Source organism: Excalfactoria chinensis, chromosome 2 (genome assembly GCF_039878825.1).
Source record: "Excalfactoria chinensis isolate bCotChi1 chromosome 2, bCotChi1.hap2, whole genome shotgun sequence".
Lineage (NCBI taxonomy): Eukaryota > Metazoa > Chordata > Aves > Galliformes > Phasianidae > Excalfactoria > Excalfactoria chinensis.
This window is the reverse complement of record NC_092826.1, coordinates 76,007,388-76,151,566: the sequence shown is the minus strand read 5'-3', so window position 1 is coordinate 76,151,566 and position 144,179 is coordinate 76,007,388. Positions and strand designations below refer to the sequence as shown.

At 38.3% G+C, this 144,179-nt stretch overlaps 2 protein-coding genes across 3 annotated transcripts; one reads left to right on the top strand and one right to left on the bottom strand.

Moving 5' to 3' along the window:
- Positions 1-41,220: 41,220 nt before the first annotated feature.
- Positions 41,221-52,857, bottom strand: C2H5orf22 (chromosome 2 C5orf22 homolog). The gene is made up of 9 exons (XM_072328449.1): positions 52,728-52,857; positions 51,602-51,747; positions 50,324-50,473; positions 48,233-48,695; positions 46,524-46,586; positions 45,070-45,191; positions 44,171-44,237; positions 43,591-43,730; positions 41,221-42,246 (listed from the first exon to the last, which is right to left on the bottom strand). The coding sequence occupies exons 1-9, from the start codon at positions 52,824-52,826 to the stop codon at positions 42,114-42,116; spliced, it is 1,383 nt and encodes a 460-aa protein (XP_072184550.1). The 5' UTR covers positions 52,827-52,857; the 3' UTR covers positions 41,221-42,113.
- A 19-nt stretch (positions 52,858-52,876) lies between these two features.
- DROSHA (drosha ribonuclease III) lies at positions 52,877-118,750 on the top strand. Of its 2 annotated transcripts, none has more exons than XM_072328447.1 (32): positions 52,877-52,918; positions 54,796-55,653; positions 57,565-57,657; positions 58,420-58,651; positions 59,526-59,667; positions 61,297-61,451; positions 63,953-64,033; positions 65,994-66,080; positions 66,185-66,271; positions 69,050-69,121; positions 71,046-71,127; positions 72,398-72,472; positions 76,228-76,397; positions 81,306-81,430; positions 84,034-84,133; positions 87,188-87,295; positions 91,076-91,183; positions 91,910-92,048; positions 92,698-92,758; positions 94,754-94,813; positions 96,709-96,808; positions 99,453-99,555; positions 101,937-102,007; positions 103,064-103,108; positions 106,175-106,332; positions 107,164-107,269; positions 110,493-110,634; positions 111,632-111,714; positions 111,831-111,934; positions 113,905-113,997; positions 114,802-114,848; positions 118,290-118,750. In XM_072328447.1, the coding sequence occupies exons 2-32, from the start codon at positions 54,803-54,805 to the stop codon at positions 118,418-118,420; spliced, it is 4,011 nt and encodes a 1,336-aa protein (XP_072184548.1). In that variant the 5' UTR covers positions 52,877-52,918; positions 54,796-54,802; the 3' UTR covers positions 118,421-118,750. The 2 variants fall into 2 exon arrangements, with proteins under 2 accessions (XP_072184548.1, XP_072184549.1); XM_072328448.1 differs by lacking the exon at positions 52,877-52,918 and adding an exon at positions 54,052-54,202.
- The last annotated feature ends 25,429 nt before the right edge of the window (positions 118,751-144,179 follow it).

The window sequence follows — 144,179 nt, the reverse complement described above, 5'->3', positions numbered from 1 at the left end:
GGCTTTTCCAAAATGCAGGTTTTTGCCAACTGTAGTTATCTCTGGGTCTCAGTGTTAGGTAGCAGCAGAGTCAAAGGACTCGTTTGCCCTGAGTTTGGTAGCACTTACACACACAGACCCATGTGGGATAATGTCAAAGGGCCTAATTTTTTTTTTTTTTTTTTTCCCCTAGCTTGCCACTGAACAAGAACCAAATCCATCTTCTTCTCCTCACAAACACAGAGTAATTTAAGAGATGCCAGTGGGAGATACTAGTGAATTCTTCAATTTGGTTGCTATAGCAATCCACTGAACATTTACACTACTGAGCTGAAGGGAAGCACTGTGAGGTTGCTTATCCCCTTGCATATTGGCCAGCAGTCACAAAGCAATATCTCATTCGGTGGCATGCGAAGGAAGTAATTTCATTTACTACCTGAAGAGCAAAGGACATTTTAGAAAAAGCTGAAGAAGGCCGATGATGAGTTTGTGTTCCTCTACATGTATCAGGTGAGAAAAAACAATGGTGAATATTAACAAAAAAAAATATTTATACATTCTTAATTTACATATATTTTATGCCCAAGGATGACAGACAGTGAAAGTTAATAGCATGGAGACTTACATCTACATAAACAAAATTTCCCACAGAGTCAACTGACTTCTGTTGAAGCAGAAACAATCTGAAGGAGCCGTATCTTCTTCCCATGAGATCACCATGATGATGACTAGATATATAGAAGAGCATATCTGAGTATGTAGAATTGTCATCCAAGTGAGAAGACTTTCAAAGATTAATAGCTGATGTGCACTGATTGTCCCATCCATTTGACAGTTTACCTATCTCTGGTCTAATTCACAAACCCCTGCTAGATCACAAAGTCCTCCTTCTCAGACTGTAAAACCTTATCAGCTCACAGAAGGAGTACATTCCTCATTAAGCCCCTTCATTTGCACAGTTTTCATTGGCTTTGATTTATTTATTTTTTTCCCCAATAATTCCCATTGCCTCCCCTGCAAGCCATATCAGAGTAAAAAGAAGTTTCCCTTCCAAATTTATTCAGTTAGCACAAACTCATTAAAACCAGAAGTACCAAAATCAATTTTGACTTTATACAATATTTATAGTGTTAGATACAGTGTGTGGTTTGTCAGCAACATTCAGACATGTATTTCCATCCCTCTGTATGCAGACCAAAATCGTTCAAAAAGGAGATGTTTCAGTTCCTGTCCTGAGTACAGTTTCACTTGCAGAAAACACCTACTCAATTGTATGTCATTGCAATATACCCTCATCCTGTACTGTTTAGATGAGTTTAGATGAAATCCACTTGCTATTCTTATTCTGCCATGTATTCTTTGTTAGTAATCATAAATTACTATCCTCTTATACTGAAAAAGAACTAATAGACTTCATAGGATCTGGCTCAGACAAATTATGCTTTCTACAACAACTCAAAGACACCAGCTAATTTCAGGGGATACAATGCTACATTTTCTCACTAGATAGAGTAAAAATTTAAAATCACTCAGTCTTCAGTTGCACCAGGAAGTTGTCACCAAGGCTGCTTCATTTTCACAGAATCACAGAACTGTAGGGGCTGAAAGGGACCTCTGGAGACTGAGACTAGTCACACTGCAAAGCAGGGTCCCTATAGCAGGCCACACGGGTGGGCATCTAGGTGGGTCTTGAATATTTCCAGAAGAGAATCCACAACCACTCTGGGCAGCCTGGTCCAGTGCTCCATCACTTGTACTATGAAAAAGTTCCTTTGCATATTGGTGTGGAATTAGCTAAGCTCTAGTTTATGGCTGCTTCCCCTCAGCTTGTCCCCACATACTGCTGAAAAGAGGTTGGCCACATCTCTTTGACTCACACACTTAAGATGCTTATAAACATTAATCAGAACCTCTGCGTCTTCTTTTCTCTTGTTACTCTCTTACTCTTCGTGAGTAACTTTCACTGAAGTGTTCGTTTGTATTCTTGTCATAGTGTCTATACAGGAAGCTCCCTCTGGCTTTTGTTTGCTTGGACAGTATTTTGCATAAAATGGTCTTGTTTATAATGAAGGTTTCAGCAGTACGAAATGAAATTATACCTCAGTGAATCAAATTTTTGCACCTCTGAGTGTCTCCAGTATAAGATTTCTAATTCTCTATCTCCCAAGCATGAAATTTGGTAGGAAAAAAAAAAAAAAAAAATGTTTCCTTACATTCTCTAAACATGAACTAATATGCCAATGCTATGTACGTTATTAACTGCAGATTTTGGCTAGATGTAAATGAAGATTAAGAATGCTCTGCAACCCCCTCAAACAGCTCAACATGCTGACTTACCATGCACAAGTACCTCATTAATATTCAGGAGGCATCATGTGGGTGAGGAGACTATGACAACAGTAACAACAACAGAGAAGAACTGGGAACACTTCTACATTAGAACCTCCCTTGCTGATCCCAGAACTAAGTGGGAGCCAGACTTGTCAAGGACTGCTTATTCAAGTTATCATCTGGGACAGTTAGCTCTGTAAATACAGATTTGACAAAAGCCTGTGCCAAGAGGGTATACGTACATGGGGGAGCATATCCTAGAGAAAATTTTCTATGCTTGCTTGTTAAAAGAACTCTTGACATCTTAGGACAAAGTTGAAGAACAAAAAACACCATGCATGTACCACCAGCCCATGTCTAGTGCAGAAACAGTAAGAAGGAACCATTATACTTATATGCTAGCATTTAATGAGAGCTTGGGTTTTGTTTTGAATCTCTGACACCAAAGATAAAGGCCAAACATTTATTTATTAAAACAGAATGTAGTACTGTGCCATATTTCTACTCTTGGTAGAACTCCTGGTTTGAAGGGTCCCTCTTCAACATGAAATCTTAGCAGCTTTCAAGTTAAAAGTTAGGAATTTCTTTGTTAAAAAAAAAGAAAAGGGAAAAAAAAAAAAAAGTGGAAAAAATACAACAATTTGCCTATGCAATATCAGTTATTTAACACTGCATATCCATAAGTTTGCTTTTGAAATGTCACAGACCTGAGTGGGTTTCTGCCTGGTAAAAAATTAGGTATAATACTGAAGATAAACTCTAAAATGAATTATCACACAGCCGAAGATCACCTTTTCACATTCATTCCCCTGCTATTTTTATGTTATTAGTCTTTATGTTGCTCATTTCATCTCTGAGTAGGTAACAAATGTAAAAAGGAATAAAAAGTGTAGGAGATGTTTTTATGTATTCTGTTATCTAAGAATAACGCAACATGCCTCACTTCTTCCTTGCAGTCCTCAGCAAGGAAGAAAGAGTTTCCTTGTCAAAAGTGTCTTTCCTCATCCATTATTACCAGTGAGGATCGAATATCTCAATACCCATTAAAATACAAAAAACAAAAAGCCTACAACTTATGGAGATTTCTGACTCAGATGTGTGATCTTACATCAGAAATATTCCTTTACAGGTGTCAAACCTCTCTGTCTCTCCATTTGTTTCTTGTATCAACACCCTTGGAACCCTTATACTACAGAACCCCAACCACGGCACCAAATGCTATGCAGCTCTCTACCACTGACTCTTTCTACAGATTTATATTACTCCATTAAGATTTGATTTTACTACTATTTCCTGAAGCACTTCCCAGGAGAAAGCAGAAATAGAATACAACAAAATGGACAGCTACTTAAAATCATGCAGTTTGTGGACACATTAGAATGACATACTGCTAAGCATGTTCATTCTAATGATTTGTTTTCAGGTTAAAATAAAATAATAATAATAATAATAATAAAAAAAAAAGCTGAAACTCTCGTGATATTTTGTGAGTGTAAGAATGCATTTACTAATCTCTTTCATTTGCATGTGCATATTATGAACAGAAGTCTCTGAAGTTAAATAGTAACCTTAGGAAAATTCTTACTGAAGAACTAACAACATATCTTAGTGAATTCCTTGGTTTCCTCAGTTCTGTTTCATACCTCCCCTGTTCTTTTAACCATTGACTATAGAAGTCACTCTTCCTCCATCTAGCTGAAACTCCTGCCAAACCCATCTCCTGACCCCAAACTGACATCTGACCTATCATTCATTCAACATTTTTGCATCTCTTTTCTTGTAATCCACAGCCAGTCTCCTCTGTATCTATTAAACCTAGCATTTACCAAGTTATGCTCTTTGTAAATTAGGCAAATTAAACACTTGACTATGTTAGAATGAGGATAGTCAGAAAACTTGAGAGGACTACCATCACTCTCTGTTCTCACTGATGCGGCTGCCCTTAAATACTGCCTCCAGACCTGTACACCTAAGTTGGAAAGTTATGTGGAGAATCAAGAGTAGGTTCTGCAGGGTTACAGCAATGATCAGAGTCCACGGGCATGTGTGCTGACAGGAAGCCAGAGAGAGCTGGTCTTCTGAGAGGAGGCTAAGGAGCATATGCAGCTACTTAAAGATCACAGCAAATGTGAAGAGGCCAAACTCTTCTTGACAGATCTAAACAACCAAAAGTAGCCATCATAAATCATTGCTTGTAAGATTTAGAGTCAGAAAAACTTTTTTGGTAGTAAAGTAACAAATCAATGTTGTGCAAAAAGATATGCCTTTGTTGGAAGTTGTGAAGACCTGACTAAACATAACCATGGCTTACTCAGGATCAACAGTAATCCTGACTTCAAGCAGGATGCTGCTGTAGATGACCTCCAGCATATCCAGATATGACCTGGGATTTAATTAAGGTACGCTGACCTCAGCACCAGTCATCTAGATGGTTCATTCTCAGTTCCTAGAAACAGATAATGCTGTTCTCCACAAGAACCCTTGACACAGCTTTAACGAGACTCAGTGTCAGTGGAATGAAACAGCAGAACAGGGACAAGTTGGTTACAAAGAAACTCATGGAGTTACAAATCATCTTAACAACTGACAGCTATTTTCTCTTGTATTGTAGAAAGAGAGGCCAATTTATCTGTTTATTATTTTCTTAGTTCCGTTTTCTAGTTGCTTTTGCTTGTGACTTGTTCATTGTTGCCAATGGATTGCTTAGCTCAGTTCCTGTTAATGAACTATTAATGTGATCTGCTGGAAAACAAGCATTACATTTCAGTCCTTTCCATTAAGCTTGCTAGTTTGGAATTGGATTTCTGCCCTGATATAGTCAGTGGGAGTTCATTCACCACATACAAAAATAGGGGAATACAAAAAGCTAGATTAACACTGGAAGAGTAAATGGAGTTCAAGCATATTCAACATATCCTGCATTTTGTAATCGGTAGGTTAGTACTCGTAGTAAGTCATGGACTGCCTTTGCACTCTTCCAACAGAATGTGTTGGAGAGCAGTGTACAAGAGGAAATTGTTGCCCTTCAGTGCAGGTTGTTTTCAAGTCCCTTGACTAAGCACTAAGAGAATAGAATTATAGATTTAGAGATTACCAGGGGTAAAGATGAAATGTTTGAAAGATGGATGCTCAACACCTTCCAAAAAGAAGTGAATGCAAGTACATTTTCTGAATGACGCATGAGAAATGGAGTATATCAGCACCACTAAAAAATGCCTTTTCCAGTAACATTCTTACGAAATAGCATTTTAGGTGTCTCTTAACATTTTAGAGACAAAGGTCCAGTTTCAAATTTCCCTTGAACTGGTAGTGGGTCTAACTCATGAGAACTATAAGCCAAGCTCTTACTGTGCTTTCGAATAAAAGACTTCAACTGTACATCTTCCTTTATATAAATATATGAAACTGTTCATTTTCAGTTTAAACTTAAGTAGTAGGGCTCCTGAAATGTACACCTCTGGGATCAAAGCCAACTACTTTATGATAAAAGAGTAGACAGACAAATAAAAATGACAGAAACACCCTGTGCTTCTCTTTTACACATATATTGTCTACCCTTTCTGCAACTAAATGTTTTGCCAATTGTATTGCCATTTCATGGATGTTGTTTTTTCTTTGTTATTTGGCATTTGAAGTTTCTACTAATCTGGCCTAAATCTGAGCCTCTTCATGAGATCTATTATATTGAGTGAACTCAATTCTATAGGCAGCTGGTGAATTACTGCCACTTTATTCTGCAACTGGGGCAAATCATGAAATACTGGTCTATATTTACAGTCTCTAGGAGAATTTTATAAAAGAGGAAGGCTATAAGAGGCAAGGTTTACCATTGTAAAAGCTATCTCCAGCCATACTGTGAGTTAATTCCCTCTCTGCAGCTGAGTCTTCTATCTCGAACATGCTTCCATGGTAACATACCTACAGCTACTGCAATGCTGAAGTTAATCTCAGAAGTTAAGCTTCCCATTTGCTGATATTCTGCACCGAACCTTAGCTCTTGCCAACAAAGTCTCAATCAATAATTCTATTCAGCCCTCCACTCATCCTGGCCATGACAAGAGATTTTAGTCAATATGCTACTCTGCTTAACAAGATGAAAAAGAAAGTGAACGCAAAGATCATGGTTAATGTACAAGAATAAGAAGTAAATTAAAACAAAAACAAAAAACCCTGCAGAGTAAGGAGTGTAATTTTAACATTTAAAAAGCTATTAAACATTTAGGTACTACAGTGCCCAAGACAGATTAGCAATACACCCCCAAGATATTTAGCAAAAAGAAAAGTCAAATTTTCAAAGTCAGTTTGTGTCTTCAGTTTTCATAGAGCTGATTTCATGCTCTGTATGCAGTTTCCCCTTTAAGCATAATTATTCTATGGCTTTGCTTAGGATGAGGTATGAAGCCCTCAGTACAAGAAAAACAGAGAGCTGTTGGAAAGGGTCCAGTGGAGGGCCTCGAAGATGATCAGGGGGCTGGAGCACCTCCCCTACGAAGACAGGCTTAGGGAGCTGGGCTTGTTCAGCCTGGAGAAAAGAAGTCTGCAGGGTGACCTCATTGCAGTCTTTCAGTACCTGAAGGGAACCTATAATCAGGTGGGGAGTAAACTCTTTAAAAGGGCCACTAATAGCAGGGCAAGGGGAAATGGTTTTAAGTTGAAAGAGGGAAGATTTAGGTTGGATGTTAGGGGAAGTTCTTTACTAGGAGAGTGGTGAGGTCATGGAACAGGCTGCCCAGGGAGGTTGTGGATGCCCCATCCATGGAGGTGTTCAAGACCAGGCTGGATGGGGCCCTGGGAAGCCTGATCTAGAAAACATGGAAGTTTGGTGGCCCTGCCAGGCAGAGGGTTTGGAGGTTCATGATCCTTGAGGCCCCTTCCAACCCGGGTCATTCTGTGATGAATGCAACTGTGATGAAGCACAACAGGACAGCAAAACAACAAGATCCGAGGCCACAGAGAGCGAGGATCCACTCAGAAATAACAGCAGTGACCACAGAAAAAAGGGAAAGGAGTTACTTACCTTCAGACTCTGAAGTCTTCAGATATGCAGAGATCTCAAGATGAAAAGCCTTCACCTCCATTGCCAGTGTTTCACTGAGGTCTGGAAAGGGGTGTATCCTGGCTCCATCTGTTCCAGTCAGCCAGGTGCACTGTTTGCACCTGAACTCCCCTAAGTTGGTCCTGCCTTCCTACCAGGTGATCAGTCACTAGTTCAGGCTGTGACTTAACATTTCCACTACACTGCGAAAGAAGCCTGGCTATTGATATCAACTCTTTGAATATGACAATATGACTTCTTTCACATATGGGATAACTTCCTCTCTGGCTTTGTCTTTCTGGTGCTGTAGCTGACAATAACAGAGCACACAGTCACCCTAGCCAGGGTGGTTGTTGGCAAAATGAGAGAGCTCCAGAACTGTAGGGACTTCCCCTACCACTCCACGGTAATCTAGAACCACATGGTCAAATGCATCCTTAAGCCACTGCTCAGTCCCTTGTACTTTACTACTCCTTGTATCAGGTTCCTTCCTAACCTGTGAGGCCCTATTGCACCTTGGAGTTTCCATGTGGGAAATGCCAAAATCTCTCTGTCTGGCTATTTACATGATTCTACATACAACCATTAGAACCATAGCATTCCCTTACAGGTCCCTGTAGTCACAAAATAGATTCATTTCTCCTGTTCTGGATATGTGGACATACAGAACAGATTTTTCCAGTGTGACCTGTTTATTTGTCAACAACGACACTCCCTGGTTTTCTTGTCTTAATTCCAAAAGCCACAGCTTTCTTTTATGCAGTCTTACATACAACTGTGGGTAACAGACAAGCTCTCTGTTTTACATACACTTCGGGTTTTTTGGCTACAAATAGCCAAAATATGTCAGTCTGTCCAAGTACATAGCATACGTTGTAATCCTTGAAGATTCAATGGAACTGAAAGGTTCTTAGCCCCAGTACACTTTTTCATGCTTCATTTTTCATTTAGCAGAATTCAAACCTGATTTCATATGGGAGAAAAAAAGAATGAAATACTTTCTTGCATTATTAAAGAAAGTGAGTTTTAAGATATTGAGATCCCAGTAGTACATAATAGAAATAATATTTGGCAGTCATTGTGTTTCTTTTCTTATTTATTTTCTAGTTATCTTCTCTTTCATGTAGTGTCTTTGTAAAGAGCCACTGTACAAAAGAGACCAGTATTGAGAAAACCATGGATTTCTAAAGAACATGAACTTACAAGTAAGGAGTGTATGGTAAATTAGAATAAACCATTCTTTAATGCTAATACATTACAGAAATTTATATATATATATATATTACAAGGCAGCAGCAGCAGCACCAAAACTGAAGGTACAGCAGGTGGATCATATCTTGAAATTTTTTTATTAATCAATAAACTCTTAGCATCTTCAATGCTGTGCAAGGTCAAATGTTAAAGTGTCAGTATCTGTGGAAAGCTTCTGCCTACATCTTGTTCCTTACATGAGGATCATTCTTTTATATTGAATATTCCTTTACATATATATATATTTGTAGACACTTTTCCCACTTAACAGACCCCATAGGTGGAGCCTGCAATTGATTGCAGGTGGTTTCCAGCTAAGGAACTGTATTCCCAATAGTAGTATAAACACTTGTACTATGCCAGATATTTTGGATTTGGTCAAAAGCTTCCTAATTCTGGAGAATTTCATGTTGCACTGCTCAACACTGATCAATTTAGGCATATAGAGTATGAAGAAAACATGAGGAAAATAGCTAACATTCACAAAAACATTGGTCTTAAGGCTTGCCAGCACCTTACAGGAATTCTGCAGTTTGATGAGAGACTCTAGAGGGTCATTTGGAACTTTTTTTTTTAATACCCAAAAAGCTTCTTCCCTCTTGCCTTACCGTAAACAGATTCCAAAGTAAGATGTAAGTGAAGAATAAGGATGCAAGTTACAGATTTTTCACTACAATCCCCTTTTTCATGTTCTAGATGGGTACACAATGTACCTGCAGTTCTGTTGGAAATCAGATCAGGTCATTTTAAAAAATTAAGATGAATTGGACTTGAATGCACAGTTGTATTCCCATAACGCTTAAGTTGTAAGCACCTGATGGTATATAATTACTGTCGGAATGAGAGAGGAAACCACTTGTCTCCTCTGGTTGCAAAGACAGCTTTCCAAATGTGAACAGCTGCTAGTCTCACCCTGAAAAGTTTGGCTTTGTAGTGAGTAAACAGTTTTTATTAGCATCAGTTTGCCATTAACCTGCACGTAAAGTCCTAGCTAAGGGTCACATTTGCAAACAGATCAGGCACACACTTAAATGACCACTTCCATTTGCAGGCAATTTGAGCATAACTAAGTCAGCAAGCCAAATGAGCAACTGCTAGAAATTGTCCTTCATATTTTGTCTCCCCAAAGAGAGGTGCTAAATGAAACGCTGTGTATTCTAACAGATGAAAATAGAAACACTATATATTCTAACAGATGAAAATATGCTAATGCTTTATCTTGTCCACCTTCCCATTAGCAATGACTGAGACCAGCTGTGAATTAAGTTACTGCCATTCATGCTGCTGCTCCTGCCCTTAGTCCCCTACAAATACCGAAGGGACTTTAGGGGAGTTAAAAGCCCTGCTCTTATGGCTGAGAACTGTGAAGTCCTTTGAGAACCTTTGTTTGTAGCAAAATTGTTGATATATGCATCCCAGAGTCATCCTTCACCATTATATTTGCTATAGAGTATGCTTTGTAAACAGTTTAGATGGATGTGCAATCCTTTAGCATAATGCTGAGTACAAAGTACAATTTGATAGACGAAAATAAGAAATCAGACTGAAAGCCAAGTAAGGCTTGTACTATCCCAAAGGGTCAGTTTAGCTTTAGATGGTAAAAGAATAGCATAAAATAGAAACATTTATGCTTTATCTAGTTGGCACTTGTAAGTAAACATTGTTACTCAGATAAATACTGTTTACAACCATTAGAAAGAAGCATTCATTATATTTTTTTAAACTGATATAGTATCTTTTTACATCTTTCTAAGTTGCCACTAAAGGAAGATAGAGTGTTAGAGAGGGAGATTACAAAAGACTGCGGATAGGTCAATGGAAGCAACCATACCTTTAAAAAATCTTTTGTCTATAATCCAGTAAATATCTAGGGACATTTAACTGACATTTACAGAAAGATAAAGGACATGGAACACTGGTTTCCCAAAGTTCCAGTAAATGAGACCCATGCTGCTATCAGCAAGAAATATTAAATTAAATAAATAAATAAATAAATAATGGAGATATCTCAGCATCACTAAAAAAATAAAAAAATAAAAAATAAACATAAGAAATAAAAAAAGACGCATCATAGTATATTTTTCTGTGAAGAGTAGTAAGTATATAATATTAATAGAAGTGGTACAATCTATTGTTTTTCTCCACACAGACATACAAACCCATAGTGAAGGATGAAGGTAATTTTTTTTTTTTTTTAAAGAATTGATCTCTTATCTTCTCACTTCAGTTTATCATCTTTTGCCTTCTTGGATAATCTGAGATCATACATTAGAATTGCAAAGTTAAATAATTTCAACCATATTTAACATCTAAGCAGAAAAGCAAATTTTTTGTCTCTTTCTATATCTTGCTACTAATGGATTTTCATGACCTTGGGTAGAAGTAATTGAATTTCCCAGTACAATTTAGAATTATAATAACCATATCAAAAATAACTACCTAAAGGTGAACAAAAATGCATCATGCATACGCTTCATTTTTGCACATTTGATTAAGCCTTCCTGCTTGCCTATCCATTTATTTGGTCACTTAAAATAAAATACATATAAATATAAATAAAGTACAATAAATATATATTTGTTTACTGTAGTTAAAAGTTCTTAATAAATGAAAGCAAAATAAGATTTGTATTTCCATACTGGAATTCATCATAACATCACACATATATATATATGTATACATACACACACACATATATATATTTATATATAATTCCTCACTTTTTGCTTTCTTCTTTCCTCACTCCCAACCTTTACTCCAGCAGCAGCACTCCAGAATACATTTCAGGTCTGAGAGAAGACATAACAGTTTCCAGAATCGTTTGATATAATAAGTAATGGTGGGTGGGATAAGAGGAGAAGGAGGAAACTGAACTGGGTCTTGACCTGTGAAGTGACAGGGTAGAAACTTGGAGGCTGATTTGTAACATGACACAGAAGTTCTAGGGCTGTCTCTCAGGTAATGTCATTGTGGTAGTACAAGTATCCTTATTATGTCTACTGTTTTAAAAGCAAAACAAATGTATCAGCGAGTGAAAGTAAAAGTTCAGTGCAGTGAGTGCAGTGTTTTTGATCCCCTTGCCGAGATCTGTTTTGATCAATCAGACTGAAGAATTACAGACACCCATTACACTCTTTGTGAAGTCAAATTTCCATGTTCAGTTCTTCTCTAAGGAACAGCTCCAATAGATCTGTGTCTTTAAGTGTCTCTTCTGCTTCTCATAAGAAGAACGTACAGAAAAAAATAACAGTGATAGTTTTCTTTCCTGGGGAGTTAATAAAAAGCTGTTCTTAACTACTGCAAGGGTTTTTGAAATAGAAAAGCTCACATTAAAAACAAAAAATAAAATAAAACGACAATAACAAAAAAAACCCCAAAAAAACTACCTAGCATTCCTAGCTGTGTCAGATAGTTACAAACTATATTTAGTTACAAACTATATTTACTTACATGTACACATTTTAGTTCTACAGAAGAAAAACAGATGGTAGGCTGAGATTAAAGGATTGGATTGACAGGTTTCAGACTTCACTAAATGGTGAGGCTTATACTCTGTGTGGATAGATAGGCAAGCCAGTGTAAATATATAGAGATTATGGAAGTTATAAAAGAGCCCAAGCATTACAATTGTTGGCTCTGACTGTGATTTAAAGTTCTTAAGTACTATGATTTAGAGAATTTAAGTGATTTTGGCTCAAATTGGTTTCAGCTATAAACCCATGTTTCCTACAGAATATTTCTTCTAATCCCCATGTCTGTGCCTTTGGACAAGGCAGACAGCTAGAAACTGATAGTGACAAGGAGCCCTATAAACTTCTGATGTATTAAGGTGTGTGGGTTTATGATACAGAAGACCTGGAATAAGCTAAGAGGCACACATCCTGTGGAAGCACTCAGAGGAAGCATTTATGCAGAAGGTATTAACACAAGCACAGCTTATAACAAGAGCTCTGAAAGTTATTGTCTCCCATGTAATCCTGTGACTGTGTGCCTCTGTCCTTGGGAAATGATTCTTAATGAAAACCGTAAATCTTCAATATAGTTTAATCTTGTTCTCTCTGTATGCCATTGCCTATCTTCTTTCACCAACTCTTGCTTTCCAAGTTATTGCACATTCACTTAACTGAAGTGGTATTTAATATTCAACTAGAAGAATTGTTGCTTTTTCTGTTATCCTACCCTTCAGTCCTCAAAATATGTTTTCATTAGAATTAACACTAGCACTTTCTTTAACTGGTGTTAGGGATGCCATTTCAGTACTGCAATTGGCTGTGTGTTGTCTTCTTGTTATAGATTAGCTTTACCTGTTAATATAAACAGTCTCTGAGCTGAAGACATGGGGGTTCACAGTTACAGGATGTTAAATGTAATGTTTACTGATTTGTTGGGATCATTATGGAATTCATCTTGTCAGTGAAGTAACTATTAAAGACCTTTATGAAAACTAACCATCAACAGCTATGAAAGCAAATCTGTATGAAACACGATAACTTGGGTTTTAATCTACTAAAAAAATAAGGTTCCTGCAGCTGTTTGAAAAGAATATTTTCAAATATATCAGCACTCAGATTCATCTGAAATTGAACACATTGTGTTAATTTGTGGTTAAGAAATATTGTAGTCTACAGCTGTGATGAGTCTTAACAATGAAGATAAAATGTAGAAGCAATTTCTGTAGTAAATTGGCAGTTCTGTATTCAGATCCCTTGGGCTGCTACTTTCCTATTACAGAGGTATGACATTTAAGCACTATTTAAGAGCTTGTTACCTTTCACTGGTGTTCTCTGTACTGTCAAAAAAGGCCTGAAAAATTATTTAGATTAGCAGAATAGACATGCCAAGAAACTCCTCGCTAGTAGAATTAAAACAGTATGCTTCGCCATGAAGCACAATCAGTTGATTCTTAAGTGGCCATTACTTGTTAAGTAGACAGTCTGTTCATTAGTGGAACTGAGAAAGAGCGAGATGTTAACTGAGTATTTTACTGCTAGCTTTCAGAACTCAACAGGGAATACACAGAGGGAAAGTAAGCTTTCAGAACCTCCATTCCTCATCATTACAGATACATACTTAGAAATGCAAAGAAAGCAAAGGAATATCTTTGATGACTTGCCAAAAGCTGCCTTTTTACAGAAATTCATGCCTCAGGTAGTTTAATCACATCATGGTGCTTTTATTCAGGTATCAGTTTGAGAGAAGCCTAGTCACTAGGCTCTTATGCACCTATTTATCCTTGATTTAGTTTGTGATTGCTTCTCGTATTGGAAAAATCCCAGTCTCCTCAAAAGTGCAGAAGCATGAACATACGTAGAGCTCCTGTCCTCCAGCTGCAGTAGCTACATGTCTTTTTTTCCACAGCCCCTCACAAAATTGAACTTGTTATTGCCAGTGAAGAGTTTTCAGGTTGCATGAGAAGCAGCTATTTTATCTTTTCAGCCCCTCAGAGGTTTCCCCAACTGAAGTCCACTCTCTCTACTCCTACCTTACTCTGTCTTTGTACAATGGAATTTCTCTGACTCTTCTCCAGTGCCCCAGACTGACCTCTCCAACATTTGCTTACTTACTGTTTCACAGTGAAGGAAGAAGATGCAATAGTCAATGAAATTCAAAGCCATAAAGCAGCTGAGAATAGAATATGCTACTGAAGGGATCCTCTACTTTATCTCACATTTTCATACCTAAATTGTCATGAATGCAGGGATCGGCCTCCTCTGTACTCAGCCTGTGGACTTGAGGTAGCTGTGCCTCATTCTCCTTAGGAAGGCAGCGGGATGCATACAAGGACTCTGACAGTGAGCATGCAAGAGGAAATAGAACAGGGGATCCTCAGGAAACCCAAAGCTTCTTAACTTTCAAGTGTTGGACACCACAGTTTGCACAGTGTTCTCTCTGACTTTTAAGTGTTAGTGTTTTTTATAACTTTCTCATAGTACAGAGATGCAAACTATACCCTCACTTCAAAACACCACTGCAATCAGGTTTTTACCTTGAACCTTTAGAATTATGGTGTGGACATCTACAGTTAAAGATTAGCTACCAAATATGGGAACAGTGAGACCAATTCATTTTTACAATATCAAAAGCCAGTCTTTATTTTCAAAGGTGTTGGTGACAGAAAAGAAAAAATTGGCCAAAATATCTTCATTATCACCACATATGATTTTCAAGGGTAACATATATCAGCATGATCTCTTAGCCCTACTCTCCTTATTCTACCTTGGAGGTGAGCTTCAGCCCAGGCACAAGGATTGTTGAACCTAAGTGTTCAGCAAGGAGGTTACAGTGGATTTTACTGTGTTCTGTGAGGCTCTCAAAATTCATGAAGTTTCTGATGCTGTAATAAAAAAGAGCCAAATTTTCACATTCATTTTCATCATTTGACAGATTGCCACATATTCTGGAGTTTGAAACTGAAGGTAAGAACCTCTGTCTTTGCGAAGCTGAGATACGCAAGGAACTGACCTTCTGAAGTGAGCTTTTTTCCCTTGCTGATCAGTGCCTGCTGCGTGAGTGCGTTTAGAAAAAGCTGGAACAAACTTTTAATACTAAAGTTATCAGGTAACTGAGCTGTTAAGCTAATGCTCTAAACAAAGCTTTTGTTTTCAATCCAGGCGTACCTCCACTTACAGTGGAGAGGTTTTAAACTCTGTTATGACATTTCAACAATCAAAGTCATGTCTTCTGATTACATCCTCCTGTGAACATGCTGGGGGATTTGCAGAATATACACCACACACCACAAGTAGCACACTTGTCTTCATTAATATTTCAGTTTCTCAAAGACCATTAGGGGATTCTATTTTGCTACAAGTATCTCATAAGATTGAAAAAGAACCTCTACATACCTGAGCTCTCTGGCAAGCAGCATTTTAGAATTTACCAGTAGTGATTTCTGCAGTTTTGCATATGTTTTTGTTTGCATCTGCTCTGTGCTGCAGTTTTCTTTAGTTTAATGCCAAAGCTGTACTTGTCTGAATTTATTTACATTTTATTAATTATTTATGCTATCTTGGCAAGATGAGGTGTTCTTTTTTTTTTTTTTCCATTCAACAACATATTGCAAGCCTTCCCCCTGTCCTTGGAACAGAGAGTTTGAAATGTGAGAATTTGCTTAGTGCTGAACAGTCCCTTCCATTTTACATTAATGATTCTTTCCACTATCTATCCAGAAGTGGCTGTAAAGATACATTACAAGACAAAGCAACCAAGTTCAGAAAAATTTTTGTCTGAAATTGGATATACTCAATGCATTGTAATAACACAACCTCCTTTTCAGTGTAGACTATGATGAAATATATATTGCAACTTATGAACCCTAAACAGTTAAGCAGTGTCACAGCACTGACAAATCACTGTGAAAGAGAACATTTAAGGCAGCTGCTGGGGGCTTGTATTTTTTCTGCAGAAACAATAGGCTGCAGATTCATCAGCCTGATAAGCCTCAGGCTTTTATTCCTGAGTAGTTTCTTTTAGGAAGAAGTCATCTCATCCATTGCCCAAATATACTGACCTTCAGTTATTGCGTCTCTATTAAACAAACAAACAAATGATGACCTGCCTCAATCTCTTCACATTTAAGTATTCTAACACAGAGAGTTATTTCTGAATGAATCAATTGTCCTGTTGTAGATGAGAATCTCTTGTTTTAGGCTCGTGACTTTTGACCACAGTAAAGGCAACAGAACATTCTGTCAAGGAAAATGGATGGAAAATAAGGTTCAATTATGCATAAGTAGCCAGAACAACTTATTATTTTCTAAAAACAGACTCTTACACCTGTGCAATTGTGGAACAAAATGTTGTTACTCTGTTCCTTTTTAGGATTATTATTGCTAGTTGTTTTTTTTGTTTGTTTGTTTGTTTGTTTGTTTGTTTCTCTCTTTCTTTCTGGAGCTATACCTTGTGTAGTGTGTTCTGTTCGGGCCCCTCACTACAAGAAAGACACTGAGGTCCTGGACCATGTCCAGAGGATGACAATGAAGCTAAGAACTAAAGAACTGTCTGGAGCACAAATCTTATGGAGAGCAGCTGAGGGTGTTACAACTGTTTACTACTCTCTACAGCTCCCTGAACAGAGGATGCAGGTTTAGGTTGGGATTACTCTCTTCTCCTAGGTAACAGTGATAGGGTAAGAAGTAATGGCCTCAAGTTGCACCAAGGCAGGTTTAGGTTGGGTATTAGGAAAACATCATTCTCAGGAAGAATGGTGAGACACTGAAACATGCTGCCCAGGGAGGTGGTGGAGCCACCATTCCCAGCAGTGTTCAAAAAATGTATAGATAAGGCAGTGAGGGGCATGGTTTAGTAGTGGTGGTGACAGGTTGATGGATAGACTATGTGATGTTGGTGGTCTTTTTAAACATTAGTAATTCTCTGATTCTGTGTAGTTCTACTTCCATAAATCCAGTGTCAGTACCAAATGGCTGGGAGGAACTGTATGTGTCAAGGGAACACTTACTTAAACCAGTGAGGGGCAGCACCATTTCCCCTACACTCCCTTCTCACCCTTGGTCTCAGCACACCTTCTACCAGTGAACAACGGGACCCTTAACACTCAGTGAGATCTCTTTTCCACCTGAAGGCTTAGAGAGGCCCTTGGTTTAATCAACCTCAGGCAGACTCAGAGGCTGATGCTCCACTGCCTCCAAAGTACAGTGATAACAACACAGATAAATAAAGCTAAAATTGCCATTTAGAAATATGGGAATGCCTATCTCTCCAGACAGATGCTCTGTAACATATGACTCTTGTTTACTGAAATTAGAAGGCTGTTCTGCATTTAACTGCATGCTGAAGACTGTACTCCAGCCCAACAGAAAACAAATCCATGCTAAGGCATATTAACACTGTCACAGAAAAGAGTCTGTGCAGTGAAGAGATTGCATGAAACAACTCAGAAAATTGTCTTGGTTTCAGCTCAAGAGTTAATTTTTCCCTTATAGTGTCTTGTGTGATGCTATGTTTTGGCTTTAGGAAACAAAAAATGTTGATAAATATACTGACATATTTAGGTTGTTGCTGGGCAGCACTGGATAGAACCAGGACAGCTGACCTAAACCGGCTGCACAGGGACTGGCTGGGCATTGGTCAGCAGGTGGTGAATAACTGCACTGTGCATCACTTGTTTGGTATATTTGCATGCATATTTAATTATTGAATCTATCATTCATTTTTTCCTCTTCTATTTTCTGTCTTAGCAAATAGCTTTCATCTCTGCCCATTCTCTTACTTTTGTGGGTTTCCCCCCACCCCCTGATTCTCTCCCAAAGGGAGGAGAAAGTGAGCAAACAACTGTGTAGTGTTGAACTGCATACAGTGTTAAACCACAATAAGAGTTCACAACATTCCTAATACTGGATCCTTATGATCCATGGAGGGATACATAGCATTCTTGTGTTGTTGACAGAAGCAGAAAATAGATTATCCTTTTAATCAATATGTTCCTACAACTTGGGAGGATGAGATGCATTGGTAGCAGGATTTCAGTCTACAGCTACTGCTGAAATGCATCACCCACTGTCTCACTATGCTCACATCCACTGTTCAGTCTCCACAAACATTCAGTGAATGTTGGTAGGTACCATTTTCTCCTGCATGGAAGAATTCAATGACACACCTTTGCTTCATATGCACTTCCACATCAGATGCCATTTAGTCAGGCTGCCCCTCTGCTGCCACCTCTCATATGACAAAAACATGTAACGAGATACTGATGGGAAGGTTCAGCCTCTACTGCTGTACCACCAACACCTGCCTCTGTCAACATAATGGAAGAGGAGGCATTACTTTTAAAGCAGTCCTCATATTTCCAGTGCAACACCCATTATGCTTCAAAGATTACTGCCAGTTTGCTACACTGGAAAGAAGTATGCAGTATTACTTGTCTTTGAAGCCTGAAGTTTTTCTGGCAGTAGCCTAACCCCTGCTTTCTCCATCTGTATACAGAAGGCGACTCGTCATCCTTGGCTATAAATTTAAGAACCACCAACAATCACTGATCTAGCAGATCACAGTTGGACTTTGATTAAAACTTGTGAAGCAATCCTACATTTATTTGGCTTGGAGTTTTTCTCCAGAGACTAGTGCTGTCACTTCTTACTCTCACCATGACTAACACATTTCTTTCCCCTTAATAGCAAATGCAGGCATAAAACCAGTTGAACCACAATATGAATATTTAGATAAAGCCATGCATTTTTTATGTTCTTTGTGATCCAGAAAATCCCCTGATGATAGAGATATTCTTCCCTGTAATTTCTAGGTATAAAACAGAATTTAGAAGCCTTTTGAATTAGGATGAACAGAAGTTTTGATAATTTTGATCATCTCTCTAGCTATACAGAAATGTGAAATCCCTTTTAAGCATACATTCCTCTCCTAGGGAAGGAAACCTTTCTGATATGCTTGTACATCATTTTCTAATGTAAGGGAAGAACTGAAAATTAGTTGGTAACAATCAATTCCTCTCACCACTGCTTCACAGGTATTTTAGCTCCTCTTAGACATAAGCTCAAATGGAACACTTGCAAAGTTAAGGAGAAAAACAGCTTTACAGACGTCTGTTTTTTTCCAGAAGCCAGGACACATTTTAGGATTATATCCAAAATATAAGTTGTTTTCTTTTCCCCCTATTGCCTCCTCCTACATAATAAAACCACAACATCCCAAGCATGGGCTCTCCAGTGCAAAGTCCCCTATGCAAATGGCTTCTGTAGACACCACAGTTTGGAAAAGGTGTTTGTGCTGTCTCTGATATGAGGTCTGCCACTGCTTATAAACAACAGCTTGCTTTTAATGTCTGCTTCAAGTTTTTCTCAGGGCTGAAGCACAGCTTTGTTCAGTCTTTGAAGAATCTTGAGAAAAGGTGATTTATTTTTCCTCCTGATCCATATGTTACCATTAAAAATGCTTTATCTTGAACTTTAAATGAGAGCATAACAAATTAAACTAGAGGGGTCCCCAGGCATTTATAGTGGGAACAGCTGGAGAACTATGGCAAACATTTTGCTAATTTAAAATGCTCTAGCTCATTAAGTGTGAAGAAAAGTTCATTTCAGATCTTCAAATGCAACAGGCTACTAAACAGTCAATTAACTGATGAGTCCTGTCTTGTTCTCCAAGTTGAATGTTAGAACTCTATTAATTGAACACTGCATCTAAGTGAAAACAAACACTCCATTTCATACCCAGTAATTGTTTAAAAGAGCTTAATCATAGACCACATTTAAAGCAGTATGTACTGTGAAACACATGCTGTCTGCATTGCTGACTTAGAGATTAAAGTGCTATGCAGTAAACAAAACAATGATTATGCTGTGACAATAAGTGTTAGAATTACTACTCCATTTCTCTTCTCTTTTATATAAGCCATTTTATCTGCTTTTATCCATCACTCACTGTTTTTAATCCCACTACTCAGTACTGGAGCGAATACACATGGTCATTTATCCTGACTTTTTTGCTCCAAATGACATCTTAACTTGCACAGAATCTACATTTTAGAAAATATACTTGGGGAAGAGAACCACAGGCTGATCTGCAGCTCAATGCATGGAATGGTTTTTTCCTCTAATGAATCATATGTGACACTGTAACGAGAATTTTAAATGGAAGAGAAATTTGGAATATAGAATTTCCTACAAACTATTTACCATATACCATGGATGGAATTTCAGCTCCAATAAATCACTACAAAGCAGAGTATTTCTGAATTGAACAGGATAAAAACACAATATGTGAAGTGAAACAATCTACATCAGATCTATGCAACCTACACTACAATTTTGTTCATAAAAAACAGTGTTATACACTTAATCATTTCTTCTGACTTCAGAAAGAAGGATTACTAGCTTGAGTTAACAAGATGTAACTGAAGAGGGAAACTCCTGGGAAAAGTGTTCACCCTAGGGAAAGAGCACACACAGGAATACTCAGATTCCATATATAAGTGTTATGTTATCACTTGTGCTCTTAAACCATGCTAACATTTATTACAGTTTTCTTGTGGATATACATCAAGTGACATCTGTTTTAAAGAAAAACTCTTGAACAGGAAGTAATGGAGACAGCCCTGTTTACCAAAGATAGCTATTGCTGATTTTCATTGCTCTTAAAGCACAATGTAAAAGAATGGCATATCTAAGCAGAAACATGATTCTGTTGAACAACCTTCTGCAGGCAAAGGGACAAATAGCCCTTGTCAGAAGTTCTTGCTTTCCTCCTCCTTAGTTTTCATTTTTCCATACTAAATTACAGGGACTCAATTGTCATGAACTTGCAGTCTCAAGAAGCAAGAAGGCCCTGATCAGAAGTCTCTAGCAATACTTGCATGGATCCAGGCAAGAATCTGAGGTTTAACACTCAAACATAGTGCTTAGGAAATGTGTTTACTCTGTAGCTCCTGTATGTTTATGTTTAATTTCTTCTCTTCTGAAGCTAGCCACACTAACTTCCATCTACAAGGTAGCAAATTCTGGTTTCAAAATGCTTCAGTAATTCTTTGTCCTGCCCCAAGCGCCAGAAAGCATGCCACATTTTGAAGTACCATGCACAACCATTTGGAGTAAACAGAATCCATAAGGCTAACATGTCTAGGGAAAGGGCCATGCTAACACAAGCCATGCAGAAATAAAAACCTCACTGTTTGATCTAATGTCAAATAGCTTGAAAGTTTATTTATGCTACTAGCTTTTATAAGAAAACGATTAAAAAAAATGGCAATAGCCCATTTTAAAATTCTCTCTGCAGTACTGTCCCACTCCTGTAGGAATTTCTATACAGTAAAAGCGTATCTTCAAAGTGGCAACCTCTTTAGCATTTCTTTCTGAAAAATCTCAGTTCTGACACTTAATTGTCACAGCCTATTGCTAGATCATATGTCTGTTCAGAAAAGCAATATAGGTCTTTACTTCTGTTTGTCTTGTGGAAGCATAATCACATAGTATGAGGTTTATGGTTTACACTAGCATTTTCACAGTTTTTTCTGTTTTTGTTTCTTGTTTTTTTTTTGTTTGTTTTTTTTTTTTTAAGAAAATCAAATATAAGGGCTTTAAATTCCTTTTACGTGAAATTGAATAAGAATTGCAAGCATTAAAGGCATTTTCTTCTCGAAAAAGTGGTCTTACAGAAAAGACTAAGTGAGACAATAACTGCAGAATAGAGAAATGCCAGTTCTACTCAATCTGCCTCCATAAGAGAGATTCAGTACAAATGGATTTCAAAACAACAATGAAAAATAAATGAACATTAAAGAGCAATTGAGTTTCTACATCTAATCTGAAGATACAGAATTCTTCACATTCCAATTTGAATGCAATTTACTGCTATTATTCCAGCATAACTCAATTGTCTTAAGAACTAATATCACAATCTCCTTCAGCAGTGAATAAAGATAACAAGAGCTGTTTAACTTGGAATGCTAAATCTATATCTAAAGCCACTACCTGACAAGGAGAAATGTCTCAATAAGTAGGAAGCAAGAGAAGAGTTTCTTAGCAAAAGATGTTATACTCGCTTCTTTCCCAACTTGAGCTATTTCAACTGGAAAATGTCTGGACCAGTGCATACATGCATCCAAAACAAGAATGCCACTAATTTACCCAGTGAGAGATAGGTATGAAGGTCTCAAAACCCCTCTGTATTGTACGAGACTGAGTAGGATGGATTAGGATGAGACATTCAGATTTGCAGGCTGAATAATCAAATGTTTGGGCCCTCCACTTTTCTTTGGAGTTTCACTATTCAAAAGCAGCAAATATCTCTGTGTTCACAGATCACTGTGAGCAGCTTCACTCAGAGAAGAACATCAACCACTTCCGCATCACGTTCATATAACACCTGTGACATCTTGGAAGATACTTTCCTGAGCCTTTTAGTTCCTCCAGTGAAAGCTGAAACACTCACTTTTCCTCCCAGTAAGATACTTCTGGTCACAAAGTATGACACAGCAAAGTGACTATGAGCCACTTCTTTTGTCTGCCAATACAGAATCCACATCAAATGTTCAGGCAGCACCAGAGTTTGCTTATTTTAACAGAGGCTCAGGATCTTGTGCAGCAGATGCAGTGAAATTTTCATTTCTGTGCCTCACTGGGGTCCTCTGGTAAGGCTGAGTTGCAAGAAGAAGCAGCACACTTGCAGAAAAAAGAACCAGAATAAAGGTTACTTTGCAACAGAAGACAGATTTTCTTAATGGCTGGTGAGGAGGATGCACGTGCAAAGAAAAAGTGGCAGCAGCAGCAGCATGTGCTTCTACTTTGCGGTACATGAACAGTCAGTTTTATTTCCTCTTAAAGGTCCTTCATCTCTCTTAGCATGCTTTTTATCTCCTTTATATGAGAGGAGTATTAAAACTGAAGTATTCACACATTTGATGCACTGTTAAAATCTGAAGAGACAGCTTTAATTAGCTCTTCTGAGTTGAGGAAAGAAAAAGAAGCCTGAAGACGTCATACTTCTGTAGGTGAAAGTGAAGCAGCTGATGCTCTCAGAGAAGGTAAATGAACCACAGATTATTGAAGTATCTCCACATCTGTAAGTGGCAGAAGTACATGAAGCATTAAGCCACCCAGAAGAACCTTTCATATGTTTACAACCACAAAAATACATGACTACAAAAGACTTAAAGAAAAATCATTCTACTTGCAGATCTAGAACCTTCCAGAAGACAAAGGAAGGAGCTAACACAGAAACTGAAGAGACAATGTAGAAAATAAAAGGCCATATAATTTTTGTGATTATTTCTAAGTACTGTGTCTCAGGGTAGTTTAAGTCTTGTAGAAATAAAGCATACTTTCATATGAAGATAGAATATTGTGAGTTGGAAGGATCATCAAGTCCAGCTCCCAGTTCCACACAGCAAGACCAATATCCAACCGTATTTCTGAGAGTAGTGTTCAAATGCTCCTTGAACTCCAGCATTTGGGGTTGTGCCCACCACCCTCTGGTGAAGGGCATCCTCCTAACACGTAGCCTGAACATACCTTAGCAAGTATTTTATGTACATATTTCTGATTACTTAGTTTTTATAGGAACTAATATCCAGCCCTTTTAAAAACCTTGAAATCCCAGGGTTCACTTCATAAGTGAAAGTAGTGAGACAGCCTTCAGCAACTGTTTTATTTTTCAAGAAAACCCACAACTTCTAGATTATCAGAAGGGCTCACCAGTTGAATGCATCAAATATGTTACAGCCTTCTTTAACCCATATATAAAGGGACAGAAAGGATGGCAATGACAACAGAGCAAGGTCCCAAGATACAGCAAGTAAGGATATGCTCAAATGCAACAGCCATAGACAAAGAAATAAAGGAAAGAAAATTTGCTTACCACTGGAAAGCCACAAGTAGACAGAAGTCTCTAACAAGGAATACCATTACCTCCACTGCCAACCCTTCAACGAGGTCTGGGAAGGGGTGCATCCTGGCTCCATCCCTTCCAGTCCATCAGCTACACTGCAGGCACCTGAGCTTCCCTGAGTTGTCCCACAAGGTACTCAATCACTGATCCACACCATGACTTAGCACTTCCACTACACCATAGAAGAAGATAATTATATTATCTTCAGTTTCAGATACTTCTATCTTTTCTGTTGCCATTGTTCAAGGAACATTCTCTTGTCTTTCAGACTGTTTCTGCTTAGTCTCCATATATACAAAAGTAATCAGCCTCAAATTAGTTGTAAAATGCAATGTCCACAGTTCCTCTGAGCATCCTCCTAGACCACTGTTAGAAAAACCTACAAAACTATAGAAAGTAAATTCACAGATAAATTCTACGAAACACTAAGCAAGTTTTTATTCCAGGCACAGAGCTTTTGCAGGGCTTTCTTAAACAAGCTGTGGTGCAGAAAATGGCTGTTTCCATCACACCGAGTTGCTGATCTCAATTCAAACAGTGTTTTTCTACTGCAGATATTCTGGAGCTGGCTTTGGTCCCACCAAACCTCTGTTTTGCTGATCTGTGAGTTTCATTTCTGACTGCTACATTGCTTCTCATGGCTGTGTCCATATTCTGTGCACTAAACTCACAAGATGTAATCCCTGAAATAAACAGCTTAAGCCCAAACCCTTACAGACTTTGTGATGGTCAAAGAGACTGAGATCAATCAGAACAAGTACTTATCTGGGAAAATAGGATGATGGATGACAACAGTCATGCTTACTCTCATAATGTGTTGACATCTGGCTTCTTTCTTCACCACACATTACTGAGAACTTCTGCAGCTCTCCTCAAACCCATTTTTTTAATCTGTTCTCCACCTGCAGAATGGAGAGGGGCTTAAAATGTTAATTCTGCTCCTTTTGCTTCATAGTTCATACAGAGTACACGTAAGCAGGTTTATCACTGTGCCTTCCTTCCAGGACTGGAGATCATCTCCAGAATCCCTTGCTATCCTGAAATCCTTCTCAGCTCATGAAACAATTAAAGCTTCTGAGCAGTAACAAGGAACATTGTTCTGTGCTATCAAGTATCCATGTTATTTGACTGTGCAAATACATGTGCACTCTGCTTCAAGGAAAGGAAAGGGAAGGGAAGTTGTATTTTCCACAGATTTCCTCTCAGGTTTATTTTCTGCAACTAGAAGATTAATTTTCAGATTGTGGCAAATATTAACAGCACAATATCTTCTTTATATATATATACATATATATATATATATATATACACACACACACACACACTTTTTTTTTTTTTATATTAAAAAACCAACAAAAAAATACCATAGTTTTTCCCTTTTCCTAACTCTTAATATTAGAAAGTAATATACACATCTTGAGACTTTTATCAACAAATAGTTCATTTCCGATGTTATTCTATCCTTAGGAAACACATAATCTGATAACCAAAACTGTATCCTTGAAACATAGCCACAATACTGATCTTGTGGATCACAGGGAGAACACTCAACATGTTTAAGGTTACCCTGTTTATGACTACTTACTGGTTTTTGTGTTTGCATTTATCAGTCCAAATTACACATGGAATCCAGGAACAAGAATTTTGAGGTAACAAACACAGCAAATAATCTTATAACATATCCTTCTTTCCTTTCCTCTTGACTCAGTGCAAGGCTTCCTGGCATTGAGAAGTTTGGGTAAAGTTTACCTTGGTAAAGACTGTTGTATATCTAAAACAAATTGTAATAAAAGATAAGCCATTCTACACAGTATAATTACAGATGGTACATACAGCTATAGGTATGCATTTATGAATATAAAAGATCTTTATTGAATAGATCTACACTGTAGAATTGAGCTAAAGATAATTCGAAGACCAGAGACAAACAAGCTGTTTGTATATGTTTATTTCAAGTAAATTTCTAAAGTCACTGGGGCCCTCGGCAGCCTGATCTGGTGGGTGGCAGCCCTTCTCATGGCAGAGGGCTGGAGCTAGATGGGCTTTAAGGTCTCTTCCGACCTGAGCCATCTTATGATTCTATGACTTATACTATGCAGACTGTACCTGCCAATTGTTTTAAATTAACTTTTTTTAGGTGATTCTCAATATGCTGTGTTAGAAAATATGGTCAATACAATGATCAGTTCCTTTTTGTATCTAAAGAATTCTGGGTATTCGTCTAAAGAAACTGAAACACTAAGCATAAGATAGCAATGTCCATGTGACAAAAAAAAACCCTTTTTCTGTTCATGACCAATAGTACCACATTGATGTGAAAAGCCTCAAATTTAGGACTCAGCATGAAATTTCAGTTTGCAGAAACAAAAATCTTATCAGGAAAAACGTACACTTTGCAAAAGGGTGCAAACACAGCTGTTCTGTTTTATTCACACATACACACAAATGCAAACTATTGCACTGAGCAAATCAATCTGCAAAATCCAGATGCAGGTCGTTCTTTTTTATTAACAGGCAAAGGAGCTAAATGTAGTAAATAAATTATTTACCATTATTAGTCCACCTGCTAAAGCCCTTTTATTTACCTGTATTGATTACTCCTCTGGGACTACAGACATGACTAGCAGAGAAAGAAGAATATACATCAAGTAGAGCAGCCGTGATTTGCAGGCTACTGTTTTGCTGTTTTGTTTTCAAATACATTCTTCTTTGATGTAATGTGACACAGAACATGACAAGTACCTCTCCTTGAAGAAAAAAAAAAACAAACAACTAAGGAAGACATTAAGGACAATAAATCCCAACCCACGTATGTTAAGTTTTATACAACATTTCAACATCCTGACCGACAATATTTTTTCTTGTTATTTTCTTGTTATTTTCTTGTTATTTGCCACTATTTGCCAAGTTTACACCGTGTTTTTTGATCTGTTTTCTTTTTTTTTCCAATGAGTACTTCTCATTTTTCTAATGAAGTTATTTTTATTCATACGTTTCCCTAACCTTACTTAAAGTACTTAGCAGCCTCCACATTTAAGTAAATACATCTTAATAAAGCAGATTCTACCAACTCAATATGATTCTTTTTTTCTTTTTTTTACAAACTACAAACAAAATTTCTGATGTTTTCTTAATGCCAGTGAATCAAAGGGAAGCCTTTTTTTGTTTTTGTTTTTTTTAAATGACTCAATGAACATTTATCAATTATAAGTTATAAAATTAGGTATAAAATATGTGAGATACCAAAACACAAAAGGTTGAAATGGAAGTTGAACAGCATGATAGGGTAGGGAAGGTCATAAACACAAAAGAGGGTATAATGTAGATGTTTATATTTGGAACTTTCTCCTAAAGATACATTTAAGGGAGCAGCTGCTGCTACTTCTGTCTGAGGGCACTATTTAAAGGTTATTGACTGTGTCAAGTGTTTACCTGAGTTTCCCCAGGAACCTGAAGAATCACAAGAAACACCAAAAATAAACACATTAGTGGGAAGTCATCCCCCAAAAAGCATTCAGTGCTTTTAAAATGTCCATTCTTCATAGGGCCACTCCCAACCGTTTTGTTCACTGACAGTCCTTCTTTACATTTGTTTGATGCCATTATGGGGATATTTTGGAAAATGCCTAAGCAGCACAATTTATAATCATAGAATCATCAAGGTTCAAAAAGACCATTAAGATCTTGTCCGACCACGGGCCCATCTCCATTGTGCCCACTAACCATGTCACTCATTGTCACATCTCTGTGTTTCTTGAACCCCCCCCCAGGGACAGTGACTCCACCGTCTCCCTGGGCAGCCTTTTGCAATGACTTACTGCTAATTCTGGGAAGAAATTTTTCCTAATATCCAACCTGAACCTCCCCTTGTGCAACTTAAGGCCATTACCTCTCATCCGATTGCTGTTACTCAGCAGAAGAGGCTGATCCCACCTCACTACAACCTCCTCTCAGGCAGTTATAGAGAGCGATAAGATCAACTACAAGCCTCCTCTTCTCCAGACTGAACAATCCCAGTTCCCTCAGCCACACTACAGACCTCTCTCATTCCCTTCATTACCCTTCTTTGAACACACTCCAGGGCCTCAATGTCTTTCTTGTAGTCAGGAGCCCAAAACTAAACACAGTACGCAAGGTGTGGCATCACCAGAACTGAGTACAGAGGGATGATCACCTCACTGCTCCTGCAGGCAACACTATTTCTGATACAAGCCAGGATACTGGCAGTCTTGGACACCTGCATACACTGCTGGCTGTTGGCTAATACTCTCCCACATCTGGAGATCTACGTGCAGCTTGCCAGCCACTCTGTCTCAAGCCTATAGCAATGCATGGAGTTGTTGTGACCGAAGTGCAGAACCTGGCATTTGGTCTTTTGAAGCTCATACGTATAATTTGCAAGCCTTTCTTTAATGAGATTATTAATCTCTTTAGCATTACTTACTCTGTATCATGTACAGGCAGTGACTATTTAATAGGTAGGATAGAGTTAGCTAACATTCAGGGTTTAGAGATGTCTTGTGCCCCACATGTCCTACAGCTTGCAACTCTATCACACCTACATTTCTTGATGAAACACAGAACCCAGGACCAGGAAGGGTCAAAGAGTCTGAAAGTCCAAGACATTATCTCTGCTATCTCCTCTTGCCTGAGCAAAAGAAGCTGTGTAAATGATTAATAGAAAGGTAAATTAATAAGAACTATGTTTTTCAGAGGGCATGAGATGTGAATGGCAGATATCTAGAAGCAAGGAAAAGAAAATCAAGGGGAAGGAAATAGATTTAAATACGGATGAGCCAGTTTGAGGAGAAGGAGCAGAGATTTTGTCCCTGGTGCTGCTTGTCTCTGTGAAATCTGAGAAAGGAAGCACAAAGTGAGAACAGCTTCTATTCTTCTGCATAGTCTAATGATACATGAAGTGACTTGTTTGAAAAGAAGGTACAGCATCCATAACTTTAACTAAGAGAAGAATTTTAATCCACATTTTTTTTGTGTGTGTGTTAAACCTTTAAGAATGGAAATAACTTTATTAGAGACTAGAACACTGAAAAATTGCTTTGGACATTTTTGCTGTCAAGCACACTACAAAAATGATACCATATTACATGTATTTTTATATGTTAAAACCTATTTTCCCTGAAATTCATAAACAAGGAAACATAAAATCCTATCAGCAAAGTATTTCTGATTGACACAATACCATTGAGGCTGTTCTGGGAAATGGAAGTCACTAATACATCAACTTCTCAGTAGCCTTAATAAGCCAGCCATGAACCAGCCTCATACACACTTGAAATAAAATAGCTCTCAGAGACACAGAAACTGAATTCATCCAAGATCTGTTTTCATTTATCAGAATGACGAGCTGTTTAAAAATAAATACATAAAAGAGAAAATGAGTTGTCTTTCTTTCTCAGTGTTCATGATATGAGGAAATAGTGACATTCATCACGAGTGCTGATTTAGCCTTCTGTACAAACTGAAGAGGACTGACCATCTCCCAGGTTAAAGACTGGCTTAGAGCCAAGGCAGGAAGAGACTGAGATGGAGCAAGCTATCTGGAAAAAGGGGACTTTCCATATCAGGCAACTTGAAATGCAGAGAAAATAGCAGAAAATCATTAGACAGCCTTGTGTTGCTAGGAATTGGGCAGCTAGTGACCTATACTACCTTTAGGTTAAAAAATAAATAAAGTTAAATTAAAGAGAAGAAAACCCTGAGGAGGGTTTTGATGTATTGAAGTTAAGTGATTTAGCTTGAACACGAGTGTTCAAAGAGGAGCAAAATCAAGCAATAGGAAGGGGCAACCTTGTGCAAAGCATCTGAGAATGTTTTTTTCATACAGCTTGGAGTCTTACTAAATAAATATTTGTTTTCCAAAACATGGTTATAGAGATAGGAAGAATATCTGGAACAGATATTGAATAGGAAGCCAAACACAAAGGGCATAAATATTAGAATGGTAGAACAGTGAGATTCAGCAAATTATCTCAATGTCATATACGTAGGTTGGTCTGAAAGTAACGACTCCTATTTATTTTTATGAAAAAAGCAACAGATATAAACAGCACCATAGCATTATTTGAGAGAGCAAATTCTCAGCTACAAAACATTGCTTTTCAACATAGTCGCCACTATCAGCTATGTGTTTTCACCAGTGATGAACAAGAGTCTGCATGCCTCTCTCACAGCAATCCACACCAGCAGAGATGACCTACTGCCATCACTGCTGAAACACACTCACCACCTCACTGCGCTGATGTTCACTATTTGTTCTCCATCAATGAATATCAGTGGGTGCCATTTTTCTGTCATTGTGTCATACACACTTCAATGTCAGACACCATTCTGTCAGACTGCCTCTTTGCTGCCATCTGTCACACAGCAATAACGTGTAATGGAGTATGGGTGGGAAGGTTCAAATCTTACTACCACAGCACCAACATCCACCTCTGATGTTGTGGGCCAACAGAATAAAATAGGAAGCACTGCTTTCAGAGCAGCCCTTGTAATTTGGGTGATGTTGGCACAGAAATGCCTCTTTAAACAGCAGCAGTTCACACCATAGCTCAATGCCACTGCCAACCCTGCTGCTCTCTTTGGCACCACAAAGGAGTGAGGCAGCTTAATCTGGAGGGCATTCACAGATATTCCTCAGCAGAACTATGCAGAGAGAATTCTGTCGTAAGTGCCAGTCAGCTTTCAAGACAGACAATCAGAATGAGCATTTTGCTAGAAAAAAATAAAGCACTCATTTATACTGTGTATCATACAACATTGGATCTTTAACCAAATATACTGAACAGCAACGTTCTTCCTTGTGCACCTCTAGCTCTTGACTAAGGTTTCCTTGACTGTCACGGTAGAACAAGAAAAGCTCTTCCAGGGAAAATACGCAAGAGATGAGCCAGGAAGTTATAGGTTATCATGCCCTCTAATAGAGTTCTTCCCCTTATTGCAGGCTTTCTGTCTACATCTATGGCAGCTCCCTCCTTTCTATTCCTCATCTGAAGGCCGCTCTGTGAGTTTGTCTGAGGACTGTGCAGGATCACGGGGTCAAAGAGGCAATTGCGAAAAAACCTTCTCTTCTGCTGTTGCTGCTGAGGAAGATAGGCAAGAAAGCAAGAGAATCACTCTCCAGCAGGGTCAGATTCAGAGAGAGAGAAACATTCCTATTACACCAAGAATGAGGGGCTGAACTGAACGTTCAACTGGTACTGTTGTTTCTTTTGCATATGTATTTATTTTTTGACCATTTAATTGTAATTCACTTCTGGAAAGCACTATTTCAAACAAGGATATTTAACCCTTCCAGGGAAGGAGTGAGGTCACATCACTCCATTCGTCCCTGGCTAAAAGCTTATTGTATGTTGTCAGCAGTGCACATGAACATCCCAGTGGTTTTATAAGCCTACCACAGGGGACTGCACTGTCTGCTAGGAAGCTTTTTTATGAGATGAGTTAACCTTAGCAGAGTTATTAGCACATCACTTTACTGAAGGCCTTTGACAAAACATAGAAAACTAATATTTCATTTGCATGTGTGTTTCATTACATCACAGACTGAGGCCAGTCAGATGCAAACTTAGAGCTACAACCCAAACAGCAGATCTAACATATCTCCATCCCTCACTTGCCCTGAACAACGTTAAATCTTAATTCAGCATGCAGTATTGGGCAGTTAAGAAACATTTAATGAAACTGGCATTACAAGGGCTGCTCTGAAAGTAATGCTTCCTATTTTATTATATTGGCCCACAACATCAGAGGCAGATGTTGGTGGTATAGGAGTACAGGCTGAACTTTCCTACCAGTATTCCATTATGTGTTGTTGCTGTGTGACTGATGGCAGCAAAGAGGCAGGGTGGTGCCTGACATGGAAGTGTATATGCAGCAAAGGTGTGCCACTGAATTCCTATAAATGGAAAAAATGGCACACACTGATATTCATTGATACTCAGTGAATACTGCCAAAGACCAAACAGTGAACGTAAGAACAGTGAGGTGGTGAGTGGTGAAACACTGTGAAACTGTGGGCCACCTCCACTGGCACAGTTTGTTATGAGCGTAGCATGTGACTTCTGTTCATCACTGGTAAAAATACATAAATACATAGCTGATGGTGTTGACTATGTTGAAAAGCAATGTTTTGCAGCTGGGAATTTGCTCTAATCAAATAGTGTTCTTGTGCCTTTTGTATTTGTTGCAGTTTCCATGGAAATAAATAGGAGGCATTACTTTCAGAGCATCACATGTAGTTCTACAGGGTATTACTGTTCCATCCTTACAATATCGATTACAGTTTCAAGGCATTAAAATTTCCAGAGAATCTGAATGCATGGTCAGCAAAAACATAAGAGCAGAAGGGAGTAACAAATATCTGCTTCAGGGTTTGTTTCCTGATTACTTCCTCCCAAAGTAGAAAATAACCATTCAATTTTTCTCTTCTTACAAAAATTAATGTTCTTGCTACTGTGTAGGACTGGCATTTTTTTGGAATAAGCAGCACAGTCTGCAATTTCAGATTGCATTCATGAGCAAAACATGTGCCTGAAAGGAAAATTTCTTAAACAACTTGTCTAACGCATACACAGTTTAGGATATTGAACTGTAGTGAAATCCTGCTCCCATCGAGAGAAGCCATCACTGATTTCAGCAAAGAAAAAAACAGAAGTGACTGAAGAGTGTGAAACGATTACATAAGTAATAAGATGGAATTTTATTTAAGACTTTAAAGACTTAAGACTGGATGTTATTAGTAGTCATAACCAGTCTTTTGACTTTTGTCCCATATGTAACAGAAGGCCTTCTACTTTTGAAGGAAAAGCACCTATGCTAAGCATGGGTTAAAATTCTTACTAAAAATAAACATTTTTTAGAAGATTAGGATTTTTTTTCTTTTGTTTTGTTTGTTATTCCCCTAAAAAATAAGATGTTTTATGGCACTTTCTCAGTTTCTATAGGCATCCTTCATATTTTCTTGGGACACTCCTACTCCGCTGCAGTTTCCCTGGAGGTACACCAGTTTTAAAAAGGTGAGCAGTAGTGCTAAGTGCTGAGCTTTCAGGGTAACAGAAATTCCTGAATATCCAAGAGGAGATTGTCTCGTTTCTTTTTTATAATCACAACTCAGTCAAGGGATGGAGTTGTGAAGGCACTAGGTTTCTTCTATCTTATTTTCAGCCTTCAAATGGTACATTTATTGCTCCACCTAGTGACCAGAACGAATACATCCCTGAATTGGAAGCATTGCTCAGTGCAGGAGTCAACCACCACTCACGTACTCATGAGACAATCACGAGAGGATAGCTAGCTGCTTAGAATCACTAAGTGAGATCATTTGTTTTTCTAAACGTCATTTCTGGATAGCATAGAAATGGTCGGGGATTGGACTCGATCTCCTGAGGTCCCTTCCAACCCCTGCAATTCTGTCTTGGTTCACTAATTCTTAGACACGCTGACCTTAGGTGTCTCCTCATTTAAAAAATAATAATAATAATAATGCTCTACATTCCTTGTGTTATTTTTAAGCTTGTGCAACATATTTGTTTCAGAAGGAAAAAGCCAAATGTCCTACAGCATTCTTCCTTCTTTTTTCGTACACACACAAAGCAAGAGAAAGTGGAGGAGTTTGCTCCTACTTACAAACTTGAACTCTCCATCCCGTTCAGGTTTTATTTTCTGTCAAAAAGGAAGCCAAAGCTCTATCCTTTTGAGATTTTTTCTATAAAGTTTATGTACCTAAGAATTATTTTTTTTAACCATTTCTGGATATGGATATATATTGGCATCTGGATAAGGAGCTAGGAGAAATGGTTTAATGGTTTTCTGTAGGTATGGTAAAGGGAGGACAGTTGGACTAGATGATCTTGTAGGTCCTTTTCAACCTTGCGATTCTATGGCTGTGTGGCTTCCCAATTGCTCTATCCAATCCACTCTCTGAGCATAAATTCAAACAGGAGTTGTGTACCTCCAGCTCAAAAGGCCACGCTAAGCAAGGCCACCTACTCTGTATTTCAAATCAGCAGTGGATAAAAGCAGTTTTCAGAGGCTTTCCTTCTTAGAACTTGAAGAAAGGCTTGAATTGCAAACAATCTAATTTATGCAACTCCTGTGTCAGTGTCTCAGAAAAGAGAATAAAGCATCTGTAGCTGCAAAAGCTGAGAAATGCCAGTGTTACTCCATTTCTTGACATAGAAGAAAATCAGCACTGATGGATTTAAGAATTAAAGTGAAGGTGAAGTGCAATTTTAAACAGTAATTTAAATTCTAATTGTAAGAGAAACCCCACACATTCTAAAACCTGTGCTTCATTCTAATACACTGCTGCCATTCCAGGCTAATTATTGCCAGTCACTCACCTACTTATGATGAATGAAGAATAACATCAGGTGTTCAAAAGATCATGTCTAACTGGTATGAAAGTCAGAGCAAATACTAGGTCTGAAAAGCAGCCATCTTGAAGTGCAAACACCTTGAGGAGTACTTAAATTAACTGTCTAGAAACTTTCATTTTTTTTTTCCCCAGAGTCATCTTGGAGATGTCTTGGCTCAGGTTAGGTAAATTAAAAGGATTAACAGGAAAATCATTAAAAGCAAATGCAGACAAAGATGCAGAAATCTGTTCTAGTAGTAGTAACTTGTGCCCCACTGAATTGGCTTTATGCAGAGGGCAGCATGGAAAATGGCAGTCATTTCACTATTACTGCTTCTTCTGCAGTAAAGGCTGTAGATTTCATGAGTTGCTCTGTACCCAGGACACCTCTCTTAACACTCTCAGATCTCACATGTGAATGGACAAATGAATGGGGTGCAGCCCTACCCATAGCATAGGGTTGGGACTGGGTGGGCTTTAAGCTTTCTTTCCATCTGACCTCTTCAGGAGAAAGCAATGATTTAATCTTTTTGCCATAGGCCAATAGCCTGTTAATTTATTGCAGCATCTCCAAACTTAAATAGTTTCCACAGCTCTTCTATTGTAAGTGTCAAAGTTTAAAAACTTTGCTCTCACACTTTATTACAGAAGCATGGTTTTCATGAGTGTAAGAAAGATCTTATCCTACTGACAGATGCTTCTGAGAGCAGAAATTACCACAGCACTGATTGCAAAGAGAAATGAATACAGCGCTTTCAAGCAGGAGACCATTCCTGCAGCAGGGTAAATATTTAATCACTAACTAAGCAAATCTAGCTGTAGAATTGTAACAGTCAGTGACTTCCTTATGTCTACCTAGTTCCTCCATAGAAGGAAAGGATGAGAATGGCAGAAAGTTGAGGAAGACCCTTCTAAGTGGTTTTGGTAAAGTATGTGCTCTTTAAAAAGCACACTGAGTTGAGAAGGTGACATTACAGTCTGTGGTCTGGAAGTGAAACCAGACCAGCAACTGATGTTACTGAATAACTAAACTAGTGTTTAAAAGATAACTGGTCAGTAACACTGAAATAACCTTTTCTTTTACTTCCTAATATTAAACTTAAAACTACCTTTTTTTTTTTCCTCCCCTTTATGGTGACATTGATGAAGGTGACAGTTGTGACAAGATCCCAAATGTCCTGGTGGACAACGGAGACAGATTTGTAACACAGTGATTTTTTTCTGGTCTTCCAAACTTGCTTCTCCTCTCACATGCCTTCCTATAGCACTGAAGAGAAAGTGGTTGGCCAAAACTTCTCCAAAGAGCCAAAAGTTCTTACCATTCAACTTGGTACTGTGCAGTGATTCCTTTCCAACAGAATCCCATGTGGTTCATCACTTATGAAGAGAAGAAGAAATAACTGCTGAAGCTAAACTTATCCTTCTACTTGCCTGGTAAGTAAGGACACATGAAGAGATAGATGACACTGACAACATGTCCTAATCTTGTTGGTGATGTGGTGGTTCAGTGGTAGAATTCTCACCTGCCATGTGGAACACCTTCCATATGAGGAGAGGTTGAGTAATCTGGGTCTGCACAGCCTGGTGAAAGAGAGACTGTGAGGGGATCTGATGTCTATCTAATACATATATCTAATATCTAAAGGGAGATGAAAGGAAAATGGATGAGGCCAGGCTCTTCCTGGTGGTGAACAGTGACAAGACAAGGAGTAATGGCTTAAAACTTGAACAAGTAAATTCCATACTAACTTTATGTACTTTATGAACTTCTTTGTGGTAAGGGTGACAGAGCACTGGAACAGGTTGCCCAGAGAGGTTCTGAAGTGTCCATCTATGAGATATATTCAAGATGTCTCTGAACATCTACCTTTTCAGCCCATTGTATGGCACCTGATGTAGCAGGGGGGATGGACTCCACGATATCAAAGCCCTTTCCAACCCCTGCAATTTTGTGACTCTGTGATAGTTGTCCTGTGACAGTGTTAGGAAGTAAATAAAGACGCATTCTGCATACTTTACAGACATGTTGTGGACATGTACTAAATCCACCAAAGACAGAAAAACAAACAAAGCCAACAACAGAAACCTCAAAGAACTGTCAGTTTCCTGGGAAAGATCAGTAGTGCAGTTTATACTTGTATAAGGTAGAAACCAGTCTTGCAAAATTTCTCTTGCAGACAATCAGCTTCTATGGCTTAGCACACGTTACATTGTTCCTTGTGCTGAGATTTGTAAGCTCTACACAAACGTTGAAGAGCTGATTGTCATTAACAACAATGGTGCTAACTTCTGCTGTTTTTTTTTTGGAGAAATAGAGAGCAAGGGGACAAACAAATGTTCGGAAGAGCAAAGAATCAAGTTTCTGCTCTTATTTGGAGCTATGCAGGGGTTTAGGAGATTGCTGTCAGTTTTTCAACCTTGAAACGCATGGACGACTTTTAAAAACAATGATCAAAAGAGGAAACATCAGTGGAGATTCTGATGGAGGCCATCAAAACAGAATGAAATCTGTTATATTCTGTTTTCCCCAAGGTGTTCACATGAGTGGGCACTAGACCTCTGCCTTCGTGTACAGTGTCTGTATCATATTTAGATAAGTCTACTTATGAAAAAAAAAAAAAGTGTTGTTTTTCTGTAACTCTTACAAGTAGTTCCCCAGAGCAGGAAAATGCAAAAGCAACATGTTTGACTATAGCATTGTACATTTTTCTTAATGAATTTTCATAAACTGCACAGATCTACATTTGCTACCATGTGCTACTGTTAGGACTGCCATTCAAATCCATTCAAATTCAACTTTTCCACACAGATTACTTCTAATTTCACAGCAAATGACTATATACAGCAATGATTATAGAAAGGAGGCCTCACTGAAAGAAAAAGAAAAGAAAAGAAAAGAAAAGAAAAGAAAAGAAAAGAAAAGAAAAGAAAAGAAAAGAAAAGAAAAGAAAAGAAAAGAAAAGAAAAGAAAAGAAAAGAGAAGGGGGGGAGGGGGGTAAGCAGGGACAACAGACTCTTTAGCAGAATCTGTGGTGATAGAACACGGGGAAATGGTTTCAAGCTCAAAGAGATTTAGGTTAGATATAAGGAAGAAATCGTATATAGTGAGGGCTGCACAGAGAGGTGGTAGAGTCACTGACCCTGGAGGTGTTCAAGGAATGTTTGGATGTTGTGTTGAGGGACATGGTCAAGAGAGAAATCCTGGTGATGGGTGGATGGTTTGACTGGATGATCCAGTAGGCCTTTTCCAACCTTGGTGATTCTGTGATTCTATTTTAGAAAGTCAAAAAAATCTTCCTTTTGCAATTTCTGAACATTGCCAATCTTTAATTCCAATTCTTCACTGGAATGAAGGATTTTAGACTGTTTCACCTCATATGAAAAGACCCACTTTTGGGTGGGTGGGGGTTATCATCAGACAGGGGCAGGTGCAGTGGGGGCTGATGGCTCCACCAGTACCCCAGCACACAGTGAAGGAGAAGGCAGGTTGTAGACTAGCAAAAACACCTGCACCTTCCACAGACAGTCCTGTATCTGAGCAGCCCTTAAAGAACATGCTTGGCTACTGTCATGAGAATAGGAAAGTTTTATTTTGTGCTTACTCTTACTCTTCCCCTTTCTCCCAACACACACCCTACCCAGTGCCTCTGCTGGCTTCAAAGTCTAGTCACATTATTTTTTATGCCTTTTTGGCAGGTCCAATCATTTACTTTCTGATCACAAGTTCCTTTTAAAAATAGTGATTTCAATATTGTGCCTGTGTTCGGTAATTAGTTCAACCTAATAAATAGGTTAAGGAAGCTTTCAGTAGCATTGATATTGCCTTCGGAAAAAACAATGCAGACAGCATGTTTACTAAACAGACCATATTGAGCTATAGGTTTTTTTTCTTGCTCCACCACAGGGCTCAATCTCAGAAAAGGAAAGATATTGCCAGCCTATACTGTGGCAATATACAGAGCTTAACATCACAAAGAGAGACATTTATTCTTTGGTAGAATCTTAAGATCCAGAACAGCTGAATCTGGACAATAAGGTATTTCCCAAAGAAAGGGCAATAACCTTGTTGGCTTCATGGTCTAGACCTCTGTATTTTCTCTGGGTGCCAAGCTAGTACAGATACCAACTGCTCAGCCTATCAAGACATGAGTTGTTTTACCTGATGCTTTATTTTGGAAGCATGGTTTGTGGAGGGAAATAGAGGGAAGATAGAAGTGGGATTCTGTGTTTGTTCAGAAATATAGATAATGTCAAGCTCCACCCCTTGCAGGAGCACAGCTAAATTACTCTCACCTGTGCTCCCACAGCTGACCTGACACTTCTAGCATTCTAGTCCTACACCCATAGGATCATAGGCCTAGGTTGGAGGGGACCTTAAATATTGTCTCATTCCAACACCCCTGACACCAGAGTAATATATGAAAACGTAAATGCTTCACAAAACTCATATACATATATTTGCTTTGCATATAATTCTTTTATTTAAGGGTTTTGGAACTGAACAGTAATATTTCATCTACCTGCATTCAAAAAGATGAGAATAACACTCTGTAGAGACTGTTAGGATCCAGGTTAAAAGCCTAATTGGCACCTATCTTATGCAACTGATTATTTCTTCAAGCTGTGTCACCTCAAGATAACCACAATTAGATCTCAGATGTAAGTCACTAAAACTTAGTGTGAAAACTACTCCAACCACATACGGCTTGTCGATTGTGAAAACATCAGTCTCCCAAAATAAAAATAACTTAGTAAGACTAAGAGAAATCTGCAAAATTCATTCATAATGGACTGATTTAGTGTGTGCATAATTATGTTTTCTTGCTCAAAAAACTTACTGATCTTTCTCAGTGGTGTTTTAACATGGCAGTCCAAAACAATGTCTACTTTTTTTTCATGGCTCTCCTTTCCACAAGTCTCCATCTCAGTCTTATGTTATACAAAATGAGATATCCAGAAACAGCTAATAGAAATCAGACAACTCTCAGTTATGAAATATGAACTTCATGATTTGGAAGCATTAGGACCCTGAGAGCACTTTTCTAGGTTTGTCTGCCTACTCCAACAAGATATAATATTTACATAATCGTGATTTTTTTCTACTTTTAAGTTCTTAGCAATCCATATTTAATGCCTTTTTACATCTACATTATTTCATCATCAAGACTGAGATAAAGAGTACTTTCCTCAACTGTCATTCATTTTCCAGTCAAAACAGTGGGTATGTTTAACTCATTTCACATGAAAAAAAAAATTAACCCAACACTTCTCTGACAGACAGAATTTAGATAACATTAACAACAATATAATCGGTGCTAAAATGTTAGGTAGACACAGGTCAAGATATATGTCTCCTTTGTCTTCCTGGTATTGTTTTTGTACATTTTTCCCAAGATATTGTTATCACTTTGATTTATTCAACAATAATGACATTATTACAGTTTTAGGAGAATGGGCAATAATATCACCAATTACTGCATATAAAAGTTTCATGGAACTGTTTAGGTGCATCAGGCCTGCAATTCAGCAAATAAATTAAGCCTTAGCAAATAAATTAATGTACCTTTGTATTATATCTTACACTGCTTCTCCTACTGTTACTTCATAGTTGTTGAGAATAATTAGGAAAAGTGGAAGTATGGGATATTAGCAGATGAGTAGTTTCCAACCGCTGTTTCACTCTGCTTCCCAGGCTTTTCCAATCCTTTTCATGTCATCTCTGTATGTGTGAACTCTTAAAGTGAGAAACTTAACAGTGTGATAAAGGCAGTCTAAGCAAAAGCTGTTTAATATATTCTGAGTCCATCAATCAAATTTTAGCCATCGACTGAAGAACCTAAAAACAGGGGCCTTCCTTAACACTTTACATTACTAGGAGAGAAAATAAGACACATTAGAAAAGTTCTCCAACTCAGATCAGGCACCCAAATTATCCTGAGGGGATCTGACTCTCTTTGCTCACTTTCAAGGGTGTACATACTCTTTGGGGACATAGAGAAATAGTGTAACATAGAAAAATAAAGCAGGATAGTATAATTTCAGACCTTAGTCCATAGTTACAGTAATTCTAATCCTTTCAAAGATCTCCAGGGATCTTCCATAGCAACCTGGACAAGCCCCTGGATAACTGGCTTCAATGGGGCAGGGTATTCGGAGGAGGTGACTTCCAGAGTTCTTTTCCAACTTCGGCCATTCACTGAATTAACTAATCAATACTGGAGTAGGTTTAGACAGTCAAGGGCTGCAAAAAGCCAGCAGGTATCAGAGAGTTCACCAAGAAGCAGCAATCACTTGGAAACGTTGTTTTCCATTACAGAAGGATGCATGCAATAGACATTTTTTTCTTATGGTTTAATCTTTATACCTCACATTCTCTTCTGTAGACACTAATTTATTTTCTAGGCCTTTTTATGCCCTCAGAGAAGTCAGCAGATGATGAAATTAAGTTCAGCAGTAAAGAGGCCTTACTTCTGTCAGGTAAAGTGAGAAAACCTTTTTTCTTTTAGTTTGTTGGCTTTACTTATGTGATACATACAGTCTTAACAGTTTTTTTACTGATTCTTTCTCTCCTCACTGTTTTCTCCTGTTTTCTTTTTTCCATACTCTTTTTAACTATCTCATTATCATCATGTCACACTTCCTAACAGTGCTGTAGTATTATTACATTAGTTTATCCACATTTGATTTGTTGGCTTTCAAGGCTGGTAAAACACTTTCTCCTAATAGTAAATTAGAACACTGAAAATCCTAGTAATTACAGACTATGACTTTGTAATGATGTGTTTTCTAGTATATGCAGCACATTCTGTGTCTTACTTTGGAGCTTCTAGGTGCTTCAGCTTAAGAAAGCAAAAGCAAACAAAAAATCCAACACAGAAAAAAACAAACGGAATCAAAATGAACAAAACATCCACCTTGTATGTATTTAGAATTAGTTATGTGGAGTGCATTAGCTGAAGTTTGCAACAGTTTGTTACTGTGAAAAAAACAATTCTTTATAGAGATTTGCTGGCACTAAGTATAATGGCAGAAACATATAATCAGAAGTACATTTCTTACATTCCCAGCAAAACCCAGATGAACTCTGGCTGCTTGCTTTCCTCGTGTACATTTACTTTTTACTTGTTCAGCAGAGTTCAGAAAGAAGGAAAAGAATCAATTTACAGAAGTATTTACATTGTTCTTGGACGAAGCCAATGTCTGCATATTAGGCATATTATTTGAGTCACCAGTGAAATACTCTAGAACAAAAATAAACAACATTAATGTAGATTACAAATAGTATTCTGTGGATGGGCCAGAAGCCTTAAATGCTCTAGAGAAATGTAGGGGGTGTGCCTGGACCTGTTAAGCACAGCGGTTATTAAAGAACCTCATGCAAACTTAAGATTTTAATGGCATTTTTGAGATTTTTTTCTTTTAAAGTACAGTGTAAGTCAGGCAGAAATTTGTTACTTCATCAAAAAGTTTAAGTACAAAAAAGAAATCCATTTATTTTTGAAATTTCCTTTTCTAAACATACTTAAAGAAATTAGGTGAAAAAATACATTGTGTGGACAAAGAATAGTTTCTCTTGCATCAATTTTAAGAATAAGCAAGACAGAAAAACAAGAATCACAGAACCATCTGAACAATCCTATATTGGATTCAGATGCAGCTGGTTTGGAAAAAGCAGTGCAATTTAAGCTCTTGGTCAGCTTGGATTCTAGTGCCACCTGCTGAAATAACAGCCAATACACAACTTAAATGCATCTACTGCATTAGAAAGCAATGCATGAAGAATGGTCACAAAGAAGATGAGTTGCTTGAGTAATCTAAATGCACATCCAGAGTGCCATACACGAAGCCAAGTAAACTGAGAACCTTCTCTTGAATGACATCAACCTGTTCTGAAGGGCAATAGTCATCCAGACTTGATCTGTAACAAAGATTTGAAAAAAGAATGAGAGTACAGTTATCATCAATGCTTTTTATTTTTATAATGCTTTGTATCTGGGGTGCTGAAGATACTTTCAAAGTTTGTTAAATTCAGCTTCCAGTATCTCTTCATAGCATACTACTGTGCTTTTATGCAGTGCTTTTGACAATAGCAATTGGTCTGAAGTTGAGTAGAAAGCCTGAAGCTGATTAGAAATATGGCCATTCCTCCAATTCTGCCTTCATATAATACATGCTGCCAGTTTGCATTCAAGCAAATGATTATTTAAAGCAGTGGTGGAAAAAAATGGAAAACGCAGAACAACTGAGAAAATTCAATTGCTGCTAGTTAAAATAGGAAAACTAAGAGAAAAATCTGCACAATTCCTGGCATATAACATTTACCACTAACAGGTACCGCTAACAAAATGCTAAGCTAGCATTTCCATCATCTTAGATCTATCAAGACTTGCATACACTTTTCTTATTTCCTAATGAATTTTCCAGCTCTGTGGCTGGCACAGGAAAAACAGCCTTCTATTATTTTAAGTATTAGCCATACTACTGCTCTTGACAAGAACTGTTTCAAGTCAGATACAGGCATTGCTGCCTGTATTTTAGGGCATACTTCGTGTTCTTCAAATGAGTAAGTTGCGATAACTTATCAGTAGATACACTGTGGTCTTCTAATTAAATTCTCTTGGGACAGGATTTCTGGCCCTGGCCTCAAGTTCTGTTTTGTCCTCCCAAATAATTCCCTTGCAGTCCCAGAAGCACAAATTTTACTCTATGCAAAACACTATTAGATTTTTCTACAATATAAATACCTTTCAGACTATTAGATGAAAACTTCTCCCAATTCCATTTGAAATTACACTAGAAACAGAAATCTTATCTGAAGTGTAATTAATTCTAGATCAAGAGTGGGAAAGGCATAATATTTTAGCCCGTGCAGCTTGTCCAAGCTAAAACTATCTTAACAGAAGCAGTGAAGATAAAATGAATCTCAGAGACAGCTATTCTCTGAACCACGCAAGGCTATATAAAGCCTTTATATAGCCTATGATGAAGGTTAAATCATCATGTCTTCACTACCGTTGACATCTGTGCCGGCCACTCTAAAGCCCAGTAATACTGGACATCCACACAGAACCTTCCCTCAGCAGTGTAGGTACTGTCACTTGATTCATTCTTCCAAATGCCAATTTTCACTATGCTAAGGTTTTCTCTTGGAGATAGAATTTCTTTTTAAGATATGTCAACTGATGCTACAGTCATAGAATCATTTAGCTTTGCAAGCACAATCTGATTTATTTTTTTAGTAAAAAAGAATCTACAGTCTTACCGAGCAATTGTCACAAGCGTGGGCTTAGGCATGTTTTTCAGCAGAACTCTGATGGACTGTAAGAAGCCTTCAATCTCCTCTTTGGTGCTAACGTGGTGGGGAAGTTCAACGTAATCACAGGTCAGACCAGCCTGATGGACCTACGTGTAGATTAAACAGATTTTCATTTCTGTTGACAAAGCAGTAACGTAGCTTATCTGCGTAATAAATCCCTAAACTACTCCAGCCCAGCAGGTAACTTTCACATCTTCAGGCAGGAAGCTTTTTTTCAGTTAGTACTTAAAAATAAAATAAACAGACCCTGGTGAAGTGAAACCTTACTTCACAGGAAGCAGATTGAGTCCTGAAAAATCTTATTAATGTTGCATAAGTACAGACAAGCAGAGTGAAATTTCGGAAGCTTTTAACAAAGCTTGCCTAAGCAATAACAAATTAAAGAACAACAAAAAACAAACAAACGAAAACTTTAAATGTTTGAGTCAGTTTTAGCAGACCGAAAATTAAGCATGTCCTTTTCCCTCCTTGATGAAGCCATACTTTTAAGATTACTTACTTTCTACTCCTTTACACAGTGACCTACCATTTCATAGTCTGGGCTCTCCATTCTGCTTTTCAAACTGTGTACTAGTTGCACAAGGGGTTTCAACCTGGAGTTAAAAACACAACCAAAACTCATGTTAGCAGTTGGAAACATACATATGCAAATTTGAAAAAACAATAATGTAGAAGTTAATGTGTCACTCTTCTGTCGTCTTGTACCTGAGAAAAACAGAGTACCAGTACCATGTGCTGTTTCAACAGACCTTCCTCAGAAAACTCCAACATTCTTATCTGTGCCACACACAGCTTCTTTGTCTTTCTTTTAGGCAACCGAAAGAGAAGCTAATGCAACTCAAAAATAGTGTAAGAAATGCTTCTGGTCATTGTTACATAGGTCTGGCAATAACTGATGTATGATTCTGTTTGCACTGCTGACTCTGCAAAGACAATCCAGTAGGTTAAGTCTGGAAATCTCTTTGCAGCACTACTTCTGCAACAGGTCAGTAACGAGAGCTTTATCTTGTGTGCTCCAGAAAGGCTCCCAAGGAAGTAGAAGTGGAATGAAAAATTTCACTGGCACTGGTAAGTGGTTTCTTTTATTGCAGTAGGCAGCTGAATCTTAGAAAGGGAAGGAGGGTATTAACAGTAAGTTCTACAAGAAAATCAAAACCTATCCCTACTAGTATGGACAAGGTAAAGGTCTCTCAGGAGAGGTGACTGTTCTAGTAGTTTTAGCAGGAAAGAATCAACAAGAGGCTTACTTATTTGAAACATTGTAATCTCCACTTACTTAAGCTGACCAGGAAGGGGTCCAATATGATGGTAATAAGGAAGAACACTTTACTGCTAACTGTGTCATCAGTTCAGGAGGGCTCTTCTCCAAAGGCTACAGGAATAAACCAACGGCAGGAGTGTTTAAGCCATTTAGAGATCTCCTACCCAGGATATGAAGCCCACTTCTGTAAGGTCTCTTCATCATCATTGTCACAAAAATCTGCAAATGCTGCTTCTAGATCTTCTAGCTGATGGACGCGGTTTTCAACACAATCCAGCAAATCCTCCTTTAAATATGCATGTAAAAAACACGTTAGAAAAAATGAGGTAAGAATGATTTTCCTAGATAAATCATGGCTTACACTACCAGCCAAGCTTTTAAATGGTTCATCTCGTGTAAAATGGGAAAACAATTAGTTCTTTGCTACAGGACATCTCTCTTGAAGATGAACTGAATGACTGCCTACAGAAATTAATAAACCTTCTGAAACAACAACAACATCACAAAACACCACTTCTTTCTGCTCCATCTTTCCTATAAAAGACCACATCTACATTTTGGTAGAATATGTTAAGGAGAACAAAGAAACTATACGATTAATTGCTGGATTTATTTGTTTAGCACTGGAATGCTGCCGTATTTGATTAATTCATTACAAACATACAGGAACTCAGAGGAAGGCAGGCTTTACACTGTTGTAATGAAATGAGACCCTCATACTTTTCTAAAACACTCTGAGCACATGAAGAGGCTGTCTTCATTAAGTAGGGTTACATATGTGCATGCATACAGTTGTGCATGTAAATATTGCAGGATACACAACATATCAAGCTAAAAGCAATACTTAGCCTATTTGGTATAACAGATGCTCGGTGCAGTGGTGTATGAAAGAAAATTATTAAAAAGCATATTGGTGTAAATGGATAACAACTAAGAACATAGTTGTTCCCACTTTGGAGGCTGCTTCTTTTTGACAGTGATGTCAACTTCATGTTAAATTTTAAGAAAAGCTGAGGGTGTTAAGCATTCCTGAAGTACACTTTATAATCCTGGGGTATAACATCTTTCTATGCAGCACCAGTAAGTAGCCTTAAAGAGCCAATACCTACACTACTTGAAAACAAAACAAAACCCCACAGCAGTATTCTTTTTGACTACAATAGTATGACAAAAATATTGATCTAATTGTGCAACTAAATAAATAAATAAAATGCCAACTAGGCATTTAGCACAACTCTCACTATAATGGAAGAGAAACTTGGGCAAGGAAAAGGAGACCCAGAGAGGGAGAGGGGTGCACAACAATAAAAAATCCTGTTGAGCCTTGCAAAGAGACAAAGCAGATGGCATGTTTCATTTCTATCTTGTCAATTACCATTTGTATGCAGAAATTAATTTTACATTTGTGCTACATATTTGCACAATTACACATTAAAACAAAACGTTTAATACAAAAGAATTACAAAGACACTGCTGATAAGTGTTCAGCATACAGCATAGCTTAATTAAACACTACTTCATTAAGCATCTTTCATAGATTCCTTCTTTATGCTAAGTCATTTTTATTGTGTAAATCAAAAGAGTTATGCCCTCATATATCTCACAAGAAATACCATACCTCTGTTGCATTTCTATGAGGTTTCTTGAAATTGTACAACTCCTGTAAGAGCTCATATTCTGTCTTTGAAAAAGGAGAAAAAATAAATAAATTAGTTTATTCAAGTGAAAATCGAAAACTTCAGAGAACTGCAGCTTAGAAAAGCAGAACAAACTTGAACATGATAATTTCACTACTCCAATACTGCAGATAAACAAACTTCATTATTCAGTTAGCAGCACTGGAAAGACAAACACGAGACTTTTTCAGGAGTAGAGGAGGAAAGAAAGGGCAGACTAAGAGCTCATTGAATTTTACAGAAAAATAAAGCATCTCTAACAAAATATTTTGGATATTTTTGTGTGTGTGCAAAGATAATAGTCTTCTGAATTCATAAGTCACATTTGCTTTTTAGTTTTTCCTTGGGTTCTTACATTCCAAGTGTGAACTTGAGCAACATGTTCTGATGGAATGATTGCATTGTACAGTAAGGGAACAGAGTTAAGAAATATTAATGGCAAATGAAATTCTTATTGGTAAAGGTGTACTTGGAGTTCTGTGCAAGCCCACTTCCAAAAGTGGCTCCCAGAACTGAGGACAGCACAAGAAAATAAAAAACAGCTCCCAAGTAAACAAACCAACAAACAAGACTCTTCCATGGCTTTATGCAAAATGTACTTTAAACCCTCAGAGGGCTCTTATGTGACAAGACCCACACGGTGCTTCTGCTTTGCTTTATGCTTCCTTTGTCATTCTAAATGATTAGTGTTGCTGATGGTCTAATGGTACCATGATTGTAAAGACTCAATGTCAGAAGCTAACAGAGATGAGGACCACCGTATTCACTTCTACATAGTGAACAAGAAAGCGGTGTGGTACTCTGGCTGAAACACAGAGAAGTCAGATGTTCTCCAGCATAGGCTGAGATTATAGTACCGTTAAAGAGAAGCTTAGCTACTACTAACAGTCGTGTTACTGCAGCAAAATTAGTAAGCTGAAAATCTGTAAGAATTTGCACTTAGTGCTACGTGCAATTTTCAGGGCAGATTAGCTAGTTCCTTAAAGTCATGTTCACATCAAGAGAGCTTCCTAACAGCTCAGCAACTCTGAGAATCAGCACATTTATAACACTGTACAAGAGAGGCAGTCTAGTTATAAACTGAACAAAAGGCATAGTCTTGAGCTCAGAGCCATGGCACCAGATACAAAAGTCACTTGCTCACTAGCCCAACCAAAGGAAATTATTTACAGTCTCTCATTGAGAGGAGACACCAGTCTTTGAATAATCAGCACTGTGATATCTTTTGGACGGGCAGTCTCTGATACCATTGTGGCCTTCTAAAAGAATGTTATGGGGAAGGGTGAGGAGTACAATCTGCCCTCTCTCCCTAATTAATCTTCATGCAGGTAGTTGGAACATTACCTGTGGAAAACCAAGCACGACTTTTATGCCCTATACAACACACAGAGGTATGCCATATATCTCTAAGCTTGAATGTGCACTGAATATCCATTTCAAATGTAAGGACCTAGTACTGCTAGGTTACTGTGCTTTGTTCAGAGTATATGTTCCCTTATACAGTTTCTCTCTCAAATATTAGTATGATTCATTAGTAATAACCAGTTGATCCATTAATTTATCTTAGAAGAGAGTTCCTCCATAGACATCAAGTGCTAGAAAGATGAGTACTTTTATGAAAGGTAAGAGAACTCTCCATTGTCATACTTACCTTAGTGTACATTTCTTTAAATGGATTCTTAACTGAAAAAAAATCTAAGTCAATGTCTAAAACAAATGCATCCCCACTGTGAAGAACTTCGCAAATATCTTTAGCAACCTCCCTCACTGGACATTCATTGTTTCTTAGGGAGCTTGTAGCTGAGCATTCTGGCAACATTTTTGCACTGTTCAGGGCACCTGCATGTTGTAATTCCTTGTGCTTCACACTTGTGAAGTTGTTATCGTGGTCACCAGGAGCTACTGATGAAGATGTAGCAGCAGTATTTGCTGTGTCATCTGTATTTAGCTTCAGTCTCTTAGCAGATGCTACTTTGTCATGTTCTTCTTGGCTGTTTGATGCTTCAGTAGGATTAATGCGAACAACATGTAAATTTAGAGGCTTTGGATTTTCCAGCTGATCAGCAGGGACATAAAGACCATCACTTAAAAAGTAATGACCTGTACCTGTAACCCTACAATTGACAATAAATCACAGTTAATACACATCTTTGTAAAAAGCTTTGCAAAAACACATGTGCAAATAAGTCACCCAAAGAAAAATGAATTGATGTTTGATAGGTAGCAAAAGCAATAAAACTGTATAAAAAAATTATTTACTTTAATCTGCAAGAGTTTAAATGGGATTTTTTTCTACCTCTTCAATGCTAAATCAATAATTTAAAATTCATTTTGGAATTTTGATAGTAGTCCTGTAAGATTTTTAGTGGGTAAGAAAAATTTATGTTACGTGCTATTAAGATTAATGTGCCAATGAATTGTATCTCACATCAAGAATTTGACAAGATACAATCAATTTTATGGCATAATAATACAAAGCACTGGATATTTTGCCTTCAATTACCTTTTTTCTTTGTGAGGAAAATCATTATGGTTGCATTTGAGAAGTGCTCTGGAACCCATGGATGTTAGTAAAACATGGATTAAATCACAGCATTTAACTGCTTTTTACCCTGACATATGAATCCATATTCGAAGTGGGGGGAGAGCAGGTAACAAGGATGAATAGCTACATATCCATGGAATCCACTCCATATAAAAACAGAAACAACAATAAAAACAACCCAAAACCTAGAGTACACTTAAAGCAAAAAAATTAAGTAATACTATTTTCAAACCATATTTCAACACATGAAGCCTTAAGTGTCATAAATTCAGATCAAAGAAATAATGTTGAGAGGAAATGTGAACTTCTATGCAATTGTGTACTCTCAGTTACAGGGTATCACCATCGATCAGCCACACACGATTTCAGAAATGGCAGAAACCTGAAGTTCAGCTCCCCAGCATTGGCATCCCGAGGGACCTAATGCAACCCGGAAGAATAGCCAACAGGAATCTCATTACATTAATGATCTCATTACTAAGATAAAGAAAAGGTCTTGCATTTGGGACAGAATAATGTCATGCAGCAGTACCAGCTTGGCACAAACCAGCAGGATGCTACAGAAGAGGAATGGTCAGTCAAAATGTAAAGCAAGATGAGCACAACTAACCCATACATCCCTACAACGATAAAGACTAATTGCAAAATTTCACTGTACTAGAAAAAAGAGAGATTTCACCTTGTATTTAGCACCAGAGAGGTCTCATTGGACATATTCTGCCAGGGTCTGGACCCCCAGAACATGTGAGACATCAACAAACTGAGAGGACCTAAGAGAGGATGGCTAAGGAGGTTAGAGGGCTAGATGGAGCATCTGACAAGGGGATGCTGAGCAAGTGGGCTTGTTTCATCTTGATAAGGGACATCTGAGGAGGATCTAAGTGCAGTTCTGTTACCCCAATCCTCTAAAAAACTACTTTTTTTTCTAAGATTTTCGTTTTATCAAAGAGAATTAATTGAAAACTTGGTTGAATGCAATGAGATGTGAATAACTTGAATTATCTATTAAAAAAAAAAAAAGAGAGACTAAGACTCAACTTAAACTGTACTTCTTAAAACAGTCACATGACACCCCAAAACATTCACAAATACAAACTGAATTTTCATTAAGAAGATATATCGTTATATTTATTCAAGAATACAAAATACATGGCAGATAGCTTTTATGTTACCATCACAGGATAGCAAAGAATTTACCTGATTGTAGTTGTTGACATGTCTTTCCCAACAAAAAAATTGTGTTTTCCCTCTGAGATCTGCTGAGCCCATGGTGGGTGAAGCCACACTACTTGAGAAATATGGCCAGCATAAACAGCAGGCATAATCCAGTTCTCAATACTTAGCTCACTGTAATAATGAGAGAAAGACTGGCAATAACACTTACTTTACCAGCAAGTAAAATGTTGTCAAGAACAGCGAAAACACCCTCCATATCTTGAAAGCCCCCCATGCAAATAATCTGAAGTTAATACTCTGTGTACAGGTCATATCACCAAAGCAAAGAAAAAGGACTGAAATCTTGATTTGTAAGAAGGACCAAAAATGTCTGCAATGAAATTTTAAAAATAATAACCAATAGGATTATGAAGTGCAGTCAGCTTTACTCTTAGTACAGTACTTTATTAACTGCACGGACTTCTTGTCTTTCTCTCTGAATATATCTGACAGAGTAGAAGTACAAGGTGCATCATGAACTCCATTCTACATAATTGACCTCAAGTGAGTAGCTTATTGTACACTGTTCTAAGTAGACTTAAACTATAGTGAATGTGAGTCAATCAGCACCTACAGAATAGCATCTGTACTTATTATCCTATTTCTTCATGTATATGACGCAGCCCACAAGGCTTTTCATTCATCCAACAAAGAAAACTAAATATGGACCATGGGCAGGGTGACACAATTGCTAATATATCAATTATCTTCTCTCATCACTGCTCTGTACCAGTGTAACACAGGAACAATCAATACTTACTTTAAAACAAGAAATAATAGACAAAAACAGATCACTCTGTGTCTTGTTGCCTACCTAAGAAGACAGGGTCTTCTTATTACACTGGTCTTAATTATCATACTCAACTTCACAGATGCACCATGTCAGCATAAGAGATGTTATTTTAATCTCAATTTGTCACCATTAACAGAGAAAAGCTGTTCTAAAATCTCCAGCTCACTGAAAAGCACCCATTTGGAGTGCTATCCTGTCACTGCCCAGTCTGATAATGAGAACTAAAAGTAAATTTGTCTTACATCTTCTTAATATGCAACATAACCATTTGACCGCATTCATAAAGGAAACACAGCTACTTCTTCTATCTAAAGCTATGAAGTTTCAAACAAATAATAAAGAAAATACAACATGAGGCTGATTTACACCTGTTGCTCATATTTCATACACAGGTGTATCAATATTCAATATAAACCAAGCACTGCAAGAAGTGGACATTATATCCTGATGCTGTACATAAGACTTACTTAAAAAGTGCTTCTTTGTCAAACACAGTATCTGCAGGCATATTCACAGGGATAAGGAGGTCTGGATGGGAATCGAGGTGAACAAAGCTGATGTTACTTGCAGGCAGATGCTTTGAACCAATGGCACGATAGATGAAAGGCAGCACCTAAAAGAGCACAAGCAAAACATTTCCACTATAACCAGTGAGATCACAAACACAATGGGTATAGCAGCAGAAACACCAGTCCCACTCATGCTCCCTTAGAATTTGGGCTGTATGTTGGAAGAGGAAGGAGGAGACAGAAAACAGTAAAGGAGGGCAGCAGTTTTAGTTCATGAGGCACAATCACTGAGCCCTGGAGCTCTACACAAGTGAAGCAGACAGAAGATTATGCTTCTACTTCCTTTCCTTCTTTGTAAGGCACTGTGTTTGCAGCAACTCTTCTCACTAATTATTCAGCTCCATGGCTAGGGACTTGCTCTTATTGAGTTTTATCACAGAATCACAGGATGGGTTAGGCTGGAAGGGACCTCAAAACCCACCCAGCTCCAACCTATGGTCAGGGCTGCCACCGCCAGCTCAGGCTGCCCAGGGCCCCATCCAACTTGGCCTTGAGCACCTCCAGGGATGGGGCACCACCGCTTCTCTGGGCAGCTGTGCCAGGGCCTCACTGTCCTCTGAGTGAAGAACACTGAATAACAGATAATTTAACCCATCCACCTACAAAGAAGGGGTTTAACTCCTGATGCCCACATGGCTTGACTGGATGTACTTTTCCCACTGCCCAACCTCATCCTGTGCTGGAGGTCTTCACCCGGTGCTGTGAAAAACAGATGAGTCAACCTATCAATGTACAGCGCAACAAATAACGGCTGTGCAGTGATGTCAGGTGGCGACAAGTCACAGCGATTCACAGACTGAGCTGCAGCCAGTGAAGCTTCCCTCTATCCAAGGGCAACAACCGTCCCGGCCTCATGAACAAAACCTGCGAATCGTGGCCCTTCTGCACTGGGCATACGAGGGCTATAAACGGGCTGGCTAAGAAAACAACACGCGAATTCCATATGAAAGCAGAAAGCGAGCTGACTGCACTGCCGCCACCTCCCTCCCGCAAGCCCAATGTTCCGCCTGATGCCTTCACTCACGTCCTGGTGGTCCTCCACCACCCACACCGGCAGCACCGGGTACTCCCGCAACCCGCCTCCATGGGGCCGGGGCCCGCACGCTGCCTCCGCGCTGCTCATGCCGGGCGGGGCGATGCTTCCTGCAGCAGAGTGCCCGCCCCACGCTTTCCGCTTCCGGAGCAGCAGGCCGGGTTGGATGTTGCCGTGTGGCGGTAGGTGGGATGGGTTGTGTGCTGGGGGCCTGAGCGAGGGCGGTGAGCTTGGAGAGCGGGCTGTGCTTTGAGCTCAGGTGTTCGGTGCTGGGCTGCTCTGCTGTCTGTGAGCCTGGGGGAGAAAGCGGTTGCGCTTTGGTGCTCTGTGTGGTAGGAGGAAAGGGGCTATATCTGTTATCTGGGTATTTGGAAGCTGTGGAAGTAATAGAGCCAAAATAGCTCTCTTGCGGTCCGGGGAGACCTCACTGGCCTTCCGATGTTTGAAGGGAGTGTATAAACAGGTGAGGGAAAGGCTATTTACGAGGGTGGATCGCGATAGGACGAGAAAGAATGGTTTTAAACTGAGACAGGGGACGTTTAGGTTAGATATTATAAGGAATTTTTTCACACAGAGGGTGGTGATGCTCTGGAACAGGTTGCCTAGGAAGGTTGTGGATGCCCCATCCCTGGAGGCATCCAGGGCTAAGTTGGATGTGGCTCTGGGCAGCCTGGTCTGATGGTTGGTGACCCTGCACATAGCAGGGGGTTGAAATTAGATGATCGTTGTGGTCCTTTTCAACCCAGGCCATTCTATGAGCTGTGGGTTTTCTTTAGAGCCTTTATAGAGGTGAAGGGGCTGGAAAGGCACTGCTGACTGGAAGGGGAAAAATAGCTTAACCACTGTGGCTGCTGCTTCCTAGAAATGCAGCATTATTACTGAATCCCTTGGCCTCTGATCCATTTGAAAAGGGAACAAATCCCATCAAGACCAATTGATACACCAAGGGGGAATGGCTTTAAACTGAAAGAGGGAAGATTTGAGTTAGGTCTTAGGGAGGAAATTCTTCACTCCTAGGACAGTGAGGTACTGACAGAGCTGTCCATAGAAGCTGTGGGTACCCTCTTTGGAGATGTTTAAAGCCAGGTTGGATGGAGTGCTGGGCTGCTCTGTCCATGTCATAGGAGTTGGAACTAGACGATTTTTAGGGACTCTTCCAACCCAAGCCATTCTGTGATCTTTTAGGAAAACAAGGCTCAACCTATGTGACTACTTAACTGATTAACCTTTCTCTCAGCTTCGAGCAAGACATTGTGAATGCTTTCTTCTAAACTTTCTTTTTATTTATTTATTTACTTATTTTATCCCACAATAGGTTTTAAGCTGAGGAGTTTTAATTAAAGAATGAACTTTAACTTTTATGATGCACAGTAGTTTTCATTTATCCATGAATACAATGCATTACCTACGTGCATAGTTTCGAACAAGACTTTAGCCTGTTTGAAGCAGTGGCAGTTACTGGTAAGGTAAGAGTTGAATTGATGAATTTTTGGAACTGTTTATTTCAATTAGAGTAGCAGCGCAGTCTACATTGAATTTCTTTTTGTGACCTGTTAGATTCTCATCCCACAAAAAGACCTTTGTCTAACATAAAATACTGTAAAACATCTATTGAATTTGACCCTGTGATAAACTGGGGCTGTTGAAGATGCTAACATGATTGATTTTCATGGTGATATAGGGTATCTGAAGGCTTTATATTGATGTATCTAGTACATATTAGTGGAGCTACTTGCAACCATAGCCTGTCCTTGCAGTCACCTGTTAAAATTAACTTTGTCCTAAATCAGAGAGCATGGTCCAGTTGGAGTGCTGGATTAAAGACTACTGGTAAACTACTGTAGTGGATTAAAGACTTAAAGAAATCAAAGGGCTGTAATGATCTGTATTAGAGCTCTGAGTGCACAGCTCCCACTGAAAGACTGCCGTCTTCCACAGCTTCTATTAAAGGAAATGACAGAAACTGATTTCAGTGTTTCAGGAATAGTTTTTTGCAAATGTACTGAGGGCCTTCTACTAAGTTTTGTGACAATGAACTTCTATATTTTCCTCATTAAAGGTGAACCATGTCTTTCCATTCTGGACGAGGATGTCCCCGTGGGCAGGGGGGACCAGGAGCAAGAACTTCAGCACAGGCTTATCGTCCTCAGAACCTGCGGCAGCTTCACCCCCAGCAGCCCTCTGTACAGTACCAGTATGACCAGCAAGCCACACCTCCAGCTACTTATTCAAACCCTTCAGCCACCAGTTACATGCCTCCCAGGCCAGACTTTGTTCCATATCCCCCACCAGTTCCCCCTTCAACACAAAATCCCATCAACCAGTGTCCTATGAGGCCACCATTTCCAAACCATCAGATGAGGCAGAGCTTCCCAGTGCCTCCGTGTTTCCCTCCTGCTCCTCCACCAGTGCCAGCCCCTAGCAATACTCCTGTGCCCGCAACTCCTACTGGACAGAGTACCTTTCCATACATGATGCCTCCTCCCGCAGTACCCCATCCTCCCCCACCACCAGTCATACCACAGCAAGTCAACTACCAGCCTGTATATTCCACAGGATATTCCCAGCAGTCATTCCCACCACCTAACTTCAATAGCTATCAGCACAACTCTGGCTCCTTTCAGAGCAGCACTACCAATAGTAGCAGTGGCAGCAGCCATTTTCGGCACACAGGTCAGTACCAGGGAGAAAAGTCACAAAGTGATCGACGGTCTCCAGAGAGGAGCAAGCACTATGATGAGCACCGGCATCGTGAGCACAGTCACATCCATGGTGATAGGCATCGGTCCAATAACCATGGGGATCGTCGGGATCGAGGCCGCAGTCCAGATAGGAGGAGGCAGGAGAGCAGTCGGCACCGGACGGAGTACGACAGAGGAAGAATGTCACCTCATCATCGAAGTTACGAGCGTAGCAGGTAACAAGATTCTTTCTGCTTGCAGTGGGAGAACTGTGGTCATAGTTCTGTGGTCTACGAATCGATGTTCTTTGTTCCTCCTTGTTTTCCCTTCCATTGTGGGACATAACCAATGCTCAGCTCTGATGGAAAGAGCTGTTCTTCTGCTGTCTTTTAGATGTGCTCTTTTTGCTTCACCTTTGCAGGCTGGCAGACTTGTCCCCCTTGTCCTTGAAAACAGAGTGGGTTGCTGAGAGGTACTCTGATCTCATTGGGGTTTACCATAGAAGTTTGTCTTGACTTGGGCAGATGATTGCAGACTGCTCATTTTGAGATGTATTTGAAGTTTCTGTCTCTCTGCTTTATAGATAGAATCAGACTTAGAGTTATGAGCTGACCTTGCAGGGTTTGCTCTGTGGTGTTCTAGAGCAAACCATCAAGCAAGCTCTCTTGCTTGCTCTTTATGTCTAGTGACCTAGGTAAGGATTCACAGAGATACTTGAAAGTAGAGTTTATCAGGGCACCTGGATCACATCCTTCAAACTTTAGAAGATCTGCTATTTTCACATGTAACATGAATTTATACTTAATGTCTGCCGTAGTGGAACTACTTGGATTTTGAAAGGAAGAAATGTAATTTCACATCACCTATCTTTAAAAACACACACACAAAAACAACAACAAACAAACAAACAGAAGAAAACACCCACATGTAGTAAGTGTAGTTTGGTTTGGTTGATCTTAATCTGATTTCCAAAAAGAGGATTTTCCCTATGATTTTTTTTTTTTTTTGTATGATGAGCAAGTGGAATTTTCAGTGATGAAAACTGATAACCCTGATGTTTGCTGCATAATTTCACAATTTACAGTTTGGATCGAAACCTTCAGTTTTAAGTTTGGAATGTATGAATTTCCAGCAGCTTCTTTCTCAGAAATTGGCGTGTTGCTGATTGAAGACCACAGTTTCTACATCTAGTCTAAAATGTGTCTGTTTATTGTAAAGGCAGTTCTTTCCCTGCCTTGGTATGTCTTTTTGCACACTGTGGATCTCTCAAGCAAATTAGGGGACAGCAGGCTATACAATAAATCTACGCTTGAGCAAGAATTAGTGGGTGTAGGGAAGAACAGTAAATTATATGAACTTTGTGCATTGTAAGATTGCATGTTACTTCATGCGTATGCATGTGGAAACATACATATATTCATAAATGATCTTGATTCATCATTGCATTAGCCCACAGAACTACCTGAGGTATGTATTTATAATCCATTGTATATCAGCAGACTCTTTTACTAGGAAGTGTGACAGTTACACATACGATTATAGACTAACAAATTGTCAGCTGTTAGTCTGGAAACCTGTTGGAGTGTGATATCTCTGGCAATTAATGTACCCAGTAATTCCTGCTAACTTCATAGAATCACAGAATGATTGGGAGGGACCCATAGGATCATGAAGCTCCAACCCCAGTTCATTTATGTTATGTTCAAGTTGAGTCGTTTAGGTGTGATTCGTGGTTTTGGTGTGATGCAGACATTGTGTCTGTCTTTTGTGTGTGTATGTGTGTGCGCGCCTGAGGTAGCTGTCATGAGAAAAGGGCTTGCCTGAAACAGTTGAGTTACTACTATGTGTGGAATAGGATTTTGTTCTATACCTTCAGGCTTGACGAGTGTCTAATGGTGTGGTAATCCTACCCTTCTCTGTTTGTAACAGAAGAACAAGAGGAATGACAGTAAGTGTGGTGAATGTCTCAAAGATACCTCTATGTTGTATGAATTTAAGCATATTGTTGAGATAGATGACTTTATTCACTGTCATGTCATTCTCAATAACTTTCTGAATAAAATTCAGTTTGCTTCTATATCCCTTTCAGGTATGGAATGTATGAAAGTGATGGATTTCTCATTTAATTTGTTTTTGAACTCTTCAAGGGAGCGTGAGAGGGACAGGCATAGACACCGTGACAGCAGAAGGTCACCATCACCAGACAGGTCCTACAAAAAAGATTATAAAAGAACAGGAAGGTAAGGAAGATGCATTTGGTCTCCCTTGTTTTTATGAGGCTCTGGAGTATGTCTATGTGGATATGTACCCGGTTTGAAACTCAGAGATGAATCTTAGATTTGTAACCATCTTCGCATACTTGCAAATATTGTGGTTATATCAAAGCCTTGTAGAATTAGAATCAGGATCAGTCTCTGGGGACTCCACTGCATACCATACTCACTTTTACATCTGCTCCAAATCTGTAAAGCACCGAGTTTGCTTACTCATTTCATGTTTAGATCATTATTTAGGAGCCTTTCTTGTATCGATGCTTCTATCCTTTTAAATCTTGAATAGTTGAATTCTCTGTGATGTTACGGGCTTTATGGACAGAGAAGTTTAAAAAAGAAAAAAACAAATCACAACTGGTGCCGTTCGAACTGCAAGAATTAGAGTTACACCAGCAATTTGCTTTCTATATAATCCAGTAAAAACTTTTTTTTTCTTATACAAATAGTCTGTGGGTTATATATTTAGACTGATGGTGTAGTGGAAGTGCTAACAATTTTTTTCCATTTTATTTCTTGAATGAAGTTCAGGATATGAAAGCACTTGTAATTTTAACTCTTTTTATAATAAGTCTAAGCTTCAAAGTATTTATTACAGTGAAAAGTTAAAAGCTGGAAAAGGCTATTAGTCTTTGATTTAATTCATATAGTAGAATTATATGCTTATTGGAAGCTACCTAGTTGTCTTTACAATAGAAAGCTAATTGGTTTTGTTTGTTTTTTCCCGTTAAGCCGCTCTCCAAGTAGGGAAAGGAAGAGACCCCGATGGGAGGAAGAAAGAGAAAGATGGTCTGAGAGCCAGAGTGCCAACAAAGAAAAAAATTACACTAGTATCAAAGACAAAGAGTCGGAGGAGAACGCATCTGAAAAAAATGAAGATGAAGATGATGAGTTACTTAAACCAGTCTGGGTTCGCTGTACCCATTCTGAGAGCTATTATTCAAATGACCCTATGGATCAAGTGGTATGTTCATGAGAACTCTGAAATTACTGCATACTGCCCATTTTTGATTATTTGATTACTCAGTTCATGTGAATGCTTCAGCAGGACTGTGTTCAGTGTCATTCGGTGTTGAATCCTCCTAATGATCTCAGTCTTCAACAGCAGAAAAGACCTTACGGTTCTATTCTTTATTTTCATCAGTTCCTTTACTGTATTTTTATTCGGATTATTGGTACATGGAAGGGGGGCATTGTCTCCCCAAGAGAAGGTATTTTCTGTTATGCCTGTAGTTGAGCAAAACTACCTGAATTGCCCTATCTTCCCTTAAATACTGACAAAGTTTTATGCAGAAGGAGAAAGTCGGGTTTTTTTGTTGTTTTTTTTTTCCCTTTGCCAGTAATGGTTCCTGGGAGGGCAGGGGAATAGTGTTTGTGTGAGGAGGTTTATCTTCATTTTCTCACTTCTTTTTTTTTTTGAGAATGATGTGGAGGGTGAAATCACTCATTCAAAGCAGGCAACAAAATGGGCTAAGTCCTGTGTTTCTAGGGCATGATGTGATTCTTGTGAACTGCAAAATATTTTTTGATTCTTCTAAATCTGAGCTGTTAGATACTAGTATTCAGCTTTATTAAATATGCTTAGCTGTAGTTCTCCTTGGCTTGGCCAATGGTTTGATGACCATTCTTCAACAAATGAAATTCTCTGCTCATTCATCTAATGGAGCAATGTAGTTACACACTAAAGCCTTATCAAATATTTCTGTATTTCGCTTAAACTACAGCACTGAGTTTTGTCCTTTTGCCCATGCTTTTTATTGTGCAACACTGATACACATTGTTCTCGTGTGCCAGCACTGCCTTTGTGGTTTTTTTTTCCCTTGTTTTTTAATTAACAGGGGGACTCTACTGTGGTAGGCACAAGCAAGCTCCGAGATCTGTATGAAAAGTTTGAGGAGGAGCTAGGAAAACGACAGGCAAAGGCCAAAGCAGCCAGGCCACCATGGGAGCCACCGAAGACCAAGCTGGATGAAGATCTTGGTAGGTAGAGATGATGGCAAAACTCTGAAAAGGAGCAACCTATAGATCTCCTGTTTTTGGAAGTTGTGTGTTTTTGGTGATATCAGTGGGCTGATACCTGTTTTTAAATCCATCCTTTCTACTGTAATTCCATGGAGTTTTATTGTTGACTGAAGTCGAGCTAGATGTTTTATCTAGAAAGGTTAAGGGAAGGGAGAGCATCCAGTACCACTCTATGCTGAAGTCTCTTCCATGGCATGGAAGTGCCCTGTGCATGATCAGATAAGCCCAACTGCAGAGCTCAAGAGGCTTCAAGGAGCTCTTGCTTTCTGCATTTATAAAAAGGAAGCAAAAGAAGGGACGATAAACTCATATGGCTGCTTGTTATGGCGCTGTATTTATTTTCTTTCTGCACTGTTTTTCTGTTGTGTTACTCTGTTTATTATCATCCCGTGCAGAAGTGTTAATTTTCAAAAGAGTTTATCTGAATTGTCATGGTTCCCATATGGCTCTTTTGCAGTGAAACAAATTTTCTAGCTGTATCAGTTACCGGCGGAAATACTGGTTGAAATAGCAGGGCGTACTTTTTGATAACAATTTGAAGTCATTGAAAGCTGTTTTTCTGATTTTGTTTACTGGGAACTGTTGTTACTGTATTTCCAGCACTTCAGCATTACATAGTGTGCTTTTTCTTAATGGCTGTTTATGAGGGGTGGGTAGTGATAGGACAAGGGGGAATGCTTTTAAACTGAGACAGGGGAGGTTTAGGTTAGATATTAAGAGCAAGTTTTTCACCCAGAGGGTGGTGACATACTGGAACAGGTTGCCCAAGGAGGTTGTGGACGCCCCATCCCTGGAGGCATTCAAGGCCAGGCTGGATGTGACTCTGGGCAGCCTGGTCTGGTGGTTGGCGACCCTGCACGTAGCAGGGTGGTTGAAATTAGATGATCATTGTGGTCCTTTTCAGCCCAGACCATTCTATGACTGTGAAAGTAAGTTAAGAAATCACCAGCAAAGTCAAAAAAGTCACCAGCAAAGTCAAAGTCAAACCAGCATGTTTAGAATTTTCATGTAGGTGATTGAAGGGCAACACTACTACATTCAGCTTACCTCCCTAAGCTTCTCTTGGATCTCCACTGAAAGTGTTCTTTCTCTGTCCCAGGATAAAAATGATGAGGCCAAGAGCTACGTTAGCTGTTTTTCCATAGCTCTGCATCTGCGCTGTACCCTGGGCCTATGGCACTGTTCCTATGAAATCTTCTCTCACAACCATGCTTCTTTTGAGGCAAATAGTTTATCTTATTATGTGGCTAGACAAGTGTCCCTGTTGTGCCTTTCGTTAGCAGTAGTTGTGTATTTTAGTGAGATAGTAATGTGCTCCAAGATCATTTTTGATTGTGAAAGGCTGATTTTCATACATGAAATTGAAAATTCGGCACTGAACTTTCACAACTCCAGTTCACTCTCACAAGTCCCACTTTGTTTTTGCACTTGAAGTTCGACTTACACAGCTTGTTAGTGAATGTCATGCACTACTTAAACTTTCAGTGTGCCACCGTGAGCTATGACCTGTAAGAGAATGCATTGATACTGAAAAGAGAATATATTAAAGTGTTTTTCAACTAACTTTATTTTCCTTGCTTGAATCAGAGAGCTCCAGTGATTCAGAATGTGACTCTGATGATGACAGCAGCTGCTCTAGCAGTTCGGATTCAGAAGTTTTTGATGTCATTGCGGAAATTAAGCGTAAAAAAGCACACCCTGATCGTCTCCATGAGGAACTATGGTACAATGATCCAGGACAGGTATGGTGAGAGGAGAAAGTTTTGTTTCTGAACGTGTTTCTCCCCTGTGGACCTAAAGTTCTTCGTTGTTTTCAGCTATGCTGAGACATCTATTTCTGTATGCTTCCCCCTCTCTTTCCCTTTTGTCTCATCTTCTTCATAACACTTAACTTCTGATTCCAAGATCATGACTCCTGTGGAGTATTTGTCTGAAATCATGTGTGACAGCGGTAATAAAACCTGAACTGCTAGCAGTGTGCTAATTCTGTCCTATTATCCCTGAGGTAAAGGTGCACGGTTCTGGGATCAAGAGAAGGCAGCATGTTTATCTCCTTTACAAATTATTCACCTAGAAGCTCTCAGCTCATAATGATAAATAATGTTTTAAATATGCTGTTAATGCTCCTAATTTCTTGTCTAATGGTTCTTTTGTAATTGCATGGAGATTATAGTTCTCATTAAATGTAATTGCTGAGCTCACAAAATGTTGTTTTGAATGTATACATTGCACAGAAGACTAGTTTTTGTTAGAAAATATGCCATCTTCATCTTTCTTTGTTAAATATTTTATGGTCTATTCTAACTCCTTGTCAACTGGCAACCCAGTAAATTTGTTTTTCTGGCACTTTGTATGATTCGTGAGTCCAGAATGCAGCAAATCATAATGCTGAGAGATACTGCAAAGCTTAATGCTGCTGTGGTAATTCAGAGGTCTGTTGAATATTCTATTACCAACTCATATTTATACTTCTAGTGTAAAAAAATAATAAGAATAATAATTGGACTGAGCTAGCTGCTTTTATTTATATGGAAAACAAAATTAGTGAACTGTTTAGGCATTTAAGTGGAAAAAAATGTGTGTTGCTCTTGGGCACATTTCAAAGTAATGTTCTAGCCCATAGTACGAAGTAGGATCACTTGCATGAATACTGCCAGGAATGTGAAGTTTATGAGTTTCCTGTTGAAAACTTTCTTTCCCAAACTCTCTTGATATTTGCTCCTGTGTACCTGACTTGTTTCTCAAGCCCTGTGATTTATGGGTACCTCACATGTCCACCAGTCTTGTTCTGTGTATGTAATGTAACAGAGCCAATGTTCGTGCTGAACAGTTCTAAGAACTAAGGATGATTTTTTTTCAGAAGTTATGGTAATTTTCATAGCTTCAGTAGGCCCTTGTTTTTCAAGGAATACTGAGCGAATCTTTATTGACTGCATTATTTAACTTGCCTTCTCTATGACTATATAAGCCAGTGTGGAAGTACGTTTTCACGTGTAAACATCAATCAGTTTCATTAAACCTCTGCTTTCCTCAAGGGGTCTCATTGTGGGACATAAAAAGTGAACAAAACACATCATGTCACTTTAACAACACTGCGTGAGTTCCCAGAGGAGTAAAAGTGTGCCCTGCTTCTGATATTCCTTTGCACATATCTACCACGCCAGCCTGTAGAAACCAGACTGAGATGAACCTTCAGGGAATTATCACTGCAACAAGAAATTGTGTCGCTTTCCCAATAGTCTAAAGACTGCAGTAGAAGCAGTTTGGTGGTTCTTACTTCCTGGAGTGTCTTCATGTTGTGTCTGTTGTCTTATGACATTTAGTCCTGCTAGGGTTTGCATTTTCTGCCTTCTTATACTGGTATGGAAAGTTCTGCTGGCTCTTGTGTTGCATTCCTATATTAAGTCTAAAAAGCATTCTTCGCTTCTTGGATTCAAACTTTCAAACTCTCCATTAAAGCCTGAGATATGGATCTTAGCTCATTTCTTTGGTTTGGTTCTGTGTTTTGTTGGATTTCAGCAACAGATGTGATGTTAGGAGCAGTAAGCTTTAGTGCATTGCAGCAATTGATAGTTCGCATTGAGTGTCTGAAAGGTGAAAAGACAGACGCTAGCTTTGTCCTTTGTGCTGTGGTTCTCTTTAATTATAGGCACTTCATGCACCCACATGGAATACTGAACTGGGTGTTTTTTTCTCATTGCCTCTTCTTTACTGATCTGTTGACAGGATGCATTGGAGTTTTTCCCATTCCTTTAAAGTACCAAGTAAATTTTTCAAATGGTCTACTTTATGTACCTTGTTTGACAGCCTTGCTGCGTTGTAGGTGGGTTAATCAGGGCCAGGCTTTCAGTGAGTGAACTGAGTGGGCCTGTTTGAACACAGAGATTTCAGCATGTATTTATGTGTGCACATTTAAGGCCTGGTTTTTGCTTTAGGCAGACGTGCTGTTTCTATGTATATGATATGGGAAAATGCATATGACAGCAGAATGGTACAGTTCTGCTGACACTGTTTTCCCACTTTGTGCTTCTGAAACAGTCATGGAGTTATACTGCTATTGTGTATTTTTCTTACGCTAGTCTACACTGCTTCCATTTTTACTGGCTTAAGAGCATCCACTTAATCTAAGCATGACAGGCTTTTAGAAGCATCAGCACTCTTGGCATTAAAACCAACATACTTTTCCAGACACAATCACCTAAAGTTTTTCAATAAAAACAGAATCCTATTTTGTTTTTGACAGATGAATGATGGACCGCTATGCAAGTGCAGCGCTAAAGCCCGACGAACAGGGATAAGACATGGCATTTATCCTGGAGAAGAGGTAAGTAGTTCTAAGGATTGCAGTTTTGAGTACAGACTTACTGTGGTGAACTTGTACTTGGACTCATATGTTTGCTTGTTTGTTGGGTTTTTTTGGTTGTTTTTTTTTTCCCCCCATGGCTTACAGGCATAGTAACCTGCAACAATAAATCACTTTGTGTAACCTCACATTTAAAATGGAGTACTGGTAATTAAATCCACCTGAGAACTATGAAAAACTTTTGCACGTATGTGCTTGGTTGTATGTTTTTAAAGCTTCTGAAGCACAGTTATGGTAATAAAAGGAGAGCATAGGAAAGATCTGTTGTCAAGTGGATGAGTGTGTTATAAGAACCCTCTTTTACTTTTAAAAATTAAATGAATTCATAGATCTGTTTCTGGGGAAGCAGCAGGCTTTTCAGGAGATGGTGTTGCTTTGGTGATGAAAGCATGTCGGCACTACAAAATGTCATACAGTTTAAGTGTTTAATTAGTACTCGATTAGAAAAAAATGAGCCCATCAACTTCCTAAAACATTTGTAATGGTAGTGCCCTTCATTTGGAAAATGTTGTCAAAATACTGTTTGGTAGTTTTCCATAGAGATATTCTTTTGCTCTGCGGTTGGTGTATCTAGAAATAGAGCGCCTCAAGGTTTTTATTGAAAAAAACAGCTTGGTTGTAAACACTTAAAAAAAGTAGCGTGTAGTTTTACACCTTATCTTTGTAAATTTCCTTTAAGAATTTAGTTTTTCAGTATGCCTTCTGAAACGTTTAGTGAAACATTCTTTTATTTCTTTGCAGTTGAGGGTTTGTGAATGTTTCTGTTGCAAAGGATAAATTATTCCATTTCAGAAAAATGGCTTTGGTCTGAAGCTCTCCATAAATCACTCGAGGATCAATTCCTCCCCACATTGTCTCTAGAATTTTTCTTGCAGGCAAGGAGGAAGAAAACTTTAGCAGGAGAAAACTAATAAATAAAACTTGCTGCATGATGGAGTGAGACCAACTAGGAATGTGAGGCTTCAGAGAATCTAGTATATATTAATTTTTGTCCTATCCTTCAGGTAATCCTCGCTAGCTTCTAAACTATGTGGTTTGTAACTGTCTTGTCACAGTGGTGTGGAGCATAACCTGCTGCTGAGCAGAGTATCCACTCTGTTTTGTGGATGGGTTCTGCAAATGGCAGAGAACTTCACAGTGGTGTAGCAAGCCAACTTTATAGCACTGTCTTGTGTAGCACCCTACTTGTCGCAGGTGTTTTCTCTGCCAATAGACATATCTTCACACATTGATAGCAGCCCATCAGACATGAGAAATTGGTTTTGCCAGACTGCTGAGGGTTTTTTAGATCTTTAGGTCTTAAACTGGACTGCTTCAGAAGAAGCTGGAGCAGATCCCAAGTCCCCAGCATCTGGTGTTGGAGAAAGCAGATTCCCTCAGTGCAGGGGAGAGCTGCCTCCTAGTGAACCGTTCTCACAGTCAGGTGTTATGACCTGACAGAGCAAAATTACATGTGTCAGGGATGGACCCTTCTCTTCAGGGCGCAGGTTTACCCCCAGCAGAGGAGTCAATAGTTGTCTCTTGATAATGTGCTCAGGTCTTCTCATTCGTGGCCTAGGTTTATTTCTGTAAAGTTTTAAAATCAGCTTCTTGAAACAATTTAATATAAAAGAGAAAATCAGTCTGGTATATAAATGGCTAACTGCTGTTTGTAGAAACATGAAGAATCAAATGGCAAATGAAAAAATTACAGCAATGTTTTTCACTTCTTTGGTTTGAACAGCCTTAGAACTATTTCTAGAAGTGACTATATATATCTATATAGCCAGTTTCTCTTTCCCTGGAATCCTTAATTATGACAACCTGCTTTATTTAATTTTTCCTAGTGTATACTTCATGGCAATTAGAAATGCTTTATTCTCTCTTTTAATCTAAATTTGCCTTGACTTTGCACATAATTCTACTTATCTCTTTCTTTAAGCCCATTAAACCATGTCGCCCCATGACCAACAATGCTGGAAGACTGTACCACTATCGAATTACGGTGTCACCACCCACAAACTTCTTAGTAAGTACTTAAAAATAATTCTAACCAAAACTCTATTTTTGTTTTCAGGGTGGAAGTAGTACTGCTTCTTGTTCACTCCATGCTGTTTTTGCTTACCTTTCTAGACAGACAGACCTACTGTTATTGAGTATGATGACCATGAATATATCTTTGAAGGATTCTCTATGTTTTCGCATGCCCCACTAACAAATGTAAGTATACTCCTTATGTGGGGTTTATCTGGAAGGCAAACTGCTTTTTCCCTGAAGTAGAACTTTACTCCAAGGGGTGTTACAAACTTCTTGCCAGCATTGGAGACAGGAGGAAAACATTTGTGCTAATGAGTGACTTATGTAATAGTGGTAGGCATCGCCTTCAAACTGTGACTGAGACTTTGACGTGCATCTCAGTCATATTTTTACATTTCACAGTTTGAAAGTGCAATAAATCATGGAATAACTTGTTAAAACTGGTAATTGGTTTTAAATGGGATGAGGAGCTTTGTTGAGTTGAAAAAAATTATTTAAAAAGCAATTAAAAAACAAACTTTTTCCCTTAGTGACAAATGGAGACTGGACTTTTTTTGAGGTATCCTCTCTGAAAGGATTTCTTTCTTCCAAGAAATTACCTAGGCATATCTGTTATTTTCTAACATCTGTTTGATTTCTTCAGTAACTGAACACTTCACGATTTTTTTATTATTAAAATTTGTAGCTTTTTAAGGCAGTTGATTTTTTTTTTCCTTTTTCTTTTCTGAAAGCAAATATAACAATAATAATAAAAAAAAAGGTTGGTACCAGATGACTCAGATTTTGCAGTATAAACTGTTAGCCATATCTGAACAAGAAAAAATATACAAATAATTAAAAATATTGATACCTTTTTTTATTTTGATATTTAGAGATTTTTTTTTTTCAAATGTCCTAGGGCACTGTTTCTTTGTTTTTATATCTCTTACTGTCTTCCCCATCCATGTCAAAGCCCAGTATAAAAATGGTCGTCAGTACAGGACTGCGATCTAAGAGTGCTGGAACTGAGAGGCACTGAGGGGGAAAAAAAGCATTTTTAGCTGACAGTTTGCTTACATTAAGAATATGACAACGCTTTAGCTCTGGTGAGTAGAAGGTTCTGCTGTTGACAAAACCCTGCAAATCAGTAATACTCAGCTAGTGGCATAGCACTGAGAAGCACCCATGCCCTGCAGCATTAACTCTTGGGATTCAAGATTTCAGATTTAAACCAAGGCTTTATTTTCATTTTGCAAATGAGCAAGAAGGAGCAGTCGTGTTGTTTTCTCCAATTAAAAGGACTAAGAGGTCACTTTGTCTTTATCATACAATGCCTACAATGTGACTAGAAGGCAGATCATTACCAAAAAAAAAAAAACAACCCCACAAAAAAACCATACAAAAAGCCAAACAAGGAAAACTCTTTTTGTATGATGTGTCAATGCAGACATTAAACTGATTCTTACTGTTAAATACACGGGTTGAGGCCAGAATCAGATAGTTATTTCTCGTTCCCACTGTGGGAAATGATGAGCAGCAAATGATTAACTTTATACAGGCTGGAATACAGCATGACACTGTAGCCTGTTCCTGTTTCAAACAGGCATAAAACCTTTTGGAGTGAGATTACCTGGCTATACTAAGAAAACTTTGATCCATGTAACTTTCAGTATAGCTGCCATAGTAATTTTATATTGCCAGACAAATGTTCTTTTATGATTGTTTTTTTTCCTACACAAAACTGTTGTTAATGGAGATCTTGTCTGTAGTCATTTCTCCCAAAGTATTTGTTTTCTACTTCGTAGCAAGAAAAAAACTCAGGCTATTGAGTCTCTGAGTGAGAACGTCCTATGCTGGTTGAACTTGTGCATTAGGAAGAAAACAGTCCCTGTACACTTTTTTTAGAGCATCACTGACTTGAATGGGACAGGTTTTCCTCTCGTGTTCTATATGAAACATCATACTTGAAAAGTTTTTTTCTTTTATTCTTTTCACAGCATTTAGTAATTTAGTAGTTGAAAGCTTTGTATCAAATCAAATTCAATTTTTTATATTTGGATGTATAGTGTAAATTCTTCTGCCATCAGCAGGTGTGTGTAGACAGAACTGTTAAGTGTTGAACAGTGTGCTGCAAGAAGATGCAAGCAGAATGCTCTGTCTCTAGGTCCTTTGATTTCATTGCAACTGTAGCACCGTTTGAGTCTTTGTATGTATGTCAATGCAAAATAAACCTTGATCTTCATCACTTTCACTCGTGATTGAGATCATCTCTTACATTCATAAGGGTGGTGGATGGTAGGATTAAGCATCTTCATACTTTTTTAGAAATGTAATTTTTGGCTTAAAAATATAAATCCAAGAAAATGCACAAATCGACAGCCACAAAACAACCTTCAGCTCTCTGTGGACTTTGCCAGCATAGGCGAAAGAGTAAACTACGTGTTTGTCTTGCTAGTTAAGTGTGTACACTTGTAGAAATATTTATTTATTGAATAAAATTATGCACATCTTTTGCATTTATTCTGAAAGTTCCTGGATTTTCATCACTTAAAGCAGTTTTTTAGAATTGTAGAGCTAACTGAATTGGCGACATACTAAAAACAGTGTACCTTCAGGTCATTGCATCTATCTGACATGTTGTATCACCAAAAATAAGTTCACCTCCAAATATAGAAGTGAGAGCAGGTGTTGGAATTTTTGACTGAACTTTGCTTTTTTATTTCCAAACAGACCTTTATCTCCACTAGATGGCATTATTTAATCTTAATTTACTATCCCTTCAGCCCTGTGTTATCAGAGATGGAGGTTAGAATTGGTATTTCTCTTGCAAAAGCTTGCTTTCCTGTCTTTGTATGATCCCACTAAGCAGCTGTTTTAGTAAATTCCCTTTTCAGCAGACAGTAATACCTCTGCATACAAAATTGTATTAACTGTATATTTGACACTGTATAGCTTTTCATGCTGAATCTCTTTTCCTTTCAGATTCCTCTATGTAAAGTAATCAGATTTAACATTGACTATACAATTCATTTCATTGAAGAGATGATGCCTGAGGTAAGAAGGATAATTAGTCAAAAAGTCAGAGTGGGTTAAGAGTTGTTGATGTTGTTAATGGATTAAACTCTTCAAAATCCCTTCTTGTAGAGAAGATGGTAAGAGACAGGCTATGTTTTGAATGCATGCCTGAAAAGGAATTTTCTCTCAGAAGTACTAGCATAAATTCATCCAACTAGGCTATCATATACTAAAATCAAATAGTAAGAAGTGCTTTTATTCATTTTAAGTTATGTAAGGTATGCCACACACTTCATCTATGAGCCAACTTAGGCATTATCTTTCCTTTACAAATGACAAAAATAATGTATGTGGAGGTGTTGGTTTTCCAGACCCACATGAGTCAATGCCAATCTGAAACTTAATCTGGAGTATGAAACATTAAGGATCATTTGTCAGTGCTTACTATAAGCTGTTGCCAAAACAAATTTCCAGTGAATACAAAGAAAGCACATTCAGTTTATAATCTGTTTTTTTAATTACAAATTAATCTCTGGTAAAGCCAGTTTGTGAATTAAACTGCATTGGAACAGCAGATGTATGTACAGAAAATACCCGTGCATACTAACTCCAAAGATAGGGTCAGTGTTTTAGTTTGATAGTTACATCTTTCTTTCTAGTTATCTTCTATTTTGTTGTTCAGCACCATCTAAAATATATGCAAGATCTCAGAAATTCCTCAAGAAGATGAATGCGATCAGTGCAGGTCATTTCTAATCATAGAATCACAAGGCTGGAAAGGACCTACCAGATCACAGAATCACAGAGTTGTAGGGGTTGGAAGGGGATCTCCAGAGATCATTGAGTCCAACCCTCCTTCCAAAGCAGGTTCCCTTACCAGGTTGCACAGGTAGGCATCCAGGCGGGTCTCCAGAGAAGGAGACTGAGAAGCCTACTTTGAAATTGAGGGCGCATGGCTTGGAAGCACACTCACACCCGCTGCCAGGCAGTGAGAGAGAGAGCAAACATCACTTCTGAGATGTATTTCTCTCTCTGACTGTGAAGCACTCTGGGACGTGTAGTTGTTCTTCTCTGTGCTCCACATGATGTTATGATATGGAATACTAATAGCAAAAATTGCAAAACCATGACACTCTGCAGTCACCCCTGCCAGCTCCCTCAGCACCCAAGTTTGGAGCCTGTCTGGTCCCATGGACTTGGGACAGTCCAGATGGAGGAGGAGCTCTCTGTCTTCACCTGAATCACTGACAGTGTATTCTGCGTTCCATCCCAGACTTCCAGATCAGGATGTAAAGTACCCTGAGGCACTTGTTACTTCTTGATGCTGAATCTGATATGTTTTCTTTTTTCTCATATTACTTATATTGTCCTGTCCTGATCTGATCTTGTTTGGTCAGGAAGACTTTGTAAAGCAACAGTTCCTATGCTTCTGATTAAAAGCTCCTTGCTAAGGAGAAGCTGCTTCTCTACTTGATCAAGAGTTGGTTTTTTTTGGTTCTTTCCGCCCCCCCAACCCTAATTCTTGCTGGCTCTTGGGGTTGTAATCCTCTACATGGCAGTGTCTTGGTGCAATGAAAGAAGTGATCGTAATGCTATAGATGATAACTTTTGTTATTATTATAAACATGTAAGAAAAATGGAATATTAAAAAGATCTTTCTCAGAAATGTTATTGTCTGCTGAGCTTACTCAGGAGAAAGCGTTGAGGTGCCTAGTGAATTACCACATTCACGATTTCTGCTTATAGGGTGGATGTAGGCATTACATAAAGAATCTTCATTATGGTGCTTTCTTGATAGTACTTCTCTGATTAGACCACTGTGCTGCAGTAAATGTTTAAATATGCATCAATGCTGTTTCCAAAGCCCTATTTCTATCAGTTTACAAATATGAAGATAACAGTAGTAGCATTATCTGTATTATAGTATTATGTTATGATAAACCTGTTTGTTTTCATTCCACAGAATTTTTGTGTGAAAGGTCTTGAGCTGTTCTCTTCTTATCTATTCAAAGATATTCTGGAGCTCTATGACTGGAATCTTAAAGGTAACTTTTATTTCTAGAAGGGGAAAAAAGAAGACTTTAGAAAATAGACCTCTGTTTTGCTGTTTTTATCACTTAAACATTAAAAAAAACTGGGAAGTGGCCTCAAAATAATAGTGAAGTGCTGTATTAAGTGAGAGGAACAAAGTTGCACTTTGTTCTTCAAGAGGGTGAAGTTTATTGAGTGTTGTTAGTGCGGATTATAGCAATTAAAATGCAAAAATCTTGCATTGTTTTCTTACAGATAAGCTAAATTTCTTCCTTAAAAAACTGTCTGTTTTAATGGAGTGGTAACATATTGTTTGTTATTAGACAGTAGCATGTGCAGGATATTGTCATGTACAAGGTGTCAGGTAAAATATCCTCTGTTTTTACAAGCTGAAAAACAAATATTCATGCAGTATTTCTCAACAATCAGCTCACAAAGCAATGTCATACAGACAGCTTTAGAAGGGTAAGTTATAGCTGAGTGTTAACTTGCTGAGATGAAAATGTGCCTCCTTGTGAAGGCTATGACAGAGGAGAATTTCAGGAATGATCCTTCCCTTGGTCTAAAAGAAAAGAAAGAAAAATTCAAAGGAATTTTGATTCAGAATCTGTAGGTATTTTCCTGTCTTCTCTTTATAGAAAAGTGCTGTACACTTGTTTTTAAACAGAGAAGCACACAAATATCATACATTTTGTGTAGTCTTTTTTTGGCTAAATGTCTTCACATGTTAATGTCATTTTGTACCACTGGTTCTGATTGCTGTGTTTTTTTTTTAATGGCTGTTTTTATTTTTATTTTTGAACAAGGCTTTGGGTGATGAAACAGGAAAGGGAAAAAAAAAACCCAAAACACAAAATACTGTCTTTTGAAATTTCCATATTACTTTATTACTGTTAACAGGAAGAAAAAAAAGACCAAACCACTAACTGGGAGGAACCAGTCAAATACTGGTGCTTTGTCTCTAAAACTTAAGTGGATAAACTTTATAAGGCAAACTTTTCTTTGCAGTTTTAAATACAATTCTGTGCTTTCTAGATTCTTTAGTTTTTAAGCTACTGTAGTTTCTTTTGGAATTATCCACATGGAAGCATTTTTTAGAAGCTGCTTTTCTGTTCCTCCATGCCTTTTGCTGCTTTTCTGTCTGAAATTTGTGCTACATGCAATCACTGGTCACTGACTTCATCTGCGACAGGATTTCCTTCTTTTTTTCTTCTATTGTAAATCTGTTGCTGTTCATAAATTCTCCCTGTTTAGTTTTGTTTTTTTTTTCCCTTTATATTTGAGGTCCTTCACTTGAAAATGATTCTGTTTCCTGCCCCAGATTTCACTTCATGCCGCGATTTGTGAGATTTCTTCCAGGTAATGTAATAAGAGCTTAAACTCATTGCAGGTCAAATTGTTCAGTTGTGAAGAACTGATGTCTTCATCTCATGTCTTTCATGCTTATTGATGGCTTGTGTAGTTTACTCAGCACCAGAATTGTGATGGACAGGCCACGTATAACACTCAGCTTTTGTCTGATGTGTGGTAACTGCAGGCAGTGTTGGGTCATTCTTTATTCGTCCTGTGATGGAGATGTGGGATTTGAGCAGTGTTGTCTGCTCTCTCACATGAAACTGAATTTCATATTCTCTCTGCTATTCAGGATACATGCCATGTTATTGCATTGAAATTATTGATGTGCAGTTTTGAAAATCGGCAAGATTGTCACCCCTGAGCACAGGCTGCTCTGTTCCTTTCTTCTTTTATCTTCAGTGTAAGTTTAGCCCTTCCAAGAAACAGTGAAAGAAAGAAAAGCACCATTGCAGTACAATTCAACCCTAGCCTGCCAGCCAAGGACAAGCTTGAGCGCAGAGAGCTATGCTCAGTTTGAGTGAACAGCTTATAAAAGCATTTAACACATCCTAAGATAGTAGGACAGACTTTCAGTTGATATAAATGTCATATCACCATTGAAAATGTGTCCTGCTGAGATCCTGCCTGGTGATTGTTCTGAAAGGGTTGCATGGATAGGAAGATGTGCTCAGCTGCTGGACTGAAAGCACAGATTAGATGTGAAACGGTCTTCAGCAAGAGGGCTGTGGCCTGAAGGTGTTCTCTGCTTTGGGCTTTGGAACTTAGTTGTTATATTAATTATAGCTGTAGCTAAATGAGGTTTGGCTCGCTGCTGTGGAGAGTACTGAAGGCTAGATGACTGTATTTCTAATTGTTGTTCCTTCCTGAATACACAAAACTATTCAGTCAGAAGCAGAGCTGTGAGGCTTGCTAGCAAACATTGATTAGGTTCTACTGAAGCAATTTACAAAATAAGCCATCAAGCCACATGTGGCTGATTAACTTGACCTCATCGCAAAATGAGAACAAGTTTGACCTGCCTGGACTGTGTAGCTTGAGGGTGTTTTCCAGTTACTTTGGAGTTTTTATATTCTGGTTTGTTTTGCTTTAGTTCAGAAGTCAGCTCTCCCTGTGTTGTTGGATTTATTGGCAGGGAGAGATTAGTCTGTCTAACATGTATTCTTTTGTGCTTCTTTTCTAAGGTTCCCAATTCTCTAACTATTAAAATGGCTGCTTCTTGTTATTGCTGCAAATATATATTTCTAACTACATATACATTTTTTTATTCTTAGTTTCTGGAGAATGGGAACCTGTGTCCTTCATGTATTGTTGCAAAACATTATTTGTGTCTATTAGAAGAAGATACGCTGTTGCAACAGATCCCCACGGATCCATCAGCTGCTTCCTTGAAGACAGAAATCAATTGATTTCTCATTCTTCCAACTTTCCTTTCTTATTTTTCTACCATAGTCTGAATATTCAAGGTTTAGGATGTCAGATTTTCATAGAATCATTGAATAGCTTAGGTTGGAATGAACCTTAAAGATCATCTAGTTCCAAACCTCTGGCTGCTGCCCAGCAACCCATCCAATCTGGCCTCAAACATATCCACAGCATCTCTGAGCAGTCTGTCCCAGTGTCTCACTGCCCACGTTTTCAGTGTGAGATACTTAGAGACAGATCTTGGGGGTATGGGTGAATCATGTCAGGTTTGCTGAGTGCCAGAGATACATGGCATGCAGAATAGTTACTGTATTATATTTCATATTTCATCATAGATTTTCATGATGAAAAATGTATTAAAGAATGAAATGCTGTAAAACTTCTTAAGTTTCCAGCTATGGTATGTTTTGACTCGAGAGGTCCAGTCTCTGAACTACTCTTTAGCACAGCTTCTTGTAACAACTTGTGTCCCTCCTGTACAATCTTCAGTATGTAAGGCTGTGCATTGTTTCAGAAATTGGATGTGTGCTGCTTCTTGCAGAACAATCTAAACTAGTTGACATAGCCAAAATTCTTGCAAATTGATTTTCTCTTTAATTTGAAGGAAAAATTAACTTTTAAAATGTCTCTAGAGCTTTGGGGTTAATTTTTCCCATTTTAGATTCACTCTTGGCGTTTCTTGAAATCCATCAGCTCTGTGTTATGCCCATTGCCATGGGCAGCCTGTTCTATGCTCATCACTCTCTGAAAAACCTCCTAACCCCCAACCTGATGCAGTCCCATGCTGTTCCCTCCATCCCTTTCTCTGTCACACAGAGCTCAGTGCTACCTCTCCACTCCCTTTGGGGAGCTGCAGCTGCCATGAGGCCTCCATTGAGCTTTTCTGCTCTGCACTGAGCAAACCCAGGGACCTCAGCTGCTCCTCACACACCTTGTCCTCCAGACCCTTTACCATCTCTGTAACCCTCCTCTGGACACTCTCTAATAGTTTCACGTTCTTCTTATATTGTGACACCCAAACCTGTACTCAGCACTGGAGATGGAACCACAGAACACAGTGGGACAGCCCCTCCCCTTGCCTGGTGGCAGTGCTGGACCTGGTGTATCCCAGGGTACAGTTGGTCCTTGGCTGATGGTGTAAATTGCTGAATGAGGCTAATTGTTTTAGGAAGCCAAGTTTCATTACTCTCTTTCATTTTTTCTGTTACAGAGTAGTGCTGCAATCCCAGCTGGAACAGAAGTGTTTGTTTCCTCAAGTGTCTTGCGAAAGGCATCTTGGGCAGCACTGCTGTGACACTGAGATTCTGCAAGATTCCTCATATGTGCTGGGATCATGTTCCCTATGCTGTGGCATTATCCTCCATACCACTTAAATGCTTTACTTTTTCTCTGTTATTGTGTGTGTAGTGACAGAGTGTGCACTCCAAGGCTCTCTTGGATGGGAAATCAGCATTTTTACTTCTGTCAGGGATGAAACTTTAAGATGCCTCTATAACTGTAGATAAACTTTCCGTTGTTGGCGCAAATCTCTCTGACCTCTTCCTTCAGAATTAGGCAAACATGTTACTACTGTACTTTTACTCAGATGAGCAGACATACTGAATTTTAATAGTCGGTGTCTTCTGAGTGATGTTTTGTCAGGGGTATCACTCATCTTTTGCAGTTTGTATGTTGACAACTGTAACTGGCTCCCTGAAACTGATCAGATGTTTATTACACTGCCTCAGTTCCCTGCAAGCAGGCTTTGCTGTGCATATTTCCAGAGGTCTCAAAAGTATTTAGTAGTTTTCACATGCGTTCAATTCATTTAGTGACAGAAGATAGCATGAAGCTCTTTAGTCTTCATTACTGCAGGTGCAGCATGTAAGAACCACAGATGAATTCAAAATGCAAGGATAACTTACTACATTCATCCAGAAGCATACTGTAAAATTTTGAGTGGCCCTTAAAAAAGCTGCTTGGATGCCTAAAGGCTTTTTAACTTTTGTTGTAAAAAGAATGGTAGAAATGTGAAAAGGAAGACATAACCGGACTACATAACTGATTTGTTCTGCCTACTCATTTAGAAATTTTTCTGGCAAGTTAGAAACTTCAGCATTACAGTACGATGAAACTGTTTTTCTTGCTACTGTTACCATTATTGCTTCCAGTTTAGCAAAGAAGTGTGTTTTATGCATGTGCGCTATTCATCAGTGAAACATTTGCTTCCTTATTTGTCAAGTTGCTTAAACATTTTGCATTTTATTTTGCTCATCTGAATATTTTATGTGCTGTGTATTTTCCTTGTGCTTTAGGGGTGAATATCTGAAATGCATTTTATTTATTATGTTTTTAAGATGGAGGGAAGGAAGTACTGTCAATGCATCAGATTCTTCTCTACTTGTTACGATGCAATAAAGCTTTGGTGCCTGAAGAAGAAATTGCCAACATGCTTCAGTGGGAAGAGCTGGAATGGCAGAAATACGCAGAGGAATGCAAAGGGATGATCGTTACCAGCCCTGGCATGGTAGAACAAATAATTAAGACAAATTAATAACTCAATAGCATGTGCATATCTTGTTTCATAGAATCTGCTGGAGTCTAAATTGCAAAGATGACCAGAGACAGTTGCAGATTGCTATGGGAAGAGTGTTGCATTATTCCTACCCTGGAAAGAGTTTTACGTTTTGCTGCCCTACCCAAGAGCAGATTTCCAGAGGAGCATAGTTTCAACATGTGCATTGAAAGGAATGGCTATATTTTAAGTATAGGAAAATGTTATTTGCTCCTCTGCGTTCATATTTTTTTCCAGTGATCTTTACATATGTGATCTTATTCTATTTTCACTGAGATACAACCGTAGAATTAGTAATAATCAGCTATCTTCTTTCATGTTTCTCTTTTGACACCCTACCTCTATTTAATGTGCTCTCTATAGGTTCTACCCTGAATGTAGAGAATGTTCTGCCTTTCTGTGAGGTTTTTTTTCCCCACATCATTCCTTATGCTGCTGTTCTCGCACTGTAGAATTTTATGTACATAAATGAATACATGCATTAATATCCGGTGCCCAACTTGAAACAATACTGTTTTATAATTTTTGGAACGGTCAGTATTTAAAGCATTAATTCATGGCTTCTTTCAGCTCCAGTGTATATTGAGATTTAGCTGATTTTTCTGAATTTCACACTTAAGAACTGTGGGTCAGGAGATTAAAAAGTGCCTGCAAAAAGCTGCAAGATTCTGTCCACGTGGCTTGGCCAACGTCACAGAGACGGTATCTCAGTAATAGCAGCATGTTTTGGACCTCAGTTTGGAGTTTCTTGCAGCTTTTCCTGTGGCAAGACCTTTTCTCCTCTGACTTCATTTTCCACCTTTAATTATTACACAACTTCTCATCTTCTTCATAAAATAAATTTGTGGTGTAATCTTGCCTAAAGGGGAATTTAATTAACGAACCTCTCCCCAAACTGAAGCCATGGCTCCTTTCTAGATAGATATTTCAAACTCCTATTTTTAAATATGGTAGTATTACATTTAGTAAATTACTTGATTAATCATAACTTGTCAGATTAATTTCTTTTTCCCTTGATTTCATTCAGTGTTTTTGTTCTGACTAAAACTTCCTACACCAAAAGGAAAATAAGACCGTGTGTGGGAACATGAAATGCAGAATACATGTGAACTCTCAGTATGGAAAATTCTACATGAGGTGGTTAAAACTAAGGTAGAATCATGTAATAGAAACCGTTAGCCTTAATTGCTTAACTTAATATTGCCAATAGTTTATGTGATACAAATTATTCAGTAGTATGTAGTGTTCAGCATTTGAATGGTACACACGAACATTATTTCATTTAGCTGAAAATTTGGTGGTCTTTGTTTAATATGAGGGTATGCATATACACTCCTTTGTGGCATCCCTCAAAGGACTGCAGATGTCTTTGTGCACAAGGCAACACGTTTTGAGTGGCAGTGTTAATTCTGAGGTTTTTGTGTGATTTTTTACTGACAAACTTCATGTTCTACAAAATGTTTTCAAAGATGTGCGGACTTCAAAATACGTAAGCATAAAAGAAATCTGCAACACTTAGAAAAGTTGTCATGTTATAATGCCATCCATAGTAGTTACTTGTATCTGAAGAAGAATGCGATGATATTTTTCTTAGTTTGTGGATTTTTTTTTCATTGCCACGTGTTCGATTGAGTATGAAACTAAGTGAAAAATGGGGTTTAAAATATTTTCTGTGCATTTTACAGGGTGAGAAGATAAAACAGTTCTGTTAGAGAGACAATGTGAAACTTTCAGAAAATGACAGCTTTTCAATTCAATTTTATCCACTTGACACAACAAAGTAAAAACACTAAGTTTTATTTTACTGCTTTCCTCCACAATGTCACTTCAGAAATAATTTCTCTTTTGAACAGACCAATTTTTCTATAAAATGTGAAGTGAATCTTATGCATGTTAGAGGGGAAAAAAAAATTTGATAGGCATATGTCCCACTTAACCACTAACAATAGTTCAGCATTATTTATAACTGTTTAATTTATTCATAGTATTTCATTAGTTCAGTGAAATTTTTTTAGAAGAGATTTAAAGGTTCAGATTTTAATCCTTTTTAATACTTCACTCTTTCTTTTCAAAACGCTGCTGCTTTTTCTGCCAGTACAAATCCATATATTTGTTACGTGCTTTTGTGTACATCTGCATGCAGCCCCAACCTTGCCTTCTGCTATGAGCTGAGCCTTGACTGATGAGGTTTAGGATAGGAAACAGAGATAATGGGCCTCTGTTCTGCTAGAATTTCTTGGGTTTAGGGGACATGTTTAAAACAGGATTCTGAATGTGACTATTAAGTGATCTCTGACAGCCCTTGTAATAGAAGGAAGAGATAAGCATCTGGACAAAAAGCATCTAATTTGCTTATGTCCTTTTTGCTGGTGCATGCTTTATACTGTGTATTTCTTTGATGCTGCTTATTGCAGCTACAGTACCAGAGGTAAGCTGGTGTTCATCACACTCTGGGAGGCATGGGGCACATGGTATGGTTATACCTCTTTCAAAGCAACAGTTGTGACAGAGACATAAGTTCTTCCATCCTAGTTGTTAAGCCCATATTAACAACTGTGTAATTGAGTCACACCTGTTGGAGTACATGCAGAGGAGGGATCAACAAAATGATCCAAGGGATGGAGCATCTTTCCTACAAGGACAGGCTGAGAGGGGCTGTTCAGCGTGGAGAAGAGAAGGCTTCAGGATAGCTTGATAGTGGCCTTTTAGTATCTAAAGGGAGACTGTGAGGAAGAAAGGAGCAGACTCTGTTTAAGGGTCTGTTGTGATAGAACAAGGGGAAATGGTCCAAACAAGAAGTTGGAGATTTATATTGGATATAAGGAAAAATTTTTTTTACAGTGAGGATGGTGAGGCACTGGAATAGGTTGCTCAGAGAGGGGGTAGGTGCCCCATCCCTGGAGACGCTCAAGGTCAGGCTGGAGGGGGCTACCTGATGTAGCTGCAGGTATCTCTGTTCGTTGCAGGGGAGTTGGACTGGATGGCTTTTAAGGGTCCCTTCCAACTCAAATGATTCTGTAATTCTATGATGATTTAAAACAGCTTGATTTAAGTGATCTTGAGCCCACGTTTTACATACAGAGCCTGCTACAACTGTACACCCTGCAACAGATGTGTTGAAAGCTCTTCACACTTACTTTTGAGGATCAGGTTAGATGTCTTTACACATCTAAAATGTGAAATACTTGAATACGAAAGCATTGTATACTTAACATAATGTTTTTAAATCAGTGTACGTAGTATAATAATTGCCAACGTGTTCTGTTAATCAAATTTTATCTTTCTGATTCTCAGAGGTGTTTCTGTGATATAAAACTATATTAAAAAAAAAAAAAAAGTAGAAAAAAGGAGGAAAAAAAAGGAAAAGTTCCACATTCTTAACATTTTGTGGGGAAAAGCAAGCAACTTTTGTGAAGATTAACACTCTTCCACCCACCCAAATCTTTTCAATTTGACTGTGGAAAGAAAAAGCCCACAAAACTAGATACACTTAAACTTCAAAGATTTTAAGTTCTGGCTGAGAGAACTTCATGCCTGTTAAAAATCCTCTCCGTGTTTTTCATCAGGTTTTGCTGCCCTATTCCTCCTATTGGAAGTACTGTGGGGAAAACCTTTATTCCTCTTTGTTTAAAATTTGCTAGCATCAGCTAAGTAACTTTTTATTTTCTATTTTTTTGACTGGGCAGCTATTTTCTGTCATCGTATCCAAAGGGAAGCTGATAAGCATTTTTCCCTTGGTAAATGTTCCTCTATCTGCAAGTCCCAAGTTTTAGGTAATCATTTTTTCTGGAATAGATTGGAAGTTTTGCCACCTGAGGAGGTTTGCCTTTATTTCTAGAATTGGCTTTGCTTATCCATGCAGAAAATGATTCCTGTGAGCAGTTCTCCGAAGGTGGTTTGAAGGGTGAAAGCTTTGTTCTTGATGCACTTCATATTGTTTTGTGAAGAGAATGGTGGGAGTTGTTTTAGTAATTCTGAAACTCTTTTTGAGAAGTTCACAATGCTCAATTAGGAGTTTTGAGATGCAGGTAACTAGAAGTAATGTCCTTTTTCTGAAACCTTAGACAAGCAGAAAATATTGGCCTCAAAAAGCTGATTGTGAAGTAGGGAGTAAACAGGCACATAAAGAAGCAGGTTGGAAGGTAATGGGGAGAAATATTTACTTGGAGACAAACTGCAACTTCAACAGAGTTTTATAAATGCTGGATAGGTTATCAAGAGCTCTGTAAGCAGTATGTCTTCTATGATGACATGTAATTACTCTTTCTGCATTTTTAAAGGTGAAATGAAAATGACTTCCTTTTTAACTACAGAAAAAATGTATGTTTTGAAGCATAAGAAGGATGGCAGTCTTCTCATTATAAATGTATTTCTCATTGCATGCATCAACCTAGGATTTCACTTTAAATTTTTCTTACACTGTTCAGTCTGTGTAATTAAATGGATCTAATAATGACATTGGGAAATCAGGAAGAGAACTAAAATTAGAGAGGTAACCTAACCTTAGCAAAGTGCTCAGGCGTGTTGGAGCCCGGATGACAGAATTCTAGTCCTGATTTTATCTCCAAAGTGATGCTCAACCAAAGAAGGCTGTGTTGGGTTCTCAGAAGTAATCAAACCATGTATTTCTTAACTTCTAAAATGAAAATAGACTTCTCTTGTTTCTCTGAAAGACCTAAGTCAATTAACTTTATTTCAATCATTGCCATTGCCAAATATCGATTATTATATAAAGGATTATTTTTATATGTATTTTAATAAGCTTAAATATTGCTGCTTCGTAGTTCCTGGACAATGTGACTAGAGATGAAAAAAAAAATAGAGTTGTTGTCAATTAGGTATATTTTGTTTTTCTCCTAGAAACCCAGCTCAGTTCGTATCGATCAACTGGACCGTGAACAATTCAATCCTGATGTAATTACTTTCCCCATTATTGTCCACTTTGGGATACGACCTGCTCAACTCAGCTATGCTGGAGATCCTCAGTAAGATGCTTTTCCTTCTATCTTCTGCTCAGAAACTCGGTGTCATTTGCGACTTAAATATACTTATTAATCTGATGTAAAGCATAATGCTTATGGCATTGGACAGTAGATTTTGTAAATTTGAGAATAAGAAACAACCTTTTCTCTTTTAGTTCAGGATCTTCTGATGCATATGCAATAGGTAATTTCTTATCTAGACAGTAACTCTTTTAGGTGAGTGCAAAGGTTGCTGTAGCTCTGTTTTATTCCCTTGAGTGGCCAGTTGTCTTTTTTCTTTCTTTTTAGAGAGCCTATTGTAACAGGACAAGGGAAAAACCATTCTTCCTCAGTTAGTGTAGAATATGAACTTCTGAGCTAGAGGATTCATTTAGATCATTTTGTGTAACAGCCCTGAGTGAGTCTACCTTCACTAAATTTCTCAAATCACTGCTTGAACTTTCTTAGTCTGCTGACAGGGAAAAGATTTCAGGTAATAACTGTGCTGTTGTGCATCATATTAAAAATGACTGATTTCTTTTGTTTCAGGGCTGCTACTTGACTTAATTAGATGCTCTTCAGCTTTTAGATTTAGTAATGTGTAATGTCCCCGTTTCATTTTTGCTTTCTTCATGGCAGTTTGGTTTCTCTGCACCTTGTCATTTCCTTTTTCATTGTCTCTTTTCATGACTTGTAGAGTTGACTCTACTACTTTTCTCATAACTTTAAAGCTTTTGCATCCATGGTAATTTTTGCCTGCATTTTTTCTGTCTGTAAACAGATATGAACACAGTGAAGGAATGGAGAGGAAACAAGTAGTTCAGATGGAGCAGATAATTGTCTCACTATAGATTTGTGTAGTGGTGTAGAAGTGTTCTCTGGGTTCTGTTCACAATTATTATTATTATTATTATTATTATTATTATTATTATTATTATTATTATTATTATTTTTAAATAATTTGGCAATTTCAGGGAACTCATCCAATAATTCACAGATTTTTTTCTGAATTGTGACAGAAAATACAGTCTGCCTCTTCTACAAGTATAGTTAAGATTGTCATTTTCCTCTTGATTTTCTTCTAGCATTACCTAATGACATTGTATTTCACTTGCACTTTTGAGGCCTAGTCACTCCCATGTGAACATATGACATGCATTATTCTACAACTCAGGGAATTTTAGATTTAATATCCTAAATAGTTTTTAATCAGCAAATGTTTACTTAAGTGTTTTTCCATTTATATGAAGAAAACGATACCACCTTAGTCTGAAAGGATTCTAATTTAGTGATATAATAGATTTTGCTAAATTCTGCACATTGTTGACAAGTTTGAATTAGCTTTGATATGTTGATAATGAGTAAAAAATGATATGTGAACTTAAACTTGCGTGTTAACACCAGATAAGGCACAGGAGGGAGAAGAGTGAGTGCTTATCTAAACAATATTTTCTTTTTAACTATGGGTATAATTTCTAATTTCTTAATCATTTATTTTTTTAACCTGTAAGAAAATTAGATGAGAATGTGCAAACCATCTCTGTTTTGATGCTGAATTTCCTAGTAGAAAATATATATAACATAAATACTTTTTCTGACATCTTGTGTTTTAACTTTCTGAATAGGAAAGGCCATGGAAATTTTAGGCTTTCTTTTTTTTCCCCTCACTAGAGCTGTCGGGAGAATTTGGATGTGCTTCTTTAATCAAAGTAACAAAGCTGTATCATGATAAATCTCAGCCTTAACTCTGGTGTATGTGTGAAATTTATAATGCTCAGAAAAGAATTTCCTGTAGTATGTTTTTTGTGACATTCTAATACAGAATTTTTGTTACTTTTTCATTCTGTCATCTGTTCGTTATTTCTCAAACGTAACTGCAATAAGACAGTTGGTTCTGCCCATATTAGTAGTAAAACCTATGTTGTACATCAAAATGTCAAGCTCTCATTTTGAGGCAGAAATATCCTCATCTAGTTTGTGAAAATCAGTGTTAGGTTACTGGATGGCTGGGTTACTGGATGAGCTGTTAAATAAATATATGTGTAATTAGACGCTCCTGAACAATGAATAGGCAATGTAGTTGGATAAAACTAGAAAACTTACATTTATGGTAGCCATAGAAAATTTGGCTTTCAGTTTCCACAGGAAATAAAACTTCACTTTCACAAAGTGCATATGTGCAGCTCACAGCTGGTAGATGTTTTTGTCGTGTGCTTCATTGGAATGTTAAAGCCCATGTAAAGGCAGACGCTTCTTGCAAAAGGTAACTGCTTTTCAGTGAGTGATAGGGAGTGAAGAGGGGACTTTCACCTGCATGAATTGAGGTGTAACACTGTAGGAAAGTCTTTTCAGTGGGCAGAGGTCATCCTTCAGTGAGAATGTGTGGGTATCTGAGACTGTCTTCTGCCCTGAGCTTTGCAGTTCACCTCACACTGCACACTAATGCCTCTGCTGTTGTGATCACATCACTGTAGCAACTGCAGAGGCACTGCCACCTTTCTTGAGAAATGCTTTGAGATTTTTCTAGAGCAAAAAGATGTCTGTATTTTAGTTCAGAAGGACAAATTATGAGAGACTTTACTGTACTGTACTGACTAAAATACTTGTTTTCTTCTTTTGTCCTTCAGATATCAAAAACTGTGGAAGAGTTATGTGAAGCTGCGTCACCTGCTAGCTAACAGTCCCAAAGTCAAACAAGCTGATAAACAGAAATTATCACAGAGAGAGGTACGCTGGGCCTTCCTGTATCTGATAATTGAGCACTGTAATTCAGGATGGAGTAAAGCTGTATAACTGCCCTTTTTATGGAAACAATAGAAATCCTTCACAAAGGGTTTTCTTTTCAGGCTGTTAATACAGATTTTATTTTTATCCTTGCTTGCTAGTGAATGGATTTTTTTTTCCTCCTTTTTTTTAACTCCCAGACTACTGCAAGTTTTAACCAATTACAGAAAATGATCCTTGTGGAACCATAACTTCTTTATAGCCCTTGCCTTTAGTGGTTTCAGGAATTAGCATAGAGAAGGACTTCTCATTTTAGAATGCTCTTTTAAGTGTCTCATAATTTTAAACATTTCTCTTTTGAGATTAAAAACTGCCATGGTCGTGCATAGTTTTAAGCCCTAATTTAATAGGCAGCCGTAGTGAATTCCTTAAAATCTTCAAGTGATTGAATGTTTAAAAATAAAAACAATTGGAATAATCTGATGGCTCTTATTTTCAGTAAAACTTAATGACAGATGAGGTGTGTTTTGAGTTTTTGTCTTTTTCATTTTTCATAGTATCATAGTATCGTGCGAGTTGGAAGGGACCTTAGAGATCATCAAGTCCAACTCCCGGGATTCGAGCCCTCTAGTGTAGCAGAGCGGCAGTTTTACCCCTTGCGCCACAAGGGGGATTCGAACCCGGGCCCTCTGGTGTTGCAAGCGGCGGTTCTTTTTCTCCTCAAAGCAATGAGAAATAAACAATTCTTAAGTGTATATGCTCAGCCAGTAGGGAATTAAGATTAGAATAATAGTCACCTAGATAGAGACTAAAGTAGTCTGTCCTAATGTATCCATCATTTGAGATCGTGGACTACAGCTTTGCACTTATCTGATGGTTTGTCTACCAGGCACTCCTAATTGAGTGACTTACATTAAAAAAATATGTAGGGGGGAGAAATGAACATCTTTGGTATATGATGGAATTAACTGCTGTTAAAACTGTGGTTTTATTTATTAAAAAGCTTGTTTATTTTAATTATCCTTAGTTTGGTAATGCTGTGGCTGTGGAAGCTGTTTGGTATATTTGACAGTATGCCTGTTTTTATTATTACTGCAAAGCATACTATACTGTTGCATGAGGAAGACAGTTAGCTAATGTTTTTTTCTTATAGGTTCTAAGTAAGTCCTTAGCTTCCTTCCCTGTAAATGTCAGGGAGAAGAACCACTCAGGACTGAAACCTCAGCCGTAGCAAAATTTGTAAGGAGAAATTGTCTTGACCTGATAGAAGATGGAATTATCTTTGCGACAGCTTCCCTCTCAGAAGAGCAAGTGGAAGGGAAGATCACTGTGTTATGGGCATCTTTTTATTAGGGGCTAATGGATGACTTGTATATAAAATTGTAGTGGATTTGTTGTAGGGGGGTGATAGTTTAGCCTCGAAAGAGAAAATGCTCCTTCTGGTGTTTTATCGCTGATTATGTGGTGTTCTGGTCTCTGTTTGTAGACTATTCTCTAGGATGAATGATTTCCCAAGTAGTTGTCTGCAGTCAGAGAGATGTGCAGGGCTGAAGCAGGAGCTTCATGTGATGATAAATAATACATTTTGCCAATTGGGTGTTAAAAAACATAAGGGCAGTAGCAGGAGCTGTAGGTCTGCACCTAAGCTATACCACTGCTTTTAAAGAAAGCCACATATTATGGATAACGCTGGAGTGTTTCTGAGCCAGTCAGCCTGAAAGTACAGCAAGCAATGCGGCACCTGTTGGAAAACACCCAATGGCACAGGCTTGAAAGGCAAGTTTTAGATAATGCTCAAGGGGCTGCAGTGCTGTAAGCACTTGTCTTCCCTCTGCCTTCATCACCGTATGTGATTGCAAGATGTTGTTTGTGATAAGGTGGTGCCTAGAGGCTTCTTTTATTGCTTACAGTAGGAGCATAAGGTGAGATTCTAAGGCTCACTTTGAAGATAGTGGAGAGAGAAATGCATTTTTTTGAAGCAGTTTATCCTGCTTCACTGAATATAAAAGGAACCTGGGCTAACTAGCCTCCTATTCTAGACATCTTGGTACTGTCTTGAAATATCTTTGATGAAACTGTCTGGATAAATGTGCCTCTTGGAACCATTCTGCAAGGCAGAAGACAGAGCTTGCTCTTGCCCAGAGATGCTCACAGGCTTCAGAGTGGGAACTGAGAATAGATGGCTTTATGCAGGAGCTCTCTAGTAAAAAGGAGGAGAGGGAGGATGGATTGCAGCTTTGAGAAATTTTGTTTAGTAAGGAGGAAAGAAGACTTTACTTAAGTGCATGCTGTGTGAAGAGTTTCCATACTCCAGAGACTTGCTAGTATTAGAATGAGAAGTTCCTGATCTGGAGGTGATTTATTTCAGCTATTTTTCTTTCACCCATTTTTACAAGAAGTACTTCTTAAAAATGGTTCTGTCAAAGAAGCCAAGCATCCATTTTATAGTTTATACAGACAAAACCACTGTTGACACAACACTTAACAAACTGTGGTCAAGGCAAAACAGGTTTTTTAAAAAATTAATTCTTTCATTGTAGTAGTATTGGTAGATTTTGTTGTAATTGGCTGTAATTGGGATCAGTGAATGCTGACCAGTTTCCCAAACTGGTGGTACTGACAACAGTAAGTGGGAACCGTTGTGCAATAGCTAGCATCCTTTAACAAGATGTGTCTTTTATTCAATTTATTGATTACCTTATTCCTTTTGAAGGAATATATATATGGGCACAGACTTGAATTAGGAGATTGTTTTCATTATAAGGATCTTAACTTACTTGTGTATGCATCATTTTGAATGTACAAGTAGAACTGGTTTGTTTTGTTATCTACAAGAAAAACTGTAGTCGCCTTCTTTCTCACACTAACAAAATCCTCAATCTGTGCTATTCTCAGGCACACCCTTCACAGTCTGTAGCTGATGGTTACAAGGTCTGGACTAGTTTTAGAAACTGCTTGCCAAAAATGAACTTCAAATATTGTGAATGTATATGTGTTCTTTAATGTTGCTTTACTGTAGAAAGTTCTTTGCAAGAGCTCCATTTTCTTCCTGTCTAGGAAGCACTGCAGAAAATCCGGCAGAAGAACACGATGAGACGTGAAGTAACTGTCGAGTTGAGTAGCCAGGGATTCTGGAAAACAGGGATACGCTCTGATGTCTGCCAGGTGACTGGATTGTAGAGATGTCTGATGTGTTGCTTTTCTTGATAGCTGCCACTTATTTTGTGTAAGAGTTTGTTATGTTTCTATGCTGAAGAACCAACCACTGGAAGTTAATACCTTTGCCTCAGCATGGTCTGTTGCTTTAGGGAACTGTTTTAGTCTCCTTGCCTTTCCCCATAAAAAGCTATTTTATAGGTTTAATTTTCTAACAGAGGCTTGCGTCTCTTGAGTGACGTGAAGCAGAAAGTGGTGTAGGGGGGCTGCAAGGGTGGCCAGTCTGAGGCTTGGAGGTCTGAAATTCAGCAGCCTTGACTTATATCAGCCATGTCTTAGTTCTAGTGTCAAACATCAAGGTTTTCTGTGTCCATCAGTTGGGTTGGTATTATATGCTTTTAGTTTAAGATATTTTTCTATTTAAGGATTTCTAATTTATTTTTCTCACTGAAGCATGAGGCAAAAGAAAAAAACAAACAAACATGGAATATAAAAGGATAACCCTTGGTAGGAAGATGTAGTTCAGATAAGTTAACGTTCCATATGTGTGACATTTTCAAGGTACAGATCTCTGCTGGATCCTGTTGCAGAGCAGATAACAGCTACCAACTTTGTGATTACGAAGTTTAAGTATAATACATGCATTTCTTGTCTAATATTGTACTAGCAAAACTCAAATAGGTGCAACAGCCAAATAAATATACTAGTGGTATAATTAGGTCATTTTTTTCTGTTTGGGAGGTGTTGATTAAGAATTAAAGGCTGAAAATTTAATCAATATTAACTTAGGGTTGATTTAGTAAGGGTATAATTAGAAATCATGTTGATGTATTAAAACCCTTCTAAGGCTAGAGGAGGAATTTGTATAAGAGAGAAAAACTAATAACTAAAATAGCTTTTTTTTTTCTTTTTTTGCCTGTCTGGAATGTTTGTTTTGATTCTACTATTGCTTCTGAAGCCAGAGAATAAATAGGAACAGAGAAAGTTACAGCCTTTTTATTTTTTTTCATGGTAAGCAGTGTCTATTTTTATAGGTTAAGGAAGCAATATAAAGTTCTAATTTAGGAGAGAATTGAAATAGTTGTTTGTTATTCATGTCATCTTAAAATTAATCTTTCAATGTATCATTGGATGTTCTTGTTTTCATTTTGCTGTTGAAGGATGACAAATCAGCAAAGGATGATGGGAATGAAGCTATTTTGTGTTTCTGAGAACATCTGCAACCAGAATATCTAAATCAGGCAGTCCTGCTAGAAAAGTCCTTTGATTTTATTTATTGGAGAGGTCAAGAGTAGGTAAAAAGTGTACCTGTAAAAAACGAAAGGCTGCTATTGTTGCTGCATGCTTTTTGCTGTATTAAAGAAGACTAAAACTAAATACATGTAAATCAACTCTGTGAGCAGCGTGAATGTGCAGTGAGTTAAAAACCGCTCATTTTCCTTTCCTTTTTAAAGCATTGTAGATAGAAGATTAAAGCTGTTAGAATGACTTAAAAGTTTCAAAGTTGCTCCAAGTTCTACATAGCTGCAACACTGGTCTTTATGATTTTCAAAATGAACTGCTCAGAGATAGGAAGAAAGGTGAGCATAATGGTTTGAAAATGTGCAGAGGAAATCTTCTTCCAGGCTTGTTTAAAATACAGCAGTAGGTGAAGTGTGCAATTCTTGGTCAGTGCTGAGAGGGACCCTTGGTGCAGACTGGGTCCCACCAAAAAGACACCCACTCCTCATTGCCTGTGTTGCTGCTGACATGCCCTCAACAGGCTGAGTTAAGTATTCAGGGTGAGGAGAAACATGATGCATTTCAGACTGTGTCAGCTTGCTGAACTTCTTGGTAACTTAAGGTCAGAAGAACCTGCCCATAGTCTGTCAGCTTTGCCTTCTGGCAGCCTTGGGGAGGATGTCACTGCTGACTAGCTGGGGCATCTGATAGTGACTGCTGCTTGCCATGGCAACTGCAGCAGGAAAAAGATATGCAGCACAGTTAGAATCATGTGCATAACAATTACGAGTATGTTTATAACCAGATTCAAGTATAAAGGTTATGGGATAACTTCTGTTCCCACACTGTTTCAGGGGAAATTTTTTGTATTCACTAGCTATTCTTTTAGACTAATTCAACTTTAAAAGCCTCCATTTTATTTTCTTATGGAGATAAATAAAACATCTGAAACATCAAATAGCTACAATCTAAAATGACACGTGTTAATTGAATCAATCAGGTATTTAGTGCTGTGAAAGCAGCACTTTGTCAATATAACTGCAAGAGTCAAATCACAGACCTCCTGTGTGCCTCCCAGAGAGATATCTATTCCTTGTTCACTTCACCATAACTGATGTAGTCAAAAACTTCACATTCCAGTTCTCAGACTTTGGGCCACATTTACTGGTTACTAAGTGTGAAAAAAATCAAGTTTTGCTAGAGGGACTCTACTGTCTGGCAGTCTGTGCAGTGGAACATATGGGCAGGGAAGCAACCTTTTTATTGTAAATAATTATTTCCATGAAGGAAAACATAGGAAGCACTTCTGAAGAGTTTATGTGGAGGTGAGAGCAGTATTCCCCTAGCTTGTACATCACTGTAAGAGGCTCTAAATGAGTAACAGGGAAAACATTTCAGATTAACTTATTCATTTTGTTTGCAGTGGTTTTACTTTTTTCTGCCATTCAGAGATCCAGAGAGCTGCTTTCTTGCTGTTAACCAATTATGTCACATTGCTACCTTTAAGCTACATATTCATTTCTAAAGAACTGAACTGATCTTCGTTTACTGAAGTGGAAACCTTTGTCAATGGTCGTTCTTCTCAATATTGCAACTATACAAGATTTTTTTTCTGCTGTCTCTTCTTTAATGACACACAGAAATCCTCAGCATCACTTACTCTATAAAATACACATCACCTTCTTTGCATTCTTAGTTTTTTTTCAGCTCTCCACACACAGTATGTATATTATCTGTAATCAGATACATCTTTTTTTCCTGAAATTAATTTATATGGCCCTTGGATTTATACTGTCTTAAAACACACTTATTTTGAATCCGTTCACTTAATGCCACTAGTAGAATCAAACTGAAATTTGACATCAGTGCCAAAAAAACCGGTCGCATTCGTAAAGTTCTTGTAGTGCTCTCACTTTTCACTCCTATACAAGACTTTTGATGTCTGTAGTTATTATGCTTGCTATACTGCTGTACTGGTAAACTGGTACTACTTATTTAAATCCAAATTCATTCACAAATAGTAATATTAAATACAAGTACAGCTTTAAAACATTGAAAGAGAGAAGGACTTTGGTTGATGCAACATGAGCTTCACTTTAATTTAAGTTTTCCTCTAACAGAAAAGACTGTCTGTGTCCTAGATGGTAATACAGCAACCGTTCCTATATTTCTACCACATTATCCCAGAAATTGCCAGATTGTGAAATTTCAAAAAGGCCTTAATTCTTCCTCAAAGTGAAGAAGCATCTAGCATCATATTCAGTCACAGCCTATTGAAAATGGACCTTTCTGGTGACCAGACATGGTTTAAACTCATTCAGAATGCTTCAGTAGAAGGCTATTATTATAAAGCTATTATTCTATTTATATTGATATAGGTGTCTGTCTTCACTGTTATTATGTAGATGGGCAAATCTGTTATGATGGGGAAACTCCAATTCTCTCGTTTTGTCATTTAAACGAAAATCAGTGGGTGAATGACAAATTGAATGTGTTTCTGTTTATAGTTTGCTCAACAGTGTCTTCTGTACACTGAAGTTAAAAGATTTTTTTTATGGTTTGTTTTAGCACGCAATGATGCTTCCCGTCCTCACCCACCATATTCGCTACCATCAGTGTCTGATGCACTTGGACAAGTTGATAGGCTACACTTTTCGAGATAGGTGCTTGCTGCAGGTAAGATGTGCAAAAAATAAATTACTTGCTGTTTTGTCTTCCTAAAATTATTTTGTCAGTAATCCCATCTTCTGTATAAAGTCACAGAAACGAGCTTGAAAATAGTCAACCATTTGCACTGCAGATCTTTCAAAGCCTTAGTTATCCCAACAGATCTTTTGCATAAATTAGAGGCATCTAGAGTGCATATAGGCATATAGGCCTTTGCTCAGTGGTAGACCTGAATTTGAGTGAATGTTAGAATGATCCATCTGGATGCCTACCTGTGCAACCTGCTGTAGGGAACCTGCTTTAGCAGGGCCATTGGACTCAATGATCTCTAGAGATCCTTTCTAACTCATGCAATTTTGTAATGTATTTTTAAATAATCAAACACAGTTGTATTTAAAGCAAGTCAGCAAAGCTGGTGAGCAAAAAAGTTAGGGCAAATTGACAGTTCATGCTTTCTTCTTCAAAGCTAATTTATTTCTTTTTGAAAGAAAAAAAAAAGCAACCTTACAGAAAGTTAATTAGGTAAAGTGATGATTGAGCTTAAGTGTCACTTCTTTGTGACATTTGAATTCATACATCCTACATTTAAATTGCTGGAACCAAGCTAGTAATTTACGACTTCACTTTGTAGCCTTTCTTCAGACTAGAAAATAACAATTATTAGGTACCAATCTAATATGTTTTTTCTTGCATTTCCAAAGTATGCCTAAGATTTTTTTGTGTGTTACGTTATAGCTTGCCATGACTCATCCAAGCCATCACTTAAACTTTGGAATGAATCCAGACCATGCCAGAAATTCCTTATCCAACTGTGGGATTCGACAGCCGAAGTATGGAGACAGAAAAGTTCACCATATGCACATGAGAAAAAAAGGTATGGATTACACCACTACCATCTCTTGCTTCACTCTTAATCATTAAAAAAAAAAATCTATCGTTTCATTGGCCGTTGCTTTTCAGAGATCACTTTAGCGAAGTATTTCAGCACAGAAACCAGTGAAACCTTTCTAAATGACTGCATTTTGAATTTTAGTCAACAAATGGGTAGCCTAGAAAAAGAAAGGGTGATAAATGATGCATTTTCTTTAATTTTTGGCAAGTCTTGTTTTCTTAGTTTGCTGTTCAATACGGTAAGCATCCTGGAGATGATTTCAATAGAAATATTTTCCTAATGTGAGAATACGTGGTCTGTACTGCGGAGTACACCTTAAAAGTACATTCAGATGTAGTGATGTTAATTGTTTATTGTTTATGTAATGTTTGGTATGTCCTTCCTTGCTGGCTTTCTATCTAAGTATCTGATCTTGAAGACAAACATACCAAAGCATCTTGTAGTAGGTCTGTGGTTAGTTAGGCAGAGTGCATCTGTAAATATGGTACTCACTGTAAAGTAAACTCTGTAAATAGCAGGAAGATCTTGTGTTATAGGTACTACAAAGCAGCATTTTGAGTAATTACTTTCTAACTTTATTTAAATTGAATCAATGGCGGTTTGTTTAATAGAACGTTGTTTATATTTCTAGGGATAAACACCCTGATAAATATTATGTCCCGTTTGGGACAGGATGATCCAGCTCCTTCCAGGTAACAATAATAATTGATTTTGGATTTGCAGAGGATATTAGTTATGTTCTGTGTTTGCAAGGAAAGAAGCTGTTTGAAAAGGAGGTGTTTAGTAAAATCTATGAACTTACTGTTAATAAGAGCTCTGGGAAATAATTGAAGTCATTTTGAATTAACTTTCTGGGGATATGCTGAAGTTTGTGAAGCAGTGTTATAGTAAATGTTCGGTGATACCTGCAGAGACCTCCTGAGGAAGGTTTTAACAGCTAGTTCTACAATTTATCCATGACTTGAGGAAAACTACAATGCTATCTTTTGCTTTCTGCAGAATGAAAAATAAGATTTGTTGTTATTGTTATCATTGCTGTAAATTGGATTCTCCATCACCTTTCCTCATAGCAGTACTTTACTGGCATGGCACCTTGTTAACGTGAGTGTGATGTCCATTGTGGGCTTCTTTGGTGTCCTGTTCCAATTTAAAGACATGCATAAAACAGATAACGACAAAAAGCTGAATCATTGGCATTATTTAATAGTGTTCAAACAACCACTAAGAATTCTGTGCAAATAAATAGCCACAGACACCATATGTAGCCAAACTGAATAAACAAGGCTGACAGGGATAATGCAAGAAGTAATTGTTAGCACATTTAGATTTCACGTACTAGAAGATAGAGGGTAGGTTGGTTAACTAATGTTATAACTTGATCTTTAAATAGTCATCGTTATGGAGGAAGCTGGGGAGTGGGAGAAGTTGAATTCTGAATAAATGATTGCTGTAGTTTTCTCCAAGTGCTGTTTCAGCTAGACTGTGCCCTTTTCTTTGGAAGTCAATCTCAAGCTTATTTCATCTCTTTTAGAGCAAAGTAAGATAAGGCAAAATTGCACTGATTCTCATGAAATAATACACAAATATAAAATCCCGCATCGGAAAGATGTGTTTTCTGTTGTGGTGCGATGTGGTGGACTTGCTGTATTCATCACTCTTTGTTTTTAACAGCATAGATACTTGAATTCTTTCAGCCCATAACAAAGGCCTGCTATTTCAGAAGGCACATAAACTATGTAATTGTTGAGGGGATGCAAATTATTGTAAAAGATGTCAAACACTTGAGAAATGTTAAATTAAAAGAAAAAAGAAATCCTATGGCTATGGCCTTGATTCTGTTACAGTCATGAGTGTAGTCAATACGATACTGCTTACATGCCTCAAGATGAAGAGCAGAAATTTGAAGGCAACTGTATATATATATATATATTTGAAAGCAAAGTTGAATTCTTCTTCAGTTGTCGTGTCCTGTTTGTCCTTAGTTTTATAAGCAAGTGAAACTTTGTGCAAAATAAAGGAAAAACATAGGCAGACATAAAAGAAAGGAAAAGCACAGGGAATATAAAGTTCTACTAGCTTTATAGCATCTATGAATGCATCTTCTTGTACAGTAGTTTCTCCTTTTGACTTTAAAGGAAATTACAGAAGACAGGACAGTGTGCGTATCTGTGTGGTATTTTAAAGTGCCGTGAAAAATGAAAGCACTTACTCCCTTGTAGCTCATCCATACCAACAGATCTGCTGCAGAATCGTCACACCCTGCAGGTGTTGATGTTAATTACATCTGCTTCCCTAGTTGCACATAGAAAACTGAAGGTGGTCATTTGTTTCAATTGTCTGATGTCCTTTGCTGGACAAAGCAGCTCGGTCTCAGTAGGGTACGGCACAGTGACAATCAACAATGCTGTTTCCTCTCTCTGTTTGTTAAACTCTGACAGTATCTCAGAATAGAATGTAGGAAAATCTCAAAGACAATGGAGTCACTCATCAGGTTGAAGATTCATATGGTGTTTCTGCTTTGGAAAAGATTGTGCTTCAAAAAGTGTGGTGGAAGGCAGAAGGCCGCAAGAATGGTTATTCATGTCTGACCAGCGAGAGACTCAAATTTCTTCTAGTTATACTGTGTAAATAACCAGCGTATGATATTTAACTGATAATAAAAATACCTAAAAAATACTTTGTTTCAGGATTAACCACAATGAGCGTTTAGAATTTCTGGGAGACGCTGTGGTGGAGTTCTTAACAAGGTAAATGGAGAATTCTTCAATTGCCCTCATTTTTGTATGTTTATTCTCATAACCATTTGGCTTTTTCGGCTTTGTAGTGCATGCTTCACTACTGTGCATGTTGGCAGTCCCCTAATGTTCTAGCTGCACACTTACAAACTCCTCTTGAAAATGCTTTCAGTACTGCCAAAAAAGAACTAGTTTCATGGAGTGCACTTTAAAGTTTGTTGGAGTTATTAAAAATTAGTATTTCAGTTACAGACAAGTTGAACTTCTTACAATTCCTTACTGAAAAGATTTTTATTCTAGTGTGCTGTTTTGTTCCCCTGCATTCTGTTTCTCTAGCAGCCAGTGAAGAACATTCACTGATAATACTGAATGTTTGCAGTTCTTAAAATCTAGCTATTAGGAAGATGTTGAGGACAAATGTAAATTACTTAGAAGTAATAGCAAAAAATCATGGTTCATCAAAATTGCTTCAGTTTGGGTCCATTCCAAGTACTCAGAAATTAGTGAGCAATACAGAGATAATATAAAAGTTGCCTTCACTGTTTTTTTTTATTAGTGCAACCAATCTGCACAAAATAAAGATTATTATCCATTTTGACTGCTTTGTTTTACCATTGCTAATGAGGGAATAGTCTTGTTTGCATAAAGAAAAGCTTTACAGTAACTTTGTGATAAAAATAACCAAATTGCTCATATCTCCATTCTCTATTAGACTCCACTAACCATTACCTACTCAGTATTAAAAGCTTCTACTCTCTAAAGGTCTCTGCTGCCCTTAAAACCCATGGCTTTTTCTCTCATGGAAAAGTACAGGCTGATAAGATAGAAGACTTACTGAATAAATTGTCTTACATTTTTCATTGCTGTTCTTCATCAGCCATCACTTGACTTTGAGCTAACTTTTGTCTAAATTAAGAAAAAACTGCGCTACATTTCTATTCAATAAAGCATGTAAGCACTATTTAAATCTGAAGCATTATTCCCCAGCACAACATCAGGATTCTGCTTTTTTGAGTTATGTTCCTTGATAAGATTGCCTCTGAGTTCCACAGTAATTTTTGTTCTTAAATCTTGTACCCATTTGCAGATTCTTCCATTTCTTGTGGATTAATAAGACATTGGTAGAGGAACGCTAATTATTATGATGTCATCCAGTTGTGGGATGCTGAAAACACTCTGACTTTTCTCACATGGGTTAGATAGCAATAAAGTGAGAGTCAGAATCAGTTATTCTTTACTCAAATCTTGTTTGGATCACTGAATTTCTGTTTTGTTTTTGTTTTATGAAGTATCTTACTTTTATGATGATAAATGTTGTTAAAGGCAATTGAAAGCCTGTGATTTTTCACTCATTTTTCTGTTTATGATGTTAATGACTTTACACATGGTAAATATAGACGGTTGATTTCTGTTCTTTAGTTCCATTAGCATCTGTTCAATGTTGTTTTTAAACAACCTGTTTTTGCTGCATTTAAGAGCAGTTATTTGCTAAACTACTTCAAGAAATTGTTAAAAACTCTATCTCAAGTGTCATCAGTAGAACACTGTAGTGTACCTGTGTCATGGTCTTCAACCTGCATTGTACCCATCTGCTTTGCTCCTCAGCACTCTCTGCCTGTCAGCCTTGCTGGGCCCATTGCTCCTACACACCTTCAGATGAGGATGTTGCTTGTCAGTGCAGGGGTTTGGAAATTATATGCTGTCTGATAAAGAATCAGAACTCTTCCTTCCCTACTCTCTATGCTACTCAGTCAATATTATTGAGAAATGATTTAATATTTGATTTTCTTTACCTTCAAGTGGTGTTGCTATGTAGGAACTGATGGGAAAGCAGTTTTCTGTAAAGACATAAATGGATCATCTTTCACCTAGTGCTGCCAGCATCTGATTTGATTTTGTTTTACCAGTGTCCACTTGTACTACCTGTTTCCCACACTGGAGGAAGGAGGATTAGCTACTTACCGCACTGCCATTGTTCAGAACCAACATCTGGCCATGCTGGCTAAGGTATACTCCTGTAATTCATGTCTGTATTTGAAACCCTTATACAAGATTATTTGTGTTTGAATTGCTTATTGAAGGATCTGTCTTCTTCAAGCATCAGTCTTTGCAATTTTTTGTGCACAAGGTTTTGGATACAGGAGCTTTATTTGATGTGGAAATACTATAAAAGTAGGACTTAGAATTTCCTACGGAGCACATTTTTAGGAGGAGTAATTGAGTAATTTTTGCTAGCAGAATAGGTTTTTAGGATGCTTAGCTGAAGTTATCTCTGTGTTTAACTACTTCTGCACAAATAGCAAAACTGATAGCAGAAAGATAGTGGTGGTGGAAGGGAAACCCTAACAAACTGACTGACTGACTATAAAGGAACTGCCTGATAGAATATGACAGTAGGCAGTAGTGAAAGTGTGGGGATTGAGGGGAGGGCATCATTTTGTCCACTCCACAACTTAGGCCTTTACCTTCAAATTTACTGTGAACTGTGAAAGAGTGATATGTTAGGAAGTGTTTTAGTAAAAAGAAAAGAAAATCACGAGAGAAACTGATCAGCCTCTGAATTTCATTTCATTCTGTGAATGATGGGAGCTTTTCTTTACATTTCTGCATGATACTGGTGTGTGGAAATGTGGCATATGAAGCTGGATAGGTCTGGGTTCACAGACTGTTTGGTAGCATTTTTATGAAGGCTAGGCTGAGGCTTACTGGTATAGTGTATTATGCCATGCATGTGTGCACACATCCCCCCACCACCGCTCCACTGTGTATTGCAGATGGTTTTCAAGTCTCTTTTAATCTTGTCTGTTCATACTCATATAATAATTTAAACAAGCTTATACAGTCTTGAGATTTTGGCAAAAACTGCATGATTTCTATCATGCCTTTTTGCTGAATCCCCAGGAGAAATGCAAAGTAGGGAATGAACACAATCATTTTCCTCCAAAGCTTTCTTTAATGATTTAGATAGACATGAATTGATTGAAAAACAGTTCAATTGGGGTTTTGTTTTTAAAAATGGTATTAAACTGTCTGACAGTTGCATTTATTTTTTAAAACCAACATCGAGCGAGTTCAGATATTTTTCAAGCTCTGCTCACGATATTTGTCATTCTAAATGCTCTATCTCTGAAAATTTATTGTGACATTTTTTTAAACTCTATTTGTATTAGATACATCTGGAAGTATTTGAAAAATCTCTGCGTTCCTTTTTCTGTTCTCGTGTATTTTATGTGACCTTCTTGATTTCTTGCCCTTTAACCCAAGGAGTATCATGTTGTATTCTGTTTACTTCCTCAGTAACATTCTCAGCTCCTTAAGTTCTCATAAGTGTATAAGGTGCTGTTTTAATTGAAGGTCAGAGGGTAAATTTTTGTAGCTTCTAAGGGAAGTTGTAGCAGAAATGTTTAAAACGATCTGAGCCCTATATCTTAACCAGAAATAAGGAGTAAAACATGCAAAGTGTGCTGAATGCAAGCTCCAAAAACGGAGCTAAGATATTGGAAGAGAGAGTTAACACAAACAAATCAAAATAGTTTTTATGAAGTTGAAATTCATTATAAAGAAATTAATATCCTACTTTGGTGCAGACTGTAACAAGTGCTTCTCGCACTGTATGTAGTGGTAAGTGGTTGTTCCTTCTGTTCAGGAGCAGTGAAAAGGCACTTGCTCACTGGAAGACTTCTTTTTCTCAAATTGAAATGTGTCTAAACCACATATCCCAAAACCTCAGCTTCTTCACTTTTATCTCTTAAATATACTCTGGAAAGATGAAGTTGAAAGTTAATGAGAAATCAGTCAGTAGCAACTTGCACCCATTTGGGAAGAACTTATTCTCATACAAATTTTGCAAGATGCGCGATTCTTTTCCTTAAAAATCTTAATAATGGGCTTGTGTCAAAAAGATGAATACAAAAAGAGAAGCTAGTAGCTCTTGCCTGCATTTCTATAGCAGAATTATCATATATTATAGGAGGTATCTTACTTACTACCTAAGATTCTGACTGGCAAGCAGAATTATGGCTTAGGAAACATGAATGTTAATCATGCTCAGTTGAAAGGAAAAAGAAAGCTAGGTGGCACTGTGGATTAAAATATCATTTTTTACCTTTCAATGCCCAGAGGCTTTAGGTATTTCCACTTGTTGAAACTCATAAAGGAAAAAGTCAGATGTTTACTGGATCATATCTGCCAAAGTTTCCATTCCTCCCTCTCCTGCCCCATCCTCTTCCTGTAGGAGCATAAAGTTCCCTTCGCCCCCTTGGCATTTCTGAAGGCAAAGTCTGCATAACTAATAGCAAGAAACGTGGCATGTTTTAATATCCAATATCAGACGATTTTTATCTCACTTTCAGCTTTCCTTCTGAACTCCTTCCTAAATGTAACTAGTGACACGTTTTGCTCTGAACTCCCTTGAAACTTTGGTTGTGTAGTTCCTGGCTTTCTTGTGGTATTGCACTGTTTGCCTCTTGTAAACAAAGTGTTCTAATTTTACCTTTAAAGTCTACATCTAAGCTGAAACTATGGAGAACAGCTTTAATGTTCCCTCAAGTCCAGTCACTATGTAAGAGTACTGTAATTGAGCTTTAGTGACTAGAACTTGCACTCTTGGACACTTACAACCGTGCCTTTGTCTCTTTTACATAATCTGCAGAAGCTGGAACTAGATCGATTTATGCTTTATGCTCACGGTCCAGACCTCTGCAGGGAATCGGATCTCCGCCATGCTATGGCCAACTGCTTTGAAGCCCTAATAGGTAAAACACATGTTTCTATGTATGCAATCAGCTATGTTTTGATGTGTCTGCATAGCATGTAGGTCTGTCCTGAGTAGCGCTGGTAAGAGTAGGTGATAGTAAAGCTTAAATTTGTTGTCTCTTCACATTTCTTGTACATGTACCATGTACATAACAGTATGAATGTGAAGTATTATGAAGCAGAATCTCATCTTCAGTGTTCTGCTTCCCACATACAGAATATGCACTCATTTCATGATGTTGCAGTGTAACATTTCTGCCTGTCCCTGCTGAACTGCTCATGCACCACTGTGGACTGGCCTGTGCAGTTTTCTGGGAAGAAGCAGTTTGTTCACTACGGCCTGTCAGGATGGAAACTCACTGCTTCCCTTAATATTTTGCACAGATCTGCAGACAGGGAGTCCTTCTTCAGCCCTGAGTTTTAATCTGTGGGTTGCTTTCAGAATACAGCAGTCCACCATTTCCTCTGTGCCCTGATAAGAATGACTTTTATCCAATATTTTTTTTGTTTTTGTCTTTCCATTTTTCATTTTTCTTACAGATAAAAAAGCATGGCAGTACATCATTAAACTACTAAAACCCACTAGCTGAGAATGAAGGGGAACTGGGTCAAATTTGTGGCTGGTCAGTAGGATGCTGATCAGTGACTGTGATAAGTTTATGTGGGAGAAGTCAGGAGTACCTGACCACAGTTACTGAAATCAGCAAAAAGAAAAGGAGAAATCTGCTCCATTATGTCCACAAAAGTTCTATTTTAAGCAGCTTATTTTTATAAATCTGTTTGATTATATGAAACAACTCAAACTTGACTTATTTTCATATTTGTACAGATGTACTATATGTGATACAAACTATGGTAAAGGCTTAACTCTGTTCTAGGTCTTTACATTCTATCCAGGCTCCCAAAGCTTTTTGTTGTGCTTTGAAAAAAGATCACAGCAGGCTTAGATGGCAAGTTTTGTGTGTTCTGCCTTGGGCCAAATTGTATTTCATCTTATCAAGAAATGAGAGTTGTCGTTTTAACTCTATTTTGCTTTCTGTGGGTGTTTTGATCTTTAATTTAAAAATAAAAAATGGAAAAAAAAGAATAAACAACACAATAAAAAAAAGCACAAAAGAAAAGGAGCTCTAGATATGTATCTTTGGTTTCATTTATAACCTTCAGCTTGTTTGGAAAATGGGGAAGAGGACTATTGGACAAACACTGAGATTCTGTGAGAATTCTGTGAGAGGATAGGCTTGATGTTTAACATTCAATACAAAGTTGTTCATGAAGTTGCTTGAGCAGTAAGGTTTTGTCAGGGCAATAGCAAAAATCTGGCACCTTGCAAAAGGGTTGTAAAAATGGATGTGGGGCTTGAAGAGCCTACTTGAGAAGCCTTCTAGAAGTCTGATAGTTTTTCCTTGTGATGAAAATTATAAGGAAAATTTTAAGTAGACTGTCTAAGGCCTGCTTGAAATTCAGTATTTTCATGATGTGCCTTGAGTAAGACACTCAAAAACTCCCAAGCCATTCTCTGAAGAGTCTAAAGTGGTTGACATTAAAAAGGAGGGAAGGGGTGGAAGCACATTGATGCAGTGTTCTCACTTTGTGGGAACAGTGACTCTGTTGCTGTGCGTTCTTCATGTGGCTGTGTATTTCCTTTACTTCTAAGCAGATATTCATACCAAGGGCTGGCTAGAGATTTTCCAAAGCACTTCTATAAAAAATAATCAGAGGGCCACATGTTGTTACTGAATTTTAAAAGTTCCCGTGCAGATACAGAGTGCATATGATACACGCAGAAAGCATAATTTGCTAGCACAAGTCACACAGTTTGTTATAAATGTGCAGGTGGAGGGATAGTGAGGACTGAATATGCAGTTCATATATATGTCTGCAAGTAATCTCTAGGAATTGAGAGAGATGCTGTTTCCATTTCAGATAGTGTATTGTGATACTGGGGAGGCACTGAAGTTTGGAATAGTCCTGACATGTTTATATGCAGAATATAATGTTGATAGTGCAAAGCAAATGAAACCTATTTGCTGTATATTGAAATGTATTTAATGCCTGTCACTGTCTACACATATGGTATAGACAGCTTGAAAAGTGTGAACTACTTCTAGGAATAGATTGCTTCTGGCCTAATTTGCTTAAACTTTGCTTTTGGATATATCATTTTCTATCAAAGACTTAACTGTGTCAGCTTTTTCTGTGCATTTTACAGTCATTGATTTATGCTGGTGTCTAATGTGTTCCAGATTTCTAAAAAAATTGGATATTCTATTGTGTTTATTACCACATCATGCTGTTACAAAATAACTAGTAAACCAGTGGTTAGTAATTCCTAGGAACAAAATGCGTTATTGGACTTTAACGTATTGGTCTCCTCTTATAGGAGCAGTTTATCTGGAGGGTAGTCTTGAAGAAGCCAAACAATTATTTGGACGTTTGCTCTTTAATGACAAGGTATGTATATATTTTTATGACTTATCTTTCATTTCAAAAAATACTTTATCTGAGAATCACAAATGGAGAAGAAGACACCTGGGACTTAATTCCTTGAAATTGAATTTAATATAGCGTATTTATGACAGCAAGTTGGATTGGTTCAGGCACAAAATTCATGATGTTCCCTCAGCGGTGCCATTTGTTGGTTGGCTTAAGGAGAGAAGGGTGTGTGGTGTGAAAAACCTGCAGGCGTCTGTGCAGTGCTGCTCTGATAAGTGGTTGGTGCTGTGGTTCCATTTGGACAGCATACTTTGGAGAAAGGATGTACATGTTGAGTAATTGTTCCTGTTTCAGAAGATAAGGAAATCATACAATCCCCAGTAGTTTTAGGTATATCTTTAAAAAAAGTATTCTGGAATAGGGTAAATACCCTGTTGGTCAGATCCTTTCTTGCATGTTTTGTCTTCTGTCACTGTTAGTTGGAATTTTTCCCGTATAATGACTAAGGGAAATAACCTGTACATTTTGCTGAGACAATACACGCGGCAGTGGGTAGGGGATTAATTACACTGTCTTTTCCATCTTGAAAGTCTATGAATAACAAACTGTAGTCGAAATTTTGAAACCTGCTGTCAATCAGTGTTTATAAACACCTGGCAGCAAATAATGCAGGAAACCTGTATGAAAGACGGGAGCAACAAGGGTTTTGTCTTCTTTAACTCCGACTTCAGGTTAAATCAAGCTTGCTACTGAAGAATGCAAATAAAGTTAAACCTGAGCCCTGAAAAAAATATTTCTTTTTTTTTTATTATTAATATCATTTCCTTTAACCACATTCTACTTGGTTCAAGGATTCTTCCACCTCTTTGACACAAGCTAATTGGGAGAACTACAGGCAGTTTGAACAGCAAATACATGATTTTAAAAATTAGTTTGCCAGCACTATTGAATTTGCAATAAGCAGTGTCAGCATCTGAAATAGTTCAGTATTTCAAGTAATGACATTTTATTTAGTGCTGTGGAATTTGTTAAATGACTCCCTTGAGGATTAAAGGCATCTCTCAATGTTCGCAGGACCTGCGGGATGTATGGCTTAATTATCCACTACACCCACTCCAAGTAAGTGTATTCCTTTCTTTAATAAATTTCATAGCTCTGTTCTATTTTCAGGGATGCTTCTCCATAGGTTTTTAGTGTAGTGACATCTCAGAAAATTATTTAAAAAGTGACCAGAGGAGTGTATGTATTTGCCTTTGTGATCTTCTTGGAGGAAGAACAAATCTCTGCTTCTCTTTGAATTAATCATCCACCTTTCCTTGGCTCACGTTTGATATATAACTGCACTTCTCATATGATAAATCTAGTGAGATGTAACATTTTGGAATCTTCCTGTTCATCTTCTGGAAGCTGGTAGAAGAGTACAAAACCAGTCTGTGTATGTATTTTGTTCACCTGAAATTAAGACTGAAACTTTAGCAGTAGAAGGGCACAATATTTAAAAGCCTTAGGAGTGTAGTGCTGGAGTTTTTTGTTCATTAACAGCATGATTGTTTCTGTGATTTTAGTACCTGAGATTTTGAAGATATCTGAAAACTGATACACCTTCCATGCATTTATGAAGTGCTCAAGCAATTAGCTTACAAGGCCAGAAGCTGGGAGAACTCATGCTCAGTCCATGCTCCTTGAGTGAATTCTGGATGAGAGCTAAAGAAAGTCAAAGAATCTCTTTGCATTGTAGCTCCCCATCTTCACATTTTCCAAGTGTGCAGGAGTGCCACCATATTAGCTGTATTCACACTGTGATCGAGTCAGTAAGGTTTTCAGGATCATGCAGACATCTAAGAGGGTTTCTTTTGTCCCAACAAATCTCTGATGTTTTTTGCAGAGTCAGTTTGACTCCTCTGAAATGTTTTTGTGAGCAGGTCACTTTGAGTCTTCTGTCTGAAAAATTGCATACAGCTATATGGTTATTGCAGTAGTTACATAGGCAAATCTTTAGCAACAAATCGGTGCACCTGGAGCGTTTTAAAACCATCTCTATGCTGGGTATAAGACAGACTAAACAGAAAAGAGTGTTAGTGGGAAGATAGACTTCCAAGAATACAGCACTAGCAATGCTAAATGGTGGCACCAGTTCCCAAGAAAACTTTTATTCTGAATTTCTTTTTTTTTTTTTTTTGTTTTATCTTCATTCTCTCAGTTTTCATGAGGAAGGCTTAGATGCTATTTAGAGATTGGATATAGCATATGCAGCTTGTCATTTCTTATTCCTGCATTGAGTTCTGAATGATGAAAGCTTATTTTCTTCCATTTCCCAGAAGCCTTTCTAGCTCTCTGTGTACTGGGAGGTGATGCAGACTCCTCAGGCTGGCCTTTGGGTAGAGCTCTTGAAAAGCATCTTTTAAAAATTTTTAAAGTGTCTATTACAATATGGCAAATAAGATACAAATTAAATGATAGTATTTCCAGATGAGATATATAGATCTGTGGGTCTGTAACCCTATCGTTTTGAAGCAGTCAAATCAGTAGAAACTATGATTAAGAAAATATTAACTAAGTCAGAAACAACAACAAAATAGTGAGTTGGTTACTCCTTAGGTAGACTTAAAGTCATGGCTGAAACTTAAGAAAAGGGAGGATTAAAATGACCACATCATACAAGGAATGGAGATCATCATCGGATTTCCTCAGGTATCTTTGTCAAAATACAAACAGTTGCCATCCACATCCTAGGGAGGAGGAGTGGTGAGGTGGCAGTTGGTTAACAGTACCAAATTATTCCAGGTAGCAGGGATGACACGTGGCTGATGAATTTCAGCCTGACAGAATACAAAAGTCAGTAGCTGTTCTATGAAAAAGAAAATGAAATTTCACGTAGCCTATGAAATACAGAGTGAAAGTTCAGCGGTGTTTAAATAAAAAAGCAAACTGAATGTTATCAATTAATTGAAAAGGGACAGAGAACAGACCAAAAAAGATCATAACATCACTTCAAAAAAGTGATGATAACAGTGTGGCTTGTGTACACTTGGGTATTATCAGGTGTTCTGCTTCACGTTTTGAGAAGACTATAGTGGAAATGTAACACAGAAAAGATGCTGGGGAGAAAGAACTAGCAAGACAGCAAAAATATCCTAAAAAGGATCAGAAATATGGATGAGCTTCTCTTTGAAGAAAAGCAAGCTAGACTGTGATCTTCAGGCTGGGGAGGGGGATGATGGGGAGGGAGAGCCTGGAACAGACATCTCCAAAACATGAGTAGATGAGCAGTTAGCCATTTGCTTACTGCCTGTTCCCTTACAGACAGCAGGAGTTCAAAAGTGAGTAAGCTGGTTCCTTAGGAAAAGGTAGCAGATCTGGAACATGTTGCTGAACGTTTCTGGGGATGCTGAAAACTTTTACATGACACTGATCATGCTTGTGAAAGAGATTTGCACAAACTACTGCATATCACTAAGGATGCTTAGCATAAAACTTGGCAGTCCATTCCATTTGATAGTTGGAGTATTAGGTAATTAGCAGGAAAGTCCTTAATATGCTTGCACTCTTATTACAAGCATCCTCATCAGAGTACCTTCTCCTCTAAGGCATTGGTATACAAGCCAAATGTCTAGGGTTGCTGGAGGAAATGCTTAAGTAATTTCCCAGTCCCGGGAAGCCATTTACAATATCACACATCAGAGACATCAGACAAGAAACTGATAAGAACACTTACTGACATAAAGTTATCTTTTTAATTTTCTTGTTTTTGTGAATTTTATATACTTCTTCATTTTTAATACTAAAGTGGGAGAAATAGATTTGTTTGGTTTTTCTCATCATGAGAAAAAGAAGAAATGGCTTCATTGCCATGCTATTCACATGAGGCAAGACCATATAAGCAACATGTTATAAATACCTCAAGTGTTGCTTTAAAAAAACACCAACAAATGACAAAACAAACAAGCGAAAACATCTCAAGCAAGTTCATCAGACATCGTGTTTTCTTTTAGTGCTAATTATGAAAGAAAAAAACGCAGAGGAAACTGGGTTTTCTCAGTTAAGCTGTCCACAAAAATCCTTGTTCACTGTGTTCTCTGGCCTTGTTTTACAAAACATTTGTTTTTCTTTTGAAAAATTCTTGAAATACTTTGAAATATCTTGAAGTATCAGTTTGACATTGCTTGCTTTTCATCTTATTTACAGCTGCAGGAGTCCAATACTGACAGGCAACTCATTGAGACCTCTCCAGTTCTTCAAAAGCTTACAGAGTTTGAGGAGGCAATTGGAGTCATCTTTACTCATGTTCGACTTCTAGCACGTGCATTCACTCTGAGGACAGTAGGCTTTAACCATCTGACTCTGTGAGTATGTGGCAAGGGCCCTCTTAGGGCTCAATGGCTCTACTGTTAGTAGACCAAATTGCTTTATTTGTTGACAAACTTTAGGTTATCTGTCTGTTCTCCAGAAGAGGAAGAACAGAACTGTTCACCAGCCTGTGTCGCTGAGTATCCTGTCTTTGTAGTAGTGAATAAATTTCTGTGGGTGTTAGGGAACCATCCTGGTGTATCTTCTGAGCTTCCTGGACTGTTGACCTTGGGATATTATTCCTGAAACTATCCGAATGTGCTTAAAGATACATTTGGGCAGAGGCAAAAAGTAAAGTCATGCTTTTGGGGACAACTACAGCCCTTGTATTATGCTGCGTGTACAGCACATAAACATGCAGTTGGCTTTGGGTGTCTAACTGCTAGATCCTATTGTAAAGAAGATAGTTGTACCAGTGGATACCTAGTCCAAGCTCTCACATGGGTTTAAACCCTGGTCCTTCTATTTCTTGTGAAGGGACAGAATTTTTTCTCTACTGAAGTCATTGCATTCATTGGTTAGAGACAATTAGAGACATCATCCCATCACAAACCTGATGTCAGCAGCTGTCCTAGACCTGTGATCTAATAACTGTGCTTATCTACAGCTACCCTGATTTGCTTTTTAAGTCAAAGTCAGTGTTACAACAGTTTCTGTTGTTTTCGTCTCACCAGTATTAACGCTGGAGTTCTGTCTTAAAAGTGTTTAAAAACAAGTAAGACTGGCTTTCAGATCATTCTTTATTTTAATTTCTATATGCATGCTGCTTTTGTTTTTTCCTCCCTGAGTACTTATTGATTTTGCTGCATTGATGTCTCATTTTTCAGAGGCCACAATCAGAGGATGGAATTCCTGGGTGACTCCATAATGCAGTTGGTAGCCACAGAGTATTTATTCATACATTTCCCCGATCATCATGAAGGGCACTTAACGGTGAGACTGCCATCAATCATGGTCTCTGGGAAAGCAAGTGCGGGATGGAGACTGAAATTATGGAAGTGGCAAGTGAATTATTCTAGATCTGATTAATAAAAGAAGCCCCAGCAGCCACTGTTCTTAATAAGACTTGGTTAATTTTAAGTCATGCGTTGTGCAGTGAGTAGGAAATAGTGATTTATGAGCTCAGCGCAATAATTTTTGTTGTCTGTGGAATGAATCAATAATTTTAAGGATGTCAGTTATAAAACTGAAAGAAAAGATTAGGTCATACTTAAAGACATGTTTAAAGCCATTTATTTAAATACGCACGTTACTTAAGTGCTTTTTCATTTTCCACTGAACCTGCAACAAGGTAACAGAGTTTCCTCTCCAGACAAGAAATTCTTACTAGGTTTTACTATTTTTTACGTTTTGCTTTTATTATGGATCTCCTGAAGTTACTTTTGAATTTAGTTTTAGTGTTACAGTAGCAGACACTACTGTAAATATAGGGTTGTGAGATATGTAGCTTTTTCTCCTGATTAGCTGAATCTTTTAGTACTGCAGCTCATACTAAGCACTATGAGAAGATGACGCTCTCCTTAATCTTTCTGATTTTTCTTAGTTTTCAAGTCATGCATGATGAGATTAAAAAATTGTTACGTGTATTATGGGTATACGTCAAGTTCTCTAGCTAAAATTAGTGAGTAACATTTTGGATGTCTTTGCTACTGCAAGTGGTTTTTTGAAATCAATAAAGAGCTGGAGATGCTAAATCTCTGACAGATTCCTGAAGAAAACACTGCTTAGCTGTTTTCAAGAAACAGAAAGTATGTGTGCTCCCATTTTCATTTTTCGTTACCATTTCTTGACTTTCATTTACATTTGTATGAATTGTTCTGCACTGTTCAGGAGGAGTTGATAAAGCCTGATCTTTTGATGTAAAAATTAAAAGGGAAAGAGGCTTGTCATTAATTTTTCACAGAGGAAACAAAAACATAAGGCAGAAATCCAGATTTGCAGTTTTTTTTCCCTTTGTAGGTGACTTTTGAGAATGTAGGCATCGGTGTTGTTATAGTAAGATAAATCTTTCAAGAATTGCTTGGCAGGAAGGACATAGTGTTGCTGTTAATGGGTCTAAATACTCGAACAGCAATCAGAATGTCTCTGTGTTGCTTAATTTAATGATAAGTGAATTGGCAAGTAGAACAAGCTGCACATTGCCCAAGATTTAGGGGAAACTGCAAAGAGTAGAATGAATGCAGAAAGTTCATAACAATACAGAGAGGTAGGCAGTGCCTAGAAAAAAAAAGAATTTAATTTCGTCGATTTGTACTGTAGAAAAGAAAATAGTCTTTGAAAGTCTTTTAAGTATGAGGACAAATGAAATGAGGCTTGTGAAGTAAGAGTAGACAGATGATGTGGGACCTTAAGAGAAACAGCAAACATGAGGTTCCGTCCTCCTGGGGAGATTTGAAGTAATGAAACATCAGACAGATGAGTGTCTGTAGTGTTGCAGACAATGTTGGTAAGGGGTGGCAAGATTCTGCTTGACTGGCTATGCAGTGTCTTTCTGATATGCAGTGATTACTTGTGAAGAAAAGTCAAAATTAACTGTATGTAAGAAAAAGGGATTGCAATCTTATATATGTATTTTGAGGCAGCTAAATGATCTGTCAAAAAAAACTAACAAAAACAATGAAATTTTATTGAGTACTGGAAGCTACTTCTCCAGCAGTGTTTATGCTGCAGTTATGGGTAGTAAGTAGTACAACTGGCTCTTGTCATCTCTAATTCTCTGTGTAGTGTGTATGTGGTTCTTTTATGATAGTACTAATCATGGATTTGGGATGTGCTGAATTAAATATTCTGCCAGTGCAGCAAAATAAATTGTGGTTCTCTCATTTCAAGTAGCTGATAATTGTCATTTCATTTTTGTTGCGCTCCTTTCTTATAGGTTGCATGCTGTAGTTAGGATTTGGTTGGGAAGAATACTGATTGTTTGTCTTAAGGACGTAAAAAGGGATCATTTTGGAAAGGAACGAACAGAAGATGAGTTTTAGCACAGGTTAGGAAGAAAGGTATTAATCCTTTCTGCAGTCTGCCTAGTTTATGAAGATCTGGTTGTGAGTATCTGCTTCATACATCATTGCCAAACAAATTATGAACATACTGTTCTTTATTTATCCGTTGTCAGAGATGAAGTATCAAGTGTAGTGAATAAATCTTTATTTTCATAAGCTCAGTTGACATTTTGAAGCCAGGTAGAATATAACTTGGAACTAATAAGCTGTGCAAATGTGACATGGAAGACAAAGAGGGTAAAAATGTTGTATGCAGCTTCAGGACTCTAGATAAGAGTGGAATTTATTAAATGACTATATCTAATTAAAATAAATAATTAAATAAAGCTCATCTTTATTAGGCATTTGGGAAATTGAATGGAAACCTGAAAGTCCAGAGTTCTCCTTTCAGCTATCTGAGATTTTATGTTTGACAGATTTCTGTTTATTTAAGCAATCTGCCTAAAATCAGAGGTAAGCACTTTGGAGACTCTGCTAGAGAACTAGATATCCTGGGCATTGTCACACATTAAAAATTTTAGAGCCTGATCTACATCAGGGATACATTAGTTCAGCTATGCTGCCTTCAGTAGAACAGTGTGATAGTGCAAATGGGCTATCCGGATAAGCATTTTCTTCTCTGCCCAAATGAATGGAGCATCTTGCTCACCTGCTGCTTCTGAAACAAGACAGTTTTGCTTCTATGTGTGTTTGTTTCAATGACTGCCCATTTCTTGTTTGGTGGACGTTTGGGATTGTGTGTTTATACTTTGTGTGGGAAAAAGTTTATGTAACTTTGTATACTGTTTACAGTAGGAAAAAGTAGAAAGTATAGGACTGATGAAGAGATGGTATGTGAATCCAAAGAAACTCTCAAACCAGCATTCTAAATGTAAGACTTGTCTGTAGAAGGAACATGTTTTGAGATAAAAAGGATTAAAATCTGATGAGAAGTGAAACATAAGGGAAAAATCAGCAGTAGCAAGAATGAGGATGTGAAGAAGTGTGTGTGTGTGCGTCTACCTAAATAATTTAGGATGTGCTGAAACAAACACCAATAGACTGGGAAGTGAGTGGCAGCAAAAATAAAAAGGAGTAACTTCTCTAGCTCTCACTGCCTTTTATATTTTGGCGTTGCTATTTGTTACCATTGGGTGGAATTCTTTCTATTGCAGCTGTTGAGAAGCTCTTTGGTGAACAACAGGACGCAGGCCAAAGTGGCAGAAGAGCTGGGAATGCAAGAGTTTGCCATCACTAATGACAAGACAAAAAGACCCGTAGCTCTTCGAACTAAAACTCTGGCTGACCTCCTGGAATGTGAGTCGGTGTGGTTTTATAACAGTTTAGTACTTGTGCAACTTTATTTTTTTTCCATGGGCTTATTTAAGAAAGCCATCAGAAATCTTACAAATCACTATTAAAAAGAAATGTTCAGATTTTCTAATCAATTATGCCTATATCTCTGCTCACCATATTTTTAAACGCCAACCTGAATTTTTGAAGTCTATATGTGAGCATATGAGGGAGGTATAACTGCAGATACAAAACTGTAATCTTAGAAGTGATGACCATGGTGATAATGATGCCTAGAGCAGAATAATGCCTTAAAAGTTAAAACTTGCCATTGAGTCAAGCTGTTGCAACGGTAGTTTCAATGTTTGTGATATGTTCTTGTCACTACCAAAAATAAAGTAATGCCATCAGCCGTGAGTATTTCCGTGGTTCATTTAACTACATTTTATGAGATATTTCAAAATGATCGTTCTCTCAGAAGGAAAGCTCTGTGGAAATTAAATGCTTTTTTCCTCCATTTATGAAAGTGAGTGCTAAGTTATTTCCAGAGAAAGTGGAAATAGTGATAGATATTGTGTGAAGAAAGTTAATCTGTATCTTGTGTGTTTTGATACATTTTGTGAGCCATTCAAGCTCCTTGGCTTTTGCCAAATCCTCTTAGCAAATGGAAATCGCACACAAACAGTAGTGATTTATATCTAAAACTTCTTTTATGGTACCTAGTAGTGATTTATTAGTAAGTAGCCATGGTCTGCTGGCTAAAATGTGAGATTAGGAGCTGAGTGTTGTTTCTAACTCTTTAAGTGACTGAGTGGATTTGAGTAAGTCATTTAATCTCTTGGTCAACTTTGTTTTTTCCTGTGTATGCAAGATAATAATCCCCTCATCAGATTGCTGCTGTGAAGCATAATTGAATGTGGCTTTAGAGTACTCAGAGAGATGCTTGTTTCTAAAAGTGCAAGCCATTAACATTCTCCTTGGATGAATGACAGTGCCTATTTTTTTTTTCTCTTCCCCCCAGCCTTTATTGCTGCCCTGTACATTGATAAAGATTTGGAATATGTTCACACTTTCATGAATGTATGCTTTTTTCCACGACTAAAGGTAAGACTGGCCAGTTTCCTACTTGGCTATCACTACTGTGTTTTAACACATTATCAAATTTTGGGCTCCTACCACATTCTCTCAATGCAAAAACATTTTTTGTGGACTTCTTATAGGAATTCATTTTAAATCAAGATTGGAATGACCCTAAATCTCAGCTTCAGCAGTGCTGCTTGACTCTCAGGACAGAAGGAAAGGAACCGGACATTCCTCTTTACAAGTAAGAAACAGCGTTTTACAGATACCAACTCCTTATCAATCTTTATTTTATAAGGAGGAAGATATCACTAATCTTATGTTTTTCCCATAGTTTAGTTTTACTGTGGTTATCCAAACCCTCCAGTCTCTGTCTGAAAATGTTGAACCATTCTTTGCCATGCCTTAGATGTCCTGAAACCATGACAGAATTAGCAAGTGATTTTAACTTATACAGGTTTAGGGGAAAAGGTTTTGTGTGATGGACAGATGGAATATTTCATTGGCATAATTCTGTATTTTTTTATTTCCTCACTGTAAGGAATTTGGAGATGAAGACAAATAAGATGGAGGTGTCTTGACAGTAGTGGTATGAAGTTTCTGTGCATCCCTGCAGAAACACAGTAAATGCTTTGTTGCATATTCTCCTTGTAGGCCATAGAGTCAGATGCGTTTGAAGGGCAGCAAAGGTCCTGGACATTTTCGGTGTGCAATTTACCCTGTATCTGTCTTCTTGTACAGTAGCAGAAGAGCTCAGGGCAATGAATTTCAGCTAGGACACCTTAGTTAGATGCCTAAATCTGTATGAGCTGGATTGCCCTTCTCTTTCAGTTTTAAAGTAGATAATAGCTGCTTTAGTGGCAATAATAAAATTTAAAAACTGTATGCTTTGTTCACATGTACTCAATTATGTAAGAATGTGTGCAATATTAGCCTCCAGAAGAGGAATTAAGGGCTAAGAAAGTTCAAGATTTTTGCTGTTGGGATTATTTTATCAAAATACAGGAAGAATGAAAGTCTGAGTGCATTTATCACATCTACTGAAGTAAAGTTCTCAATGAATTGTAGCGATTCAGTTAGTGAGAAACAATGCTCTTCAGACATATGATCGTTTCAACACTATAACCGATGCTTTGCAAACATCACTTCTCAGTGTCACGGTGTGAGGCCTTACACCTTCATCTTGAGTGAGGGAGATGAATACAAAAGATGTGATTCCTGATTCTTGTAAAACCCTCTGAGTATCAAGTACCAAATGTTTGTTTTGTTTTTGCTATGACAATAAATTGATTTCTGTCTTACAGCTTAGAGCTAGTATTACACTGTTATCTTCCAATTATCTTGTTAAATTCTTTTTCTTGTGGTTATGTGTTTCAATGCTGTTAGTGCTGCACCCCAGTCAGCCACACTGGGGTGACTTTTATTTGCTCATGTTTATTGTTACATGGCACACAGAGTACTATAGTTAGATGCTTAAAAAATTGATGTGAAATTGTTGCTTCTTCCAAAAAGAAACAAGGTAATGGACAGAACTCAAGCTGACAGCAGGGAGAGATTTGGGACAGAAGGAAGAGACAGCAGAAGAAGCAAATTCATTGCATGTCTGGGGAATTATCTTTTTCCCCTGTAGGTGGTTGTTGATGCATGTCCTAGACATTCCTAGTTCAAAAGGGAAGTTTGTTTTGTGACAGAAACTCAAACTTTTCAAAGCTGATGGAAAAGTACTGTGACAGTCCATGGTGTAGTGAGGTACCGTGTCCTGAATTAAGTCCTTGCTGGATGAACAGCTCTGTGATTAAAATTATAGAGTGCACAATCACGTTGGTGTGTTTATTTGCAATTCCACACATTCATGTAATTCAAGTGATTTTATTCCAAGTGTATTCATTGTTTCAGCACTTTGTTCATAGTGTGCATTTTTTCCTATAGGTGAAAGTTTTAATTTTCACAGAGTGCTCCTGTCTAAATGTTGAAGAATAAGTACATTTGATATGAATGAGATGCATTGTATGTAAATTACTTCTCTTTGTTGCACACTCACCATATGGGGGATCTGTGGGTTAATGTAGTTTATAAAGCTATCCTTCAACTCCATGCTATGCATTAGTTCCACTAAATGTATTTACCAGACTGAAAGCTTGGTGATGTATGTGCCACTGACAGATTCTGCTTTTTAATACTTCCTGTCTGAATAAATCATGTCTCTCATTTCAGGACTCTGCAGACTGTGGGACCATCTCATGCTAGGACATACACAGTAGCTGTCTATTTCAAAGGGGAAAGAATAGGATGTGGTAAAGGCCCAAGGTATGGTAGAAAAATTAATCTCATGTAGTTAAACTTTTATCTGTCTGTGACAGTATCCAGAATGACTCACCATGATGAAGTTTGGTAATAGTCTGGTTAGCCTTAGAAATTAAAGCTGTGGGGCATTCGTTGGGTCATTCTGAGTTTCTGCCTCAGGAGTACCTGAAGAGCTGAATGTTGGTGAACTTCTGGATCTTAAGCTTCATTTTTTTGTGAACTTAAGAACAAGGTGGCCAACAATAATCTCCTATTTGCAGCTCTCAGAGTGGAAACTGCTGAACAAACTGCTGGAAATAATAACTTCATCTTTGGCTTTAATGCTAGATTATTGTTCAGCATAGTCTGGCAAGGTTGGGGGGCAAGATTCTTGATTTTCATCAGATGTTACCACTTTTAGGTATTTTGGAATGTCTTCTAAAATTACAAAGTTTACAACCACACGCACAAAATACATCATCTTATTTTGTGCTTCCAAAACCGGTAGTGTTTATAAAAATATCTTTGGCTTTTGAGAGTTCATACCTCTGATTTTGTTCCTTTTGTTTTCTCACAGCTCAAAAACTTGAGCAAAGGATAAAGTAGAATATTTTGTTAACATTATTGATCTAAGTTTTAAAATGTTCTATTGGAACCGTGGTGCTATTGCTCTCATAATCATAGAAAGGATGATATATACTCTGGAAATTTCTGGTTATCCAAAGAGTTTTGTAATAAAACTCTGTCTTGTAATAACTTTATTAGATACTTCAGTTTATTCTGTACAAGTTAAATCATATTTGACATGTTTTTGTTTGACTTTCATAGTATTCAACAAGCAGAAATGGGAGCTGCGATGGATGCACTTGAAAAATGTAAGATATTGGAGCAACAAAAAATATTGCCTTTAGTTTGCCTTTTAGTTTTAGATTTCACTGTAAGGTGCAGGCTTTGTCTGGGAGCAAAATCAAACTCAGAATGTACTGAATGCTTTCCGATTCTGAGTAACAGGTTTGCTTATTAGTACTTGTAAGCAATTTTATAAAAGCCTATGTAGGTATCATTTGTCATTTCAAAGAGAGTTGATATGTAACAGCAAATGTATCGTGAAGGGAACCATGTGCAGTAGTGTCATTTAGATTTTATTCCATACTTAAAAATGCAGTGGGATAAACCTGCTTAATCTGACAGTGAGGCTATCTATCTTATGTTGTAATTCAGAGGAAGAGGAAAATTAATTTTAAATTGCCAATTTGATTGCATGTTTTACAGTAGATAGGTTAAAATCTAACAGGCAGATCCAGTGTAAGCTGATACTTTCCTGTTAATAACAGTTTGTATCAGCTGAAGGTACAGTGATCCTTGCCTGCATCTTTCAAAATTATGCAAAGGAATGCCGGCATGGGAGCAGTTGCAATGAAATCTGAAGTGAAAGAAGTGAGTGTATGCAGACGTCTTATATGAAGACCAGTCTCTTGAGTTAAAGTGCAGGTATTGCTAACAAATAGATGACGTGTGTTCTATACAGCAAAAGAAGCTCTCGGTGTGGAGAGGCTAAAGGTACATTTTTACGATTGATTGAAATATCTGCAGCTCCCCAGATGCCAAATGTTTTTAATCTATTATGTCTGCATGTGGAAATTGCAGGACTTAAACTTTCAGGAGACAATGAATCCCTGTCATTCCAGGGATTTCAGACTTTTTCATATCCACCTGCTAGGCATAGACATCTCACCCCCAGTAAATCCGATGAGTAGAAGATGCACCTTCTCCAGCAAATAACTGCAGAATCTTCCTGAAGTTTTCTTTCTGTTTACTTGTGAGGTTTCACTCTCAAAGAGCTGTGAACTTCACCCCCTATTTTAGTGTACGACTTCTCACTACTCTTTTTGACATACATTTTTGTTTGGATACCGTGGAATAATCTAGGTAGAGGGAACCTCTAGAGGTCTCTATTCCATCTCTCTCTCAAAGCAAGCTCTACTTTGAAGTTTGATCATACTTCTCAGGTCAAATTTTGAGTCTCTTTAAGAGACAGAGACTCTATAGGCCCTATAGTCACCTTTTCTGGTATGTTTTGTTTTGTTTTAATGAATATATATGTAGTTAATTTCAAGTAAAATTCCTTTTCATGTACCTCTTTATACATAGGTTGCTCTGAAGTTAATACCTATTTATTTCCATGGAAACTACACAGTTCCCAACAATGCTATTTGATAGAACAAATTCTCAGCTACAAAAACAGTTTTTCAGCCAGTCACCACCATCAGCTATACGTTTTTGCCAGCAATGAACAAGAGGCTGCATGCCATGCTCTGAAACATCAGTGGAGTTGATCTGCTGCCCCCACTACTGAAACACACCACCCACCGCCTCACTGCACTCACATGTGCTGTTTGGTCATCATAATTCTGGCAAGCTTCAGTGAGTGTCAGTGAGTGCCATTGTTTCTGCATGGGAGAAATCAGTGATGCAGCATTGCTTTGTATGCACTTCCATGTCAGATGCTATTCTGTCCAGCTGCCCCTCTGCTGCCATCTGTCACATGGCAGCAAAATGCGATGGAACATGGGTGGGAAGGTTCAGCTTCTACTACTGTACCACCAACACATGCCTCTGACCTCATGGGCCAACAAAATAATATAAGAGGCATTACTTTCAGATCATGGCTCATATATCTGATAGTTGTGATATGTTTATTACATAAATTTATTTTCCTACATCATAAATGAGTTATAAATGAAACAGGTTGCTACCGAGCTGAGTTCTGCAGGTTCTTAAAGAATCATGTTACAGGCACAGCGCTGAAAAGAACAAAATGCAATTTCTGTTTTATGGTGCATACGAGCAACAAAATCTCCCAGAACTCCATTAAACAAAGTACTGAAGTTTTAAATACAACGACAATTTAAAAACAATTTACTTTTGTTTAGGCAGTTTCATATTTTAAATAAATATACCCTCCTATACCCAAGTTGTGAATAACTGATGAGTAAACTCTGTATTCCTGTAGTATGAAAAAAAAAAACAAACAGCCCATTTCACCAGCCAGTAAAATGCAGTAGTAGAAAGTCATTCTGCTCTACCACAAACTCCTGCAAATTAGATAGCTTCTGCACTGTGTTCTCCCTTTGACAAAATAACTGTGCTGTCTGGGACTCAGAAAGAAGAAGGAAACTCTCCTGAGGAAAAGCCCACCCAGAACCTTGATCTCTCTTGGTGCTTAGGGACTCCTCCTTAAGCAGCCTCAGCTCAGTCCTCTTGTGCTGGCTAGCTAGCAAGGAAGACATTTGCCAAGACATTTCCCAGACTTGGTTATAGCTTTAAAGCTCAGTGCAGCAACCTTTTGCATTTATCTCACACAACGGGTAGCCAGCACTGATCCCAGAGCTCAGCTGCTGTATAACCCTGGCAGGATTTGCTGCCAGGCACAGGCTTCCACCTTTTGCTTTCAGGCTGGCTGGAGTTAGTGGTCAAGCAGTACTCTGCAGAACAGACTCTGAATGTCATCACCCATGTCAGGAAAAAATGCCATTTTCTGCCAGGTGTGCACAAAATGGAGAGGAGTTCTGATCAATCACATAAGCTGATTTTACAGCCTTCTTTCTCCGTCGTGTACCTGTGTATCAGCCCAGTGGCAAATGTCTGAAATCAGAAGTATCTTCTTCCCCAGCTCTCTCTCTATCACCTCAGCTGTGTCTAGTCTGCTTTAGCCAGTCTTCACCCATCCATACCCCTAGAATGCACTAAGCCTGTGTACTGGCACATAGCTAAAAACTAACTTTTTCAAGAACGGATTTCACTGCAGTCTGTTCTGCTATGCTATTACTTTTCCATTAGGAACCTTGCCATAATGTGGGCATCTAGTGGATTCCCCATGGTCTAAAGTAATAATAATAGGAACGCCTGTGCAATGCTTAGAAACAGTGGCTCATACTTTTTGGGGTAAGAACAAGGCAAAAAAACCTTGCAGCCTTGACAGTAGGATCACATTCATATTTCAGAATTGACCACCTGTTGCTAAGGGAACTGAATGTAAAATCTAAGTAACACCTGGCCATGTTGCTAGACTAGAGTTTTATATTTTGTTTTTCTGAGAGTATTAGATTTCTCAGTGTTTTGTTGCAAGAGAAACGTGGAAATCATAAAGAAACCAGCCTTACGACAGCCCTTGTTTCTATGGATTATTAGAGATGAGTAAAAATGGTAATAATATTATTCTTCCCACCCTGATCTCATGAAAGCTTAAAAAAAAAAGAAGCTTTTCCTGTGTTATCAGTTTGTTTATTAATGTAAAATATTTTTTCTTGTGTCAGATAACTTTCCCCAGATGGCCCATCAGAAGCGGTTCATTGAACGGAAATACAGACAAGAGTTGAAAGAAATGAGGTGGGAAAGAGAGCATCAGGAGAGAGAGACAGATGAGACTGAAGAAGCAAGGAAATAAAAGGAGGGCACGGAAGCAGTGGCATATTTACTTACCTAATAACTCTGACTGTGGCCTATGGAGACCTAACCTAGTTTTTTGCAGATGATGAATGAGGAGTGCCTGTTGATATCAAATAGAAAATCATAATCTCTACTTTGAAGTGTGTATATAGTGTTTCTTTAGTTTGGTTTTAAGTATCAGGTGGGTTTTGTTTTATTTCTTCTGGTTAGATTTGGTTTTAAATTTTAATTTTTATGAAAAGTTGTGGGATTATTTTTATTCTTTTTTGAGATCCTGTATGAAATAATAAAGCATTGATTTCAAAGGTCTTTAGGAGAAGAAGCTATTTAGCAAGTCTCCTGTGTTGCAGTCTTGTGTCAATTATTGTGTGAACCTAATTGTGGAGGAAGGAAATGTGATGACATACAGCATCAGCAAAGAAATTACGTACCCACCTCCACTTTGGAAGGTAAATGTAGTTTTAGACTCTTCTAAAACGCAACCATAAACTTCTGGTCCTGTTACAGAGACTGGTTACAGTAATCTAAGCCAAAGAGATGTTCACTTTTGTTTTAAACATTTTGAATTCTTTCCATTCCACACCTGCATAGATGTGTGGAAGGTGTTCTTTTAAGTCAATATGGTAAAAGTTTGGGGTTGGGGGGAGAAGAAAACAAGGTGATCTTGAAGCAAAAGAATACCAAGTTTGTTTGGTTTTTTTTGTACTGAATGTACAAAATTTACATTTTCAATGTTAGTTTCATTGGTTTCTAAGAGTAAGGCAGAATTTGTTCCAGAAATGTATTCATAGGTGGTATACAGTTTTAAGACCAGAACAGCTGGGTCTGCTGACCTCTCTATGTGTCATCTGGATTCTCAGTTTTGAAGTCTGAGGTTTGTGTAAGATACTTTTTTTAAGGAAGACTTTGCATGGTCCCAAATAATGGAACAGCCACTGTGTCTACTGAAGCTTTTCCAACCAACTGTTGCCTTCATTGTGGATGTATGTGTTTCTGTTTTTAATTTGCCCACTTCGTGCCATTCATTTCTGTTCTGCCAAGTTGTGAGCTAAAAGAGTCACTGAGTGCCTGTTGTGTAGTCAAGCCACCTCTGCATCTTCATTTCAAGAAAAAAAAAAAGGCTGAATTTGAGCGCTGTATTTTCTACCTTTTTCAGATCTTTTTTTGGCAATTCACTTAGGCACCTTACCTAGTGTGAATAACAAATGTATTTGGTAAGGCAACCTGGCAGATTCTTGAGCGCGGATGCATGGATGCAGCCCAGAAGATTCATGCAAGGGTTCTGGAAAAAAAACAAACAACCTTTTTGCCCAAATGGCTGTGCTACTCTGAGTGGTGTTTTCTAGCTTTTCTAGCACTAGTTTTCAATGCTAATACTTCATTTGTCTGAAGCACCTTTCGATAGGTGTGTGATAGGGATCACTGAAAGCACTTTACTGCAGGGGACAAAGTAGACAGAGTGTAGCTGAAAAGATCAGACTACTCCAAGTGTCTTCCCAAAGTTTCACTTCTGAGTTAATCAGTGGGCTTTTTTATGAGCGCTATTTTTTTGTATGTATGCAACATGAGGTGTGCTTAAGTGTTTTTAGAACTTGACCCCACAGCACTACTTCACTTCTTCCAGCTTGTATGATTGTATTTCCTTAATGGATTGGTGCTTTAAATCCATTTCAGAGGACCAGAGAAAAAAAAAAAAGAAACGTTCAGTAAATTAGAGAGTAATAATAAACCATTAAAACATAAAGGAAGGGATAATAACAACAGCAAGATAAAGGCAAGGAGCTGCTCTCTGCTGGATGCTGCTGTTCTTTGACTTTTTAGAAGTGATTGCAGCTCCTTATTGCTTCAATCTGTAAATAAAAAGCTGAAATGTCTCTAGACAGCTGCAGACTTAGAAAACAAGAAGCAACAACTGCTCTGCCCCCAAGTCTTGTATTTCAATTTCTTCTGTAGAATTGCCCCTCCGCTTCTAGCAGAAAGTTGAAGTGGTGCGTTGGTAGAAGGTTATGGATAATTGTGTGCATTGTTACTTTCTCCTAACAGAGGCCAGGTTCAAGTATTTGACAAATAGAAGGTACACCTTCAATTTTGTGTGGTTGCTAATTTCATCATGCCTCCTATCACCAGTGGAGGTGTCAGTTTGTACTTAAACATCACTTGTGTTCTTCCTGTACATCATCCCTTACATTTTTCCTGTACGTTTCTTTTTTTTTCCAGCTGTAAGAAGACTGTTTCCTTTGTCTACATCAAATCTGCAGTAATCTTTCTGACTAAAAAGTGGCTGTGAGGCTGTGAGCATGTTTGGTAATATGAGGAGGTGCACAGGATAATTACAGTGAGCACAGTCCACGTAACACAGAACTGAGGTGAATTTTAACTTAAATTTTGGAAAAATGATTACTGAGCTCAGGTGGATCAACAGAACTGTTGTATATAACTGGACCACTTCCCTTCCTTTTCAGAGGTGTGAGTGTGTGTCTGGCTTCTTGATAGAGGGAAGTTCCTTTTTGTTTGCTCCAAAGCCTGATCTGCTCTGACCTAGAGGTGCCCAGTGCAAAATCCCTTGACTTATTTTGGGTACAAATAGATGTCTGAAAAGCAAGCCTGAGGTTTGTGTGGATCCAGCAGATCCTGTGAAATAATGGCTATATTATTATTTTTTAATACGCATAACATACAGATGATTGAATAATAATGCAAACAAAACAGATAATTCGATTAGGAATATTAGGTGAAATTGCCTAAAATTTGCCATTCTTTGTAGAGCTGAAGTTGACTTTGTGATATTTCAATTTCAGTAAGACACTAAAAGAGCCTTCGTTTCTAAGACTGTTGTAAACATTGCTGCTAATAAAATTTTCCAGAAGAGATTTCAGGCATGGTTGTTACTTGCTAAAACAATTTGGAAAGATCAAAAGGCGAGTCCTGATCATCTGTCTTCCTACTTCAAAGACAGTTCGATTATACAGGCTGTGTATTTAAATGAAATGATTCACTTGCGAAAAGTTTGTTTAGTGGAAGTTCATAAATCCTGTTAGAGCTTAGGGAGTTGATCATCTACATAGTATTTTATCTTTGGTGGAGATAGCGTTGTGATAAAAAAGATGGCATTGTGATAAAAATTTGAACCTCATATGTCCTACCCTGCATTTTTCCCACCCTACCCCTTACAGGTTTTCTCTTTGGCATCCAGCATTTGAAACAGTTTTGCATAGATGGGAAATACTAAATCAGAAGGTGGCCCTGTTTTGTCTCATTGAAGCGTTGTCTAAGCTATAGTGAATGACTGACAAATTAATGTGAATAGACACAGTAAAAGATGTGATGAGTTTCATCAGTGATTTCTGGTAGTTATTCTTCCCTGGAAAGCCTAGCTTAGCATGCTGTCAGGGGCAGGCATTCTGGATTCTGTTGTCTGTTCATTTGATTCCTTGTTGGGATATGTGGTCAATATCCTGGAAAGCAGCTACATAACAACTGATGGGTGCATAATGAACTTGTATTTTCTTACTATGCTGAAAAAGAAAGAAGGCCATAACAGCATGGTAAGTAGAGCAGCAATCAGATCCCTGTGTGTCATTCTCACATCTCAGTACCTTTTAATTGTTCTGCCCATTAGACCATCTACCACTAATCTCAAATGGGTTTTGCTTTAAAAAAAAAGGTGACTTCCTTGTATTTTGAAGGTCTAATGTCTAATGTCTCCTTGATATATGAACTCTCATTAAAATGGACTACCAATGTAGAGGTATGCTGGTCACTTCATGTTGCAGGGAAGATGGAGATTTTAGTTTAGTAAGGCTTTTTAAAAATATTTCACAGCTTTCTTCCCTTGTATCCTGATGTATTCCCAGTTTGAATTACAGATGGTGTGTTTTGCAGCAAATTTCTCATGAACGCGGTACAGCTGCCTAGCAATGAGGCTAGGTAGGGCCATCCATCACAACAACTTCTTAGTTGTTAGCTGTATTCCTCTTTTAAAACAGTTCTCTGTAAGTGAAAGCAAGGGTAGATGAATTTGCATTTGTCTTATTTTCCTTACTTTATTTTCTCTTTGTGGTAGCCTACCACGTTGCTGTTGCAGTCAGTTACTCAGCCAGAGGAACTCTCTGAAGCTTGCAGAATCAAGAAGACTTTAGTGTCTTTTGTCTGCATTTTCTGCTTGTAGGGACATTCTTGATCTGTGAAGTAATGAGCTAAGGGAAAGAAGCATTGCTGCCTGGTGTGCATTGGCAGATATCAGCATGCTGGAAGATCTGCCGGGGTGTCTTGACAGAAGTGTAGAGAGGCTGATCTTACAGCTGCAGCCAAGTGTACTGGCCAGAACAGGTAGGCTGAGCCTGGAAAAATCTCCCCTGTTTAAAAGGGAGCTGCTTGAAAACAAGGAAGAGAGTTGCTATTTTCTCCAGCTCACCTGGATGTTTCACTCTTATGCCTGGTATCTCAGGTGCCCTTAAATTTCAGATTTTTTGGGGGGTCCTAAAATAAAGGAGGTTATATGCTCTAGCTGTTCTGTCTCCCACCCCTCAAAGAGAAAGTTCATCTCAGAGGCAGTTTCCTTCACCTGTTTGTTATTGATAAGAGTACCAAATAATTACACTCAAACCCTCTCTAAATGTGTACATTGCCCTTTGTCTAAATCATCTTTGCATTTCCTAAAAGGATTCTAAAATCATGAATAGAGGTATAATTGATACACCCATGACTTCCATTACAGTCCTTTCTGAATGCTCCCCAAATGTGTTTTTGTTGCTCTTCACGGTACCTGTGTTGAGAGAATAAAGAACTATTTATGCTGTTGCTGAGAAATAAAAATGAGGACATAATTGACTTTTGGGTCCGGGTCTCAAGGGATCTGCAGTTGAGCAATGATGCTTCATCCAGGGGTTAAGCATCTTTCTTTGAAAGCCTACATTACTCTTCATGTGCCTGAAAGCCTCTCTGAGGGAGAAAAAGAGAATATTACCATGCACACTTGGTGATGTCACCCTCTTGCCTTTCCCAAGGGATGAGTCTTGGGGAAACAATGACCAAGAAAGTCTAAAAGTTGGGGACCCTGCTAAGAGAAGCCAGGGCCCAAACAGCGTGTTGCTTGTACTCTTTTAGGAAATAAGTAAATATTTTTTTCCCCTTCTGGCAGATGTTTCAAAAGTAATCCATTAACAAAAGACAGACTTGGCCTGACAAATTGTGAGCTTTTACCAGTGACAGAAGCAGCTCATGTGTCGGTGGTCCAGAAGTGATGCGACAGTGACGGGTGAGTGCTTGTCATTGGAGGTAGCTTATTTCTTTATTTAAAGATGGGCACGGTGGTCATAGGAACCCATGGGACCCCTCTGAAGCCAGCTGAGCCAACATTTCTAACAAAATTTACTTCCCCGTGGACTTCCTCCTGTCATTACTTCAGCCATTTACTGTGTCAGAACAGTCCTGACATGCTGACCAGCCAAGAAATGTTTTTGCTGCCAAAAAGAATTACAATTCAAATGTTGTGGCTCTGTTTCCAGAGGGATACTTAAACTGGCAAACAAAAAGCAACTATTTCCTAATCCAGCAGTGCTTCAAAATGCAAGTATCAGTATTCAGTATCCCATTATAAATTAGTGGGTTTCTCTTGAAGAAAATACTAAAATTCCATAAGAATTTGTAATGGCCATAGTAGATAAGTCATCCAAAATTACTGCTCTTCTTACCGTCTTTTATTGATTAGCATTGCCAGATACATGAGGATCTTTTAGTTTTGCCATCACTTCTTTTCAAAGGGAAAAAGCTAGTAAAAAAACTGTTTCTATTTTTCATGTCCAAGATTTTTAATGTTCAATACTATTGTCTCCTTCAAAAACCCTAGCCATGTGTTTTAAATATATTTTCCGCTTGTCAGAATGTGCCAGATTTTACAACCAACATAAATCTACATAAACTAAAAGGCTAAAACAATCTGTGTACCACTGTGTAGGTTTTTTTTGAATAAGAGCTTGACCAGAAATCAAAAATGATGGGAAGCCAAAAAGTGCCAACGTTATAAGCCCCCAGTCTTTTAGAAAACTCATGGTTTTACCCTACAACTTGTTTTCAAGGCTTCCCATTCCTTTTCGTTTTGTTTTACATGTTTGTTTAACTCAGTCTGTATTGTACTCTCTTCTGTTTCGAAGCTGCCTTTTGTCTAGGAGGTACATTAACAATTCCTTGCAATGACCTTGACCTTGGAAGCGACACTTAAGCATTTATATCAGAAATAAAGTACTAGCAGCAGGAACAAAAGCTTCTCTGTGCACCTACACAAATAAAATACTGTATCTTTCCAGTGTAGTTTTATGAGAGACTTTAGAGAGTGTGAGATCTTTATGCACACAGTGATATACTTTTTGCAATTAGATTGTTAGGCATTTATTTCAGCCAATAGCTTGTAAATGGACATTTGTACATGCAAGCAAAAATGAAAAGGTAAGAAAAGACAGAGCTGTTACCTACAACAGTAGAAATATATATATATATTTCAGCATTGAGTGCTGAGAAGCAGATTGGCTTGGACAGAAAAATATATTAACCACTTTGATATATATGCCAAAAACACCAGGTTTCAATGTAACATAAATACAGTTTGGCCCTCTGCTTGGGATAACGATAATTCAAAAGGAAATGAAGGAGGAATTCAGTTTTATGCAAAAGTAGGGTATAAATCTAAAGGGTAAGATATAACAATCAATACTTTTTATGAGAATTAGAAAAGAGGCAATAAAAGTTCAATATCTCAAGTGATAGAGGTAGGAAATACTCTAGCAATTTTCTAATAGATTTCTGGAGCTTAATTAGGGACATATCTGAATATGTTTTGGGGATTAAGACAAATACATCCTGCACTGTGTGAATACTACGAATAAAGTTTTCACTCATTACAATGTGAAAGCTTTTTACCAAGGAACAAAAATGTTTTCTCTGTGCTCCTTGTTTAACAGGTATTAAAACACTGTTTGTATTGTAGTGGTATCCAGAGATCATTGCTAGGGCTTTTCATGCCAGCTGCTGTATGAGCATAAAATGACAGGCAGTCCCTGACCCAGAAAGAAATAGAAAGAAAGCAATGACTTGCACAAAGTCACAGAGTAGGTAAAGGGTAGAAATGAGAACAAAACCTGAGTCTTCCAAGCCCCAGCTGAGGTTCATCCTCTCTCCATACCATGTAGCTCTTTATTTACGGCTTTTAACTTTAGAGGTGGGAGCTATTTTATTTCTACATTAATGCCAACATTTTAAATTTCTCACGTAGCAGACTTGAATGTGTTTTTCTGTCACCTCGTTCAAATTGAAAGCTCATGGAAGGAATTAGAAAAAGTTAGAAAAGAGACCAATGGAAAATCCAAACAGTGGGTACTGTATGTAGTCTCCCTCTGCAGCCAGTGTGTCGACATTTCCTTGCCTTTGATGTTCAGATCCTGCTGGGCAGATCTGGTTTGTCACTCTGGGGCTCACCCATCGGCCTTGGTGACATGCAGCATGCGAGTAGAACACAACATGTTTGAGGTTAGAGTGGCTCTAAGCGTATGCAATATATTTCCAGCCTGGTCACAAGGGAAAATCAATGTGCAAACAGCTGTGCTCTCATTTCTGCATAATACTTGATTGAAGAGTGCCAAAGCAATTTCCTTATTTCCTTGGTTCCATGTTTTTTTTTAGTGTCTCTGTGACCCTGGCATGCTGCATGCTGGCTCCCAGGACAGCCAGTAGCCATGCAACAAGTTCATGTTCACCAGCAAGAAGGTAGGGGGGAGCATGCAAGTCATAGGCTGAAACAGCATGTCTTGAGAGATGGTGAGGAAGCAGCAACAGAGGTCCAGAAGGTAGGAGGCATATGGAAGAGATCATTTACCTCCATGTAATTTAGTATATTATGTTACATCACTATTATTTAGTGATAGATTACCTGGTAGTGTCCCATTTTGTTCCCTCGTTTGTTTTGTCCAGCAAGAAGACTGACTATGGCACACTTCACTGACACAGATCGGGTGTACCAAAACAATGTATTAAATGTATCCTGTGCAAGCTGTTGAAGGCGTGATCTATAATTACAGGTATTCTAAGCAATGTATTAGCCTATGATTAGTCAGTATTTCAACGTTATACGTATTACGGGGAAGGTAAATTAGGGTAGAAGATGTTGTATGACCTGTCTGTTTGGCTTGTCCATCATGCTGTGGGGTCTGGGGAATAGAGATGTATGCTGGGGGTCTCAGGCCAGCTGAGGGGAGCTCCAAAAGCTGTCCTCCAGCATCCTGACCTTATGCCTTTATTACATCTGGTTTACTATGTTAAGCAAAGATTGGGCACACTGTTACAAGGTACGCAGACTGATATATAAGCAGGGCTATGAAAAACTCATGACTTTACAGAAAAGCAGAGGAACTTCCAATGGGGTTCCTTAAGTTTCCAAAAACATGAGGAATTTTTTATATATTAATCTTCACACAGTTGTATGGTCTCCATGTTTTTGGCAATGGCACGCTTCCTCTTTTCCATGATGACTACATGTCACAGTTCTGGCCCTGGGCATGAGTACTAGGCATGTGGTTAGGCATAGATAAGGCAGTGACAGAGACACAGCTGTGGCCTAATCCAGCCTGCACTGGTAGGGGCAGTTCTCATCACTAATCATAGGATGGCTACCGTACTATGCCTCATCCTCTTCTCCAGTCTTGCACGACCTCTCCCCTTCTTCATCAGGCGATGCTTGGGCCATACTCCACAGGTGGTTTCCCACATGTTGACCTGTGTGCATGCACCATAGAGATGTGTGTATCTATGTGTTTGTATGGAGTGAAGCAGATGAGTATGGCATGTGTAAAGAGGTCTGGGACTGTACAAGTGTAGGAGTGAAGGAGGCCCAGAGAGACAGCTGCATGACTTCTTCACCTTCTAGGCAGATCTGTCATTTCTGGCTATAGGATTGGTCTGTTTATTCCATTTAACGATACTGACCTTTGTGTGGAATAGGTTGGCCTGTTGCAAAGCTAGGATTTGTGGCCTTTTGGGACTTCAGTTATTCAGAAGACTGTGGATATTTTTCACTGCATCAAACCCAAAGAGAGAGACTTCTGATGACCCACTTGCCCTTATAACTCGTTTGCCCTTTACCTTTTGTCAGCCTAAGTGACTTTAAATTTAGTCATATGTTAGAGACTCTAAATTTGAAGAATTTTCTGGGGATGAAAAGCATTTTATGGCAAAGGGAAACTGAACTGTTTTGAAAGTTTCTGCCTTTGTATTGCCTGTCTTTAATGACAGTCTTGAAGAGATGCTAATTTGAAATTTCTAATGTAAGTTTTAGAATTAATTTCTCTTGAGAAGTAAAATATTAGTATTTTGGATCTATGGGAAGATACATTGCCTCAAATTATGTTTTCTTCCACAAGAGAGAAGACTTTATGCTGATGTTACTTAATCTGTCTCTGAAAGAGCAGTTGGTTTCTTTGTTGCAGTGTAAGAAACTGTCCCCAAATCTTACTTGATTTTGGAACACTGTCTGGTTAGAAAATTTATTTTTACTAAATAGAGGGTTAGTGCAGGAAATGGTTACCTACAGATAGATGGATTTGTATTTTTGTCCCTAGGTTGATCACTGGAATGGGTTGCCCAGAGAGGTGGTGGGTGTCCAGTCCTGGACAGGGCTCTGAGCAACGTGATGTAGCTGCAGGTGTCCCTGTTCACTGCAGGGCAGTTGGACTAGATGGCCTCTAAGGGTCCCTCCCAGTTCAAATGGTTCTATGAATGAAGATGGTCTTTATGGATCCCTTTCAACTCAAATGATTCTATGACTCTGACTTGTGGTGGCCCAGATTCTGCAGAGCTTATACCTGCAGGTAATTTTAAGCATGACAGTGTTTATGTTGAGTTGAGCACATCATCTGGATCTTGGGACACAGGTTGTTTCAACTTGCATGCCATCACTGGCAAGAGCTTTCCAAGTTTTATTTGTACTTGCAGCTCTCCATTGTCTTACAGTTATAATCTGGAGACATAGAGGCTGTGCAGGTGTCCCTGTAGTTGAGTGAATAGTTCTGTAAATACACAGGCTCCAAATCCTGTTTGCTTCCCCTCAGTTCTATTGACTCTAAAATAAATAAATAAAGCAATAGACTTTAGTATTTTTTATGGTAAGTTAAACAGAGCTCTTCCTGACTTCACGCAGGAAAGGGATTTGCTGAGTAAGAAAGTTCTAATTTCACATAGTTGTTTTCTGCAGTAGAGCTACGCTAAGTACCAAGCATGAGAGGAATGAGAGCATAGTCACATTAATGAAAAATAGGTTATGATAAATTATTCAAGTAGATGAAATTACTTTGGATTCAGATGAAGTTGAAATTTAAGGGCCAGATTCTTTTCTCGTATAAAATGATTCAGTTTCATCACTTTCTGAAGAACAGTGAAAACTTGTATCATTCAGTCGAGAACCTGACTCCGTAGTATTGACTATGATCGGCAGCGTAAGCAGTCATTTAAAACTCTGTGGTACGTATTTCATCTACTTTAGGTGACAGCCATAAGGTGAATCTTTTAAATTCTGACACGGCATAGCCTTTCTTTCGAGATCTGTGGTGTGATTTTAAAGCAGGTGAGATAAAAGCTGTGTGTCTCCAAAGGCACCTTTTCTCTGATATTAAAGGAAACAATGTAAAAATATGCCCACTAAATAAATCATCAGGGACTTTCAGAATAGATCACATCGTTCTGTCTTAAAACTTGTATTACAGCTCGAGTTGTTCACCTGAACTCAGCTTCTTTTGTTCAGCAATTTTTCTGTACAAGGAGGCATATGTAAAGAAGGCAACTCTGGAGGAGAACGCCCATAGGATACTCTGTGAAGACAGAGAAAAAAAGCTCCTCTTGACTCGTGGCTCTTTCAGAAGTTGAACCCTCAGTGATTCCTCCCTCATCTCCAAGGAGGAGAAGAAAGTGAAGGAATGACTGAGAGCTGTTACTTTGCTGAAGGTAAACACCAGCAAAGTGTGAATGTAGCTGGCTTTGCAGTAACTTCTATGTTTAAGTACCATAGCCAACTTATTTCTGTGAAGGAAGTGAACAAATCGGGCTTCTGCTTATCTAGGATGAAAGTTGAATCACTTTGGCTTAAATGCATGTGAACACAGGACAGTGGAGAGATGCATAGGCTGGCATAATGGGTTTTTATGGCTGAAATGACATGGAACTATGACAGGTTGCATCTATAGAAAACGTGACCCAAACCAAAGAATTCCTGCTAAGTTCATCTGCAGTATGAAACTCTAAGTTTGAAATTCATTCTACCAAGTAATAGGTACTTAGACCTACTGCTATGTGAATGCAGGGAGAAGGCAGCCCCTCCAGAGGCTGGTTCATGGCTTAGGCAGGATGAGTCACCTGCTAGATGTGCTTTTCTTGTCTGAGAACCAAAGGGTGACAGCTCCTTTATCTTTGTGATTAGTCGTCTGGTGCTCACTGTTAAATAAGCTGAATCTGGGCTTTAAATGTGTGGCATATCGCTCTAATTAAGACACAAATGCTCAAATTGAGTTAGCCTGGCATAGCCACCTTAACACTGCATAGTCTTTGCTGTGGGGAGGATGATTCTTTATCCCCATATGACCCCCTCCACCATCCCATTAAGTGCAGATGTGAGGAGGAGTGACAGTTTCTCCTAAGTGAGAGTGTATTCAAATGTCAAGAAACTTTATTTTTTAATGTGTTAAACTATATAAAATCCCCAGATAGTATACCTCATAAATGATATGAGACTAATTAGTAGAAAGTTAATGAGAGTGCATTCACAGAGGTTATGTCCCAGGGGTTCATCAGTGCTATGGAAAACATGGAAGAGGGGTAAAAGCTGTAGCCTGTGTTGTTTCTCTAGCAGTGGCCATTAATTAACTCGGGAAGGGCAAGTTTAGAATGACAAAATGAGGAGATAACTGTTAAAACACTATGAACTTTGTCTTCTTTTTCAACCCTTTTTGTCTCCCACTGATGTCCCTGGGCTGGTACGTGATTTTTACTGCTGCATCAACTTGCTCTGGCATCCACAGCCATGCTATGGCTCCATCCAGCTTTCCCCACTTGATGGTTTCCACTATGCTGAGAAACTGAAGTTCTGGTGATTTTTCCAGGAAAGCTGAAGGTCAGCTGGAACACTATAAAAGTCCTTTTGACACGGGTCCTTGTGGTTATGTGAGCCCCCAGGTCCTTTCTAACTGAGTGTCAATTGCCCATCTGCAAAAGCAGAAAAGAGCACTTCTCAATTGATGGTACAATATTAGGAATGTAAGTCTGTTTTTGGTTTCTGAGTGCTTGTGTACAAAGGTATCGAGAGCTGTGATGGGGACTGAGGGCAGAGCACTGAATTACATTACTACGATAGCTGAAGTGGAAGCTATTGTACTGACTACCTGTGAAGGGATCCAAATGGCAAATTTATGTTCTGGGTTACTTAAACTTGAATAGGAGTGTAAGTCCTCATTTTTAGCTCATCTGAGTCATTAGGATCCTTCCCTTGACTTTAATAAGTGTCTTTATTGTGCTGAAAGTTGAACCTTGAAATGAAACCTTGGCATGTGAGTAACAGAGACTTTAAAAATGTGAATTTACAGTTCATCAAAATATCAGGGAGATAGTGTTGATGAAACAACACCTATTCCGTGTACTAAATTATAACGTACTTAGTGAAACACAGATGTCTCTTGAAAGAAAGGAGCTATTGAAAGCCACCCCCGTGTTGAACAAGGGTCACCCATTTGCACAGCTTTTAACAGTGGCCACTTACATCTGAACAGCTACGGGCTCTCTTGCAACATGACAATTCAAAGAGTTTTGGGCAAATGCAACTGAAGGAACACGGAGTCAAATTAGTGCTTGCTGCAAAAGAGGCATCTCTGTACTGATTGCAAAAGCTGGATGGAAGAGCGAACAAAATGATGAGATGAACTGAGGATCTGCAGCGACTGAAGTATAACTGATGAGAAGTCAAATAAGATTAAAAAAAAAGAGAGAGAGAGAGAGAATAGCACTTATGTCAGCTGTCACAAAAGAAAAAAGATTATGAACAAGCAGTTGTAATGAAACAATAGGTACATATGTTGCAAGTAACAGAATCTGAACTCTGAAGTTGATCAGACCATTGTGGAGAAAAGTCATAGGTGGAGTGCCAAGGAGGAAGACATTCCTCTTTTTTCCTCTCAAAACTTAAATTTTACAGATCTGCCTCATTCTTCTTTGTCTAGTGTTCCTAAATGTGGCCAGTAATTGCATCTCAGCTACTTTTGTATTTATTTCACTAGTAATGTTACTCTTTGATTTTTGCTCATACTTAGCCTAAATTCTTCCTTCCTTTGCTTATGGCCATTACTTCTTTTTCTGTTCTCTTCTGAGACTTGGTGTAATTTCCTGCCTTCATTTACATTGTCACCTTGAAGGTATTTACAGGCTATGTTCATTTTCCTCCTGAGGTTTCACTTTTCCACTGTGCTGCTCCCTTTAGTTCCTTTTCTTTCTTTCTTCTGTTGTTTCCCTAATTTGTATCCTCCTCATCTCTTTTATCACTATAGTACAGCTTAGAATCTTAGCTAATTTTATATGTGAACTTCTATCCTGTTCATTTCAGGCTAATTGTAAGTAGCAGAACGTACCTTAAAATGGTTTGAAGGGTGTTTCCACAAAGTACAGCCTGATATCACCACTTTGACATGCTGTGTTGTGTTTTTAGTGTTCATCAGAAGAAAACATCTTGTTTTGCTATGGCAGCTGCTGCAGTGGTGAAAAAGATAAAATCTGTAGCCTTCATTTTTCAAGTAGGATTTTGTATTCCTACTGTTTTGATTCCTCACTGGCATATATCTACTTGCTAACATCTTGAACTTGCATAGTCTGCAGAACCTGTGGTCCATGGCTGTGTTGGGTGTGTGCACTTAAACAAGCATAGCAAAGAACCTGTGATCTGCACTTAAAAATACAAGAGGGACATTCAGTTTGCATTTTGTGCTTCAGATGCTTTCCCTTTCTGTTTTCCTACCAAGGGCCAGGCTGCATGTAAGCACATTGACCTGCATGTAGAGGTCCTACCAGGATTTAAGTGACCTGGCTGGCTCAGTTTCTAATCCTTAAATTCTTAATTTTTAAGAGTTTATACCTGAATTCCTTTAGCTCTCTGCTACCTAGTTGAGGTATGCTTGCTTGGTGGGAGCTGCCCCTTTTCTCCATGCAGAACTGGGAGTGGCGAGGCCCTGCTCTGCACAGCTTCTTGGCCACAAAACAGGATTGAGGTAATGCTAAGGAACCATACAAGGTGTTTTGAATGCAAAAAAGGCCAAGCAAAACAGACGTTGTACAATCAGCTCACCTGATGTGGAAGGAGTGAGTAACTGATAACCTGAAACACGCAGCCAGTGGATCCAATGCAATGCAAGTAGTCTGAAAAAATATCATAGAATTATAGAATGGCCTGGGTTTGAAGGGACCTCAAGGGTCATCAAACTCCAACCACCCTGCCACATGCAGGGCTACCAGCCTCCATATCTAGTATGAGACCAGGCTGCCCAGCGCCCCATACAACCTGGCCTTGAACACCTCCAGGGACAGGGCATCCAGAACATCTCTGGGCAGTATCCCTCAATAAAGAAATTGTATGGTGCTATAAGGAGGGTAAGAATACACTAGCGCAATCTTTGGCCTCGTATTTGTTAACCAGTTGAAAAGATCATCTGATAGAGGGACAGACACACTCTGAAAACGTGCCTGTATGGCAATGCAGGGCCAGGGATGAGGAAGCTCAAGTTGATCAGGGAAATAAATGTGTGTGGCAGCCATCAGACTGAAGGCGATGCAACTCCTGAGCCCCTGCTGCTGCTGTCATCCAGAGGGTTTGGTTTCAGTGTTGTGAGAAACCCTAGGCAATCTTGCACAAAGCAAGTGAGAAAATGACAGCCCTGTGATGATGCAGCCAGTTTTCCGGATCAGCGTGATTGTAGGAGAGCGCTGTACTTAGTTATATCGATTTGTCTCTGAGAGCTCTTTCAGCCATATAAATCTCATCGAAAATCTTTAAAGATCTTGCCCCAGAAGGCCACTATGTTTTCTTTCTCAGTGAAAAGAAGCAGAGCCAGGAATTCATTTCTCAGAGTTTCAACTAGAATGGTCCATTTATGAGGACGGTCTGAATGCATCTCTATTTTACATTTCGAAACGTTTAAAAACGGTGCTGTACTTCATGATCAACCTTTGCTTCTAAGCAGTACCACAAAGAGCTTCATCTATCTTCTCTCCCTTTCTTTCTTACTTCAAGGAACCTGAATAAAGAAAATCACCTTTCTTTTGCGTGGGGGAATTTGAAGGAGCATTGTGCTTTTCTGTTGCTCAGCCATTGAGTACAATAGGCACCATGTTATAGAGATACTATTTGTGCCACTCCTGTTAAAAAGACTGATAGTGTTTCCCTGGTTAAATTCTTCTAGAGTAACTAAAATGGTTTTAAAAATAAATATTTGAAATCCAAGCATCAAGTCTTTCAATTCAGCCAGAGATAAGGGAATGCAAAATATAAATACATACTAATTCTTCATACAACTTTCAACAGGTCTGAGTCATAAGCTGTCTTTATGCCCGGCAGACTCATTTGCTCTAGCATGTATATAGAAGTAAATAGTAGAAAACATAGGAAGCAAGACCTTTTTTCAAAACAAGAATAGCCCTTTGAAAAAATGAATTATTGCATCAGGTTAACCTGTAGCGCAGAAAGAACCTGCTTATATAAACATCTCACGTGTGTGATCTTTAGACTGTTCAGGTACAGAACAGCTTGCATGCTGGATCTTTAAATGTATCAGTAACACTAAATGTTTGGCAACCTTATTACTTTTCCCCCTTTGATAACGTGGTAAAATATTCCTTGCCTTATTCTGTGCTCTGCACAGATGTAGCCGTCTGTCCACATGTGGTAATGGAAGGCTTGGGACTTTGTTTCCTTCCTTTTTTCTTCTAAACAAACTATCTCCAAGACCTTTTACTACCAATACATACTAAAGTGTTATTTATTCAACTAATCTGTGCAGCTCAGGGCAAATTAAATGTAATTACAATGCAGCAAACAAAGTTAACTTCATAAAATCAGGACATGGCAAAGATCATCTGTTTAGACAGCCATGCCCATACAGGTGCAGAACCACTGGCAACAGCAGGAGAGCATTGCATTAATATAGAATGCAATAGGAAATTAAGCAGGCCCTCATTTTGTCACTTACAGCAGAGAGGAATTCCGATAACATTTGCACAGAGCCAATCTCAAAGAAGTGAGCACTGTTGCAGTCCCTTCAAATGCAGCAAGTTTGTGGACAGGACATTAATTGTGTTAATGAACCCTGTCCTAGAGTATGCGCATATGTTGATGAGTTTACTCTCCAAAGCTTCTTTACACAAGTATGCTTATACTGACTTCATTGTAAATGATGTGAAGCTGTTACAGTAAATAGATGAGAAATCTAATGCAGAAAGGCAGCAAGGCTTTGAGGACTGTGACTGACAATGCACAACACCACGGGTGGTAAATTTATCATGAGAGTGAGCTCTCATACCTGCAGCACATCAGCATTTACTCTGATACACCTGGTTCCAGTTACTTGCCCTGCACAACTTCATTATAGTTTTCAGTGTGGTATGAGCCACAAATGACTCAAAGAGATGATGGGAGCTACAGATAACATTCTTCAAAAAGATTGTTCTGGTCTTCACAAGTGCAAAAGTATTTTCTCAAATGACGCCATTTGAATCCTTGTTCTGGAGCTGAAGAAAGAAAGGCGCCAACGTTGCCCAGATTTGCGATATTAATGGTGCGGGGTTATGGGAGAAAAGTAAACATGTCCATTGATGGTCTAACTTACATTTCTGTTAGGGACAGCGTTTCTTCAGCCTACCCTCAGCACTCCTTTATGTTTCCTGCCTCTGTCCACACCTCTTTGTCTTCAGGTGAGGTGAGCACAAGCTCTATTCTTCTTTTTCCATGGTTGGTGCTGTGGGGCTGGGGGCCTGGGATGAGTGCTATCTGGCAGCTGTTTTCCCCATAAAAATAAAAGACCTGCCAAATGCTCCTTTCTGGACCTTCGGTCTTGTCCTCAGCACCTGGTACATGGTGTATGCACAGCCCCAAAGGCAGAGGGAGGTATAAGCAGTCTGATAACACTGATAGAGGTGGACAGTGAGATGCAGCTATGCATCCAGCAGGGCTTCAAAAGGAGAGGTAGAAAGAATGATGAGACTGTGCCATCATTCACTAAACAGCTTTATATGTGTGTGATTAATATATAGTGCACATTTATCAATGTATGTAGGCTATGCAGTGGATAGAAGAAAAGAGATGCCAAAATAGGAGACAAATGAAATCAATCTGCAGTTCAGCTTTGGTGCAGTTACTGTAGCTGTTGAGTATGCAGGAGGAGCAGCCAGAACCAGCACAAAATCATGACCGTCTACACCAGGGATGTGACCTGCTGGCAACAGCGGACATAACAGTGAGTGAGTTTTTAGGTTTTTTTTGTATTGCAAGGTAACTGTTAGTGAGTAACAAAGCAAAATCTTCTTACAACAGTTTGTATATTATAGTCCTTCTGCCGGAAATCTTTCTTCACACACAGTGCCTTCATTTCATAGCCCTCATGAGCAAAATCTATAATGTGAGTCCCTCTGCTGCAGTTCCTCCTGGCCATCTCACAGTTAACATGTATTGTCTTCCAGGCGTCCCATTTCACTCCTGCTAGAATCAATGTTAAAATTCTGACTGTGGAAGCGATCGAGCCCATGGGCCAGATGGATATTTGGTATCAAAACATTTGAAAGGCTCTTACTGCAATAAAGAGCTATATGAAGTATTTGCTCTAAAGAAAAGTACCAATCTCTTTTTCTCCAGGGCATCTGCAATCAATATTATATTACAGGTTGATTAAATACCAAGATATTAGAACGGTGAATCTCAAAGTTTAGTTTTGACTTTCTTCTGTTACTCAAAAACAACTGTAAATGTTGTTTAGAGAAATGTTGACAATACCAGAAAACAACAGAATCAGAACATCACCATAGCTGCTACCTCAGAACATTTGAGCTTTGCTAGGGGAAACAGTTGTTATTGGTTCTGTGACTGGCAAATGCTGCAGGTGGGTGGAATGTTATAACTTTGTGGGCTAAATATTTTGCCCATTTACCCTCTGCTCTATGCATGTAGGTGGTGGAACAATTTCTGTGCACAGCTTCTTAGATTCGCATCCAGTGTGTGTGTAAAGGGTGTGTGCCTCTGAAAAAGCTGGTGATGGCCACAGGAAGCCAAACAGAAAAGTAAAGACACCGTATGTTCACAAATCTGTACTGAAAGGTTTGTCTAGTACTGGAATTTGTAGCTTTGATGCATTGACATTGCAATAAAAATAAGTAAGCAGGAGACAGAAGGCCACATGAAGAGGCATGGCCAACCCAGCCATCATGTGGAGCAGTTAACGGGTGGGTTTCCCCTCTTGCCACTGGATTCCTTTTATTTCTTTAGGCTCTTTGTCTTTGATAACAGGTGTTAGGTTCGTGTCCACCTTAACATGAGTGACAAAGGCTGGGAGAGAAGTGAGGGAGGGAGGAAGAACCTGGCTCCATAATTAAACTGTAAGGAAACAGGGCCACCAAAATGCCCAGTGGTGACAAAACAAAGATGCATCTGGCTCAGTGTTTTGTTTGGTAAGTGGGGGAGAAAATCAAATGCAGTGAGTGACAGATTGAAGAGCACACCCTTTGTGAGCCATCAGTATGCAGACTTGCAGGAATGAATGCAACACCAGAGATTAAGCTGGACAATTAGACCCCACCGTCTCTTGCCACTCCACCAGCTTCCTAAGTGCCTCACTCTTTCCCTTGCCAGAGCTCTTTCATTCACTCCATTTTTCAGTGTCTCGTTATCAAAGCTTATGTTTGTTCTTTGGGGTGTTTTTGGTCGTATTATATTTTATTAAAGGAGGTTTGAGAGTTTGTTTGTTCTAATAAGCTGGAGCTGTAATTGGGAAATGGGTTAAGCTTGCTTCCAATTAAGATAATTGACGTGAAAAACCCAGTTGTGTCCTGAGAGAGAGAAAGAAATAAGTTCCCCAGCTGAGTTACAGAAGAGAACAGCTTTGTTTAACATCGTAGGTAGAAGCAGATGTTTAGAAAAACATGTAAAAGCAATCAGAAGGGGTTTTATTCATTTGTTTATTAATTAAGGTGCATGCATGAGCAGCCAGCCAGATAAGTTCTGACTAAAGAAAGGCAAAGTTCCAGCAAGGGGTACAAAGTAAGCTGCATATGGTGATTCTTGCCTTTTTATATTTGAGGAACCAGCCCAAAAATCTTGGGTTTCATGTTTGTTTGTTGAAGATTCAAGTCAGTGTGCCTCCTTCCATACAATCTTCCTGATTATGTTCTGGCCTTAGTAAGTCTCTTCTCTTTTGCTTAAATTAGGTAAAATGCATCATAATGACCTATTAGGCTGTACCTATCTCTATTGCCTGTGAAAGCATACATGAGATTGTGCACTCCATGGACTGACACAACTGAAAATACATACCAAGTACTTGGGCAGTGCTGAAGTAGACAGTGACTGACTGAGGACTTCTGATGACACTGAAGTTTGCTTTCTAATTTGTAGGGAATAAGGAAAGTCGAATCATCTTTTCTGACAGTAGGACAGAGTAGCTTGAGGGTTAAGCATAAGGATGGACAGTGGCAGAGAACCTGTTAGTGGATGTGTACTCAGTTTGGAAAAAGTGTAGAAGGCTGGTGTTTGTTGACAGCCAGCTGTGCTAAAATCTGGAATGAAGTAGTGCTACTAAGAGGGAACATTACAAAGGCTTTGGATAAAAATTATATCTTTATCCATATAATTTTCTTTTCTTTTTCTTTTTTCTTTCTTTTTTTCTTTTTTTTCTTTTTAATTTTTAATTTTTGTAAGGTCAATACCTTATCATATAATGTCAAAAGTAACATCGTCTCATATTAAAGTTGGAAGGACAAACATTGAACTCACTTGGTTGCTCATGTAAATGATCATTCCTGCAGTTTTGATGTGAAGATTAAAGCTTTAGTGAAACATATCACTCTTTTCTTTGGTTTCCTTGTTTGAGCCATCCTTGAAATCCAGCAATTACTGGTAAAACTTTGTTTTTTAAAGACACTGTAAGTATTAAATGCTCATCTAGTTACTTGTCTCTGTGATAACTTCAATAGTATTAATGAACTTCTGGAGTGTTAGTGGATCTGTGCATTTCTTGTTCGTGGGGGGAGGTATTTTACAGAGATAAAACTGGGAGGTGACTGTCTGAGAATCAGATATGTTTTCTATCTGAAATACTAGCCTATAGCTGACTTTTCGTTCTCGTTGATGTGCTCTCTGAGAATTCCAATAAGAAACCTGTTAAATTCTCTTTCCCAGTAAAGTGAGGTAGGAGGTCCCTTTTGTTTTTTTCCTGGCACTCAGAGCCCCCTGTACACATGGAGGACTGCTAAGCCTGTACTACGCACAGTTTGTGCAGGTATACTCTCTACTGGGTAAAAACAGGCTGGATGGACAGGCTCAGAGAGTGATGGTGAATGGAGTTAAGCTCAGCTAGCAACTGGTTGCAAGTGGCGTTCCCCAGGGATCAATACTAGAGCTGGCCCTTTTTGATGTCTTCACTGATGATCTGACGAGGTGATTGAATGAACCCTCAGTAAGTTTGCAGATGACACCAAGTTAGGAGAAAGTGCTGAACTATGTGGGGAAAGGATGGATTTTCAGAGGGACTTGGATAGGCTGGATCAATGAGCCGAGGCCAATTTTATGAGCTTTAACAAGACCAAATACTGAGTCTTGCACTCTGGTCACAACAACCCGTGAAATGCTATGGGCTTAGGATGAAACAGCTGGAAAACTGCACAAAAGAAAAGGATCTGGGTGTTTGAGTTGACAGCCATCTGAATGTGAGCCAGCATTGTGCCCAGGTGTCTAAGAAAGCCAGTGGCATCCTGCCTTGTATCAGAAGTAGCATAGCCAGCAGTGATATTCTCTCTGTATTTGGTTCTGGTAACACTGCAGCTCAAAGTACCATGTTCACTCTGGGGCCTCTCGGTACAAGGAAGACATTGAGACCCTGGACTATATCCAGAGAAGGGCAATGAAGCTGTGAAGGGTCTGCAGGAAAGTGGCTGAGTGAATTTGGATTGTTTAGAGTGGAGGAGGCCCATGCGAGACTTTATTATTTTCTACAACAGCCTGAAAGGAGTTGGTGGTGAGGTGAGGTGTGTCAGCATCTTCTCCCATGTAACAGTGATAGAACTAGACGTAATGGCCTTTAACTGCACCAGGGGAGGTTCAGGTTGGATATTAGGAGAAAAAAAATCTCCAAAAGAGTGGTAAGGCACTGGAACCTGCTGCCCAGGGAGATGGTGGAGACACCATCCCTGGAGGTGTTAAGAAATGAGTAGATATGGCACTGAGCGATGTGGTTTAGTGGGAATAGTGATGATGGGTTGAAGGTTGGACTGGACGATCTTATTGGTCTTTTTCAACCTTAATTAATCTATGATTGTGTGAACCAGTATTCCTTCTGCTGCTGCTAATCTTTAGTTTAAAATAATTCAAGCTTATTGGTTCTTCTTTTGAAATCCTGTAGGGCTGTTCTTAACACAAAATGTAACAGAGTCAAGAAACAGAGCATCTGGAACCCGTCTGTGCTGGCTCTTGTGCGACCTTACCAAAAGGTGTAAGGGAAGGAGAGGTGTCCTCCACCTGCAGGGCTTTCTCTCTGTGGTTTGGTGTTCAGATAATGAAATAAAAATAAGCAAATGCTTTTAGTTACCATGTCAACCTGCATATTTATAGCTTTATGAACTATCACTAAATGTTCAAAAAAGATTCTTTGGGCTAATTATATGTAAATTTTCTTCCTGAAGTCCACCAAAGATTGCAGGCGAATGTTTAAGCTGATTACTTTAATTGGTTACAGAAATTCCTCATTTCATTCGCAAGCTACAGGTAGCTCTCACTGTTATACTGGTTGTTTTTTTTGGCTAGTTTTAATACTGTTGGTGAAGAGCTGCTTTGTGACTTCTCCCCTTCTTTTCTTTGTCCATGTATTTAGGAAGAATTTTAAACATGAACAGATTTCTAGAGATGTAGGCAGATATTTCCTTTAGGAAATATTAAATGAATAATTCTATCTGGAGGTTTTTCTACTTACGTAGAAAGACACTGCAAATGACATTTGTCCTCTCCTTAAATGAACAAAGACTATGGTTTGTTTTGGTTTTTTGGACCTCATACAGTGAAAGAAAAACAGTGCCATTTACATTTTATGATCTTTATATCCTACAAAGAAAGGTATTCTACATGCTTTATTCAGGTAAAGCTTCCTCTGGCTTCCAGGAAAGCCTGGGCTAGTTAAAATTTGGCTTGTGTTCATGGATTAATATCCTCCTGATAGTAAGCATCTCTAAACGATGTTTTCTGAAATGATATCGCTCTTTTGGGATGCCTCACTAACCATAGGCAGTGATCCTACTGCTCTTACAGCATGTTGCAAGCCAGACACTTACAAATGGTGTTTGAAAGACTGAGCCAGTTTTCCTCTGTGCTCTAAAGCAACTGCAGAATCTTTCTGAAGGTTTAGCTTTTTGATAGTTATGTAGATACAAACCATAGATTGAGAGAATTAGGGGGGAAAAGGAAAAAAAAAAAAAAAAACAGGTTAGAAAAAAAAAAACAATTTATTAAGTAGCATCATATAAATAACTTGTTACAAAAATCAATTTGCAAAAAGGCAAATTCACTCTGTTTGTGAGAAATTGTTGTTCAAATTGGTTTCTCATTAAATCCTTAATCCCCCTGCCCCCCTCCCCCCAAAAAAGAAGCCAGTACAGTGAACAAGAAATATAAGGGAGAGAGTGCACACTTGCCATCTGACCATAACAAACTGCCCATTCATGCTGCAGAAGAGGCGATGGTTCCAGCATGGAACCCTCTGTAATACAGCTAAGCTTCTAGGTGTAAATCTCTTGGGTGCCAAAAATATTATTGCCCGCAAATGTTCCTCCTTGATGACCAGATCCATCCGATGCTGAGGCTCCCCCCTGCAAGAGGGGACACACTGCGAGAGGCTGTGTAGCTGGGGCATACCAGCAAGTAAATCTTCCCAGGTCTTGGCACTGGTTTCAATTTATTCTTGGATGTATTTTTAATTAAAAAAAATCAATACCGAAAAGCATTTATTTTAAGGGCTTAAAAATCACAAATTGCAATAGGAGTTTGCCAGATCGATTTAGCTCAGTAACACAGTTAAGATGCACATAGCATTTATTATAAGGCCTTTTTTCCTTTCTTTCTTTCTTTCTTTTCTTTTTTTTTCTTTTCTTTTTTTTTTCTTTTTTTAAGTTTAATTTTCAAAGCAATGAAAGTAATCACAGAATTGAAACAGTACAGTGATTCTGAAGAGTTTTTATATGTCAAAATCCAGAACGGTTTCATGTTTGCACTGTTGTTTCTTTGTTCTGTTCACCTGAATGCTTAATAATACTATACATTTGTTCCTTTAATAAACACTAAGGTAATAGATTGTAGAAAACTAAAAGCTTATAGAAAGTGTCTCCAGGTATATTTACATAAATAGTGCAGTCTCATAGGAAAGGTCAAAAGCCCACGGGAGTGGAAAGGATTAATCTGTGTGTGAGACTTACGCTTTCTTGGTCAAATTAACTTTGTGAAGAGAAATGTGAAGTTTGCAGCTCGTTGTTTTTTTTTTTTCTATTTTTTTTCTTTTCTTCCATTTTTTTTTTTTTTTTTTTTTTTTTTAAGAGAGAAGACATGCAGAAAAAAATAAGAGCAACTTCTGTAAAAGCTCCTTTGAAATCTAGCAACTCTATGTATAATGTGACAGCTTTGTGGCTTTTAAGTGCCGTGGGCCTGCCTTGCATGTGAGTGATTACCTCCCCCCAATTCCCACCCTGTGCAATTCATTTTCCATACTTCTGCGTGAAACTCCAGTCTCTCTGACTCTTGAACTCCTTGTAACCCCAGACAAGGCTTTTGGATACATCCTGCTGAATTTATGAACTGTTCAGGGGAGCATTTCGTATATGATGAGTGCAGGTCTGGGCTGAAAAGTATAATATTGCAAAATGATGGGCAGGATTAAGATTGTCTCAGCTGTGCCTAAATAAAACTGCTGAGAGGAAAGACTGGCATTAAAGCGTGGAGTTGGCTGCTGTGTTTTTCCCCTCCTGGAGCAATACACAAGGCTGTAGGCATTAAATATACTTTTGTTCTTCATCTCCCTTAAATAGAGAAACAACCTCTAAAGAAACAAGTCTTGCAGAAGGCTAAACTGAAAATAGAAATACTATATATATATATATATATATATCATGGAATCACTGAATGGTTGAGGTTGGCAGAGACCTTTGGGTCAATCTGGTCCAACCCCCCAGCAAAGCCACACAGAGCTGGGTGCTCAGGACTGTGTCCTGAAGATCTCCAAGGAGGAGATTCTACATCATCTCTGGGCAAACCGTGCCAATACTCTGCTGCCTGCACAGTGCTCAGTTCTTCAGTTGTAGCTCTGACATTTACCGTGGGATGTTGCATTTTCACAGGTCTAGAGGGTCAGAAAAATACCCTGCCTTTCACAACTTACAAAACAGTTCATTCTCATCAGAAATAGGATAACAATTGTCAATTTGTCTGCTCTTATTTGACACAGGAGCTCAGACTGCAGTGTTAATTAAAACACAAATGGGCAGGGGATAGCAACATCCAGTTGGGACAGTGATCATATAAAACAGTTCAGTATTACTTATAGCCAAATGAAATGCGGAGAGATTTAAAACAGGTGGTGGCAGGAAGAGCCGATAGATTCCACAGAAATCACCTGCTCAGAATCACTGTCCATAACCCACTAAAAACAGCACAAAAGTCCATCAAGTTAGAAATTTAGCATGTTTTAGTTATCATCATGAGAAAGGGCCTGTCTTCTCTAGAAATTTGCGTGGAAATGGCCTTGATTTAGTTTGCTCTATCTGAGAAAGATGGTGTCTGTCTTGCTATCCACACAAATTCCCCTCTGGCTTCTATAGGCAATCTGGAAGTGGCAAAGTTACTGTGTCCTGTTGTCTCTGCTCAACGTGGGTAAATCATCAGACTTAGAAGCATGCCTAGCTTCAAAATGTTTTGTTCCTCTTCTTCTTTATTCATATTGTATGTGTACACACATTCCCAAAACCATTTCTCCCTGCTTTACTGCTTTGTGACTGTTGAATTTTTGTAGGATTAGGGATGTCCAGTTAATGTTTTTTGTTAGTTTATTTTTGTCAGAGAAATGGAAATATTATGCCTTGTAATGCAGCCAGTTGCTACCAAAACTGGATCATTTGCAGGTTGCCTTTCCCCTTCACATTTAACAACAACTATGAAATAACTTTCCATAGAATGAACTAAGGCCTGGCAACTAAAAAGATAAAGAAACATCAGGAGAAAAAAAATGTTGTTTAGGCCAAATATAGAAAATACCGGTGCTGGTACATGTGGAGTGTTTCTCTTCTACTTGGGATCTTTCCTAGACATCTTTTAGAAGCAGTGTCTAAAAGGCATGACTTTTTTTCCCTTCTCTTGATTAGATAGTCTATCTATCCATGTCAGGTCTGGGAACACATTTCAGACCTGTGGTACTGCCAGCTGAGCTCTCAGGAAACCCCCAAATTGCCTTGTTCAG

Coding starts and splice junctions, on each gene's coding strand:
- C2H5orf22 (XM_072328449.1), bottom strand. CDS start 52,826: ATGAGCAGCGCGGAGGCAGCGTGCGGGCCCCGGCCCCATGGAGGCGGG. Junction 50,474..51,601: donor GACAAAGAAGCACTTTTTAA/GTAAGTCTTATG, acceptor TCATTATTACAG/TGAGCTAAGTATTGAGAACT. Junction 48,696..50,323: donor ATGTCAACAACTACAATCAG/GTAAATTCTTTG, acceptor TGTCAATTGTAG/GGTTACAGGTACAGGTCATT.
- DROSHA (XM_072328447.1), top strand. CDS start 54,803: ATGTCTTTCCATTCTGGACGAGGATGTCCCCGTGGGCAGGGGGGACCA. Junction 110,635..111,631: donor TCTGGCTGACCTCCTGGAAT/GTGAGTCGGTGT, acceptor TCTTCCCCCCAG/CCTTTATTGCTGCCCTGTAC. Junction 111,715..111,830: donor GCTTTTTTCCACGACTAAAG/GTAAGACTGGCC, acceptor GACTTCTTATAG/GAATTCATTTTAAATCAAGA.